Below are 144179 nucleotides of genomic sequence, written 5' to 3' on the forward strand. Positions count from 1 at the left end.
CCTGCAAAACTTGGTGTGTGAAGGACGTGTTCCGTCCCTCGCTCAGACTGGGTCCCAGCTTGCACAATATTAACCCAGTGTGACGTCAACGAGATGTAGCGGCCTTGCCCACATGCACTTGTCCACGTGTCTGTGGTTAGGTGGACTTTGGCTGAAACAGCGTTGTTCAGGGCACGTGTGATGTTTTGTGACACGTGGTTATGCAATGCGGGGACGGCACACCGGGAGAAATAGTGGCGGCTGTGGACCGAGTAACGTGGGACAGCTGCCACCATCATGTCGCGGAATGCTTCTGTCTCAACCAGCCTAAAAGGCAACATTTCCAGCGCAAGCAGTCGCGAAATGTTAGCATTTAGAACTGTGGCATGTGGGGTGTTGGCAGTGTATTTGCGCCTGCGTTCAAAGGTTTGCTGAATGGATAACTGAACGCTGCGCTGGGACAAGGACGTGCTTGATGATGGTGTTCTTTCTGCGTAGGCAACTGCAGGTGCAGGAGTGGAGGAGGCTTGTTCGCAGGCAGCATGGACAGGGGATTGGCTCGCATGCACAACCAGCGAAGACGTAGCAGTGACATCAGCAAGCACTGCTCCTCGACTCTGTTGTACTTCCCACAAAGTCGGGTGCTTGGCTGACATGTGCCTGATCATGCTGGTGGTGGTCAGGCTGCTAGTTTTGGTACCCCTGCTGATGCTGGCATGGCAGGTGTTGCAAATGGCCTTTTTAGAATCATCTGGAGCCAACTTAAAAAACTGCCAGTGTCAGAGTTCCGGGTTTTCCAGTTTTCTTTTGAAAGAGCTTGCCCTTTGTTAACATGGAGTTTTCTGTTCTGTTGCCCTACTTCCTGTCCATCTGTTTAAAAGCCGCCCCTAAAGCTTAGTCCAGTGCCTGAGTATACTGCTTCCTGTGTGCTCCTGCCCTGCTGCTTTTGGTTCCTGATTGTTATTCGGATCCTCTTGGAAAACAACCGACACCGACTCTGGACTTCATCTGGTATCATCTAGCTGTGCCCGGACTCCGTTTGCCGTCTTTGGTCGGCACTTCTGCCCGGTTCCTTCCGTTTAATACCACTCTGGACTCACATCACGTACGGACATTTTTGGACTTACCTATTGCCCTTTTGTGTCCCGGCTGCTGCGCATTTAGGGCTTCTGGGGTGATTGCCAGACAGTCCCTGTATAGGGGTTCGCTCTTGGTGGTCTCCCTGGGGGAGTCCGGTGCGCGGTCCCGGGAATTCCCTTTCGCTCCGTCCCTGGAAGGTATTTCCTGTATTTATGTTCTACTGTGTTTTTGTTCCGTTTATGTACATATTTGCTGGTTGCATATTATAAACGTCTTGCACCAAGAACTCGTCTCTGGTTGTCATTGCCCTAATGCAATCGAAATCCTCAATACATACAATAGTATTACAGCCAGACTCGGGAAGACCTAACATTTGTACAGGCACCTTGTGTCGTGTTGTTCCGGGGAACAGTTGCCTGACGTCTGCCTGGGGCCACCACTCTGCTTCTTACTGCCTGTTGGATGCTACGCCTCCCTCCCCCTGTGCACTGCTGTCCTCGCTCTGCATATCCTCCTGCCAGGTTGGGTCAGTTACTGGATCATCCACCACGTCGTCTTCCTCTTCCGCACCCTGCTCCTGCTCCTGACTTCCTGACAATTGTGTCTCATCATCGTCCACCCCTTGTTGAGACACGTTGCCAACTTCGTGAGAACGTGGCTGCTCAAATATTTGGGCATCTGTACATACAATCTCGTCATGGCCCACTTCAACAGGAGCTGGCGAGAGGCCAGAATTTGTGAATGGAAACGTGAACGAACAGCTCTTCCGAGTGTCCAAGTGTGGGATCAGTAATGTCCATGGACGTGTACTCGGCCTGGTGGTAGGAAGGAGGATCAGGTTCTGAAATGTGCGGTGCAGTATCACGGCTACTGACACTTGACCGTGTGGAAGACAGAGTGTTTGTGGTGGTGCCAATCTGACTGGAAGCATTATCCGCTATCCAACTAACAACCTGTTGACACTGGTCTTGGTTCAAGAGCGGTGTACTGCTGCGGTCCCCAAGAATTTGGGACAGGACGTGCGAGCGACTAGATGTGGCCCTTTGTTGTGGCGAAATTAGAGCTTGCACACAACCTCGGTCTCTGCCTGCACCACCATCACGTCCACTTCCTTGTTCGTTGACAACGCCCTTGCGCATTTTGGAATGCTGTGCTGATGTGTATTCACTAGACTTGTGCGTTATATCCAAGTTTTTGCAAAACTCACACAAATGCAGCGGAAAGCTGCCACCAACAGGCACACACGTGCGGTTTTTAAATGCAAGCACGGAGGCACTAAGAACCTAACAGGTCTCTATCCAGGGACAACGTGGAGCCTCCCAATTTTTGGCTGCCCTGCCTAAGGGCTATACTACAATAGACCCACTTCCTTCCAATGGGCACTTCAGGTTTACAGGCCCTCATGCACGTCTCTATCCAGGGACAACGTGGAGCCTCCCAATTTTTGGCTGCCCTGCCTAAGGGCTATACTACAATAGACCCACTTCCTTCCAATGGGCACTTCAGGTTTACAGGCCATCATGCACGTCTCTATCCAGGGACAACGTGGAGCCTCCCAATTTTTGGCTGCCCTGCCTAAGGGCTATACTACAATAGACCCACTTCCTTACAATGGGCACTTCAGGTTTACAGGCCATCATGCACGTCTCTATCCAGGGACAACGTGGAGCCTCCCAATTTTTGGCTGCCCTGCCTAAGGGCTATACTACAATAGACCCAGTTCCTTCCAATGGGCACTTCAGGTTTACAGGCCCTCATGCACGTCTCTATCCAGGGACAACGTGGAGCCTCCCAATTTTTGGCTGCCCTGCCTAAGGGCTATACTACAATAGACCCACTTCCTTCCAATGGGCACTTCAGGTTTACAGGCCATCATGCACGTCTCTATCCAGGGACAACGTGGAGCCTCCCAATTTTTGGCTGCCCTGCCTAAGGGCTATACTACAATAGACCTACTTCCTTACAATGGGCACTTCAGGTTTACAGGCCATCATGCACGTCTCTATCCAGGGACAATGTGGAGCCTCCCAATTTTTGGCTGCCCTGCCTAAGGGCTATACTACAATAGACCCACTTCCTTACAATGGGCACTTCAGGTTTACAGGCCATCATGCACGTCTGTATGCAGGGGCATTGGTGAACCTCACAATTTTGGACTGCCCTGGCAAAGGAAAATACTACAAAGACTCACTTCATCAAAATGGGCACATTAGACTCAAGAGGCCTTCATGTACGTCTCTTCTCAGGGACATCGGAGTGCCACACAATGTTTTCACGTAAAATCTTTCATGTATTAATCTCAAAAAGTAACATACACCAGCTCTATCTCACTATTGGGTATGTGCCCTTAACATTTCCGCCATGAAAAATCATTTTGGGGTCATTTTGGAAGGTTTTCTGGTGAGTCCGTAAAAATGGCGTAAAACTCGGACAAAATTGTTCACAGCTGTGACTTTTCAGTGATAAATGCTTCAAGGGGTCTTCCCCATGCTGTTGCCATGTCATTTGAGCACTCTTCTGAGACTTTTGTGACATTTTTAGGGTTTCTCCATGCTGCCGGGGGGTCATTTCACAAAAATACTCGGGTCTCCCATAGGATAACATTGGGCTCGTTGCTCGGGCCGAGTACACGAGTATCTTGGGAGGCTCGGCCCGAGCTTCGAGCACCCGAGCTTTTTAGTACTCGCTCATCACTAGTGATGACGTATAAACAGGTGACTGTAGACTGGAGGGACCGGAGAGATGACTGATAATGTGAAATTTAGCTAATATGGATTTTTGCAAAAATTTGAGTAGAATTCAATTCCACTCAAATTCATTCTGTCATCACTAGTACAGAGTGTGTGACAGCATTGGCTAGCCCTATTGATTTTCAATGAGAAAATTCATGGCTTTTCCGTTTAGTCCTTTTGAACAGCTACAGACCCCCAGTATGTGTCCAGCATTATATCACAGGGATTTCAAAAATTTCTACATGGAAAATAGTTTTCCCAGACACTGAGCACCCATACATAATTCATAGCTACTAGATTAATTTTTAAACAAAAAAACTGATATTTGGCTTGTTCAGAATAAGACTATTATTTTCCCGACAAAGACTGATGGCACTCCCAAAATACAGTCTGAACAGGTGTAAAACTGAACATGACATAATAAAAAAAAAAGACAGTTGCACTCTGAAATGCTAAAGCATGCAATCAATGATTGCAAGAATATAGATATGCATTACTACTTAAGGGAATCTAGGAAAAATTGTGATATTTAGCATAGAAAAATGGCCATTCCTATATCTGCCCAGTAGCCACGTCAAGGCATATCTCGTATATTGGGAACCAACACTGAACTGAAGCCTCTCTCTAGGTTACAAACCTTCATGTGTATGGGCATGTAGGAACCTGCTATAGAGAAGAAAATCACTTGTGGCTAATGGGGGAGGGATGCAAAGTGAGCGTGCATGACTCCATAATCCAGACAAAAAACTGACGGCACTCACAAAATGTAGTCTGAACAGCTGCAAAACTGAATATGACATATAATAAAAAAGACGTTGCATTCTGAAATGCTAAAGCATGCTTTAGCATTTCAGAGTGCAACTATTCTTGTCTAGATTATGGAGTCATGCCCTCTGACTGTGCACCCCTCGCCCATTAGCCACAGGTGATTTTATTCTCTAGTAGCAGGTTTCAACATGCATATTCAGATGGAGGTTTGTAACCCAGACAGAGGATTCAGTTCACTGTAGGTTACCAGTGTATGAGATATTATTATTATTTATTATTATAGCGCCATCAATTCCATGCCGCTTTACATGTGAAAGGGGTATACATAATAGAGACAAGTACAATAATCATGAACAATACAAGGCACAGACTGGTACAGGAGGACGGAGGTCCCTGCCCGCGAGGGCTCACAGTCTACAAGGGATAGGTGAGGATACAGTAGGTGAGGGTAGAGCTTGTCGTGCGGTGCGGTATCAGACTGAGGGTTACGGCAGGTTGTAGGCTTGTCGGAAGAGGTGGGTCTTCAGGTTCCTTTTGAAGCTTGTCAAGCTAGGTGAGAGTCTGATGTGTTGTGACAGAGCATTCCAGAGTATGGGGGAGGCACGGGAGAAATCTTGGATGCGATGGTGGGAAGAAGAGATGAGAGGGGAGCAGAGAAGGAGATCTTGTGAGGTTCAAAGGTTATGTGCAGGTAAGTACCGAGAGACTAGGTCACAGATGTAGGGAGGAGACAGGTTGTGGATGGCTTTGTAGATCATGGTTAGGATTTTGAACTGGAGTCATTGGGCAATGGGAAGCCAGTGAAGGGATTGGCAGAGAGGAGAGGTCGAGGAGTAGCAGGGGGACAGGTGGATGAGCCGGGCAGCATAGTTTAGAATAGATTGTAGGTATGTAGATTGTAGATATGCCTTGACGTGGCTACTGGGCAGATATAGAAATGGCCATTTTTTATGCTAAATATCTCATTTTTTTCCTACATTTCCTTTAGCAGTAATGCATTTCTATATTCTTGCATTCATTGTTTGCATGCTTTTGCATTTCAGAGCGCAACTGTCTTTTTGCTTACTTTTATTTTCCCCTTGTAACAGATAAGTTGTATGCATTTGTGAGGACTAGAGCTTCCACGTAATAACTAAAATCAATCAGTACTGCTGCAAAAAGGCGCAGAGTAGCCCTGATATTCTGTAGTAATAATATAGTTGGCACAGAATGTTGGAAGGAACAATGATATGGTGTAAAAATATTGTCCTTGAATGTCTATCAGGACAGAAATTTGGATTTAAAAATCATTATAGTAAGAGATGAAAATTGATTTTAAAGTGGTTCATAAAGATCAAAAGTCAGTAACTTGAATTTTAGGCTTTTATTACATCTTTTGAACCATTCACAGATTCACTGGAGAATAAGCTGGGACCCTTCACGATTTCTGGAAATGTGATGGTAGGTGACAATGTGTTTATGCATTTTTGTTATAAACTTTTTTATTTTTAATAACCCTTCCCCCCCAAAAAAAGGATGAAAATACAGTGTAACTTACTTGCTACTTTACCCAAAAAAAATGGTGTACCTTCTAAAAGAGATGATCTATTATACTGTAATTTGGGCTAAACATAAATTGGTTCACGAAAATCTAATGTTTTACCCCTCAATGACCAAGGACATACTGATACATCCTTGGTCACCTCCTTCCAGTTACCACTGGCTCTGGCGGCAAACCCGTGGTATTCTCAGCACATGACTACTGAACTCTGGATTGTACATATATTGGTTCATGAGAATCTGCTGTTTTAACCTCTTAATGACCAAGAACCTACTGGTACGTTCTTGGTCGCTTCCCTCCAGTTACTGCGGGCTCTGGTGGTGAGCCTGAAGTATTCCCCACAGATGTCTGCTGATCTGATCAGCAGACATGTGCGGTTAACAAGCATGGGTGGATCTCTGATCCACCCTCACTTGTTAACTACTAGATTGCAATGCAAAAATTGACAGCATGATTTAAAGAGCCACGGCGGTAATTGCGCTGTTCCCTGCCACCATAGCGGCCCCGACAATGTGTTTTCATGGTAGCGTGGAGTTAGCTGATGACCCCTGATGCTACTGTGACACCCCTGCGGTAACCAAGTGTCACAAAAAGAAGGTAACAACAAGGTAACAGCTCGGGTCCTACATGACTGTGCCAGTCACTGCACACACACTAGCACACCAGGACATTTACTCTCGACAGACCTGGCTGGGAGACTCACTTAGCCAGATGACAGGGCTGGGCACTGTTAGATAACAGGCAGCCAACTGGGGAGGAAGAGAACAGACCTGGGGGAGGAGAAAGTGACCTGGGGAGTGAGGCTAGTGAGCAGTCGGAGAAAGGAAGTAAAAGAGGAAGGAGTTGTGAGCTGAGGAGCTGAGAAAAAAGAAAGTGTCAAGACAGACCAAGGAATCTTGAACCCGCAGCGGTGGCCCTACTATCCCTGGCCGCAAACCACGAGTGGCGTAGTCGGACTTTATTTTTATTTTTCATTTAACAACTGTTCAACGGTGCCCACTGGGTCCGGGAATCCTCGAGGCACGGACCGTTTGGATCCAAGCAGCTTGGCTGCCCCGGGGCACGATACTACCATTACTCACTTCCTGTGAGAGCCGATAGACCGCTCAGCATAAGGATGTTTGTTGCCGCTGAGGTTCATTGCACTCTACCTTCTCATGAACTAAAGTATGTACAGTCCTAATTTCAGTATGGTCAACAGTCTCTTAGATGTTACAGCAATTTTTCCGGTTAAGTAGAGAGTGAATCACCCTGTACCATGCTAGATGGTGGCTGTCACTTTATGAGGTACACAGTGCTTAGTGGTTACACTCACATTTGGTCTTTTGTAGCTGTGGTCAAGTACAAGTTTTTCACATAGTTTGGTTTGGATCTACTTAGTTGTTTCATCCTTGGCTTCGTTAGACAGTGTGTCTTAAGAATAATTCTAAAAGATGGTTGCAATCAAGATAGCTGTTAGCTTTTGCCAAACCAACTATTCCTTTGTGAGTCTCCAAAAGTGACCACAACTTACTAGGATATATTTCTCTTGTTTTCATTCATTACATCTAAGTTGCGTACCCTCTCCAAAATTTCCTTATGACTCCTTGCAGTCCAATTTTGTAAAAGATCCTTCTAACTAACACCTCCACCCTAAAAAAATGGTGTCCAGGAACGTCCCTCCAGATATAATCAATTTAAAAGCAAGCAGGGGACACTGAATAAAATGGTTCACCCTCTCTGACGCCCCCTTCACTCGTCCGTGTCTCCGGTATGTGTTTGGTCCGTTTCCTCACGTGTCGGAGACACGGGCACACGTAGACCCATTAAAATCAATGGGTCTGCACTCACATCCGTGTTTTCCCATGGACCGTGTGCCCGTGTGCTCCACATGTAGACATGTCTGGTTTTCTCCGGCATCACGGATTTCACAAACCGCACACGGACCGCACGGATGTGATCCGTGTGACCCGTGCCTGTGAATTAAAAAGAATTTCTATACTCACCTTCTCCAGCACTGCTGTCTCTGCCGCTGCTGTCATTTGCTTCCGACCCTCGCTCATTATGCTCATGAATATTCACTCCACTGCAGGCCGGAAGCAGCAGCAGCAGTGGGGAGTCAACAGGGCTGGAGACCGTAGTTCAGCACCACGGAGAGCGACGCCAGGGACAGGTGAGTAGAAAGTTACCGTTCTCCATGTGTTATCACAAATAGCACAAGGAGAACACACGTGTGCCATAAACACAGCACACGGAGGGCAGTACGCACCTTTGACATGTCCGTGAAAAACGTGCGTGATTTTCACGGACGTGTGAAAGGGGCCTGACAGAAATCCTATGGCGTATGAAGCCAATATAAAATGCAGCAAAACACACAAAGTGCTTTGCCATTTCTATTAGGCATGCAAATATATATGTAGAGGGGACATGTGGGGATTACAGGTGATTGATCTACCCCATCACATCTATTTCCACATTACTTTTTCAGACCGCTCAACCTACGGAAGACTCCATCTATATGGTGAGTAGAGAAACTTTGTTCTCCAGTTTTCTTGTGATGAGTTGACTTTATTTTTTAATTTTCATTATTTAAAATTAATTTAAAATTTTAATATTTAAATTTTACTTTGTATGATAAAGTGAATGGTGCAATTCAAAACTTCAACTTGTCCCGTAAAAAAAATAAAAAATAAAAAATAAAACAGCAACTGCATTGGTGTAGTATAAAGACTATTTGGCTATTTAAGAAAAAAAAACACAGCGACTGCATCGGTGTAGTGTAAAGACTATTTGGTTATTTAAAAAAAAATATATATCGACTGCATCGGTGTAGTATAAAGACTATTTGGCTATTTAAAAAAATAAATAAATAAATAAATATCAACTGCATAGGTGTAGTATAAAGACTATTTGGCTATTTAAGAAAAAAACAAAGAAAAATAGCGACTGCATCGGTGTAGTATAAAGACTGTTGGCTATTTAAAAAAACAAAAACAAAAATATAACAAAAATATCGACTGCATCGGGGTGTAGTATAAAGACTATTTGGCTATTTAAAAAAACAAAACAAAACAAAAAAAAAACAGTGACTACATCAGTGTAATATAAAGACTATTTGACTACTTAAAAAGAAAAGAAAAATTAAAATGTAAAAAAAATTTGTCTGAGTCATTAAAGAGTTAAATTGATACATTTGAATATACGTATTATAGAAAAAAAAATCCGCACATATCCATTTTCATCCAGTTTTTGCAGGATGATCAAGGTTTTTTGTTTCTTTTTTTGTTTTCTTTTTTTTGCTTATTTATTTTATTTATTTAATTTATCTTTTTTTTTTTGCTTACTATTTTATGTATTTATTTTTTTTATTTATTTATTTTATTTATTAATTTATTATTTATTTTATTTCTTTATTTTATTTATTATTTTTTTTTTGTTATTTATTTTATTTATTTTTATTTATTTTATTTATTTATTTAATTTAATTCATTTATTTTTTATTTTATTTCTTTTTTTACAGGCAAAAAGTCAATGTTCTGCAGACTTTTAAAAAAACAACTATCAGTTAAAAACAGATGCAATGTATATGTTAAAATAAAAAATATATACTTGCATAAAAAATCATCAGTTTTACAGTTTTCCCCTTCTAAAATGTACATTTTTTTTAAAAAAAAAATGGCGTAAAATAGACTTAGTCGATACAATATTTTTAACTTTGAAGTTCATGGGAAATGGATCAGGTCAGGTGATTTTTTTGTTGTGTATTCCGTTAAAGGATCTATATTTAAAATCCTATATCTGAGCTTCTCTACTCCCGTCCCCATGCTCACACTCGATGACTGTTTGTAAATAGTGTCTGAATACAGATTCTAATTAGATTTCAAAACAGCTTCTAAACAAGCATGAACTGGGCAGATAAAACAGCACTTTCATGATGTTTGGGAAAGAAGAAAGCAACAAATTACAAAGATTCCTAACTTTGCAAAAACTGAACAATAATTAAATGTAAAAAAAAGGTTTTACGACTCTTTCAGTGATTTATTTGTATATTTTATATCTGCTGACATTTTATATCTTTGTTTTTTTTAGTAATTTATTAAAAATTTTGGAATCTTTCTGTTGCAGAATTTGCAATTCAGTACGGAGAACACATACACTGAGCTGAAAATTTAAGATTTCCATTGACTCTCGAACAAGAATCTGTATTGGAAGTGAATCAGGACCTCAACTGAAGTCTACCCTAATCGTTGTCTTCTTCCCAAGTCATTCTTAAAGGGTTTAAGATGGATTTATACAAATGAAACTGTTGACATTCACATTCATCGTCTACCACTGATTAGAAACTTTGTCAGTATACAGTGTACACAGAGCTGCCAATCAGTGATGTGGGCGGAGTTATAGAAAGCTCAGCATTCCGAGCTCTGCAGCAGAGAAAACTGATTGTATCACAACTGACACATTGCTGGAATCATGGCTGAACAACAGAATAACATCAGGACGTAGCCCATAAAGTGTCCGCGATGACTACGTCGACTTCATTCCATTGGGTTCATTTATTAACAAGCTCTGGTAAAAATCAAAGCTGATCCGTCATTGGTTTCTGATCAATTGAATTTTTTTTAACTTCTGTTTTTCTAAAAAAAATTACTGTAAGTCCTCCTGCTTCTGTTTTTTTTTTTTGTAAATGTGCCAAATGTGACCCTAGCCACTAATTCAGAAGGAAGAGTGATCAGATAAGCCGAGGTCAGGTATCAGGAGGGCTTGTAGTGAATTCCAGAAGTAAACAGAGGCGTAGTCAAGTAACGGTCCGAGTTCAGGTTTCCTGGAAGGCAGGTAGAATAAAAGGAGTAAACTGAGACGTGGTCAAGCAATGGTCCAAGGTCAAAATACCAGGAGGTCAAAGTCAAATACAGGGAGTAAGTAGAGGGGAGTCAAACAACTGCTCAGACCAGATGGCGTACAACAGCACTATTCCTATGGAAAGTACAAATGGCAGGGTTCTGGCAGGGAGAGGTTACTCAGTTAAATTAGTAGTTTCAATACAATAAAAGTTTTATCAAAAGGATATTATCACTGTAAGGCGCCATTCACATCAGCAGTATTTTGCTGGAAAGCCAGATGTGGCACAAATGCATTTCAGTTCCATTCATTTACAATGGAATTACGGGAAGATGCGGTCACATATGGTTGCGTGCGTCACATGTGACTGCATCTTGTCGCGATTCCATAGGAAATGAATGGAGCTGAAACGCATTTGTGCCGGATTCAGCTTTCTGGCAAAATACCGCTGATGTGAGCGGCAACTAAGACTAGGTCTCATCTGCAGATCAGTCAGCTATTTTGTGTAACCACCACACCCTCACCCCTGATTAGCTGACATTACACAGCATACACAGAAATCTGCCAATCAGTGGTGTGGGCGGGGTTATACACAGTTTAGCATTCTGAGCACAGCAAAATTTCATAGAATTCCTGTTTTCTCTGCTGTAAACCTATAGCAACCAGCCAAATATGTAATACATCACTTGAATCAAATTTTCTTCTGTATTACGCTGCTCTCAGATTACATAGAAAAAATCTGCTGACAGATTTGTTTTAAAGCTAATGAAGAAAATCATTTAAGTGATAACAGAAAAAAAAATTGCAATTCTTCATTAATAATGCTAGAAGCTAATACATCACATTATTTTACCCAAACAATAAAAGCTATGAAATAACAAGAAAAACACCACACCCTCCATTCTGCAGAAAAGACCTCCTACAAGTTTTTTGAATATACAGTACAGACCAAAAGTTTGGACACACCTTCTCATTCAATGAGTTTTCTTTATTTTCATGACTCTGAAAATTGTAGATTCACATTGAAGGCATCAAAACTATGAATTAAAACATGTGGAATGAAATACTTAAAAAAGTGTGAGACAACTGAAAATATGTCTTATATTCTAGGTTCTTCAAAGTAGCCACCTTTTGCTTTGATTACTGCTTTGCACACTCTTGGCATTCTCTTGATGAGCTTCAAGAGGTAGTCACCGGAAATGGTTTTCCAACAGTCATGAAGGAGTTCCCAGAGATGCTTAGCACTTGTTGGACCTTTTGCCTTCACTCTGCGGTCCAGCTCACCCCAAACCATCTCGATTGGGTTCAGGTCTGGTGACTGTGGAGGCCAGGTCATCTGGCGTAGCACCCCATCACTCTCCTTCTTAGTCAAATAGCCCTTACACAGCCTGGAGGTGTGTTTGGGGTCATTGTCCTGTTGAAAAATAAATGATGGTCCAACTAAACGCAAACCGGATGGAATAGCACGCCGCTGCAAGATGCTGTGGTAGCCATGCTGGTTCAGTATGCCTTCAATTTTGAATAAATCCCCACCAGTGTCACCAGCAAAGCACCCCCACACCATTACACCTCCTCCTCCATGCTTTACGGTGGGAACCAGGCATGTAGAGTCCATCCGTTCACCTTTTCTACAAAGACACGGTGGTTGGATCTCAAATTTGGACTCATCAGACTAAAGCACAGATTTCCACTGGTCTAATGTCCATTCCTTGTGTTCTTTAGCCCAGACAAGTCTCTTCTGCTTGTTGCCTGTCCTTAGCAGTAGTTTCCTAGCAGTTATTTTACCATGAAGGCCTGCTGCACAAAGTCTCAACTTACTAGTTGTTCTAGAGATGAGAAGGTGTGTCCAAACTTTTGGTCTGTACTGTATGTAATTAGTATAGTATTAGTATAATGAAATATAAGTACATATTAGACTCAATTATCCACTAGGGATAAATAGGATATGCCAAAATATCTCAAACAAAATATTTAAAAATAATATTTTATTGAATTATTAAAATAAAAAAATAATTCATAAAAAAAGCAAGTAGTCTTGACATCTTGCTTATTTTAATGGATTAATTTTTATTTTAACAATTGAAAAAAATATTATTTTTAACTAGTTTTTTTGTCATATTGTTTGGGGTTTATTTTTGAATATGTCTCAGCAATTCTTCAATATTTAACCATGAAAACACTGATATTGGAAGAGTTCGACATCAAATTCCTTCAATCCTGCCTTTATGGACCTTAATTCTTTGGGCAACAGAAAAATAATTCCCCAAATTGTTCCTACAAACTTTGTTTTATGCTAAATTACTAAAATTTCACTTTACAGGAACTAAGGACCCCAGATAATAATCCAATACCCAGACTCTGCCTCTCGATCATAATCTTTTTATAAACAGTCAAGTGATTGAGTTGAAAATTCGGCCTCCCGCTGCTTTTCATTAGCGTCTCTTATTTTTCCAGTCATTTGTTATTAATGAAATCGAAAAATTTCTAAAAATATAACTTATGCTATACTGTATGTCCTATGTTCTTTTGTAAATAAAATATGGCTGTATGATATTTCCAAATTCAGGTATTCTTGTTTTCTTTATATTTTCACTTTTTTTCCCCTAAATTAAATAATCCTATACTCTCCTCCCATTCTGGCGACCTTCCAAAGTTGCCCCAGTTCGTATTTTCCAGGGCACACGTGAGGGTTGTGACTAGAGATGAGCGATGCTGATCAGCAAAGATCGGAAAATGTTAAAATCGTACGATATTTGGATATCTGAACATTTACCGCAAAAGTTGGCGTTAGGATAGGTAAATTTTCGGATGGCAAAAACCATTCTCTCCCTGCCCATCACAGCCATATCAAGTATTGGCATGGCTGTGATTGGCCACTGAAAAAAAAAAAGGAAGCAAAAGGGTTAAAGCCATATAAAGCAGGATAGACACTCCTCATTACTAATCTAGGGCTTAATGGCAGCTGTGGACTACTATTAACCCCCTATTACCTTGATTACCACCGCACCAGGGCAATTGGGAAGAGCCAAGTGAAGTTCTGGGATTGTCACATCTAATGGATGCAACAACCCTGGGCAGCTGCAAGCTGCTAGTTTAAAGCTGGGCAGGGCCAATAGGCACGGGTCTCCCCAGCCTGAGAATACCAGCCCCCAGCTGTTGGGCTTTATCTTGGCTGGGCATCAAAATTGGGCGGAACTGTACAATGGGTTTTTTATTTGTTTTTTTCTGTTGTTTTTTATTTTTTTTTTAAAAAAAGACTCATACGGTTACACTTATTTATACACAGCCATGATAAGTGCACGGTTGGAGGTTGCAGCCTGTAGCCTTTAGCTGTGCTGGTATCAATATAGGAAAAGACCCTACATTAATTTGTTTTATTTATTTAGTTACTTATCACCACTATAAGGACACAGACAGCATTTTTATTTCCAACCAATCACAGACGCTATCTCAGAGGGTGAGGGCATGGTCCAATGGTAGCCAGAGACGTTGGTGGGAGGGGAAAGCTGTGAATATGTATGAAGGATAATTATTGGCCCCTGAGGTAGCACTGCAACTGCAGGTGACTCAGTAAGTCTGTACTGCTTTAACCCTTTCTTATTTTCTTTATTTTGCAGCCCCCTACACCATTTTACAACACATTACTTTTGTGTCCCATTGAATTTAATGGGTTCAGCTAGGATTGATGATCAGATCGGGTAGGATCACCAATCTGATTGGAAATCTCAGGCGGTTTGGTGATCCTGAACATTTCTAGTTGTGACATCATGCGAGCCCTGCATCCAATCAGCATTGGCTTCCTTGCCCCCACCTTTGGACCAAACAAGTTAATCAACAGGAAGTGAGCTCACTTCCTGATGACTGGTCATTTGGTCTGAAGGTGGGGAAGAGAAAGTTGGCTGTGATTGGACCCGGAGCTCGTGTGACTTCACAACCCCACGTGAGCCCCATCCCGGACAATCAGCATTGGCTTCCTTGCCCCCACCTTTGGACCAAATAAGTTAATCAACAGGAAGTGAGCTCACTTCCTGTTGATTGGTCATTTGGTCTGAAGGTGGGAAGAAGAAAGTTGGCAGTGATTGGACCCGGAGCTCGCGTGATGTCACAACCCCACGTGAGCCCCAGCCCGGACACCACTGGAAAGGCGCCGGTACAGGAGGCGTGTACAGGCTTTATTATTTTACCCTGGGGGAAACACCTGTAATAAAAAGGGGTTTGTTACGGGGGGCTGTCTGATTATAAAAACCTAAGGGATATCAGACAGTCAGGGTCCACCGTGCAAAGTCTCTGCTGCAGACTATGGCAGAGGATAAGGGGTATCTTTTACCACGAAAGCAGTACTGACACTGATACGTCTCAGTGACACTAGAGCCAATCACGGCGTGTACTGTTAAAGTCACAGTGACTACCGTATTTAGCATTAACGTAAAAGGGATATGTTAATGAGTGGGGAAGAGTATATAAGTGTGCCGCTGTAAATAGTAGTAGCACAAATGCAGAGGGCAATACCTCTGTTAAACTCACAGAGGAACATAGTTAGGAAATAAAGCAATTCCTCCCTTCCTAAGAGGGTGTGTGGTATGGTCTCTGTTAATGGTCACAGAGACAAAAGCAGTGAGTGTGAAATGGCACCTACCTAGGTCCATTCCTGTAGCGGTGCCAGGAGACGGGCAGCAGAGTAAGCCGCACAAAGCTCCTACCTGCATTCACTCCACTAGTGTGCGAGGACACGAACCACTGGATATGGCACCTGCCTAGGTCCGCTCCACTAGTGGTGCAAAAGAGACGGACAGCAGCACAAGCCTCACAAAGCTCCTATCTGCGTTCGCTCCACTAGTGTGCGAGGACACGAACCACTAGATATGGCACCTGCCTAGGTCCGCTCCACTAGTAGTGGAAAAGAGACGGACGGCAGCACAAGGCCGCACAAAGCTCCTACCTATGTTTGCTCCCCTAGTGTGCGAGGATATGAACAACTGCCAGACGCAGTATAAGGAACGTTACCCTAGCGGCAATGTCCACATACGAGTAGAATCACAAGGCCCAGCCTGACCATGTGCCTCAGGCACCTGCCTATGTCCGCTCCAATAAGGTGCAAGGATACGGACCACAGCCGAAGCTGTAAGGTACAAGAATGCTACCCTGCCGATAGTGTTCACCTAGCATAAACAGAGAGATGCCTAGAGGGACGTGCACAGAGCGTCTACTGTCATGCATGAACCAAGAGGACTGAGCGCCGAGCAGCGTGCATCAGGGTCTTATATAGGACTCTGTGCCTCATCCAAGATGGAGGACACCAGAGCTAATTCACTGCCAGAATGACAGCAATGACGTCACGCTGGCCTATCACCGATTAAGGCGTCACAAGCACATGACCAGCGACCAATCGGCTTAGAAGGTGTCAGAGACATGTGACCTCATGTCACAAGCACATGACCAGCGGCCAATCAGCTTAGAAGGTGTCAGAGACATGTGACCTCGTGTCAGTGATGATGTCACTCGCACATGTGCAATGGCTCCAAGATAGGACTTAGTCTCCAGCGCTCGCACATGTGCAGTAGCAAGAAATCCAAACATAGTCTCCAGTGCCAAAGCAAAGGGGAAGGAGACATGCGGATACCCAGAAACGGGAACCGTAACAGTACCTCCCCCTCAAGGGCCCCCCTCCCGGCGGCGCAGATAATCGGCAACTAAGTCAGGAGCATGGACAGCCTCCTCAGGCTCCCAAGAGCGATGTTCCGGGCCATAGCCCTCCCAATCTATCAAGAAGAACCTGCGCCCTCGAACCATCTTAGAACCAACTATGGCTCGTACCTCATAGCTAGAGCAAGAGGAATCAGAGGCAGGAGAGTGCACTTCACGAGCGTGAGGTAAAATAGCTGGCTTTAACAGTGAAACATGGAATTTGTCATAGATCCTAAGATGGACAGGTATCTTCAATTGGTAGACTACAGGATTTACCTGTCGAAGAACCTCATAAGGACCCAGGAAGCGAGGAGCAAATTTGACAGAGCTCACTCTAAGTTTCACGTTTTTTGCAGAGAGCCACACAAAGTCCCCAGGAGAAAAGACAGGAGCCGGGCGACGAAACCGATCGGACACAATCTTCATATGGTCCTTAGATGCTTGGATGGACTCTTGAGTCCAATCCCAAACCTCTCTGACATTAGTTGCCCAGTCGGCCACAAGAGGAGGAGGTGCAGCAGCGGGAAACGGTACCGGTACCCTAGGGTGTTGCCCATTATTGAGTATGAACGGTGTCTGCCCAGTGGCCTCAGCCAAAGAATTGTTAAGGGCAAATTCTGCCTAGGGTAGGAGGGAGGACCAGTTATCGTGGTTCTCAGCAACAAAGTTTCGAAGGTATATAATCATGGATTGATTGATACGCTCAACCAAACCATTGGTCTCCGGATGGTATGCCGAAGAGAGATTCAACTCAATTTGCAGAAGGCTACAAAGATCTCGCCAGAAACGGGAAGCAAATTGCGGACCTCTATCACAAATGATACGATCTGGCATCCCATGAAGCCTAAAGACGTGGTTGAGGAATAGTTTGGCTAGTACCCTGTAAGTTGGGATTCTTGATAACGGTACGAGATGAACCATCTGGGAGAAATGGTCCGTAATGACCCACACAAATCGATGTCCCTGTGAACACGGAAGATCGCCCACAAATTCCATGCCTACCACCTCCCATGGTCTATCTGGCACTGGTAAAGGATGCAAGAGCCCAGCCAATCTCTGCCGTAACGGACGGTTGCGAGCACATGAGTAGCAGGAACCGACATATCTCTTGACATGGCTGGCTAAGTGTGGCCACCAATACCACCTCTCGAGTAACTCTCGTGTCCGTCTAATACCAAAATGCCCACCCACCTTTGAGGTGTGGGCCCACGACAGTATATCATTCTGTCGATTAGGCGGAACAAAGGTCTTGCCCGGTGGGATTTGGTCTACAGTCACAGGGGAGAGCGTATGAAAAACCCTGGAGGGAAGGATAAGACGAGGTTCGTCAATCTCTTCCTGGGTAGAAACCATAGAGCGAGACAGGGCGTCTGCCTTGTTATTCTTACTCCCAGACAGATGATTGATGGAGAAGTGAAAGCGGGAGAAAAACAAGGACCAGCAGGCTTGGCGAGGATTCAGACGCTGAGCGGTTTGTAAGTACGTCAGATTCTTGTGGTCTGTATAGACCTGGAAAGGATGTTTCGCTCCTTCTAGCAAGTGACGCCACTCCTCCAAGGCTAATCTCAGGGTGAGCAGTTCCCTATCCCCAATGGTATAGTTTCTCTCTGCCGGTGAAAAGGTTTTAGCAAAGAAGAAACACGGCCTTTTTCTACCTACACCTTTCTTTTGATGCAAGACCGCACCAGCACCCACTGAGGATGCATCAACCTCCAAGAGGAAGGGCTTATTCTCATCGGGTCTTTGAAGAACAGGAGCAGCTGAAAAGTGTCTTTTTACTGCCTCAAAAGCCTGGGATGTCTCAGTAGACCAGACTTTTGGATTAGCACCTTTCTTAGTCAAGGCCACCAAAGGCGCCACCAAAGTGGAGAAATGGGGTATGAACTGCCGGTAGTAATTTATGAATCCTAAGAAGCATTGCACAGCCTTCAAGGAACGAGGTTCAGACCATTCCAGGACAGCAGAGAGCTTCGCAGGATCCATAGCCAGGCCCCCTTGTGAGATAATGTAACCCAAAAAAGGCAATGAGGACTGCTCGAATACACATTTTTCGAGTTTAGCAAACAAGGAGTGCTCCCTTAAACGGAAAAGGACACGAACGACATCCTAACGATAAGTCTCCAGATCAGGAGAAAAAATCAGGATGTTGTCCAGATACACCACGACGGAGGATAACAGTAAATCCCTGAACACATCGTTTACAAAGTCCTGAAATACTGCAGGTGCATTACATAAACCAAAAGGCACGACGAGGTATTCATAGTGACCGTCCCAGGTGTTAAAAGCGGTCTTCCACTCGTCACCCTCTCGAATTCGTACCAAGTTATATGCACCCCGCAGATCCAACTTCGTAAAAACCCGAGCTCCCCTCAGTCTGTCAAAGAGCTCCGAAATGAAAGGTAACGGGTATTTGTTCTTTATTGTGATTGCGTTGAGACCCCTGTAATCTATGCAGGGACGCAAATCACCCTCTTTCTTCCGAACAAAGAAAAACCCAGCTCCCGCGGGAGAGACAGACTTACGAATGAACCCCTTCTCTAAACTCTCTCTTATATAGGTCGACATGGCCTCAGACTCAGGTATTGACAGAGGGTAAACCCTGCCCTTAGGTGGAACCGAACCTGGGATAAGGTCTATGGTGCAGCCATACGGCCTATGGGGTGGAAGAACCTCAGCACCCTGTTTGGAGAACACGTCAGCGAAATCCAAATAGGGTGTTGGTAAAGGAGAGAGATCGGTCGATGCAGTCGCAACGACTTTAGGGGGTGAGAGGAAACATCGGGACTGACAGTTCGAACCCCATCTGATGACATTGTCAGACTCCCAATCAATCAACGGAACATGCTTCCGAAGCCAAGGAAGCCCTAGGAGTACGTCGTCAAGACCCTCAGGCAAAACGAGAAAAGAAATATCCTCCACATGGTCATGGAACAGAATAAGGCGCAAGGGTACTGTCCTCAATGTAATAGAATCAGGCAACATGGTTCCATTTACAACACAGACAGGAATGGGCACCTCCAACATAATAGAGGGAATATTATGCTGTTTAACGAAACCGGAGGAAATAAAGATACCATCAGCCCCAGAATCAATAAAAGCCTTGATAGGCACCGTAGTCCTGGAGAACGAGAGCTGACCTGTAAAACTACACTTAGAGGGTGCAGACGGCGTACCTAGTAACCTCCCTCCTATAGATACTAGGGTTGGGAGTTTCCCTGGCGGCTGGGACACTTGTTAGCGTAGTGACCCGCACGACGACACACGTAACATATAGGAGGACCAGACTTGCGTAGTCTGGAGGGCATATGACCTAACTCCATAGGAGGGGGAGATATCTCAGATGCTGAGGAAGATGGTGGTGAACCCTCAACAACTGGAATAGCCCAATGCTTAGGTTGTGAGGAAGAGACCTCAAGTCTACGTTCCTTATGGCGTACGTCGATCCTTGTTGCTACAGTGATTAAGTCCTCCAGAGAAGCAGGGACCTCACGAGTAGCAAGGGCATCCTTGACATAGCCTGCCAACCCTCTCCAGAAGATAGGAATCAACACCTTTTCTGGCCAATCTAGTTCTGCCACCAGAGTTCTAAAAGCAATGGCATAAGAACTAGTGGATAACGAACCCTGAGATAGATCTAACAGTCTCAGAGCCGCATCATGGGTAACCTGCGGACCCATGAATACCGCTTTAAGAGCTTCAAGAAAGTCTTGAAGTCTCAGAGTAACCACATCAGAGCGCTCCCATAGGGGAGTCGCCCATTCTAAGGCTTTGTCCTGAAGTAAGGATATGATAAAGCCTACTCTGGACCTCTCCGTAGAGAAGCGAGAAGCGTTGACCTCTAGGTGTATCTGACACTGACTAATGAAACCACGACATGATCTGGAATCGCCAGAATACCTGTTTGGCAGAGCAAGTCGAGGATCATGTGCAGATGTCACCATGGTCTGAGGTTTATCCTCTATAGTCTTGAGCCGCGACTCAAGTACTTGTATGTAACGGTGTAACTGCTGAAATTCTGCCATAACTGCCAGACCCTTGGCTCAGTCCTAATGTTACGGGGGGCTGTCTGATTATAAAAACCAAAGGGATATCAGACAGTCAGGGTCCACCGTGCAAAGTCTCTGCTGCAGACTATGGCAGAGGATAAGGGGTATCTTGTACCACGAAAGCAGTACTGACACTGATACGTCTCAGTGACACTAGAGCCAATCACGGCGTGTACTGTTAAAGTCACAGCGACTACCGTATTTAGCATTAATGTAAAAGGGATATATTTTAATGAGTGGGGAAGAGTATATAAGTGTGCCGCTGTAAATAGTAGTAGCACAAGTGCGGAGTGCAATACCTCTGTTAAACTCACAGAGGAATATAGTTAGGGAATAAAGCAATTCCTCCCTTACTTAGAGGGTGTGTGGTATGGTCTCTGTTAATGGTCACAGATACAAAAGCAGTGAGTGTGAAATGGCACCTACCTAGGTCCGTTCCTCTAGCGGTGCCAGGAGACGGGCAGCAGCGTAAGTGTTACGGCGGGGCTGTCTGATAATAAAACCCAAAGGAATATCAGACAGTCAGGGTCCACCGTGCAAAAGACTCTGCTGCAGACTATGGCAGAAGATAAGGGGTATATAAGTGTGCCACTGTAAATAGTAATAGCACAAGTGCAGAGTGCAATACCTCTGTTAAACTCACAGAGGAATATAATTAGAAAATAAAGCAATTCCTCCCTTACTTGGAGGGTGTGTGGTATGGTCTCTGTTAATGGTCACAGAGAAAAAAGCAGTGAGTGTGAAATGGCACCTACCTAGGTCCGTTCCTCTAGCGGTGCCAGGAGACGGACAGCAGCGTAAGCCGCACAAAGCTCCTACCTGCGTTCGCTCCACTAGTGTGCGAGGACACGAACCACTAGATATGGCACCTGCCTAGGTCCGCTCCACTAGTGGTGCAAAAGAGACGGACAGCAGCACAAGCCACACAAAGCTCCTACCTATGTTCGCTCCCCTAGTGTGCGAGGATACGAACAACTGCCAGACGCAGTATAAGGAACGTTACCCTAGCGGCAACATCCACCTACGAGTAGAATCACAAGGCCCAGCCTGACCATGTGCCTCAGGCACCTGCCTATGTCCGCTCCAATAAGGTGCAAGGATACGGACCGCAGCCAAAGCTGTAAGGTACAAGAACGCTACCCTGCTGATAGCATTCACCTAGCATAGACAGAGAGATGCCTAGAGGGACGTGCACAGAGCGTCTACTGTCATGCATGAACCAAGAGGACTGAGTGCCGAGCAGCGTGCGTCAGGGTCTTATATAGACTCTGTTCCTCATCCAAGATGGAGGACACCAGAGCCAATCCGCTGCCAGAACGACAGCAATGACGTCACGCTGGCCTATCACCGAGTAAGGCATCACAAGCACATGACCAGCGACCAATCGGCTTAGAAGGTGTCAGAGACATGTGACCTCGTGTCACAAGCACATGACCAGCGGCCAATCAGCTTAGAAGGTGTCAGAGACATGTGACCTCGTGTCAGTGATGATGTCACTCGCACATGTGCAATGGCTCCAAGATAGGACTTAGTCTCCAGCGCTCGCACATGTGCAGTAGCAAGAAATCCAAACATAGTCTCCAGTGCCACAGCAAAGGGGAAGGAGACACGCAGATACCCAGAAACGGGAACCGTAACAGGGTTGTCCAACAAATTTAAGTAATTGAGGATTTTCTTACCAATGAGAAGAAAAAAAGGGGCAACAGCACCTCCAACAATGTATGGTTGTGCCTGGTACTACAGCTCAATTCACTCAAGGGAAGAGGGCAGGCACAGCCATTCTTGTGCTAATGCCAAGAATTCAGACTACCATCACTATAGATACCAATTTGGCAGATATTCAAGTGGTTAAAACTTTTGACGGTTCCTCATTGAACCTTAATCGCACATTCAATAGAGGGCGTTAAGATTTATTTTTCCCTTGCAACTTCCTTATTCTATAACAGAACTAAAAGAGAGGCACCCAACAATCTGTTACCTGCAATGAGGAGTGTTCTGATACCAGGTAAGAATTATATATACACACATACACAAAAAACACACAATATTACATTCTTCATATAATGATAATTAGCAAGTGACTGTTCTGTCACTAGCTACATATCTTTTCTAAAAATAGGTAAGTTTCAGGTCTACTGGACATCGTACATGGTATTTTGTGTTCATCCAGTGTAATTGTCAGCCAGTCATTTTGGGTGTGTCGATATGAGACTGGGAAATAGAGAGTAGCCAGTTACAATATTACTTTTTTATACCAAAATAATGCTTACTCCTCCAATATCAGACTGTGAGCCATCAATTAAGTTAAAGATGCTGGCGTGGGGGTGGGGCAGAGGCTTGGGAAGTGCTCAGTCACACCCAGAGCACTCAGTGCCTTATTTATGAGCTATAAGATTGATTTCTTGGGAATGCAGCAACAGATAGAAGAAATAAAGATGTCAATGTCAATAAAGATGTCAAGGATTTGTAGCCTTCAAAGACCTACAGAGGTACTACAAGAATCCCTCCTTTCATATTCCAGCATGTATTGCTGTTGCGATTGTCCAAAATGTTGCTAGCTGTTAATTGGTGTCTGAGGCCACACAAGCAATGAGCCATCAATTAAGTTAAAGAGGCTGGTGCAAAGCGGGGAGGCAAAGACCTGGGAAGTGCTCAGTCACATCCAAAGCACTCAATGCCTCATTTATGAGTTATAACACTGATTTATTGGGAATGCAGCAACAGATAGAAGAAATAAAGGTGTCAATGGATTTTGCCTTCAAACACCTACAAAGGTACTACAAGAATCCTTCGTTTAATATTCCAGCATGTATTGCTATTGCGATTGTCCAAAATGTTGCCAGTTGTTAATTGGTGTCTGAGGCCACGCAGACTGTGAGCCATCAATTAAGTTAAAGAGGCTGGAGCAAGGCGAGGAGGCATAGACCTGGGAAGTGTTCAGTCACACCCAGAGCATTCAATGCCTCATTTATGAGTTATAACACTGATTTCCTGGGAATGCAGAAACAGATAGAAGATATGAAAGTGTCAATGGATTTAGCCTTCAAAGACCTTTCACCCTACTGTTTGAAACATATACAAATATGATTTATATGCTCCTGACGTATACCCAGAACTTACGATGTGACCTGACAGATGCCAAAAAATATTTTATTCAACTTTAGGGGAAGGGGGGTTAACTTGTATAGTAAATTTTCCGACTCAATGCATACGACACACATTGTACAGAGTTGTCAGCCACTCACTAGTGCACATCAGGGACAGCTCTCAGGTGCCTAAGTTCAAGTGGGTTTTTTTGGGGTTGATATAAACGATAGAAAGAAACTGATAAGCTTTTCTCTTTTAGTTCTCCTCGTCCTCACGATGGATGTGACCAGTGGACAGATCAGGATCCAGCCGATCCCTCAGTATCCAGTTATTAATGGATCCGTCACCCTGAGCATTACTGGGATTACTGAGAAACTTGAGGCCGTTATCTGGTATAAAGGACCAAATAAGAATTCTCAGCATCAGATTCTGTTATATGTTCCTGTTAATAATCCCTCATTAGTTCGTGGACCTCTGTACAATGATTGGATCTCAGTTTTCAATAATGGATCATTACACATCAGAGATCTCCGTGTCACAGATGGGGGGAATTATACTGCACAGATAATGACGATGGGACCAGCAAAGGACGTATTTGTGAATCTGACCGTCTATGGTGAGTATACACATTTTATTCTCCGTAGGTTACAAGTTCACACTGCGCCTCATGTATAAGGATGGGCTCATGGAAATAGAAGATGGCAAATGGTTTTTATAAGATTTTTTTCCAAAAAGGAGGAAAGAGGAAGAAGGAGGTGTTGTGCTCCTTTAGCGCCTCCCTTCTACTATAGAATCTTATCAGTAGTACCTGCCATCTCCTATCTCAGTAAAGCTTCCTTCACACGTCCCTGCTTCCGTTTTGTGTGATGTCCGTTTTCACATGTACTGGAGAAACGGACACATGTAGACTAATTAAATTCAATGGGTTTGTGCACACTTCAGTGTTTTCACATTGCCCGTGTGTGTGGAGCAAACGTGTGTCCATGTGCTCCACTCGGTGGCATGACAGTTTTTTACCAGCGGCACAAGTGTCACACGGACCACACAATAGTGTAATCCGTTTGACACATACAGGAGAAAACACCTGTACCTTAAAAGATACAATTTTTATACTTACCTGTCTCCAGCACTGCTGTTGCTTCTGGGTCAGCTCATTATGCTCATGAATATTCACTGCACTGACCTCAGACCTGGAAGCAAGCAGTACTGGAGACAGGTAAGTATACAAGTTCATGCTGTGTTATCCAGATCTTTCACGGATAGGACACTAACAGCACACAGACACACACACATACATGTTGTGAATACATTTGAATTAGATTCCAGTTTGGGGCTCCCCCTTGTGGTCAGTGCTGTTAATGCAGCTGACTTGCTGAGTGGGAACTGGACAGCTGAGTAGGATTTGCAATCAGGCCATTTGGTTTGGGCCTATATAACTATGTAGCTTCCTTTTGTCCCTTGCTGGTGCTCAATTGTATTTCCTGTGTTCTAAGGACTTCCTGAAAGTCCTTAGAACACAGGAAATGTTCTCTGTGTCTACCAGAACTCCACTCAGATAAGTTGGTCTTGTACCTTTGCTTATGGTTTTTCACTTTCTTGTGATTTTGCCTGTGTGGAGTTCCTGGTGGAATTGGATTACTCCCTGCTGGGAGTATCTGTGTACCTTGCTCCATGTTCTGTTATTTATTGTGTTTTGTCATCCTTGGTAAAATATTCAGTCCCCTCTCTATAGCAATGTTTTTCTTGGATCCCAGTAACACCAGAATACTGATATAGTGGGAGAGAGCCTGTTCAGGCTCAGTATTTTTCCATATCAGGCATGCTGGTAGTTATTAGGGTTTTTACGGCTGCACTCAGTTCTCTTTCCTATGCAGATAGTTTTGGGTCTCATCTTTGCTGACTCTGTTCTCTAGCTACGTATTGTGTTTTCCTATATCACCGTAGTCTTTACATGTGGGGGGCTATCTATACCTTGGGGACTACTCTGAGGCAGATTAGCTTTTCTACATTTCTCTCTGTTAGAGTATTTAGTTCTCTGGCTGTGTCGAGACGACTAGGTCATCGTAGGCTCATCCCACGGCTACTTCTAGTTGTGTGTCAGGATTAGGTCTGCAGTTCGTTAAGGTTCCAGCCACTCTGGTTATTTTCTGGGTTTCCAAGTTATTGCTCATTTTCTAATCCTCCTCGGTCACTGGATCACAACACATACGCACCTAAACCATGGACAGTGCAAAACGTTTGGTTTTTGCACTTATGTGTGAAGAAAGATCAATGTAAATATTTGTGTTCAATGAAGACACATTTAACCCAGAAATTGAGAATTTTGAGACTGAAAGAGCAGTGTAAGAGGTGAAATAGGCAGATTTTTCTGATAAGATGTTGTTATGGATGACTGGGGAACACAGGGTAACCTATGCTGTCCTTAAGGCTGAGGACCCTGCGCTCACCCTCACACCCGGAGGTAGCCTTGAAGGTAGGAAGGTCCAGGCCCCCAACCTGGTCCTATCTCCTGTCCTTGTCCCTTATGGTAGACCCCCCTCCACAACCCACTACCCCGGGGGAAGGGGCAAGAACAGAAGTCAACAACTCCATCGACAAATAAAGACTAAAAGTGGTAACAATGACAACTCGCGCACACGACAACCACACACAAAGGAGCCACTAAAAGTGCAAAGGGGAAAAAACAGAAAAGGGAGGAAGTAAACAGACTACAGGGTAACTTTTAAACCAGAGAGAATACATTCAGCACTTTCCATTACTCCCCCGAATATTGAGGTATTCGTGATATTTATTGCTTGTCGAGTATTTTGGTATTCACTTCGTGAGTTTTGCGTTCCTTCCCACATATTTGCTGCCTGATTTTTAGCCACTAAACATGAGGGGATTGTCTGCCAATAACAGTAATGCCGTAACCATCTTTGCTACTGGCATTGCTGTGATTGGCAGATGCAGTGAAAAAAAAGAAAAATGATGTGGGGTCCCCCGCCTATTTGTGATAACCAGTGCAGGTAAAGGAGTCAACTGGGGACTAGCATTGTCAGGCTGGGAAAGTCCATGATTATTGGGCCCTCCCTAGCCTAAAAATAGCAGCCCGCAGTCACCCCACAATTGGTGCATCCATTAGATCCATTGCCCTGGTGCGGTGGCATCAGGGTAATATATGGGGCTGATGTCAGCAGAGATTTGTCAAAAATCACAGCTGCCATCAAGCCCTAGGTTGGTAATAGAGAGGTGTCTATGAGACCCCACCATTACCAACCCAGTAAGTAAAAAATCCTCTATTATTATTTATTATTATTATTATTATGATAAAAAAAAACAACACACCCTCTTTCACCAATTTATTAACCCCAAAAATGCCTATGCCGGTCTGATGTAATCCCCATGATGTCCCATGACGATCCTGGCTGTGCTTCTTCTGTAGGGCATGGTAAGCTGTGACATTAGAACACATGACTGCTCACCGTGGCCACTGGGACACCCTAAACGCAGCATGTGAGCTGCCAGAAGTCAGCTCAGGTGAACTCAGTGCCGGACTGTCTGATTGTGTGTCACAGTGGCACTGCAGTCCCACAGCATGACACTGAGTTCCCCTCAGATCACTTCTGGTGGTTCTCACGGTACTCTTTGTGTGAGCCGCCAGCTGTGACCTCAGGTGAACTTAGTGTTGGACTGTCGGACTGTGTGACATGGTGATAAACTAAACAGTTCATTTTCTCTAAGTCCAAGTGGACATTTCCAGAGAGATCGTCCAGCGGGAATGAACTTTTACCGTTTTCTAATTCTGACCAATTATAGGCAGGTGGAAACACACTGGGGAACGAGGAACACAGCATTTGAAAATAGCATTGACAATCAGTTTGCACTCTTCACTGCAGTATTATGCCATGTGCTGGAGCATAGCAGACCTGGGTGTGATTAACTGACAGATTTGACCATACATCTCCACCAACCAGAGAGGAGAGTTGAGGGCCAGTGCAGCAGAAGTTGCTTCTCATTAACACTTCCAGTAGATCTCCTCTGCTGAGGATGAAATCCGACAGCTGTTAATCATGCTCAGGTCTGCTGTGCTCTGGCACATGTATCCACTTTGCAGTACAAAAAGCAAACTATCATGTCACATACATAGTCTGTTCTAATCTATAATGTAAGCGTGTTCTTCTCCCCTTTGTTTGTGGATTCCTGCTTATCTTTGTCAAATGTGGCAACACTTTGACATCAGAGCTGTAAGCTATTACTCAGGTCTGCTGTGCACTAGCACTTGTCATCACCCTGCTGGGAGGAGAGCAGACTGTTTGTCAGTACATGTCTCACAATGAGCCTGTTCTCAGCTATGGTAGGAGCACTATGAGATCAGAGCTGAAAGCTATTACTCACACTCAGGTCTTTTGTGCACCAGCACTTGTCATCACCCTGCAGTGAGGAGAGCAGACTGTTTGTCAGTACATGTCTCACAATGAGGCTGTTCTCAAGGTCTTTCTCCTTGAGAAAGCAACAGTACCTCCGCGAAACGTGCGTTGGTGGTGATCCTGCATCTTCCTATGGGTATTTTGTACTGATGTTCTGACTGGGCCCGGGTTCCCCTGCGATTGCACCTGCACTTTAGGTAATTTTTCTGACATTTTTAGTCCAAGTATGGCTATACTGGGGACCCTGTCCAGCTGTGTGCACATGCACTTTATTAGATACTTTGGTAGACTTCCAGAAGTATTATCTAGCTTTCCCCTCCCCTCTATATCCTTTATCTCAACCTTCAACCTTGAGATTGGTCTTATGTTCCATCCACCAAGGTTCTGTGGATTGATGAGAGGTGAATGGGAACTTTTTACCAGCTATTATTTATCTGCCTACCATACATCTTGTACTCCCGCTTTATCTCTTGGTAGATTTTATCTTGTGATATTGTGTCATATTGTGTGTGATCTTTAATAAAAAAAAATTGTATTTTGCACATTTACTCGTTTTTCTCTTTATTTTTGATTTATCCTTGAGTAGTGCAGACACGGATTCAGTTGTACTCATACTGATACCGTGTCCACCTTTATGGCTCATTTATTGGTAATTTTTTTCATAACTTGTCATCACCCTGCAGTGAGGAGAGCAGACTGTTTGTCAGTACATGTCTCACAATCAGCCTGTTAAAATCTATAGTGCGGAGGTGTGTTCTTTTTTCCCCAGAGTGCTACTGTTTGTTTATGATTGGTCAGCATCAGAGAGAGGAAGAAGTACACACCCCACAGTGAAACATTTCTTGTAATACCCACCTTGGATTTAAGAAAATTAACTGTTGAAGTACCAAACCCTATGATTGCTAATATCTCTGCAACAAGATTTAAGTACTGTATTATAGCATTCTTAGATATTGTTGCTTTTAAGTAATTAAATTCTACTCTTGATCTAAGTAGAAACAAAAAAGACACTTATAGAATTTCGTAAATTTACAGAAACAGTGGCTAAACCTAAAATCACAGCATCCATCACCCAACCCAAGGAAAATGATCCATTCATCTTAATATGTGACACCTCAAATGATGCAAACATAAGCTGGACCAAGAGGGATATTAACATCTCCTCCAAGACCAAGCTATCTGGAGACAACAAGACTCTCATGTTCTACAGTGTTAGAAGAGAAGACTCTGGAGAATATTGGTGTGAAGCTCAGAACCTCGTCAGTACCAGCACCAGTGATCCATATACAGTGACTGTAGCCTGTGAGTAACCAGAATATTTGTATAGGTATGATCATTATAGACTTTGTAGCATCCCTAATAGAGATGAGTGAACCGGCCGTGGTTCGGCTCGAGTTCGGTTCGCAGAACCGAGGTCTGGTTCGAGTTCAGTTCGGCAAACCGGTTCGGCGAACCGCTCGAACCCCATCACAAACACATAAACACACATTATAAATGTACACATACAGTTAATAAACATTGCCATAACACTTACCTGTCCCTGTGATCCATCCTGCACTCTGTCTCCTGCCGCTATTCCATCCGATGATCGCTGAATCTTCCCGGTAACCAGCACTGCCAGCAGTGATGCAGGACCTATCGTGACGTCAAAATAGCCATGTGACCAGTCACGTGTCTATTATCTCATTGGCTACAGACTGGTCACATGACTATGACGCCGACATGCTAGGACCTGTGATTGCATCTCTCTGTTACGCTCCAGCGATCCCACCAGCAACCTGACCTGGCAGGGATCGCTGGAGCGTCACTACACGGGTTGCTGGTGAGCTGTCAGGCAGATCTCACCAGCAACCAGTGACCAGCCCCCAGCCAGCAGCGACGCGTGGAAGTGATGCTGCGCTTGGTAACTAAGGTAAATATCGGGTAACCAACCCAATATTTACCTTGGTTACCAGCGCACACCGCTTAGCGCTGGCTCCTGCACTCCTAGCCACAGTACACATCGGGTTAATTTTAACCGATGTGTAGTCTGGCTATGTGTGCAGGCAGCAGGAGCCGGCACTGACAACGTGACAGCGGCGGACGCTGGTAACGAAGGTAAACATCGGGTAACCAAGGAAAGGGCTTCTTGGTTACCCGATGTTTACCGTAGTTACCAGCGTCCGCAGAAGCCGGCTCCTGACCGGTGACACAGCCAGTCAATAACGGAGATCACCATTGCCATAGCAACGCGCTTGATAGCGGTGACGGGGACGTCCCGCTACCAGCACGCAGCGGCACCAGAATCACGTGATCGGAGCACCGTTGCTATGGCAATCCGTGCCACCGCTTAGAGTCGGGAGCCTGTGGTCACTCTCACAGAGTGATTTCTGCACGGAGCACAGCGTCCTTTCTCCCATGCAGCTGTGCTGTCTGATGGAGCAGACAGAGCTGCATGTGTTGAAGGAGAAAGAAGACAGAAGAGCAGGATCGTGGAGAGGTGACAGGGGGTAATAAAGATGGAGTCTCTAAGTGTGTCTGTGTATTTATTTCTATTAAAGTATTTTTTCTCTGTGTGGTGTTTTTTTTAACCCTTTATTGGAGATTCTTAATGGCCGGGTCAAACGTGCCTGATATTAAGAATCTCTGGCTTAATACTAGCTAGTAAAACATAGCTAGTATTAACTCATGATTACCCAACAAGCCACCCGGCTCCAGGGCTGTTGGAAGAGTTGGATACAGCGCCAGATGATGGCGCTTCTATGAGAGCGCCATTTTCTGGGACGGCTGTGGACTGAAATTCGCAGCAGAGGGGCCCAGAAACCTCGGGCTAACCTGTGCTGCGGATCCAATCCCCAGCTGCCTAGTTGTACCCGGCTGGACACAAAAATGGAGCGAAGCCCACGTCGTGTTTTTTTTTAATTATTTCATGAAATTCATGAAATAATTAAAAAAAGGGCTTTCCTATATTTTTAGTTCCCAGCCGGGTACAAATAGGCAGCTGGGGGTTACGGGCAGCCCGTACCTGCCTGCTGTACCTGGCCAGCATACAAAAATATGGAGAATCCCACGTCATTTTTTTTTTAGTTTTTTGGCAAAAAAAATGCTTCCCTGGATTTTCCATTGCCAGTGAAGATAACACCAAGCAGTGGGGGTTAGCAGCCAGTAGCTGCTCGGATTACCCTCAGCTAGCAATACAAAAAAATGCAGCGGGAGCCCATATATATTTTTTTTAATTATTTATTTAAATAACAAAAAAAAAAGGGCTTCCCTGTATTTTGATTGCCTGACATGACAGTGCTGTAAAAATTAATCATTAAAAAAATGATGTAGCTCTCCGCGATATTTTTGATTCTCAGCGCAGATAAAGCAGACAGCTACGGGTTGCCACCCCCATCTGCCTGGCGTTACCTTGGCTGGCAATCAAAATACAGGGAAGCCCATTAATTTTTTTTATTTAAAAAAATAGTTTAAAAAAAAATGACGTGGGGTCTCCCCATTTTTGATAACCAGCTAGGTTAAAGCAGAAGGCTGTAGCCTGAAAACCACAGCTGGCAGCTTTACCGTGGTTGGGGATCCAATGTGGAGGTCACCCCAGCTCTTTTTTATAATTATTTTATAACTAATAATAATTACAAAAAAAAAGTAGGGTCCCCCCCAAATTGGATCACCAGCCAAGGTAAAGCGGACAGCTGTGGTCTGGTATTCTCAGGGTGGGAAGGTCCATAGTTATTGGCCCTTCACAGCCTAAAAATAGAAGGCCACAGGCACCCCAGCTCATCCCGTGCCCTGGTGCAGTGGCAAACGGGGTAATAAATTGGGTTGATACTAGCTGTAAAGTCACCTGACATCAAGCCCAGCAGTTTGTGATGTCAATGGCGTCTATCAGATACCCGACATCACAAACTGTCAGTACTAACAAAACAAATAGACGAAAAAAAATGTATTTGAAAAAACAATCTCCAAAACATTCCCTCTTTCACCAATTTATTGTAAGAAAAAAAATAAGGGGGTCCCACGACGACTCTGGACCGTCTAGAATATGGGGGGACATGCTCAGGGAACGTATCCCCCATTTTCTAGGAGTGCAGACCCTCCATGTGAGGGGTGTGGGTGCAATGAATCTGCACCCACTCTCCCCGGGTCCACAGCAGCAGAGTCCATGTCGTAACTGTTGCTACCAAAGCTGCAATGCCCTGCTCATGAGGTAAGGGCATGCCTAATCAGGAGAACTATTCTACATTTCCAAATATTGGTATTTGCTGATATTATTGCTATTCCACCTACTATATATTGGGGATAGGACCTTGGAGATAGAATACCCCTTTAAGTCCAGTTATCCAGCTGAATGAATACTAAACAACAGAGCTCGCTATTTAGACATGTTTTCTTGTGGCGTATAACGGACTCTCATGCTTGGTAGTCGTTCAGCAGGGCAACTATAAAAGCAAATCCCTCCATTTGGAAATGTAGTATAGCTCTCCTGATCAGCTATGTTCCTTACCTCATAAGCAGGCATTGCAGTAGCTTACAGATGCATGGTTACGACCACTCACTGTGTCTGAACACAGGAACTTGAGCTGACAGCCGCTCTGTGCATGCGGCAGCATCTATTGTGAAGGAGGGGGCCGCGGGAGATCAACGCTGCACAGGTACGTGGGACACCGGGGAACACTGGTGGCGTTATAGGGGGTGACCTGGCAAGGCCTGGGGAGGAGTTCTCTGTTGCATGTGTCATGGCACATGCGACAGAAATCAGAGGAGTAGGGTGAATGCGGCCGGCGCGCTGCTGTGCGTGCGGCCATCTTGGATTTTCCAGGAGGGTGTCAGGGGGGGAACTTTGGCGACACCTGGGGACCGGGGAGGAGATTTATCTCCCATCTGACATGTTTGTTCATGCCAGATGGGAGATAAATAATTTTTTACCGGCGCTGTCATTTACTGTTACGTGATCACCGGTATACGGTGTATACCGGTGATCACGTGAGCGGGGACCGGACAAACCGACCTGAATCATGATCTCCAGGGTCTCAACTACCCCCTGAAACCCTGGAGATTTCTGAAGCTGGGGGGCGCTATTCACTTATATCTGCCTGCTGTTTATAAACGGCAGATTAGAATAAGGCTACATTCACACGGTCCTTTTTTTTCACGGGTGCATCCGTGTGGCATCCGTTTTCCGTTCCGTATTGTTAGGTCCGGGTGGTGGATCCACTGGGCCGTGCACCCCACCGGACGCCTGGGTGCACGTTAGCTAGAGCACTAGCGTGGCAGGGACTGCGTCCCACAGGGGACGGGTAGAACAGTCACTGGGGCTTCAGAGTTCCTGGAGACAGTGCAGGAATCCGGCACAGGTGCCGGGTACGAATGTCAGGCAACAGTATTAATCACAGGACACGGCACAAGGGGGACCTGAGCACCTAGCTTTCAAGACAAGGCTTACAAGACACGTTGATCAGGCCCCGCCCACATGGCAAGGCCAGTCTTATATACCCAGCACAGCCTCATGTCATATTCTTCTGCAGCAGTGCTGGGCCCATAAGACCAGGTGAGTGGGTGCGGCCCAACCCTATACAGAAGAATAAGTCAGACACATGAAACTGAGAACAGGACACAGGAGAGCACGAGCGGGAGCGGCAGCCGTGACCGGTGGACACGAGGACCGGATCAGTGGGTACGGAGCGGTGCCGTGCAGGTGCGACCGGATCAGTGGGTAAGGAACGGTGCCGTGTAGGTACGACCGGATCAGTGGGTAAGGAGCGGTGCCGAGGCATCGGGAGCGTGACACGTATACGGTCTGTATGTCATCTGTTTGTCATCCGTGTGCCTTCCGTTTTTTTGGCGTACTGCCAAAAAACTGAAGGAGGGAAAATACATAAATTTACCCAGGATCCATAGCTTCATCCTACATGAGGCGGTCACATGTTCACTCCAGCACCATTTTCTACTGCCTTTCACAGCGTAGAGTGCTCTGGTGATTTTCTTGTGCTTGTACACTTCATTTCAGTCTTTTCTGTCATTATAATGGCAGAAAGACACATAGTGTCCCACTCTCCTGCATTTTGTAATTTTGCACCCTTTGGTGCCTTTCATGTGGCACTAAGGGGTGCTTAGCCTTGTATTTACCAAAATAAATAAATAAATTTAAAAAAAAATGACGTGGGATTCCCCCTTTTTTTGTAGCCAGCTAGGGTAAAGCAGACGGCTGCAGCCTGCAGACCACAGCTGCCAGCTTCACCTTAGCTGGCAATCCAAAACTTAGGGCACCCCACACTGTTCTTTTAAATTAAATAAATAATAAAAAAAAAACACGTAGGGGTCCCCCCAAAATTGGATCACCAGCCAAGGTAAAGCAGACAGCTGGGGTCTGATATTCTCAGACTAGGGAGGTCCACTGCTATTGGACACTCCCCAGCTTAAAAATAGCAGGCCGCAGCCGCCCCAGAAGTGGCGCATCCATTAGATGCGCCAATCCTGGTGCTTCGCCCCAACTCATCCCGTGCCCTGGTGCGGTAGCAAACAGGGTAATATATGGGGTTAATACCAGATGTGTAATGTCACCTGGCATCAAGCCCTGGGGTTGGTGAGGTCAGGCGTCTATCAGATACCCGACATCACCAACCCAGTCAGTAATAAAAAAAAATAGACGACAAACACATTTTTTTTTTTTAAAAAACACTGCCCAACACATTCCCTCTTTAACCAATTTATTAGAAAGAAAAACAAATCCAGGTCTGCTGTAATCCAAGTGGTTACCATGACGATCTATACCATAGTCACTTGCCCAGTCAATGAAGAACAGAATGTTCCCCATTGGCTGGGAGAGCAATGCAGTGATCTGAGCTAACATCAGAAGGTCAGCCCAGGTCACTGCAGGGCATGACAAGTGCTGCTGTCAGCGAGGTACATTACCTGCGCTGATCTCCTGCACTGCTGATACTGCACACTGACTTCAATCAGCTTCACAGTCAAGTATCGCGAGCGGCCCGTGACGTCACCGCTAGTGACAGTCTCGGGCCTCAGTGACAGATGTGAAGCGGCAGCCATGGAGGACAGTGTCTGCGCTGAGGTCGGGAGGGCAGGACTTCATCACCGCAGGTAAACCGAGCGGGGCCATGTGTGCGGTGCGAGGTGGGCGGGGCTTAGTGAGGTAATGTGTGCGGGTGCGAGGTGGGCGGAGCCTAGCGAGGTAATGTGCGCAGGTGCGAGGTGGGCAGAGCCTAGCAAAGTAATGTGTGCGGGTGCGAGGTGGGCGGAGCCTAGCGAGGTAATGTGTGTGGGTGTGAGGTGGACGGAGCCTAGCGGGGCTATGTGTGCGGTGCGAGGTGGGCGTAGCCTAGCAGGGCTATGTGTGCGGTGCGAGGTGGGCAGAGCCTAGCGGGGAAATGTGTGCGGGTGCGAGGTGGGCGGAGCCAAGCGGTGACATGTGTGGTGCAAGGTGGGCGGAGCCTAGTGAGGTAATGTGTGCGGGTGCGAGGTGGGCGGAGCTTAGCAGGGCTATGTGTGCGGTGCGAGGTGGGCAGAGCCTAGCGAGGTAATGTGTGCGGGTGCGAGGTGGGCGGAGCCTAGCGGTGTAATGTGTGCAGGTGCGAGGTGGGCGGAGCCTAGCGAGGTAATGTGTGCGGGTGCGAGGTGGGCGGAGCCTAGTGTGGTAATGTGTGCGGGTGCGAGGTGGGCGGAGCCTAGCGGGGCTATGTGTGCGGGGGACGCCAGTGCCGGGGACTGCATGGCTGGGGACAGGTGAGTGTAAGTGTGTGTGTGTGTGTGTACATGCTGCATGCAGGAGGGAGCGGAGCGAGCTGAGCGGGGAAGTGTCGGCTCCCTGCACGCGTAACCAGGGTAAATATCGGGTTACTAACCAAAGCGCTTTGCTTGGATACCCGATGTTTATCTTGGTTACCAGCTTACCGCAGGCTGCCAGCGATGGCTCCCTGCACACTGTAGCTGTAAAAAGCCCTGCTTTTGCTGCTAGAACTGTTTTCGAACATAACTCGAACTATCGAGCTTTTAGCAAAAAGCTCGAGTTCTAGTTCGATCTAGAACAGCCCCCAAAACCACTCGAACCGCGAACTGGAGAACCTCGAACCTCGAACCGCGCTCAACGCTAATCCCCACCAGTCTTAGTGCTGTCAAAGTGCCCTCAGCCTATATGGCTGTGCGTAAATGAAGCTTTATCCATCATCCTGTTCCTTACAAACTAATATTCTTCACTAGAGATGAGCGAACCGGTCGCGGTTCGGCTCGAGGTCGGTTCGCCGAACGGGGGTCCCGTTCGAGTTCGGTTCGTCGAACGTTCGACGAACCGAACTCGAACGTATAGGCTATAATGGGAGGCAATCACAAACACATAAAAATGCATGATAAATGTACACAAACAGTTAATAAACATTGCCATAACACTTACCGGTCCTCGCGATCCCTTCTGCACTCTGTCTCCTGCCGCTATTCCATCCGATGATCGCTGAATCCTCCCGGTGACCTGCACTGCCAGCAGAGAAGCAGGACCTATCGTGACGTCAAAATAGCCATGTGACCAGTCACGTGGCTATTATCTCATTGGCTACAGACTGGTCACATGACTATGACACGTCATGTAGGACCTGCGAGTGCATCTCTCCGGTACACGGTGCACATATGTGTATCGCCGTGTACCGGCGACATGCTCTAGCACACGGTCGACTCCCCGTTCCGTTAGGGACCGGCTGACACAGCCGGTCATTAACGGAGATCACCGTTGCCATAGCAACGCAGTTAGCGGTGACGTCACCGCTAACCGCGGCTCCGAGAGCACCGTTGCTATGGTAACGCGTCTGTCAGCGTTACCGCTAGCAGCCAGCACTGATCACTCACAGAGTGAAGGCTGCACGATTGTAGTGAGCATTGTAGTGAGGATGGAGGTTCCCCAGCCCCAAGTGATGCCCCTCACTACAATCGTCACTACTACTACACTAGAAAGAAAGCAGACAGAAGAGCAGGGTCGTGGAGGGCTGACAGGGGGTAATAAAGATGGAGTCTCTAATGTGTCTGTGTATTTATTTCTATTAAAGTATTTTTTCTCTGTGTGGTGTCTTTTTTTTAACCCTTTATTGGAGATTCTTAATGGCCGGGTCAAACGTGCCTGACATTAAGAATCTCTGGCTTAATACTGGCTGGTAAAACAAAGCCAGTATTAACTCATGATTACCCAACAAGCCACCCGGCTCCAGGGCTGTTGGAAGAGTTGGATACAGCGCCAGATGATGGCGCTTCTATGAGAGCGCCATTTTCTGGGACGGCTGCGGACTGAAATCCGCAGCAGAGGCGCCCACAAACCTCGGGCTAACCTGTGCTGCGGATTCCAATCCCCAGCTGCCTAGTTGTACCCGGCTGGACACAAAAATAGGGCGAAGCCCACGTCATTCGTTTTTTAATTATTTCATGAAATAAGTGAAATAATTAAAAAAAAACGGGCTTCCCTATATTTTTGGTTCCCAGCCGGGTACAAATAGGCAACTGGGGGTTGGAGGCAGCCCGTGGCTGCCTGCTGTACCTGGCTAGCATACAAAAATATGGCGAAGCCCACGTCATTTTTTTGGTGGGCAAAAAACTTCTGCATACAGTCCTGGATGGAGTATGCTGAGCCTTGTAGTTCTGCAGCTGCTGTCTGCTCTTCTCCATACAGACAGACAGCAGCTGCAGAACTACAAGGCTCAGCATACTCCATCCAGGACTGTATGCAGAAGTTTTTTGCCCCCTGAAAAAATTATGTGGGCTTCGCCATATTTTTGTATGCTAGCCAGGTACAGCAGGCAGGTACGGCTGCCCCCAACCCCCAGTTGCCTATTTGTACCCGGCTGGGAACCAAAAATAAAGGGAAGCCCTTTTTATATTATTTCATGAATTTCATGAAATAATTAGAAAACAAATGACGTAGGCTTTGCCCCATTTTTGTGTCCAGCCAGGTGCAACTAGGCAGCTGGGGATTGGAATCCGCACCACCGGTTGGCCTGAGCTTTCTGGGCCCCACTGCTGCGAATTGCAGTCTGCAGCCGGCTCAGAAAATGGCACTTTCATAGAAGCGCCATCTTCTGGCGCTGTATCCAACTCTTCCAGCACCTGCCTGCTATACCTGGCTAGCATACAAAAATATGGCGAAGCTCACGTCCTTTTTTTGTAGTTTTTTGGCAAAAAAAATAAAAAATGCTTCCCTGGATTTTCCATTGCCAGTGAAGGTAACACCAAGCAGTGGGGGTTAGCAGCCAGTAGCTGCTTGGATTACCCTTAGCTAGCAATACAAAAAATGCAGCGGGAGCCCATATATATTTTTTTTAATTATTTATTTAAATAACTAAAAATAAAATGGGCTTCCCTGTATTTTGATTGCTGGACATCACAGTGCTGTAAAAATAAATCTTTAAAAAAATGACGTAGCGCTCCGCGGTATTTTTGATTCTCAGCGCAGATAAAGCAGACAGCTATGGGTTGCCACCCCCATTTGCCTGCCGTTACCTTGGTTGGCAATCAAAATACAGGGAAGCCCATTAATTTTTTCTATTTAAAAAATAGTTAAAAAAAAAAATTACGTTGGGTCCCCCCATTTTTGATAGCCAGCTAGGGTAAAGCAGACGGCTGTAGCCTGAAAACCACAGCTGGCAGCTTTACCGTGGTTGGGGATCCAATGTGGAGGTCCCCTCAGGCTCTTTTTTATAATTATTTTATAAATATTAATAATTACACAATAAAAGTAGGGTCCCCCCCAAATTGGATCACCAGCCAAGGTAAAGCGGACAGCTGTGGTCTGGTATTCTCAGGGTGGGAAGGTCCATAGTTATTGGGCCTTCACAGCCTAAAAATAGCAGGCCGCAGGCACCCCAGACGTGGCGCATCCACTAGATGCGCCAATCCTGGCGCTTCACCCCAGCTCATCCCGTGCCCTGGTGCAGTGGCAAACGGGGTAATAAATTGGGTTGATACTAGCTGTAAAGTCACCTGAGATCAAGCCCAGCAGTTTGTGATGTCATGGCGTCTATTAGATACCCAACATCATAAACTGTCAGTACTAACAAAAACAAAAAATCGACAAAAGAAATTTATTTGAAAAAACAGTCCCCAAAACATTTCCTCTTTCACCAATTTATTGTAAGAAAAAAAATAAAGGGGTCCCACGACGACTCTGGACCGTCTAGAATATGGGGGGGAGACACTCAGGGAACGTATCCCCCATTTTCTAGGAGTGCGGACCCTTCATGTGAGGAGTGTGGGTGCAATGAATCTGCACTCACTCTCCCCGGGTCCACAGCAGCAGAGTCCATGTCGTAATGGTTGCTACCAAAGCTGCAATGCCCTGCTCATGAGGTAAGGGCATGCCTAATCAGGAGAACTACTGTAGAGGAAGCTCTGCTCACTGGTATATAGGTGCTCAGAGGTAATAATAGATAAAATTAGTGAGTAACCTCGGCACTCTATATCTCCCAGACTAAGTCAGTAAGTCACAATGGATAGTAATGCAAAATCACTCTTTATTGGTCCGTATTAAGAAAATTTTTTTTTCATAAGCATATATGTTTTTGTCCAAAACAAGTTACAAATGACGTTTCGGCCTGAGCCTTCGTCAGATTGGACTTATCTGCATGTAATCATGAAAAATGACAATAATCAGTATCACATAAGAGTGAGAGAACAATAACATAAACTCGAACAATGTAGAGGTACAATTGGGATGCAGCAAAAAAATTGCAACACAGCAAGAAATGAAACACATGATACAAATGTCATAATACAGTACAAGGACAATATAGTAATGACAAATATGGGGTCAGAGTAGGCTTAGACAGCTCTGGTACGAAAGAGATGTCAATCATAAAGTAACATGTGCAGTAGGTGTAGAGCTACAGTATGCATGGCAGAGCTAATGGGTAGACCGACCATAGAAAAAGAACGGAGAAAAAGAACGGAGAAAAAGTGGAGAAAAAGTGGAGAAAAAGTGGAGAAAAAGTGGAGAAAAAGTGGAGAAAAAGTGGAGAAAAAGTGGAGAAAAAGTGGAGCATAAGAGGAGAAAAAGTGGACAAAAAGTGGAGAAAAAAGTGGAGAAAAAAGTGGAGAAAAAGTGGAGAAAAAGTGGAGAAAAAGTGGAGAAAAAGTGGAGCATAAGAGGAGAAAAAGTGGAGAAAAAGTGGAGAAAAAAAGTGGAGAAAAAAGTGGAGAAAAAGTGGAGAAAAAGTGGAGAAAAAGTGGAGCATAAGAGGAGAAAAAGTGGAGAAAAAAGTGGAGAAAAAGTGGAGAAAAAGTGGAGAAAAAGTGGAGAAAAAGTGGAGCATAAGAGGAGAAAAAGTGGAGAAAAAGTGGAGAAAAAAGTGGAGAAAAAAGTGGAGAAAAAAGTGGAGAAAAAGTGGAGAAAAAGTGGAGAAAAAGTGGAGCATAAGAGGAGAAAAAGTGGAGAAAAAAGTGGAGAAAAAGTGGAGAAAAAGTGGAGAAAAAGTGGAGCATAAGAGGAGAAAAAGTGGAGATTAAGAGGAGAAAAAGTGGAGAAAAAGTGGAGCATAAGAGGAGAAAAAGTGGAGCATAAGAGGAGAAAAAGTGGAGAAAAAGTGGAGAAAAAAGTGGAGAAAAAGTGGAGCATAAGAGGAGAAAAAGTGGAGAAAAAGTGGAGAAAAAGTGGAGAAAAAGTGGAGCATAAGAGGAGAAAAAGTGGAGATTAAGAGGAGAAAAAGTAGAGAAAAAGTGGAGCATAAGAGGAGAAAAAGTGGAGCATAAGAGGAGAAAAAGTGGAGAAAAAAGTGGAGAAAAACTGGAGAAAAAGTGGAGAAAAAGTGGAGAAAAAGTGGAGCATAAGAGGAGAAAAAGTGGAGAAAAAGTGGAGAAAATAGTGGAGAAAAAAGTGGAGAAAAAGTGGAGAAAAAGTGGAGCATAAGAGGAGAAAAAGTGGAGAAAAGGTGGAGCATAAGAGGAGAAAAAGTGGAGAAAAAGTGGAGAAAAAGTGGAGAAAAAGTGGAGAAAAAGTGGAGAAAAAGTGGAGCATAAGAGGAGAAAAAGTGGAGAAAAAAGTGGAGAAAAAGTGGAGCATAAGAGGAGAAAAAGTGGAGAAAAAAGTGGAGAAAAAGTGGAGCATAAGAGGAGAAAAAGTGGAGAAAAAGTGGAGAAAAAGTGGAGAAAAAGTGGAGCATAAGAGGAGAAAAAGTGGAGAAAAAAGTGGAGAAAAAGTGGAGCATAAGAGGAGAAAAAGTGGAGAAAAAAGTGGAGAAAAAGTGGAGCATAAGAGGAGAAAAAGTGGAGCATAAGAGGAGAAAAAGTGGAGAAAAAGTGGAGAAAAAGTGGAGAAAAAGTGGAGATTAAGAGGAGAAAAAGTGGAGAAAAAGTGGAGCATAAGAGGAGAAAAAGTGGAGAAAAAGTGGAGCATAAGAGGAGAAAAAGTGGAGAAAAAGTGGAGCATAAGAGGAGAAAAAGTGGAGAAAAAAGTGGAGAAAAAGTGGAGAAAAAGTGGAGCATAAGAGGAGAAAAAGTGGAGAAAAAGTGGAGAAAAAGTGGAGAAAAAGTGGAGAAGAAGAGGAGAAAAAGTGGAGAATAAGTGGAGAAAAAAATGGAGAAAAAGTGGAGAAAAAGTGGAGAAAAAGTGGAGAAAAAAATGGAGAAAAAGTGGAACACCCTTTGGTACCTTTCATGTGGCACTAAGGGGTGCTTAGCTTTGTATTTAGCCAAAAAAATGAAAAAAAAAATGACGTAGGGTTCCCCCTAGTTTTGTAGCCAGCTAGGGTAAAGCAAACGGCTGCAGCCTGCAGACCACAGCTGGCAACCTCACCTTGGCTGGTAATCCAAAACTGAGGGCACCCCACGCTGTTATTTTAAATTAAATAAATAATTAAAAAAAAAAACACGTAGGGGTCCCCCAAAATTGGATCACCAGCCAAGGTAAAGCAGACAGCTGGGGCCTGATATTCTCAGACTAGGGAGGTCCATGGTTATTGGAATCTCCCCAGCCTAAAAATAGCAGGCCGCAGCCGCCCCAGAAGTGGCGCATCCATTAGATGCGCCAATCCTGGTGCTTCGCCCCAGCTCATCCCGCGCCCTGGTGCGGTGGCAAACGGGGTAATATATGGGGTTAATACCAGATGTGTAATGTCACCTGGCATCAAGCCCTGGGGTTGGTGAGGTCAGGCGTCTATCAGATACCCGACATCACCAACCCAGTCAGTAATAAAAAAAAATAGACGACAAACACATTTTTATTTGAAAAAACACTCCCCAAAACATTCCCTCTTTAACCAATTTATTAGATTGAAAAACAAATCCAGGTCTGCTGTAATCCAAGGGGTTGCCATGACGATCCACACTGTCCCAGTCAATGAAGAGCAGGATGTTCCCCATTGGCTGGGAGAGCAGTGCAGTGACCTGAGCTAACATCAATGGGTCAGCCCAGGTCACTGCAGGGGATGACAAGTGCTGCTGTCAGCGAGGTACATTACCTGCGCTGATCTCCAGCACACTGACAGCCCCTGTCACTGAGGTCAATGACCGGCGCCTTCACAGCAAGTATCGCGAGAGGTCCGTGACGTCACCGCTAGTCAGTCTCGGGTCGGAAGCGAGAGGTGATGTGACAAGCGGCGGCCATGGAGGACAGTGACAGCGCTGAGGTCGGGATGGCGGGACTTCATCACCGCAGGTAAGCCGAGCGGGGGGGGGGGGGGATGTGTGTGTGTGTGTGTGTGTATGTATGTGTACATGCCGCAGGCAGGAGGGGGCGGAGTGAGCTTGAGCTGAGCGGGAAAGTGTGGGCTTCCTGCACGTAACTAAGATAAACATCGGGTTACTAACCAAAGCGCTTTGCTTGGATACCCGATGTTTATCTTGGTTACCAGCTTGTGGCAGGCTGCCAGCGATGGCTCCTGCACACTGTAGCTGTAAAAAGCCCTGCTTTTTGCTGCTAGAACCGTTCTCGAACATATCTAGAACTATCGAGCTTTTAGCAAAAAGCTCGAGTTCTAGTTCGATCTCGAACAGCCCAAAAATCACTCGAACCTAGAACTGGAGAACCACGAACCACGAACCGCGCTCAACTCTATTCTTCACGTCTGTTCTGTCTCTTACCATCAAGACAGTGTCTTCTTTATTTTATGACTTTCTCTACCCATCTCTAGATCTAAACTGGGAGCTGTGATATAGCTGCACTATATAGATTCACTGCAAATTGGCTGCTGCATTCCCTTTCTCATGCTTTTATACAGCCCATGTTATACCTCCTGTTGGATGTGTTATACCATATGATGTGACAGTTGAAAACAGTTATAGAGAATAGATTTGGTAAAGTGAATCATAAATTGTCTAAATTTGCCAGTGCCTATGTAGACTTTCTTTTGTTATAACAGTCTTCTAAATAAAGACCAGAGATTTAATAGAGTTGTACAAGAAGAAGTAACATAGCTAATTTCATCATGCACAGATGCGCAGAAAATGCTTTATCTGCTAAATCTGCTTTGTTAACTATCCAAAGTTTAATTCGTTTTTGCACCTGTCAATTTCAACAATTTATCAAAAGATATTTCAGGTCATTTTGGCCCACCTAAAAAATTGTGGGTGTCATGTCAAAATAAAATCTACACAAAATGGTGTATTAGGACACCAGTTCAGGTGATAATTGTGGCACAGTTACAAAATGTAAAAGCCTGGGACAGCAGAGAAGGGGATGAGTTAGCATCTAGACTTGGAAGAGAGCTATTGTTTGAGCAGTAGAGCAGGCTTACAGCTGACCATCTGTGAACTGAGCAGAGAGGAAGATCTATTGCCAATTGTCAAGCACCAGAGAGCGTAACCCATACCAAAAGGAAGACCAAGCACTGATGGTCAAGCCCTGAAGACTATGACCCATGCCATAGGAAGACCAAGCACCAACAGTCAAACACTGAAGACCATGACCCATCCCATAGAAAGACCAAGCACCGACAGTCAAGCACCGAAGACCATAACCTATTCAAAAGGAAGACCAAGGATCAACGGTCAAGCAACGAAGACCGTGACCCAGCCCGGAGGAAAACCAAGCACTAACAGTCAAGCACTGAAGACCTTGACCCATCCCAGAGGAAGATCAGTCACTAAGAGTCAAGTACCGATGATTGTGACGTGTTCCAGAAGAAGACCAAGCACCAACAGTCAGGCACTGAAGATCATGACACAACCCAGAGGAAGATCAAGCACCAATAGTCAAGCACCAAAGACCATGACCCATCCCAGAGCAAGACCAAACATGGATGGTCAAGCAATGAAGACCGTGATCCAGATGAGAAGAAAACCAAGCACTAACAGTCAAGCATCGGTGACTGTGATCCGTTCCAGAGGGAGACCAAGTGCGAACAGTCAGGAACCGAAGACTGTGACCTGTTCCAGAGGAAGAGCAAGTGCCGAATGATAAGCACAAAAGACCATAAACCCATCCCAGAAGAAGACCAAGCACCAACAGTCAAGCACTGATGATCTTGACCCATTCTAGAGGAAAATGATGACCTGTTCCAGATGAAAATCCCTGACCAGACCCAAGTATAATTCGGCCATAGTGGAGGACCATCTTTGTGAGATATTGATTTTTGGCCTGGCCTACGGTACTGTGTGGCAACTGAGACTGTGCTACGGCCAGTGTGCCAAGGAAGGAAGGAAGGAAGGTCCCCGCTAATTTGGACTTGTAGGCTAGTGGGTTAAGATACAACTCCCGTTAGGGCTTATTTGCAATCTAGGATACTTTAGATAGTTGATGACAGTGACGGAAAGGACAATAATACTGATGCTCCCCTTGATGGAGGTAATAAGGGCTAAGATTATATTGACTGTTATTTAGTAGTGAATTAATAAAGTGTAAATAACTTTGTATTCATACTCTGTATATCTGTATTGTTTAATTTCTCCTTGTAAAATACTTTGTTTGCATGCCGTCACCTGTGCCATTGATTTGTACAATACTTAATGCCATATCCCTCTGTTTGTGCAGAATAAATACCTGTTGTTAAGTTACCGCTGTTTCAGCCTTCCCTGCGTTGTTGCATCCGCGTAACCTGTATACTCTACCATTATGCACAACATACCACAAAAGTCTCAGCATTGTCGAAAGAAGTTTGGCGTCACACCAGAATTCAGTTTTGCACCAGATCATTGAGATTTGTGGGTGCAATTGTTCTAGGAATCTGTAATTTTATCCAACGTACCTACTTTTCTTTTTTATTTTGCAGATGGCCCAGATAAAATACAAATAGAAGGCGCAGCATTTGTGAGGCCCGGTTCCTCCATCACATTGACATGTTCTGCTGATTCTTTCCCAACTCTTGAATATCAGTGGAAACTCAATGGCTCGGTATTAGAGGAAAAGACAAGCAAATATAGTATAAGTAATGCTGCACTTGAGGATGAAGGACAGTACGCGTGTTTGGCGAGGAACCTGGTGACTCTCCGCGTCGCTACTGCCTCTGTATATGTGAATTTGACTCCAGGTAATGGCTTTTATTAATTAACCTGTTTTGTAGTTTCAGGTAACTGAGATATGGCCAGATTGAATACTTTTCAAATTCAAATTCACCAACTTTGAAAAATTTTACTAGAAAACTCAATTTCTGGCTAATTTTTTAAAAGCAAATCAAAAATCACTCCAAAGCCTAAAATTGCCCAGAAAAGCCATGTGTCATACATTGTTGAGTAGCAATTGTTTTAGTGTTTAGAAGTTAAAAAAAGTATAAATATCTCTTTTTTTTTGTCTATTGGTAATAGTTTATCCACATACTGTGTATCCAGAAAAAGTCTTAGTTTTTTAATAAGCTTTGATCCAAAAAGTATCCTTATTAAAAGTAGTTTTGTCTTTTCTTTGTCTATTGGTAATAGTTTATTCCCATGTTATGCATATAGAAAAAGCCATAGCTTTGTAACAAGCTTTGGTCCAAAAATTATCCTTTTTTTGTGGAGTAGCAACCATTTTTGTGTTTGGAAGATAAATAACCAATGACTTCTCTTTTGTTAGCCATAAATAAAATACCTATTATTTTCATCTATTGGAAATAGTTTATCCACATACTGTGTATCCAGAAAAAGTCATAGCTTTATAACAACCTTTGATCCAAACATTATCCTTATAAAAAGTATTTTTCTCTTTTTTTATATATTGGTAATAGTTTATTCACATGTTGTGCATACAGAAAAAGCCATAGCTTTATAACAAGCTTTGGTCCAAAAATTATCTTTTTTTTGTGAAGTTACATCAGTTTTAGTGTTTGGAAGATAAAAAAAAAACAATTACTTGTCTTCTGTTAGCCATAAAAGAAATATTTATATCTTTTTGTTGATTAGCAATAGTTTATCCACATACTGGGTATCCAAAAGAAACCATAGGTTTGTAACAAGTTTTGGTCCAAAAATTATCCTTTTTTCTGGAGTAGCAACCGTTTTTGTGTTTGGAAGGTAAATAACTAATGACTTGTTTTCTGTTAGCCATAAAAAATATTTATCTTTTTTTTATGTCCATTGGTAATAGTTTGTCCACATACTATGTATTTCGAAAAAGATATAGCTTTATAATAAGCTTTGATCCAAAAACTATCCTTTTTTTGGGAAGAAGCAACAGTTTTAGTGTTTGGAAGGAAAAAAAGCTGTTGTCTTCTGTTAGCCATAAAAAAGTATCTCTTTTTTTTCTATTGGTAATAGTTTATTCCCATGCTGTGCATGCTGAAAAAGCCATAGCTTTGGTCCAAAAATGATCCTTTTTTGTGGAGTAGCAACCATTTTTGTGTTTGGAAGATAAATAACCAATGACTTATATATTTTTTTATGGCTAACAAAAGACATCTCTTTTTTGTCTATTGGTAATAGTTTTATCACATACTGTGTATCCAGAAAATATCATAGCTTTTTAACAAACTTTGATCCAAAAACTATCCTTAAAAAAATAGTTGTTTTTTTTTTTTTGTAATAGTTTATACACATGCTGTGTGTACAGAAAAAGCCATAGATTTCTATCAAGCTTTGATCCAAAAATTATCCTTTTTCTGGGGAGTAGCATCAGTTTGTGTTTGGCAGTTAAAAAACCAAAGCTTGTCTTCTGTTAGCCATAAAAAAATCTCTTTTTATCAATTAGTAATAGTTTATCAACATCCAGAAAAATCCATAGGTTTGTAACAAGCTTTGGTCCAAAAACTATCCTTTTTTGTGGAGTAGCAACAGTTTTTGTTTGGAAGGTATAAAAGCTCCTGCCTTCTGTTAGCAATAAAATATCTATTTATCTCTTTTTTTGTCTATTGGTAATAGTTTATTCACATGCTGTGTATCCAGATAAAAGCCAATGCTTTCTAACAAGCTTTGGTCCAAAAATTATCATTTTTTTTGTAGCATAGCAATAGTTCTAATGTTTAGAAGGTAAAAAAGCACTTTTCTTTTAGCCATAAAAAATTATCTCTTTTTTGTCTATTGATGATAGGTTATTCACTTGCTGTGCATCCAGAGAAAACCATAGCTTTGATCCAAAAACTAGCAATAGTTTTAGTGTTTAGAAGATAAAAAAGCCCTTGTCTGCTGTTAGCCATAAAAAATATTTATCTTTTTTTGTATATTGGTAATAGTTTATTCACATGCTGTGTATCCAGAAAAAAACATAGCTTTGTAACAAGCTTTTTTGTAGAGTAGCAACAATTGTAGTGTTTGGAAGGTAGAGAAGCAATGATTTGTTTGTGGTTAGCCATAAAATTGTATTTATCTCTTGTTCTGCATTAGTCATAGTTTGTGTTAATGTGATGCTAGACACTACGAGTAGTATGAATGGAAGGGTAGTCAGACAAGCCAGGATGTAACATATAAGATTCAGGGAGCAGACAGAGACGTGGTCAGGAAGAGGTCTGAGGTCAGAAGCCGGGAGGTAACATATAAGGTTCAGAGAGCAGACAGCGATGTGGTTAGGAAGAGGTCTGATGTGGTCAGAAGTCGGGAGGTAATGTATAAGGTTCAGGGAGAAAACAGAGATGTGGTCAGGAAGAGGTCCGAGGTCAGAAGCTGGAAGGTAACATATAAGGTTTAGAGAGCAGACAGAGATGGGATCAGGAAAAGGTCCAAGGTCAGAAGCCAGGAGATAACGTATAAGGTTCAGGGAGCAGACAGAGACGTGGTCAGGAAGATGTCTGAGGTCAGATTTGAGCGAGCAGACAGAGATGTGGTTAGGAAGAGGTCTGAGGTCAGAAGCCGGGAGGTAACATATAAGGTTTAGAGAGCAGACAGAGATGTGGTCAGGAAGAAGTCTGAGGTGTTCAGAAGCCAGGAGGTAATGTATAAGGTTCAGGGAAAAAACAGAGATGTGGTCAGGAAGAAGTCTGAGGTCAGAAACCGGGAGGTAACATATAAGGTTCAGGGAGCAGACAGAGATGTGGTCAGGAAGAGGTCCAAGGTCAGAAGCCAGGAGATATCGTATAAGGTTCAGGGAGCAGACAGGGACGTGGTCAGGAAGCGGTATTAGGTCAAAAGCCAGGAGGTAATGTATAAGGTTTAGGGAGCAGACAAACATAGTCAGGAAGAGGTCCGAGGTCAGAAGCTGTGAGATAATGTATAAGATTGAGGGAGCAAACAAAGATATGGTCAGGAAGAGGTCCGAGGTCAGAAGCCAAGATCAGAACACGTACACCAGACAGGAGCCAAGAGGACATTTAGCAAATAGGAAGTATGAATGACGAAGTTCAGACAGAGCAAGCCCAGTAAAGAATCAGAGCAATCACCAGGAACGAGGCGCATCTGTGAGGGCACCTCCCAAAACCAACGTGGAACCTAGTGTTGAAATACAACCTGAACAAAAGTGCACAGGACACATAGCAGAGCATTTTCAAATGCAAAATGCTCCGCACAGCGGAACTGCGACAGTTAGTGAATAAACAATGGGGAAATTCCAGGGCCAATTAAGATGTGTGGGTAAATACTAAACTGCATATAGTGAATTTGTATTATTTATTTCTACCTTTTTTTTTTTTAACTTTAGAGTTGACAATTTATGCATGTGAAGTTCCCATTGGACTTATACTTGGACTCACATTTGGTCTATTCTTTGGCCTCGTATTAATAATTATTGGAAGTTTCTACGTGTACAGGAAATGTTTGAGAAAGAGGAGAAATGGTAAGAAAAAAATAGTGACATGTATTTACTTAAAGAGGAAATAATTACCAAGAATAACTAGTCACCAGCAAAGTTTATGCTAATTATCCAAAATTTACATATTGCTTTGAGTCTATAGCTATGTAATAGTAATATCATTAAATCTCAAATTCCTTCTGTTTATTATGGACCTACATAAATGTGACTTGCAGCTATTCGGCATATGATTAGCTATGCAGATTCTTGTCATGTCACTGCATTGTTACTGTTTTGCTCCTAAAAATCTAACTTTTCATCTTTAATATTTTGTTAGTATTTGTAATTCCACCTTTGGTTTTCACCCCTCCTGAATCCTTCTGGGCTCTCTATCAGATTCTAGCACGTCTTGACAAAAATCTGATCCTAGGTCTCTTCTACATGTTCCCAATGTTGGTGTATACGGGTCACGGGTCGGGTCACTTAGCAATGTATACAGCTTTTCCTTCACCTCCACCCACAAGTGTTGGATTGGGTTGAGGTCTGGGGACTGTGGGGACAATCCAGCACCTCTACTTCATTGTCATTGAACCATTTCTTCTCCAATTTCGTCGTATGCTTCAGGTCATTGTCCTGCTGGAGCATTGTTGTCCTTTTCATACCCATAGAATTCAAGTGTATGTGTAGTGCCCCTGAGGCTTCAGTCGCCACAGGATACTGCATCTCCCTTAAGATGTAGTACTCATCCCGAGTAAGGAGAGGTTAATCGCTGGTGATTCTCACATTCACAAACCACAAACAGTTAGGTGCCTTCCCACTGGGGGGATGGCCTGGGGTAGATAGGGGGGTGGCCATCATGAAACATGGGACTTTCCTGGTCACTGGGACAACCATCTGGGGGGCGGTCACTACTTGGGGAAAAGGGAAGGAGCATCTCTACAAATAGTCAGTTAGTCCCGGGCACAGCTTGGGGTGGGGCACACACTGGGACCTCGGTCAAATCTTCTTTTACCTCACACTTCTGGGAGTACCATAGGACCCATGGCTTGGAGCATCCAGCTTAGCCCGGGTTCTTCACAGCTACATGGGATACACAATGGTCTGTGGAGAGTGCCGGAAAAACCCACCCCCCATTCCCCATTCGAACTACACCAGAATTGGAGGGACCCTGACCAGAAAGGACTCACAGTGGGAACACCAGCCGTGACCTCGAATTGCTCGGGATCGGCTGGGGCCCATCACGGCGGTGACCGGCATCTTCCGGGTAAAAGCAGGACGGTGAGTAAAGAGACCTTGAACCCGCAGAGACTGTGTCCGCCTGTCCTTGCCGGCGCCAGCGCCATTACTACTCCCCTCATCATCCTCCGCAGGGCCCGCTCCACCTGTGGGGAGAAGAAACATCTTAGCTGCTACTACCTTCCACCCCGGAGGACAGCGACAGCAGCGGCGGCTGATTCCCTGGCCGCATACCACAGGTGGCATCCAAAAACAATCCCTCACCATCATCACCCCAAACCCCTTCTTTTATTTTACACCTCTGGGCCACGAAACTGGGTAAAGGCCACCCGTGACATCACCAGACCCGACATCACCCAGCCCGGCGACAAGTAAAGTTAATCCCTTGCCCCGTGGGTGCTACATAGGAAGTAACTCGTCTTGTAGGATACTCACATATAGCTCAGCATTGAGACCACCATCCATCTTGGTCAAGTGTTCAATGACTTCAGCTATGAAACACAGTCATATCATCAGGCTTCCTCCACCAAACTTGACAGGTTCTTAAATTTCTTGATCCATTTCCCTCTTTCACTTGTTTCTTCCAGACCTTTTTCCCCCCATCAGAGCCATCTATTGGCTTTCATCTCATCACTTCAAATCATCCGTTTCCAATCTTCTTCTCTCCACTTTTCATAAATTTTGCAAGCTCGAGTCAACACTTTTTATGATGATAGAAAAGTCGAGGCTTCTTCACCTTTTTTCGGGCCACCATTCCAGACTTGTGCAACGTGCGTCGCTTGGTGCTTGCATGTACGTCTGTGATCTCACTATTTTTATTATTTTATTATTTCTTTATTTTTATTCTTGCTTTTTAATCTTGTATTCTTCTAACTATCATGGCCTCACATAATGCAGTTTGGCATTTTTCTTGGCCGAGAGACCACTATCGATGAGCGGGATGATGCTATTTCTCTTTTCTTGGGAAATCTTCTACATGGCTGCTCCTCGATTTGAACCAGTGACCTTTCACTTGGGAATTAACCTAATAACACACTGAGCTACTATGGAATGTGAGAACAGGAAGATAAAGGAGCAAAACAGTAACAATGCAGTGACATGACAAGAATCTGCATAACTAATCATATACTAAATAGTTGAAAGTGAAATCTATGTATGAGATATCCAAGATGATTATCTATAAGATGAAGGCTGTCTCATGCTCCGAGCTGTAGTGGGTGGTGAGATATAGAGCCTAAATGTCAGAAGGTCAAAACATTGTTACCCTTTTGCTTGCCAGTATATATATATTTATAAGAAGTGACAGGTACTCTTTAAAGTGAGTCTCCATCTTTTAATCCTGCATTTAGAGTGATTCATAATGATAAATAGTCGCTTAAAGCATGGTCTGGTATTATTATGGTCTCTTCATATTGTATATTTTCTTCTATCTCCAGAGACATCAGAGAATCAAGAGGCTCACATTAATGTGTATGAAAATGTGAAGATGGGTGACAAGTGCACAAAAACACAATTACATGAAAATATCTACTCAAAATCCATCCTGTTTCCTTAAAAATAAATTAAAGTTTAAGAATAACTCTTGAAAGGGAACCTGCCTCCAGATTTTGGCCTTCTAAACTAAAATTAGAACCTTAAGCAGTGCCTGTGCTGCATTCCATGAAGGTGCATGTTACCCCCTGACCCCCACTGTAGAGCCCAAAAATACCTTTATTAAATTTCACACCCTGTATGTATATTGTCCCGTCCGGTCCGATGGGCGTCCTAATCTGCACCTCCTGTCCCTCCTCCTGTGCTGATTGACGTGGATGATGCCTCGGAAGCCATCCATTTAGGTGGGCAAAATCTCCTTGGTCTTGGTCTCATTCACAGGTCACAGGTAATGGGTCTTGCAACCGGATACACATAGCTAAAAACACCCAAGAATGGCTAAGAGGAAAACATAACTGGAGCAGTTTGCTCTTGAGGAGCAGCCAAAATACCTGTCGAGAGGCGCAGAAGTCTCATTAACAGATACAGGAATCGTGTGATTGCAGTGATTGGCTCAAAAGTTTGTGCAACAAAATATTAAGTTAAGGGGGAGGAGGAGGGAGGAGGGGGAGGCGGATGAGGAGAAGGAGGAAGAGGAGGAGGAGAAGGAGGAAGAGGAGGAGAAGGAGGAAGAGGAGGAGGAGAAGGAGGAAGAGGAGGAGAAGAAGGAGGAAGAGGAAAATGAGGAGAAGGAGCAGAAGAAGGAAGAGGAGAAGGAGGAGGAAGAGGAGAAGGAGGAGGAGGAGGAGCAGGAGGAGGAGGAGGAGAAGGAAGAGGAGAAGGAGGAGAAGGAGGAGGAAGAGGAGAAGGAGCAGGAGGATGAGGAGGAGAAGGAAGAGGAGAAGGAGGAGGAGGAGGAGGAAGAGGAGGAGGAAGAGGAGGAGCAGGAGGAGGAGCAGGAGGAGGAGGAGGAGAAGAAGAAGGAGGAGGAGAAGGAGGAAGACGAGGAGGAGGAGAAGGAGGAAGAGGAAAATGAGGAGGAGGAGGAGAAGGAAGAGGAGGAGGAGAAGGAAGAGGAGAAGGAGAAGGAGAAAGAGGAGAAGGAGGAGGAGGAGCAGAAGGAGGAAGAGGAGGAGAAGGAAGAGGAGAAGGAGGAGGAGGAGGAGGAGGAGGAAGAGGAGCAGGAGGAGGAGGAGGAGCAGGAAGAGGAGGAGCAGGAAGAGGAGGAGCAGGAAGAGGAGGAGGAGGAGGAAGAGGAGCAGGAGGAGGAAGAAGAGGAGAAGGAGGAGGAGGAAGAGGAGAAAGAGGAGGAGGAAGAGCAGGAGGAGGAGGAGGAGGAGGAGAAGGAAAAGGGTGTCATCATTTCTGTCCAGGAATATTTCATGAGGTTTATTTTTTTAAAAATTCTGTGGAAGCAGAAAAGCAGCAATGTCTGACTTTCATTTGTTCATTTTCATAGATTTTTTATTTATAATTACTTTTGTCAGATTCAAGTTATTTCTATGACCATTGTGGCTTTTTCTTTCATTAAACGAGGGGAACCAACAATTTTTTTTTTTTAAATTTTTTTTCTGTTTTTGCTCACCATTTTTCCAATCCAGATTTTTTTTATACACAGTATATAGGAAAAGCATGGAGGCAAGGGAGGGTTAGTACAAAAAGGCTGCGCAGTAGTTGAAAAAATTAAGATAACCAGAATTGTAATGAACATGAATATATGCCAATATCTTATATGTAGTGGCCGACCCCAAATCTTTGCTGCAGTTTATAATATTTGCAGCAGTATATACTGTGTAGCAAGTGTTTCAAAGTTCATTATGTGATTCATGTATAAGTGTATATGCAACCACAATATCAACCAATATTGCGCTTACCTATGGTAGCGTGTGTCCCAATATGCACCATGCAACATGTCCCAATAACACGTTTTGCATAGGCTTCTTCAGGGGTCTCCCCAGTTTATATCCCTAGAGAGTGATCGGTATTCCACAAATGGTACAATATATTTTTGTCCTCCATATAGGTAATCTCCATAGGAATTCAATTTTCAGCAGATTTGCTTATCCTTAAAGGGATCCTGTCATCATAAATTTAGCTTGAAACCTAAACGTCTCCCCCTCTGCAGCTCCTGGGCTGCATTGTAGCAATGTTCCTGTTGTTTATGTGACCCCTTTCTGACCAAAATAAAGACTTTATAAAGTGGTACCTTTTTGTATTCAGATCGTGATAATGGTACACGGAGGCGGGCTCTCTGCTGTCCGTTAGTCTGCCTCCTGACGCTTTAGGCCGTCCCCCATCGCTCCATTTCATATCTCAGGACGCCGCCCACTGCGCCCGAGGTGCTGCGCATGCGAGGACCGCTGGTCACGTGTGCGCAGGCACGAGGTTATGGGCGGTGCTGAGATTGCATCGCAAGTGCCCGCCCATCATCTCGTGGCCACGCTCTCCGCTCTGCCACCAGCGTTCTGCGCAAGCGCTGGCCAGATGACCAGATGTCACCTCTTTCCCATCTTACCCTGCAGCAGGAAATAGATGGGAGGAGCGGAGCAGGACACCACCGGACACCACCGCAGAACGCTGGAGGCAGAGGGGAAAGGGCGGGCACGCGATGATGGGCGGGCACTTGCAATGCAATCACAGTGCCACCCATAATCTCGTGCCTGCAACACACGTGACCAGCGGTCCTCGCGTGCGCGGCACCTCAGGCGCAGTGGGCGGCGTCCTGAAGTATGGAATGGAGCGATGGGGGACGGCCTAAAGCGACAGGAGGCAGACTAACGGCCACCAGAGAGCCCGCCCCAGTGTACCATTATCAAGATTTCAATACAAAAAGGTACCACTTTATAAAGTCTTTATTTTGGTCAGAAAGGGGGCACAAGAACAACAGGAACATTGCTAGAATGCAGCCCAGGAGCTGCAGAGGGGGAAACGTTTAGGTTTCAAGCTAAATTTATGATAACAGGTTCCCTTTAATCCTGACAACTATTGATCGGTGACAAAAAAGATACTGAGTCCGAGGGTCTAACACATTTCAGAACAGACGTGAACAACTGACTGATTTCAATTTAAAAAATTGCAGCAATTATCAATTATTTTGTATTTCCTATAACCAATTATTAAACCTCCATAAAGTAGGGTAATACTTCCTCATTTTTATAAAAATGTACTGCTTTCCCCACTTCCATTTTTTGGTGTAAACTGTACTGTTAAATTTACCAACTGCAGTAATGTGCAAAGAATTAGTTGTAAAATGTAAGACTTCCTCTTCCATTTTTCTTGAGTCACTTTTTTGGAGTGTGCGTTACCCTTGTAGTGTTCTAAATCCCATAAAAACATACAGTATTTTTCTTTTTATAAGACGCACCTAATTATAAGAGGCACCCCAAATTTAGAGATAAAAAAGGTAAAAAAAATAAATAAATAATGGGGTCCGTCTTATACTCCGGTGTTGCCTTACCGGAGGGGGGGGCAGCAGCGGTGGTGGAGAGGGGTCACGAGTGGTAGCAGCATCTAGTCAGTTATGGCAGTGGCAGGTAAGTCATGGCAGTAGCGGTGGCGGGTCAGTGGTGGCAGTAGCGGTGGCGGGTCAGTGGTGGCAGTAGCGGCGGCGGGTCAGTGGTGGTAGTAGCGGCAGGTCAGTGGTGGCAGAGGCGGTGGTGGGTCAGTGGTGGCAGCGGCAGCGGTAGGTCAGTGGTGGCAGTGGCAGGTCAGTGGTGGCAGCGGCAGCGGTAGGTCAGTGGTGGAAGTGGCAGGTCAGTGGTGGCAGCAGCGACAGGTTAGTGGTGGAGCAGGCCGGTGCGGTGAGTGTCCCAGTCTGTCCACAGTCCTGGCTTCAAATGATGGTGCCCAGAGTGGCGCATGTGCAGATGGAGCTCTCATCAAAGAGCTCCATCTGTGCACGCGCTGACTCCCAGCACCATCATTTGAAGCCGGGACCGTGGACAGACTTGGACACTCGCAGCACAACCACCACAGTCTGCACAGCTACCCACCCGCCCACCCACACAGAGAGGCAGCCGACCACCAGAACAAAGAGGCAGCCATCTGCCGGCATCAGGCACCCAGACGCTTGTACACACTGACAGGCACCCGGCAGCCCGGACACAGAGCTGCACAGACAGGCCCCCCCCCCCCCCGGTAAGCTATATTCAGATTTTAAGACACACCTTCATTTTCCTCGCAAATTTTTGGGAGGAAAAGTGCGTCTTATAATACCAAAAATACGGTATATGTTGCCAATTCTCCAAACCATATAGCAATCTGAGTTATCAACCGTCCACAAATTCCATGACAGTCCATAAAAATAGTGCACTTTTTTGCCCTGTACATAAAAAATACGGAGACATCTTTGATTTTCTTTGAGGCTGAAGAAACGCATAAATTATATTGACTTTAACTATTATCATTTTACAGTGACTGTAGATGATGTCTTCATTTCAGAATTAATGTCACGCTAGGGAGGGGAGAAAAAAGGGAAACTCTGTTTCTAGGGAAGGGAAATATGGTGACCCCCTGATAAAACCTACTGCTGGCCCCTGGATCCCCTGAAGTTCCTAGATAGGTTCCATACCTATGTGCCGATCAGGATACCTAGGCCCTGGCTGACCCTTAAATAGGCCCTAGGAAGTGACTGGATGGGATGAGCACTAGTCAACCCCACTAAGTCCAAAAGTACACACAGGGAAAACAATTAGGAAAATTCAAATGGACAACTTATCTCCAGGATGACTTTGGGAGAAGGACAACAACATACAACAATGTGTCTCCACAGGTGATTCCAAGCCGACATCTGGAGAGCATAGGAGTAAAACTCTATCACCGGCAACAAACCAAGGGGACATACAGGTATATAAAGACACAGGGAGTGGGGATGAGGATTTGCAGCTGAACTGCCAAGATATCTGGTAGGTCCTAAAAGGAAAGAGTTAGGGCGGCGTCACACGGGACGCTATATCGGGCGATCGCACCCGCCCCCGTGGTTTGTGCATCACGGGCAAGTCGTTTACCCCCGTCACATGGACTTACCTCCCGAACGACCTCGCTGTGGGTGGCGAACATCCTCTTCCTGAAGGGGGAGGGACGTTCGGCGTCACAGCGACGTCACACAGCGGCTGGCCAATAGAAGCGGAGGGGCGGAGATGAACGGGACGTAACATCCCGCCCACCTCCTTACTTCCTCATTACCGGTGGGACGAAGGTAAGCTGTGTTAGTTGTTCCCGGGGTGTCACATGGAGCGATGTATGCTGCTTTGGGAACGACGAACAACCGGCGCACAGAAAAAGGAACGACATTATGAAAATGAGCGACGTGTCAACGAGCAACAATAAGGTGAGTATTTTTGCTCGTTCACAGTCGTTCGTAGCTGTCACACGCTACGATATGTCAAACGATGCCGGATGTGTGTCACGGAATCCATGACCCCAACGACATATCGCCCGATATATCGTAGCGTGTGACGCCGCCCTTAAGCTTAAACATACATGTAACTCAATACATACCAGAGAAGAAAGAATGAAATATTAAGGAGTAATTTATGCAGCCAAACACAGTGACCTACGGCAGGCGGACGCCACATGGTTGTCTGTCAACCGTGACACACCTGTGACAATTATGGGCCGTATACATGGATCACTTAAAATCATAGCAACTTATTATTGTTTTCCAATGTGTCCGTAACAATATCGTCTGTCCGTGATTTTTTTTTATAACAATTACTGAAACAAATAGTCAAAGTTTCCAACACTGGCAGTAATGCCACAAATCTTGGGCCCTTTCCTGGTAAATATGTTCCCTGTTTTTACGCTGTCATATCACGTCTATGATTCACACTCAGATTGACTGGCGGAATGTATAGTAGTGGAGGGACCCAGCTGCAATGCATTTTAGCTGAGAGTATATCGTCGGGTACAGATCCAGCTGAAATAGGCAAACTTCAGTAATTTAGAATTTATTCTGTAATCAGTGCCATCAGTATGTTTTAAAACAATAAGGTTGCAAGGGTCTTGAGACAGCTAACTGGTTTTACACATCATGAGATGTTTCTTGTGTGGCACCTTGGTAATGAAACACCAACACCATCAGTTGAACCAGCTGATATTATTTTTCACTAATTGTTTTTTAATTACTGATATATGTCAGCTGGTGTTATGACTTTCCATGGCTTGTTGCAATCTTCGTTCTGCATGTCTTCAATACTTTTTCCCTGTCTCACTTCTCAATATTACACATAACCTAATATATGGACATCTATGGTTTGATATACTGTATTTTCCTGTTTGGTTTGAATGTATATATATATATATATATATATATATATATATATATATATATATATATATACTGACATCTATTGAGAAATTAATGTCAATGGCATCTTTTGAAATACATATTCTTAAAAATGTTGTGGCAAGTTCTATACTTTTTTTACCTGCTGTGTGTATGTATATAGTCTCCTCTCAAAAAACTAAGCCTTGTCCTCCTCCCCAGAATGCTCATCTCCTGTGAGTTTTGCGCTCTTTCGGCTTTCACAGGAAAGTGAGTCATGGCAGCATTAGAGGCCATCAGTTGACCCTGCGCTACCAAGGCGCCCCATGATCACGTCACAGGGCTGCTAATGGTGGCGGGGAACACCGCGATCCCTAATGCTGCCATTTAAATCACGCTATTAGTATTTGACAGAGCATTCTAAGAGGTTAACAGGCGTGGGTGGATCGGAGAGCCATCTGTGCCTGTTAGACACATCGATGCTGATCAGATCAGCAGAGATAAGTGGGGATTACAACAAGCTCACTGCCGGAGCCCGATGTGATTGGAGGAAGATGACCAAGGACGTCCCAGTATGTCCTTGGTCGGTAACGGGGTTAAAAGGGGAAAATTCGAAGTAAAAAACGCAAATGCGTTTAAAATGTATTTCCTCAACAGACACACATCGAAAACACATGTAACCTGCACAAGACTGTATCAATAAAGTTGTAGCAAAGCCAAATACCAGAAGCAACCAAAAACAAAGCAGCTCTATTGAAATCATGATGCATCAAAAAGAGACAAAAAGCAGTGTGCATGTAAAAGAATCGCACACATAAATGCAACTAAAAAAATGCAAACGACCTAATTAAAACAAGAGGTGCAGAAATGGTGCTGAAATTCTGGAACATCAAAACTCACAAAAGGCTCATCGTGGGCACGCAGCGTAAAAGACAGAACATGTATTGCTGGTGTAGACACAAAGTAGACGAAAATTTGGCACACGTGAATGTAATATTTGTCACATTCCAGAAATAAAAAAAAAACAAATAAAGTAACACAAATTACAAAAGAAAAGTAGAGTAAAAGAAATATTAAGTAACCCTTTTGGTCTCCAAGGAGGTTTGTGCCAGTTGTATTTTTTGGAAAAATGCTGACAATTATGTGATGATTTTTCTAGCATTTTTCTAGCCAACACAGAGGCGGATTCTAAAGATGTGCCGATATCGGTATGCTATAAGTGTCCCACATAGTAATATTTTTAAGGGGTGCTCAATAAGACCCTAAAGAAGTGTTGTTTTTGGAGCATTATTCATGGTATGGAATGTTCCTTGTCTTCTCAAGGTTTGTGGAATCTTATCTGTGTCCCCAAAAGAGTCTTTGTCCTTGACTTAAGATGGTTGGCTTGTTGAGCAATTAACCAAAAATGTACCGTTATGAGAAGATGCTACTTTGCCGCCCCTGTGGAAGCAGTCGAGCTGCTCGGATCTGGGTTCGCTGTGGCTTGAGGGTCTCCGGACACGGGGGTCGTGCGGCCTCTCAAATGAAAGGGGGTAGTTACAGGGGAATTGATATGTAGTTAATGACGCCACCCGTGGTGTACGGTAATTTGGGGAGAACCGCCACTGCCGTTGGGAGTACCCGGGGTGATTAAGTGGGGTATCAAGGTGCCATAGCCCTCCACGGGTAGGGGAATGACCCGGGATTCAGTGTAGGGGGGTGCCATGAGGTGCAAGGTTCACTCTCGTACTCACTCGGCCCATAAGCAGACACTGACAACTGGGTAAACCAAGTCTCTGGGTACCGCTGATGCTGAGGCAAGCTCGTCCTGGTCCCGTTCCCAATAGTGTTGCCTGGTGATCCGTGAACTGCCTCCTGGCACTTAGTTTGACTTCAACTTCGTGGCCCAGTAGTATGGAACTAGCCGGGCCCCGCTCTCTACTATGGCTAAGTATGGGAGCTTGCTTCCAGGGCTCAAGCTTGGGATTTTCTGGAAAGTTTTGGATTGGAAAGTCGTATCCCCCTCGTTGCGCTAATGCCCCGATTCTGGAGCAGGTGGGAACAGATCATAAAGGATCCATTCTCAGGTGAATTGTCGGGTTGCCTGAAGCTACTCCCCGACCTAGGGTCCGGGTACCCCGTCGTGCCTTTGGTCCTGGATCGGCAACAGTGCTAGGCTGCCGGCTGTCCTCCTCGACAAGTCCAGACACCTCGCCACAATTACCTGCAACCGGGGGTCCGACTCCTCTAGGCCCAGACCGCCGTCTGCAACCTAGACAGTTCCTTCAGGAGCCACCGCTCCCGACTTCCTTTGAGATCCTCACAGCTCGAGGGCTACTTCCCAACCACTCTCTGACCGACTCACTACACACCTCACCTCCCCTCCCTGACCCCTCAGGTGGGCGACTCTATTCCACTCAAGCCGTCTACTGGTGTGTCTGGTGGGTGTAGTGCAGGGTGTATCTAGGATTTGATTTGCTGTTGAAGGCAACACCATTTAGATAGGGACCCAGAACCAAGAGGGAGGCGGAATACTGCACTGAAGGGCAGCTTGTGCAGTACCCTGTGACGACCTGATAGTCCAGGGGCGTTACTGTGATGGCCTGATAGTCCAGGGGCGTCACACTACTAAGTGTTGTACTTATTCAACAACCTAAACTCAGGGCATATTAGTGCAGAACTCTAACCAATAATGTGATGAGTAGGAAGAAGCCTACATTGTAGACGGCATTACTGTTGTGGTACGTGAAGATGGTGTCCATGGTGGTTGGTCCATGTTCCTTCTAGGTACAAACGTTTAGTCCATGGGCTTCCTGATGAGCCAACCTACTTACGAGCTATATTCTACAAAATACATACACGTCCTGTCACACGGTGTCTGGCTCAAAAATCACTGAGTGTTAGGACTACTTCTGATGCTATTCACACAGAAGAATAGGACACTCCACTCAATACTGGTTTTGAGATGAACAGACAGGCTTAGGTATCGACCAGCAGTGCTCTTGTTAGTAATCGGGCTTGCAGGAGTTAATTTTTGCTATCCTGGGGATTGCTGCTTGAGTTACATGTTGCAGGAGACCTATCATGGTCACCTCCGCCCTTTTAAGATGGTGGAGCCTGTTCTCCTATGCCGATTATAGCTTTTAGAGACTCTGGTGTTTGTGCTTTGTTATCCTGTTGCTGGCAAACATCTGTGTTTGGTGTTTTGTGGAAATACTCTTGTTGTCTGATTATTTCCTCCTTTTCTTTAGTTTCCTCCTGATCATGTATTTTCTATACCTCTGTGAGTAGTTGCTGTGAGTTTGAGTTTTGTTTTTTCTCCATCTATTTGTGTGAGATTAATTACTCCTGTCCTGGCCCTCTCCTGAATGGAGGGTGGGGGGCCACTAGACAAGGGTTGTTTAGAAGCTAGGGCAAGGAAGGCGGCCCAAACATCACCACCGTAAGGAGTATCTTTGGGAACGTATTTCCCTTGCCTGAAGGCCAGTTTAGGCTCCCCTGCTCCTAATGATCCAATCACACCCTGTGACACTTCCATATGAAAAGAATTTTATTTATACAACCCATCCTTGACCAGAACATTTTTCATTTTTCTGCGTTTGTTTTTTTTTTCAACCCTTCTTCCAAGAGCCATAACTCTTTTCCTTTCTATCAAGTCAGAAAAAGTGTTGAAAAAACAATCCCTGGCAATTCTGCTACCTTGGGATTTTTTTGGGTTTTGCTGCATTCATTGTGCAATAAAAATGGTTCCCAGGTCCATACAATTACAATGATATCAAACTTATATAGTTTTTTAATATTTTGAAAAATGGCTAAAAAAAAATCACAACTTTGGTAAAAAAATTGGTTTGTGTTGCTTTTTTTCGAGATCGTTAAACTTTTTTATTTTTCAGTTGATGGACCTGTATGACTTGGACTTGATATTTTGGGGTAAATACATATTTTTATTGCATTTTTTGTCGGAGGTGCAGCAACCAAAAATGAGGAAGTGATTGACTTCAGCCAAGACACTTTATGAAGCAGACCATTTGAAGGGTTAACACAAGTGAGATATTTCTTCACTGGATTTACACAATAGTTTGCTGTGGCTTGTCAGTCACATGCAAGTTCCTTATTCTTCATTAGATCTCCAGAAGAGTCAACCAGCAATCCATTTTATGCAATGAGGAGATTTGCATTGACAGGTAAGATTCATATTCACAGAATGCCACATTTATAAGGAAGTGATAATAAGCAAGTGACTCTTCTGCCAATAGCTCGTTATCCTTGCTAATAAAAATATGGTGTTCTGTCTACGTGACTGCGTATGCTGATACTGTTTGTGATAGTACAACGGGTGCAAGGTCTTGGTGACTATATATACACTTCAGATTATTCTATTACTATTTCTAAGATCTTTGTATCTTCTCAGTGAATAAAAACATTCACTATGTATACATTGAGGATGAAAAAAATTAAAGGGAAGGTGCCATCAAAAAAAAAAAAAAAAAAACTAAAAAAATTAAAGTATTCATGTTTTAATGTTTTCTTTAAGTATTATGATTTGTTTTTAATTGAGCAAAATATAAAAAATAATTAAAAGGTTTGATATGTTCCACTTTTAAACACTAGGAGGAGCAGCTGTGTACAAGTAACTCACATTACAACTGCAGTAAAAGTGGGCGGAATCTGCTCTCCTGTGTGTGATGTCACCTCCCCCTCCCCTTCTGGGTGTTTGCAAAAGCATAAGGGAGGATGAAGTTTAGGATCACAGTGTGGAGCCATTTTGTTGGTGACTGCAAAGTGATCCCGAACTGTGGAAAGTGTCCCCGAGGCCAGCTGGCATAGTGCTCCACTGTATAATGGTCCCCACTGTATACTGTGCCCCATATATTCTGCCACAATACTACTGTGCCCCATAATACTGTGCCCCCATAATATTGTTACCTTCTTAATACTGTGAAACCATAGAAAAGAGCTGCAAATTCAGCATCCACTTAATTAAAAAATTGGCTTTAAAGGGAACCTGTCACCAGTTTTTTGGCCTATAAGCTGCGGCCACCACCACCAGGCTCTTATATACAGCATTCTAACATGCTGTATATAAGAGCCCAGGCCGCAGTGTAGAACATAAAAAACACTTTATAATACTCACCTAAACCGGTCACTGCACTGGATGTGGGTCAAATGGGTGTCTTCGTCCTCCGGTGCCGGCGCCGCTTCTTTTGGCCATCTTTGTTGTCCTCCTTCTGAAGCCACGGTGCATGATGCGTCCGACGTCATACATACATACCTACACACACATACATGTGTGTGTATGTATGTATGTATATGTGTGTGTGTATGTATGTGTGTATGTATGTGTATGTATGTGTGTATGTGTATGTATGTGTGTGTGTGTGTGTGTGTGTATGTATGTATGTGTGTGTGTATGTATGTGTGTCAGTGTGTGTGTGTATGTGTATGTGTATGTATGTATGTATGTATGTGTGTGTGTGTGTGTGTGTGTGTGTGTGTGTGTGTGTGTGTGTGTGTGTGTGTGCATGTCCACTAAAGGATCCTCACTGTTATATTTAAAATAATGAAATTTTGCAAAGACACCTCATTTGGCTCTGGGAACATTATAGACTATGTTTTGAGGGGAAAATTTAACCTCGCGCTTTTCAGTTATTCCCCAGAAAACCTGCTTACATTAAAGTCTATGGAGCTGGGAGCTACAGGTCATAAATAGGAGCTGTGATTGGTTGCTATAGGCAACGAAGGACATTCTTAGTATAAGAAGCTTAAGTGTCTGGTAATATGATATCGGTGGAGAGAGGGATAGAGAGACAGACAGAAACAGACAAAGAGAGACAGAGACAGACAGACAGAGAGAGAGAGACAGAGAGAAACAGAGAGTGACAGAGACAGAAAGTGAGAAAGACATAGAGACAGACAGAGAGAGATGGATAGAGAGAGACAGAGAGACATAGTGAGTCAGAGAGGGAAATAACGAGACAGATAGATAAATAGAGAAAGACAGAAAGACATACAGAGAGAGAGAGAAACAGAAAGACAGACAAAGAGAGCGAGAGGTAGACAGGGAGCGAGACAGACAGAGACAAACAGAGAGAGAGAGGCAGACAGGGAGAGAGACAGAGAGAGACAGACAGAGAGACAAAGAGAGAGAGATACAGTAAGAGACAGAGAGATAGAGAGAGACAGAGAGAGGCAGAAAGGAAACAGACAGAGAAAGACAGAGAGAGAAACATAGAGAAAGAGACAGAGACACAGACAGAGACAGAGAGATAGGGAGAGACAGGGAGAGACAGACAGAGAAAGACAAAGAGACAGAGATAGAGAGAGACAGAGACAGGTAGAGAGATAGAGAGAGGCAGAGAGAGGCAGACAAGGAGAGAGACAGAGAGACAGAGACAGACAGACAGAGAAAGAGACAGAGAAAGACAAAGAGACAGACAGAGAGACAGACACAGAGACAGACAGATAGAGAGAGACAAAGAGACAGAGAGGAAGACAGAGAGACAGAGAAACAGAGAGAAAAACATAGAGAAGGAGACAGAGAGGGAGACAGAGCGCAAAAGTGAGAGAGTGGGGGTACACAATTATTATCCTGAGCAATGCCGGGTACTACAGCTAGTAAAGTATAAAGCTAAAATTCCAGTGCAAATTTCCAGATCAGAAATAAATCTGTCCTGGCCATCACTCCCCCTCCGATGCCGCAGGAAATAGCCACCATGGCAATTAAAATCTGAGATAGAGGTTCTCTCTGTACGCCTATTGGCACACTTGCAATGTTAGCATGAGAGATAATGACTAAAAGCATCGCAATATGAGTATTCAAGTCCAGTTATGGTGTAATAATAAATCAACCATTCCCTAATGATGGTAAAGGATCAATATCCTTGGGAGTGATCTACTTGAAAGCAAACATGATGGTTTATGTGTTTTTTGAAAGGTTTAAAATTCCTACAAAAAATATAAAGAAACTGATGAACTTTTCTCTTTTAGTTCTCCTCGTCCTCACGATGGATGTGACAGATGGACAGATCAGGATCCAGCCGATCCCTCAGTATCCGGTTATTAATGAATCTGTCACCCTGAGCATTATTGGGATTACTGGCCATCTTGAGGCCGTCCTCTGGTATAAAGGATCAAATAAAAATTTGTCAAATCACATCCTGACATATGCTCCTGACATTAGTCCCCCATTGTTTCCTGGAAGTCTCTACAATGATCGGATCTCAGTTTCAGATAACGGATCATTACACATCAGAGATCTACGTACCACAGATGAAGAGCTTTATATAGCACAGATACAGACGGTGACATCAGCAGAGGATATAAATGTGATCCTGACCGTCTATGGTGAGCATCACTTTTTTTCTACCTCTCCATATGTTACAATTTCATTCTGTATATGATCTACACACATGGTCGGTTCCCCTCGTTTAATGAAAGAACAACGCACAATGGTCCCAGAAATAACTTGAATCTGACAAAAGTAATAAAAAATAAAAAAATCTATGAAAATGAACAAATGACAGTCAGACATTGCTGCTTTTCTGCTTCCACAGAATTTTTTTCAAAAATAAAACTCAGGAAACAGGCCTGGACAGAAATGATCGAACTCCTGAAAATAATGTGACAAAAAACAAAAAGAGACATGTTAATCAAGGTGTGTCCACTAATTATCATCATAGGTATCTACAGTCTTGTAATCAGTCAGTGGGCCTGTATATAGGGCTACAGATACTCACTGCGCTGTTTGGTGACATGGTCTGTACCACACTCAACATGGACCACAGGAAGCGAAGGAAAGAGTTGTCTCAGGAGATTAGAAGGAAAATTTTAGACAAGTATGTTAAAGGTAAAGGTTATAAGACCATCTCTAAGCAGATTGATGTTCTTGTGACTAAAGTTTCACATATTATTCAGAAATGTAAGATCCATGGGACTGTATCTAACCTCCCTGGAAGTGGTCGCAGGAGGGAAAATGATGTCAAATCAAAGAGACGGATAATACGAATGGTAAAACAATAGCCCAGAAAAACTTCTAAAGAGACTAAAGGTGAACTTCAAGCTCAAGGATCATCAGTGTCAGATCGCACCATCCATTGTTGTTTGAGCCAAAGTGGACTTCATGGGAGACAACCAAGGAGGACACCATTGCTGAAAAAAAAATACATAAGAAAGTCAGACTGGAATTTGCCAAACTACATGTTGACAAGCCACAAAGCTTTTGGGACAATATCCTATGGACAGATGAGACAAAACTGTAACTTTTTGGCAAGGCACGTCAGCTCTATGTTCACAGATGAAAAAATGAAGCATATCAAGAAAAGAACACTGTCCCTACTGTGAAACATGGAGGAGGCTCAGTTATGTTCTGGGGCTGCTTTGATGCACCTGGTAGAGGGTGTCTTGAATCTGTGCAGGGTACAATGAAATCTCAAGATTATCAAGAGATTCTAGAGAGAAATGTGCTGCCATTGTCAGAAAGCTTGGTCTCAGTCACAGTTCATGGGTCTTGCAACAGGATAATGACCCAAAACACACAGCTAAAAACACCCAAGAATGGCCAAGAGGAAAACATTGGACTATCCTGAAGTGGCCTTCTATGAGCCCCGACCTAAATCCTATTGAGCATATTTGGAAAGAGTTGAAACATGGCGTCTGGAAAAGGCGGCCTTCAAACACGAGACAACTGGAGCAGTTTCCTGTTGAGGAGCGGCCAAACTACCTGTCGAGAGGCACAGAAGTCTCATTGACAGTTACAAGAATCGTGTGATTGCAGTGATTGCCTCAAAAGATTGTGCAACCAAATATTAAGTTAAGGATGAGGAGGAGGAGGAAGAGAAGGAAGAGGAGGAGGAGGAAGAGGAGGAGGAAGAGGAGGAGGAAGAGGAGGAGGAGGAGAAGGAAGAGGAGGAGGAGAAGGAGGAGGAGGAGAAGGAGGAGGAGGAAGAGGAGAAGGAAGGAGGAGGAGGAGGAAGAGGAGGAGGAAGAGGAGGAGGAAGAGGAGGAGGAGGAGAAGGAAGAGGAGGAGGAGAAGGAGGAGGAGGAGAAGGAGGAGGAGGAAGAGGAGAAGAAAGAGGAGGAGGAGGAAGAGGAGGAGGAAGAGGAGGAGGAGAAGGGCACCCTCATTTCTGTCCAGGCCAATTTCATGAGTTTTATTTTTTTAAACATTCTGTGGAAGCAGAAAAGCAGCAATGTCTGACATTCATTTGTTCTTTTTACAGATTTTTTAATTTATTATTTTTGTCAGATTTAAGTTATTTCTGTGACCATTGTGGATATTTCTTTCATTAAACGAGGGGGACCAACAATTTTGACCACGTGTGTATCTAGGAAAAAGTGCCCAAATTGCACGACAGCCAATCAGACATCAAATTCTATTTTCTAATCTGAAACAAAAAAGGCAGTTAAGAACAACATACCTCCATGCACTCTGGTGGACTCGCTGCTAAAGACTCATAGTAGTGTCTCCTCCCAACTCATTGCCCTACTTGTGAATAACAAATTTTATGTGCCCCAACTTCTAAGGTCTCATACACTTTTCAAAAATTTGAACAGGATTGAGATTGGACCAGTCAACGAAATGTTCCATTGAACCTGGATTATTACACAAGGTCCAACAGAGATCAACATTATGTCCTCTGTAGCTACTACATGAAATTTCCGAATAACAGAATATGTCAACTAGAATTTTTAAATATATAAAAAAAGGTATTCTAGCTTTTACTAAGTCTATTAGTAAAGATGAAGGGATCCATGGAAATTCAAAACTTAGCCCCGGGTAAACCCCATGTAAGTCAATTGATAATCTGTGTTGTAAAATTCCTATAAAATGGTCATAGAAAGGCCTAGGGAGCTGCAAAAGTAATCAAAATGGAAACAAATGTGGATAGGGAAAAACATAAAAAAGCAAAAAGATGTGGGGTTTCACCTCTTTTTGATAACTAGCAAGGGTAAAGCAGACAACTGTGGGCTGCAACCCTCAGCTGTCTGCTTTATCTTAACTGGTCATCAAAAACAGAAGGAATCGCACACCATTTTTTTTTTAAATTATTAAAATAATTTAAAAAAACGGTGTCGGCTCTGCTCTATTAAAAAGAAGCCATAGCCCCCGCCCCCCCCCACGTGTGTGTGATTATTTATAACTCTATATTTGCCAGGTTAGTAATGGGGCTGTCTGCTAGACACGTCTCCATTACTAACCCCTGAGTTTGATGCCAGCTATCACTACACAGCCGACATAAACCCCATAAACCATTGTCCCAATTGCCACTGCACCAGGAAAATCAATAAGAGATGGGTAAAGAGAGAATTGGCCCATCTAATGGAAGCACCACTTCTGGGGTGGCTCTGGGCTGCGATTTGTAGGCTGGGAGGGGCCAAATAACCATGGGCCTTCACAGCCTGAAAATAACAGCACCCAGCTGTCTGCTATACCTTGGGGTCCCTCTTATTTTTGATAACCAGCACAGGTAAAGCAGACAGATGGGGGCTGCAACCCTTGGTTGTGAGCTTTACCTTGGTTGGTTATGAAAAATAGGAGGGACCCGAAGCCATCTATTTTAAATTATTTATTTAATAATTAAAAAAAAATGGCTTAGGATCCCCTCTATTTTTGATAACCAGCCAAGGTAAAGCTGACAACTGAGGGTTGCAGCCCCCAGCTGTCTGCTTTACCTTAGCTGCTTATCAAAAATAGATGGAAGCCTATGTCATTTTTTTCTTCTCTTTATTGTTCACAGCAGCATAGAGGCACCTTCACATGCAATAAAGCTTGTTGATTGTCTTCACTGCAGCTTTTGAACAAACTTTATTAACATATGCACAGTACCCAATTTTCAAACTATTACACAGATTTTTTCGTAGCTCCGTGTTTGAGTCCGAGTCCCAGGCACCCAGTGTTTGGGACGAACACTGAACTTTACAATTTGTGATGCCCCTGGACTATTCAGTTCGTTACAGAGTACTGCACAAACTTCCCTACCCATGCAGTATTCAACCCCCCATGGTTCTGGGTCTCTATCCTACAGTACTGCCTCCATCAGCATTCACAAATCCTAGATACACCTTGCACCACACCTGTCAGGCACACCAGTGGGCTGCTTAATCAGGAATAGGGCCGCCCACCTAGGGGTCAGGCAGGGAGGTGGGAGGTGTCAAGTCAGTTCAGTGGTAGCCCTCGAGCTGTGAGGAGCTCTGATGAAGCTGGGAGTTGGAACTCCCAGGGCAGAAGGAAACTAAGTCGCAGACAGTGGTCTGGACCTAGAGGAGTCGGACCCCCGGTCGCAGGGGATTTAGACTAGGTGCCTGGGATCTGTCAAGGAGGACGGTCAGCAGCTTGGTCCTATCACCGGTCCGGGATTGAAGGCACGATGGGGTACACGGACCCTAGGTCAGGGAGAAGCTACAGGCAACTTGGCAATTAACCTGCGGAGAACGGGGCCTTTATGGACTGTTCCCACCAGCTCAGAGATCGGGTCACTAGCGCAACGAGGGGGATAGGGCTTTCCAGCAAGCAGCCCACTGAAATCCCAAGCGTGAGCTCCTGAGAGCAGGCTCCTCCACTTAGCCACAGTGGGGAGCGGGGCCCGGACAGCTCCAAGCTACCGGGCCACAACGGACAATCTAAAACTTAGTACCAGGAGGCAGGTTACAGACCACCGGTAGTACTGTGGGGGCCGGGATCCGGACGAGCTCCCCTCGAGAGGTAACGGCATTCAGAGACTTGGTTTACCCTGTTGTCAGCGTCTGCTTCATTGCTAAGTAAGTACCCGACTGATCCCTGCATTGCGTCCCCGCATGTCCCACCAGAGCCATGATATCCGAGGTTATTTGTTGATTGTTGTGAGTCCAACCTTTTGGATCCCAAGTATTGACAAGTCAAGGGTTTGGAATTCTGTGAATAGAGCTCCTAACTTTTTCTGGAATGGAGTAGAGATGTGCATCCTCAGCCTCCAATCATCATTGATGGGGCAAGGAGAGAAAAGCCAAGTCTTGGTTTCCCAATACAGTCCCATAGACGAAAAATAATGTACAACTTGAGCATGCTCTACAGTCTTGTTTTCAGAATTACTGGGCATCTCAGTGATTGGACACCCAGCAAACAGTAAGGTGTTCCCCATTATATGGAAAAGGGATAACTTGTTATTGGGAATAACCCTCTAATTTGTACTTTTAATCTAAACCAAAATTTCAAATTGTCACAATAATTCCTGTATGTTCCTCTATTCGCAGAGCCAGTTACGAAACCTGTAATCAAATCGGACACCAGCCAACCCTTCGAAAATCATCCATTTGTCCTCGTCTGTAACATGTCTCATGCTACAATGGTAACATGGACCAGGAATGGTGACAGTATCTCGTTTGGATCAGGAACTACATTTTCTACAGATAACAAGACTCTCAATTTCTCCAGTGTTAGAGAAGATTCAGGAGAATACCAGTGTGAAGCTAGTAACGTTATTAGTAAGGATTTTAGTGACCCCTACACAGTAACTGTGGTCTGTAAGTATCCATCATAGTTGTTCTTTTGAAATCATTAAAAATTATGTTTTCATTTTGGATCCTTCATGATATTCTAACGTGAAAAAGTAGATTTATTTGCTGCAAATTGACTTCAAGTTGAATTTCCTAAAATTCTTAGGTGTGATGCTAGTCACTATTTATGGGTAGTATGGTCAGAAGACAAGTAGTCAAGAAAGCCAGGGTCTGGTAATGGGAGGACGTATATGAGCACAAGGAGTAAGCAAAGATGTAGTTAGGTCACAATCAGAGGGTCAGACATCTAGGAGAGCACGTAATAGGTTCAGGGAGAAAACAGACATGGTCAGGTAGCAGTCCGAGGTCAGAAGGCAGGAGGTCACGACAAGAACAGGGAGCGGGCAGAGAGAAATTAAATAACAGTCCAGAGTCAGAAAACGAAGATCAGAACACTAGCAGAGACACAAGCCAACAGCACAACTGCAGAACCAGAGAATACAACTGTCAAGGTTCTGGGCGAGCATGCTCAGTGAAGAAGTCTGAGCAATTACCAAGAAGGTGGAAAACCTGAGAAATCAGTACCAATATGGAGTCCTGCCGTGTCAATCAATCTGCTAGCTAAGTAAATCAGGAAAGCACAGCAGAGCATCGTCAAAGGCAAAATACTCTGCCCAGAGGAATCGTGATAGTAGGTTCCACCAAAATTGAACAATTTCTAGTTCAATCTGCTCTTATCGCCAAGGAAAAAAGAGCCACCTCCCATTTTACAGATTGTTGAAGATTGCATTAGACATAAGGCTGATTTACATGCAACGACATCTCTAACGCGATGTCGTTGGGGTCACGGAATTCGTGACGCACATCCGGCCTCGTTAGTAGAGTTGAGCGCGGTTCGCGGTTCGTGGTTCTCCAGTTCTAGGCTCGAGTGATTTTTGGGGTTGTTCGAGATCGAACTAGAACTCGAACTTTTTGCAAAAGCTCGATAGTTCTAGATAAGTTCGAGAACAGTTCTAGCAGCAAAAAGCAGGGCTTTTTACAGCTACAGTGTGCAGGAGCCATCGCTGGCAGCCTGCCAGAAGCTGGTAACCAAGATAAACATCGGGTATCCAACCAAAGCGCTTTGGTTAGTAACCCGATGTTTACCCTAGTTACGTGCAGGAAGCCCACACTTCCCCGCTCAGCTCACTCCGCCCCCTCCTGCCCGCGGCATGTACACACGTACACACACACACACACACACACACACACACACACAGACGGTCCCGCTCGGCTTACCTGCGGTCGGCCCGGGGGCAGCAGTCCTTGGCACTGGAAACTGTGGCTGCCGGCCCTTTAAGGCCACTGTGTTCTCCTGCATTGAGCATCATCTGCGGGCGGAGCTACCGCCCGGCGTCCTGCTCGGTCGCACAGATGAAGGAGTCACAGTGCCAGCCAGCGACCCCCAGCACATCGCTTCCCTCCGGCGCTGTGTGGGCCCCATCTGCACCGTGACCTGATCAGTATGTGGGACATCACTCCCTCCCCGCCCCTCCCTGTCCCCCCGTGCGTGTGTGGGCCCCGCAGAGCCGTGTGTGTGACCCCCGGAGCCGCGTGTGTGGGCCCCGCAGAGCCGTGTGTGTGACCCCCGGAGCCGCGTGTGTGGGCCCCGCAGAGCCGTGTGTGTGACCCCCGGAGCCGCGTGTGTGGGCCCCGCAGAGCAAGGTGTGTGTTTGTATGTATGCATGCAGCAGAGCAGTATGCGTGTCTATATGTATGTATATATGCAGCAGAGCAGTATGCGTGTCTGTATGTATGTATATATGCAGCAGAGCAGCAGTATGCGTGTCTATATGTATGTATATATGCAGCAGAGCAGTATGCATGTCTATATGTATATATGCAGCAGAGCAGTATGCGTGTCTATATGTATGTATGCATGCAGAGCAGTATGCGTGTCTGTATGCATGCAGCAGAGCAGTATGCGTGTCTATATGTATGTATATATGCAGCAGAGCAGTATGCGTGTCTGTATGTATGTATATATGCAGCAGAGCAGTATGCGTGTCTATATGTATGTATATATGCAGCAGAGCAGTATGCGTGTCTATATGTATGTATATATGCAGCAGAGCAGTATGCGTGTCTGTATGTATGTATATATGCAGCTGAGCAGTATGCGTGTCTATATGTATGTATATATGCAGCAGAGCAGTATGCGTGTCTGTATGTATGTATATATGCAGCTGAGCAGTATGCGTGTCTGTATGTATGTATGTATATATGCAGCAGAGCAGTATGCGTGTCTGTATGTATGTATATATGCAGCTGAGCAGTATGCGTGTCTGTATGTATGTATGTATATATGCAGCAGAGCAGTATGCGTGTCTGTATGTATGTATATATATATGCAGCAGAGCAGTATGCGTGTCTGTATGTATGTATATATGCAGCTGAGCAGTATGCGTGTCTGTATGTATGTATGTATATATGCAGCAGAGCAGTATGCGTGTCTGTATGTATGTATATATATATGCAGCAGAGCAGTATGCGTGTCTGTATGTATGTATATATGCAGCAGAGCAGTATGCGTTTCTGTATGTATGTATATATATATGCAGCAGAGCAGTATGCGTGTCTGTATGTATGTATATATGCAGCAGAGCAGTATGCGTGTCTGTATGTATGTATATATGCAGCAGAGCAGTATGCGTGTCTGTATGTATGTATGTATATATGCAGCAGAGCAGTATGTGTGTCTGTATGTATGTATGTATATGTATGTATGTATATATGTAGCAAAGTAGTATGCATGTCTGTATGTATGTATATATATATGCAGCAGAGCAATATGCGTGTCTGTATGTATGTATGCATGTATGTATGCAGCAGAGCAGTATACGTGTCTGTATGTATGTATATATGTAGCAGAGTAGTATGCGTGTCTGTATATATATATGCAGCAGAGCAATATGCGTGTCTGTCTGTATGTATGCATGTATGTATGCAGCAGAGCAGTATACGTGTCTGTCTGTATGTATGTATGTATGTATATATGCAGCAGAGCAGTATGCATGTCTGTATGTATGTATGTATGTATGCAGCAGAGCAATATGCGTGTCTGTCTGTATGTATGCATGTATGTATGCAGCAGAGCAGTATACGTGTCTGTCTGTATGTATGTATGTATATATGCAGCAGAGCAGTATGCGTGTCTGTATGTATGCATGTATGTATGCAGCAGAGCAATATGCGTGTCTGTCTGTATGTATGTATGTATATATGCAGCAGAGCAGTATGCGTGTCTGTATGTATGTATGTATATATGAAGCAGAGCAGTATGCGTGTCTGTATGTATGTATGTATATATGCAGCAGAGCAGTATGCGTGTCTATATGTATGTATGTATGCAGCAGAGCAGTATGCGTGTCTGTATGTATGTATGTATATATGCAGCAGAGCAGTATGCGTGTCTGTATGTATGTATGTATATATGCAGCAGAGCAGTATGCGTGTCTGTATGTATGTATATATGCAGCAGAGCAGTATGCGTGTCTGTATGTATGTATATATGCAGCAGAGCAGTATGCGTGTCTATATGTATGTATGTATGCAGCAGAGCAGTATGCGTGTCTGTATGTATGTATGTATATATGCAGCAGAGCAGTATGCGTGTCTGTATGTATGTATGTATATATGCAGCAGAGCAGTATGCGTGTCTGTATGTATGTATATATGCAGCAGAGCAGTATGCGTGTCTGTATGTATGTATGTATATATGTAGCAAAGTAGTATGCATGTCTGTATGTATGTATATATATATGCAGCAGAGCACTATGCGTGTCTGTATGTATGTATGCATGTATGTATGCAGCAGAGCAGTATACGTGTCTGTATGTATGTATATATGTAGCAGAGTAGTATGCGTGTCTGTCTGTATATATATATGCAGCAGAGCAATATGCGTGTCTGTCTGTATGTATGCATGTATGTATGCAGCAGAGCAGTATACGTGTCTGTATGTATGTATGTATATATGCAGCAGAGCAGTATGCGTGTCTGTATGTATGTATGTATATATGCAGCAGAGCAGTATGCGTGTCTGTATGTATGTATGTATATATGCAGCAGAGCAGTATGCGTATATGTATGTATATATGCAGCAGAGCAGTGTGCGTGTCTGTATGTATGTATGTATGCAGCAGAGCAATATGCGTGTCTGTCTGTATGTATGCATGTATGTATGCAGCAGAGCAGTATGCGTGTCTGTATGTATGCATGTATATATGCAGCAGAGCAGTATGCGTGTCTGTATGTATGCATGTATGTATGCAGCAGAGCAGTATATGTGTCTGTATGTATGCATGTATGTATGCAGCAGAGCAGTATGCGTGTCTGTCTGTATGTATGTATGCAGCAGAGCAGTGTGTGTGTGTGTCTGTATGTATGTATGCAGCAGAGCAGTGTGTGTGTGTGTCTGTATGTATGCAGCAGAGCAGTATGTGTGTGTCTGTCTATATGTATGTATGTAGCAGAGCAGTGTGTGTGTGTCTGTCTATATGTATGTATGCATGCAGAGCAGTATGTGTGTGTCTGTATGTATGTATGCAGCATAGCAGTGTGTGTCTCTGTATGTATGCATGTATGATGTGTATCTATGTATGTCAGTGTATATGACTGTATAGATTTGTCTGTTTATATGTATTTTTGTGAGTTTGTCTTTAAATATGTAAATGTACGTGTATGTATCTGTGTATGTGTGTGTGTCTGCGTGTTTATGGGACCCACTGAGACTCTTCCGCCCGGGGCCCACAAAAACCTGGAGCCGGCCCTGCCTGCGGTGATGAAGTCCCGCCATCCCAACCTCAGCGCTGTCACTGTCCTCCATGGTCGCCGCTTGTCACATCACCTTCTCTCGCTTCCGACCCGAGACTGACTAGCGGTGACGTCACGGGCCTCTCGCGATTCTTGGCTGTGAAGGCGGCGGTCATTGAACTCAGTGACAGGGGCTGTTAGTGTGCTGGAGATCAGCGCAGGTAATGTACCTCGCTGACAGCAGCACTTGTCATGCCCTGCAGTGACCTGGGCTGACCCATTGATGTTAGCTCAGGTCACTGCATTGCTCTCCCAGCCAATGGGGAACATCCTGCTCTTCATTGACTGGGACAGTGTGGATCGTCATGGCAACCCCTTGGATTACACCAGACCTGGATTTGTTTTTCATTCTAATAAATTGGTTAAAGAGGGAATGTTTTGGGGAGTGTTTTTTCAAATAAAAATGTGTTTGTCGTCTATTTTTTTTATTACTGACTGGGTTGGTGATGTCGGGTATCTGATAGACGCCTGACCTCACCAACCCCAGGGCTTGATGCCAGGTGACATTACACACCTGGTATTAACCCCATATATTACCCCGTTTGCCACCGCACCAGGGCGCGGGATGAGCTGGGGCGAAGCACCAGGATTGGCGCATCTAATGGATGCGCCACTTCTGGGGCGGCTGCGGCCTGCTATTTTTAGGCTGGGGAGAGTCCAATAACCATGGACCTCCCTAGTCTGAGAATATCAGGCCCCAGCTGTCTGCTTTACCTTGGCTGGTGATCCAATTTTGGGGGACCCCTACGTGTTTTTTTTTTTAATTATTTATTTAATTTAAAATAACAGCGTGGGGTGCCCTCAGTTTTGGATTACCAGCCAAGGTGAGGTTGCCAGCTGTGGTCTGCAGGCTGCAGCCGTCTGCTTTACCCTAGCTGGCTACAAAACTAGGGGGAACCCTACGTCATTTTTTTTTTCATTTTTTTGGCTAAATACAAAGCTAAGCACCCCTTAGTGCCACATGAAAGGCACCAAAGGGTGCTCCACTTTTTCTCCACTTTTTCTCCATTTTTTTCTCCACTTTTTCTCCACTTTTTCTACATTTTTTTTCTCCATTTTTTCTCCACTTTTTCTTCACTTTTTCTCCACTTTTTATCCATTTTTTTCTCCATTTTTTCTCCATTTTTACTCCACTTTTTCTCCACTTTTTATCCATTTTTTTCTCCATTTTTTCTCCATTTTTACTCCACTTTTTCTCCATTTTTTTCTCTACTTTTTCTCCACTTTTTCTCCACTTTTTCTCCACTTTTTCTACATTTTTTTTCTCCACTTTTTCTCCACTTTTTCTCCACTTTTTCTCCACTTTTTATCCATTTTTTTCTCCATTTTTTCTCCATTTTTACTCCACTTTTTCTCCACTTTTTATCCATTTTTTTCTCCATTTTTTCTCCATTTTTACTCCACTTTTTCTCCATTTTTTTCTCTACTTTTTCTCCACTTTTTCTCCATTTTTTCTCCACTTTTTCTCCACTTTTTCTCCATTTTTTTCTCCACTTTTTCTCCACTTTTTCTCCACTTTTTCTCCACTTTTTCTCCACTTTTTCTCCACTTTTTCTCCATTTTTTCTCCACTTTTTCTCCACTTTTTCTCCATTTTTTTCTCCACTATGCAGCAGAGCAGTATGCGTGTCTGTCTGTATGTATGTATGCAGCAGAGCAGTGTGTGTGTGTGTCTGTATGTATGTATGCAGCAGAGCAGTGTGTGTGTGTGTCTGTATGTATGCAGCAGAGCAGTATGTGTGTGTCTGTCTATATGTATGTATGTAGCAGAGCAGTGTGTGTGTGTCTGTCTATATGTATGTATGCATGCAGAGCAGTATGTGTGTGTCTGTATGTATGTATGCAGCATAGCAGTGTGTGTCTCTGTATGTATGCATGTATGATGTGTATCTATGTATGTCAGTGTATATGACTGTATAGATTTGTCTGTTTATATGTATTTTTGTGAGTTTGTCTTTAAATATGTAAATGTACGTGTATGTATCTGTGTATGTGTGTGTGTCTGCGTGTTTATGGGACCCACTGAGACTCTTCCGCCCGGGGCCCACAAAAACCTGGAGCCGGCCCTGCCTGCGGTGATGAAGTCCCGCCATCCCAACCTCAGCGCTGTCACTGTCCTCCATGGTCGCCGCTTGTCACATCACCTTCTCTCGCTTCCGACCCGAGACTGACTAGCGGTGACGTCACGGGCCTCTCGCGATTCTTGGCTGTGAAGGCGGCGGTCATTGAACTCAGTGACAGGGGCTGTTAGTGTGCTGGAGATCAGCGCAGGTAATGTACCTCGCTGACAGCAGCACTTGTCATGCCCTGCAGTGACCTGGGCTGACCCATTGATGTTAGCTCAGGTCACTGCATTGCTCTCCCAGCCAATGGGGAACATCCTGCTCTTCATTGACTGGGACAGTGTGGATCGTCATGGCAACCCCTTGGATTACACCAGACCTGGATTTGTTTTTCATTCTAATAAATTGGTTAAAGAGGGAATGTTTTGGGGAGTGTTTTTTCAAATAAAAATGTGTTTGTCGTCTATTTTTTTTATTACTGACTGGGTTGGTGATGTCGGGTATCTGATAGACGCCTGACCTCACCAACCCCAGGGCTTGATGCCAGGTGACATTACACACCTGGTATTAACCCCATATATTACCCCGTTTGCCACCGCACCAGGGCGCGGGATGAGCTGGGGCGAAGCACCAGGATTGGCGCATCTAATGGATGCGCCACTTCTGGGGCGGCTGCGGCCTGCTATTTTTAGGCTGGGGAGAGTCCAATAACCATGGACCTCCCTAGTCTGAGAATATCAGGCCCCAGCTGTCTGCTTTACCTTGGCTGGTGATCCAATTTTGGGGGACCCCTACGTGTTTTTTTTTTTTAATTATTTATTTAATTTAAAATAACAGCGTGGGGTGCCCTCAGTTTTGGATTACCAGCCAAGGTGAGGTTGCCAGCTGTGGTCTGCAGGCTGCAGCCGTCTGCTTTACCCTAGCTGGCTACAAAACTAGGGGGAACCCTACGTCATTTTTTTTTTCATTTTTTTGGCTAAATACAAAGCTAAGCACCCCTTAGTGCCACATGAAAGGCACCAAAGGGTGCTCCACTTTTTCTCCACTTTTTCTCCATTTTTTTCTCCACTTTTTCTCCACTTTTTCTACATTTTTTTTCTCCATTTTTTCTCCACTTTTTCTTCACTTTTTCTCCACTTTTTATCCATTTTTTCTCCACTTTTTCTCCACTTTTTCTCCACTTTTTCTCCATTTTTTTCTCCACTTTTTCTCCACTTTTTCTCCACTTTTTCTCCACTTTTTATCCATTTTTTTCTCCATTTTTTCTCCATTTTTACTCCACTTTTTCTCCACTTTTTATCCATTTTTTTCTCCATTTTTTCTCCATTTTTACTCCACTTTTTCTCCATTTTTTTCTCTACTTTTTCTCCACTTTTTCTCCATTTTTTCTCCACTTTTTCTCCACTTTTTCTCCATTTTTTTCTCCACTTTTTCTCCACTTTTTCTCCACTTTTTCTCCACTTTTTCTCCACTTTTTCTCCACTTTTTCTCCATTTTTTCTCCACTTTTTCTCCACTTTTTCTCCATTTTTTTCTCCACTTTTTCTCCACTTTTTCTCCACTTTTTCTCCACTTTTTCTCCACTTTTTCTCCACTTTTTCTCCATTTTTTTCTCCACTTTTTCTCCACTTATTCCCCACTTATTCCCCACTTTTTCTCCACTTTTTATCTATTTTTTCTCCACTTTTTCTCCACTTTTTCTCCACTTTTTATCCATTTTTTTCTCCATTTTTTCTCCACTTTTTCTCCATTTTTACTCCACTTTTTCTCCACTTTTTCTCCATTTTTTTCTCTACTTTTTCTCCACTTTTTCTACACTTTTTCTCCATTTTTTCTCCACTTTTTCTCCACTTTTTCTCCATTTTTTTCTCCACTTTTTCTACATTTTTTTCTCCATTTTTTCTCCACTTTTTCTCCATTTTTACTCCATTTTTTCTCCACTTTTTCTCCACTTTTTCTCCACTTTTTCTCCACTTTTTCTCCATTTTTTCTCCACTTTTTCTCCACTTTTTCCCCATTTTTTTCTCCACTTTTTCTCCACTTTTTCTACATTTTTTTCTCCACTTTTTCTCCACTTTTTCTCCATTTTTACTCCACTTTTTCTCCACTTTTTCTCCATTTTTTTCTCCACTTTTTCTCCACTTTTTCTCCACTTTTTCTCCACTTTTTCTCCATTTTTTTCTTCACTTTTTCTCCACTTTTTCTCCACTTTTTCTCCATTTATTTCTCCACTTTTTCTCCACTTTTTCTCCACTTTTTCTCCATTTTTTTCTCCACTTTTTCTCCACTTTTTCTCCACTTTTTCTCCACTTTTTCTCCATTTTTTTCTCCACTTATTCTCCACTTTTTCTCCATTTTTTTCTCCACTTTTTCTCCACTTTTTCTCCACTTTTTCTCCATTTTTTTCTCCACTTTTTCTCCACTTTTTCTACATTTTTTTTCTCCATTTTTTCTCCACTTTTTCTTCACTTTTTCTCCACTTTTTATCCATTTTTTCTCCACTTTTTCTCCACTTTTTCTCCACTTTTTCTCCATTTTTTTCTCCACTTTTTCTCCACTTTTTCTCCACTTTTTCTCCACTTTTTATCCATTTTTTTCTCCATTTTTTCTCCATTTTTACTCCACTTTTTCTCCACTTTTTATCCATTTTTTTCTCCATTTTTTCTCCATTTTTACTCCACTTTTTCTCCATTTTTTTCTCTACTTTTTCTCCACTTTTTCTCCATTTTTTCTCCACTTTTTCTCCACTTTTTCTCCATTTTTTTCTCCACTTTTTCTCCACTTTTTCTCCACTTTTTCTCCACTTTTTCTCCACTTTTTCTCCACTTTTTCTCCATTTTTTCTCCACTTTTTCTCCACTTTTTCTCCATTTTTTTCTCCACTTTTTCTCCACTTTTTCTCCACTTTTTCTCCACTTTTTCTCCACTTTTTCTCCACTTTTTCTCCATTTTTTTCTCCACTTTTTCTCCACTTATTCCCCACTTATTCCCCACTTTTTCTCCACTTTTTATCTATTTTTTCTCCACTTTTTCTCCACTTTTTCTCCACTTTTTATCCATTTTTTTCTCCATTTTTTCTCCACTTTTTCTCCATTTTTACTCCACTTTTTCTCCACTTTTTCTCCATTTTTTTCTCTACTTTTTCTCCACTTTTTCTACACTTTTTCTCCATTTTTTCTCCACTTTTTCTCCACTTTTTCTCCATTTTTTTCTCCACTTTTTCTACATTTTTTTCTCCATTTTTTCTCCACTTTTTCTCCATTTTTACTCCATTTTTTCTCCACTTTTTCTCCACTTTTTCTCCACTTTTTCTCCACTTTTTCTCCATTTTTTCTCCACTTTTTCTCCACTTTTTCCCCATTTTTTTCTCCACTTTTTCTCCACTTTTTCTACATTTTTTTCTCCACTTTTTCTCCACTTTTTCTCCATTTTTACTCCACTTTTTCTCCACTTTTTCTCCATTTTTTTCTCCACTTTTTCTCCACTTTTTCTCCACTTTTTCTCCACTTTTTCTCCATTTTTTTCTTCACTTTTTCTCCACTTTTTCTCCACTTTTTCTCCATTTATTTCTCCACTTTTTCTCCACTTTTTCTCCACTTTTTCTCCATTTTTTTCTCCACTTTTTCTCCACTTTTTCTCCACTTTTTCTCCACTTTTTCTCCATTTTTTTCTCCACTTATTCTCCACTTTTTCTCCATTTTTTTCTCCACTTTTTCTCCACTTTTTCTCCACTTTTTCTCCATTTTTTTCTCCACTTTTTCTCCACTTTTTCTCCACTTTTTCTCCATTTTTTTCTCCACTTATTCTCCACTTTTTATCCATTTTTTTCTCCACTTATTCTCCACTTTTTCTCCATTTTTTTCTCCACTTTTTCTCCACTTTTTCTCCACTTTTTCTCCATTTTTTTCTCCACTTTTTCTCCACTTTTTCTCCATTTTTTTCTCCACTTATTCTCCACTTTTTCTCCATTTTTTTCTCCACTTATTCTCCACTTATTCTCCAGTTTTTCTCCAGTTTTTCTCCAGTTTTTCTCCACTTTTTCTCCACTTTTTCTCCACTTTTTCTCCACTTTTTCTCCACTTTTTCTCCACTTTTTCTCCACTTATTCTCCACTTATTCTCCACTTTTTCTCCACTTTTTCTCCACTTATTTTCCACTTATTCTCCAGTTTTTCTCCACTTTTTCTCCACTTTTTCTCCACTTTTTCTCCACTTTTTCTCCACTTTTTCTCCACTTTTTCTCCACTTATTCTCCACTTTTTCTCCACTTTTTCTCCACTTATTTTCCACTTTTTCTCCACTTTTTCTCCACTTTTTCTCCACTTTTTCTCCACTTATTCTCCACGTTTTCTCCACTTTTTCTCCACTTTTTCTCCATTTTTTCTCCACTTTTTTCTCCACTTTTTCTCCACTTTTTCTCCACTTTTTCTCCATTTTTTCTCCACTTTTTTCTCCACTTTTTCTCCACTTTTTCTCCATTTTTCTCCACTTTTTCCCCATTTTTTTCTCCACTTTTTCTCCACTTTTTCTACATTTTTTTCTCCACTTTTCCTCCACTTTTTCTCCATTTTTACTCCACTTTTTCTCCACTTTTTCTCCATTTTTTTCTCCACTTTTTCTCCACTTTTTCTCCACTTTTTCTCCATTTTTTTCTCCACTTTTTCTCCACTTTTTCTCCACTTTTTCTCCATTTTTTTCTCCACTTATTCTCCACTTATTCTCCACTTTTTCTCCACTTTTTCTCCATTTTTTTCTCCACTTTTTCTCCACTTTTTCTCCATTTTTTTCTCCACTTTTTCTCCACTTTTTCTCCGTTCTTTTTCTATGGTCGGTCTATCCATTAGCTCTGCCATGCATACTGTAGCTCTACACCTACTGCACATGTTACTTTATGATTGACATCTCTTTCGTACCAGAGCTGTCTAAGTCTACTCTGACCCCATATTTGTCATTACTATATTGTCCTTGTACTGTATTATGACATTTGTATCATGTGTTTCATTTCTTGCTGTGTTGCAATTTTTTTGCTGCATCCCAATTGTACCTCTACATTGTTTGAGTTTATGTGATTGTTCTCTCACTCTTATGTGATACTGATTATTGTCATTTTTCATGATTACATGCAGATAAGTCCAATCTGACGAAGGCTCAGGCTGAAACGTCATTTGTAACTTGTTTTGGACAAAAACATATATGCTTATGAAAAAAAAAATTTTCTTAATACGGACCAATAAAGAGTGATTTTGCATTACTATCCGTTGTGACTTACTGACTTAGTCTGGGAGATTTAGAGTGCCGAGATTACTCACTAATTTTATCTATTATTACCTCTGAGCACCTATATACCAGTGAGCAGAGCTTCCTCTACAGTAGTTCTCCTGATTAGGCATGCCCTTACCTCATGAGCAGGGCATTGCAGCTTTTGTAGCAACCATTACGACATGGACTCTGCTGCTGTGGACCCGGGGAGAGTGAGTGCAGATTCATTGCACCCACACTCCTCACATGAAGGGTCCGCACTCCTAGAAAATGGGGGATACGTTCCCTGAGTGTCTCCCCCCCATATTCTAGACGGTCCAGAGTCGTCGTGGGACCCCTTTATTTTTTTTCTTACAATAAATTGGTGAAAGAGGAAATGTTTTGGGGACTGTTTTTTCAAATAAATTTCTTTTGTCGATTTTTTTTTTGTTAGTACTGACAGTTTATGATGTTGGGTATCTAATAGATGCCATGACATCACAAACTGCTGGGCTTGATCTCAGGTGACTTTACAGCTAGTATCAACCCGATTTATTACCCCGTTTGCCACTGCACCAGGGCACGGGATGAGCTGGGGTGAAGCGCCAGGATTGGCGCATCTAGTGGATGCGCCACGTCTGGGGTGCCTGCGGCCTGCTATTTTTAGGCTGTGAAGGCCCAATAACTATGGACCTTCCCACCCTGAGAATACCAGACCACAGCTGTCCGCTTTACCTTGGCTGGTGATCCAATTTGGGGGGGACCCTACTTTTATTGTGTAATTATTAATATTTATAAAATAATGATAAAAAAGAGCCTGAGGGGACCTCCACATTGGATCCCCAACCACGGTAAAGCTGCCAGCTGTGGTTTTCAGGCTACAGCCGTCTGCTTTACCCTAGCTGGCTATCAAAAATGGGGGGACCCAACGTCATTTTTTTTTTTAACCATTTTTTAAATAGAAAAAATTAATGGGCTTCCCTGTATTTTGATTGCCAACCAAGGTAACGGCAGGCAGATGGGGGTGGCAACCCATAGCTGTCTGCTTTATCTGCGCTGAGAATCAAAAATACCGCGGAGCGCTACGTCATTTTTTTAAAGATTTATTTTTACAGCACTGTGATGTCTAGCAATCAAAATACAGGGAAGCCCATTTTATTTTTAGTTATTTAAATAAATAATTAAAAAAAATATATATGGGCTCCCGCTGCATTTTTTGTATTGCTAGCTAAGGGTAATCCAAGCAGCTACTGGCGGCTAACCCCCACTGCTTGGTGTTACCTTCACTGGCAATGGAAAATCCAGGGAAGCATTTTTTATTTTTTTTGCCAAAAAACTACAAAAAAAAGGACGTGAGCTTCGCCATATTTTTGTATGCTAGCCAGGTACAGCAGGCAGCCACGGGCTGCCTCCAACCCCCAGTTGCCTATTTGTACCCGGCTGGGAACCAAAAATATAGGGAAGCCCGTTTTTTTTTAATTATTTCACTTATTTCATGAAATAATTAAAAAACAAATGACGTGGGCTTCGCCCCATTTTTGTGTCCAGCCGGGTACAACTAGGCAGCTGGGGATTGGAATCCGCAGCACAGGTTAGCCCGAGGTTTCTGGGCCCCTCTACTGCGGATTTCAGTCCGCAGCCGCCCCAGAAAATGGCGCTCTCATAGAAGCGCCATCATCTGGCGCTGTATCCAACTCTTCCAACAGCCCTGGAGCCGGGTGGCTTGTTGGGTAATCATGAGTTAATACTGGCTTTGTTTTACTAGCCAGTATTAAGCCAGAGATTCTTAATGTCAGGCACATTTGACCCGGCCATTAAGAATCTCCAATAAAGGGTTAAAAAAAACACCACACAGAGAAAAAATACTTTAATAGAAATAAATACACAGACACATTAGAGACTCCATCTTTATTACCCCCTGTCAGCCCTCCACGATCCTGCTCTTCTGTCTTCTTTCTTTCTAGTGTAGTAGTAGTGACGATTGTAGTGAGGATGAGATTCACCAGCTCATCACTTGGGGCTGGGGAACCTTCATCCTCACTACAATGCTCACTACAATCCTCACTAGTGTAGTAGTAGTGACGATTGTAGTGAGGATAAGGTTCACCAGCTCATCACTTGGGGCTGGGGAACCTCCATCCTCACTACAATGCTCACTACAATCGTGCAGCCTTCACTCCGTGAGTGATCAGTGCTGGCTGTCAGCGGTAACAGCGGTAACGCTGACAGACGCGTTACCATAGCAACGGTGCTCTCGGAGCCGCGGTTAGCGGTGACATCACCGCTAACTGCGTTGCTATGGCAACGGTGATCTCCGTTAATGACCGGCTGTGACAGCCGGTCCCTAACGGAACGGGGAGTCGACCGTGTGCTAGAGCATGTCGCCGGTACACGGCGATACACATATGTGCACCGTGTACCGGAGAGATGCACTCGCAGGTCCTACATGACGTGTCATAGTCATGTGACCAGTCTGTAGCCAATGAGATAATAGCCACGTGACTGGTCACATGGCTATTCTGACGTCATGACAGGTCCTGCATCTCTGCTGGCAGTGCCGGTCACGGGAGGATTCAGCGATCATCGGATGGAATAGCGGCAGGAGACAGAGTGCAGAAGGGATCGCGAGGACCGGTAAGTGTTATGGCAATGTTTATTAACTGTTTGTGTACATTTATCATGCATTTTTCTGTGTTTGTGATTGCCTCCCATTATAGCCTATTGGCTCGAGTTCGGTTCGTCGAACGTTCGACGAACCGAACTCGAACGGGACACCCGTTCGGCGAGCCGACCTCGAGCAGAACCGCGACCGGTTCGCTCATCTCTACTCATTAGCAACGTCGTTGCGTGTGACACGTACGAGCGACCGCTAACGAGCAAAAATACTCACCTTATCGCTGCTCGTTGACATGCTGTTCAGTTCCCAAATATCATTGCTGCTGCAGGTACGATGTTGTTACCTGCGGCCACCGGCAATGAGGAAGGAAGGAGGTGAGCGGGATGTTACGTCCCGCTCATATCCGCCCCTCCGCTTCTATTGGGCGGCCGCTTAGTGACGTCGCTGTGATGCCGAACGAACCGCCCCCTTAGAAAGTATGCGGTTCACCGGTCACAGAGACGTTGCTAGGCAGGTAAGTAGTGTGACGGGTCCGAGCGATGTTGTGCACCACAGGCAGCGATTTGCCCTTGACGCACAACCGATGGGGGCAGGTACACACGCTAGCAATCTCGCTAGTGAGATCGCAGTGTGTAAAGAGGCATATAGAGCAGTCTTAAGCTATATTGGGTTTTGACGCTCGCTCGGGCTTCCCCATAATACCTTGCAGCTATCACTTAAAATAGTGTAGCACCATTTATTAGGTATCACAGGGACTATAAAAGATAACGGCAGGGAAAGCAATGAATGTATTAGTATTTTACAGCTTTAAGCTGGTGTCACACATAACGACGACGACAACGACGTCGCTGCTACGTCACCATTTTCTGTGACGTTGCAGCGACGTCCCGTCGCTGTCGCTGTGTGTGACATCCAGCAACGACCTGGCCCCTGCTGTGAGGTCGCCGGTCGTTGCTGAATGTCCAGCTTCATTTTTTGGTCGTCACTCTCCCGCTGTGACACACACATCGCTGTGTGTGACAGCGAGAGAGCGACGAAATGAAGCGATCAGGAGCCGGCACTGGCAGCTGCGGTAAGCTGTAACCAGCGTAAACATCGGGTAACCAAGGGAAGACCTTTCCCTAGTTACCCGATGTTTACGCTGGTTACCAGCCTCCGCTCTTGCTGCCAGTGCCGGCTCCTGCACTGTGACATGTGGCTGCAGTATGCATCGGGTAATTAACCCGATGTATACTGTAGCAAGGAGAGCAAGGAGCCAGCGCTAAGCAGTGCGCACGGCTCCTTGCTCTCTGCACTGTGACATGTAGCTGCAGCACACATCGGGTTAATTAACCCGATGTGTACTGTACCTAGGAGAGCAAGGAGCCAGCGCTAAGCGCGGCTCCCTGCTCTCTGCACATGCAGCACAGCGACGTTATGATCGCTGCTTCTGCTGTGTTTGACAGCTAAGCAGCGATCATAACAGCGACTTACAAGGTCGCTGTTACGTCACCGAAAATGGTGACGTAACAGCGACGTCGTTGTCGCTGTCGCTTAGTGTGACATATCTTCATGGATCAAAGTTCGGACCTAAGGTCAGAAAACAAACATAGTCATAGATAAAGGCTAGTTATATCTAATTGTTGTGTACTATTGCAGTGCTGAAGAACATTGAAAATAAGTGTAGTATTTTCATTCTGTGAATAATGATATACAGATTCAAACGTTAGGGAGGTGCAGAATCTCCAGAGTCTGTGTGACTGTGAACTGATTAATCTGTGATACACGTGATATACTGCAGTTTTCAAGTGTATGCAAGGTGCAGAACCTCCAGAATCTGTGTGACTGTGAATTGATTAATCCATGATACTTGTGATATACTGCAGTATTCAAGTGTTAGGAAAATGCAATACCTCCAGTGTTTGTGTGATTGGGAATTAATTATTCCTTGATATATGTAATATATTGTAGTTTTCAAGTGTAAGGAAGGTGCAGGACCCCTAGAGTCTGTGTGACTGTGTATTGATTAATTCATGATACACGTGATATACTGCAGTTTTTTTGTGTTAAGAAGGTGCATGACCTCCAGAGTCTGCGTGACTGTGAATTCATTCATCAGTAATATACTGCAGCACATCACTTTAATAATAACATGTTTTTATTTTTAATACTCTACAAATAAGGTGAGAATTTTAATACCGCTCTGTCTTAATTTTGCTACTTAAACAAAATACTTAAACCATGTCAGAGAAAGTGCGCTTCCAGGTTTATTAGACAGACAAGCTTTAAGCTCTATTATTGTCATCTTTTACCTTTGTTACATAATGTTTATCACTTTTTTCTTCAAATTCAAAATACATTTTTTCATATTCCAGTAATTTAAATGGAACTCCAGGATTCAAGGGTTAGGAAGGTTCAGAACCTGCTGAGTCTGTGTGACTGTGAATTGACTCATTAGTGATATACTGTGGTCTAACACTTTAATAATACCATTTTTTACTCAGCAAACAAGGAGGACAATTCAATAACTCTCTATCCTAATTTTGCTACTGAAAAAAACTCTGAAACCATTGCTTGTATGTCAGACAAAGTCAGCTTCCTCAATTATGAGATGGACTAGTCATACATTTTATTTTTTATAACTGTTACCTTTTTATGTAATGTTAATTACATTTTTTAAAGAGAAAAGAAAATTTTCCATATTCCGGAAGTGTAAATGCCTGGCTCACAAAGTGTGTGTTGTAAAAAAAAAGTTCCACATTTATTGCACACATCATTTTTCTAATAGTACAGTAGTAGACCTATACACACCACCAAATATATTAGAAGTTGCTGGCTTTTATGACGTAAACTTACCTAACTTTATTGTCCTGCCATTTTTAGTAAAAGTTTGGGGAGTGTTATAAAAAAAAATTTAATCTTCATAAATAATCACACAGCTTCATTTTTTGATTACATCTTCTAAAAGTTAAGCTTAGAAACTGTTCAGTATGGATGAGAGAACCCGAACTGCAAAGTTTAGGGTTCGTACCGAACACCAGGTGTCTGGGACTCAGATTTGAACACGGACTGAAAAAAAAGTTTGTGTCAGAGTTCGGAATTCGGTAATGTTCCTATCTTAGTAACGTTTGTTGAATTTCTGCATCACAGCCAATAACAAGCTTTACTGCATGTGGAAGTTGCTTGTTCACTGATGTAAACAATAAAGATAAAAAAATAAAAAAAAGTGTGCTCCCACCTATTTTTGATAACCAGCTAAGGTAAAGCAGTCAGCTAGGGGCTGGTATTATCAGGCTGGGAAGGTCCATGTTTTTTTGACCCCTCCCAGTCTAAAAATTGAATCCCACAGCCACCTCAGAATTGGAGCATTCATTAGATGCACCAATTCTGGTGCTTTATCTGGCTCTTCCCAATTCTCTTGGTATGGTGGCAGTAGGGGTAATACTTGTGAGGTTGATGCCAGCTTTGTATCGTTCACACTCCAACAATATAGCTCACTGTTGCCACAACTTAATTTCTGTGTATGCACCTACCTCGCAAAGGGGTTTTTGAGTTGGAAGTTTAAACAAAAAAATGTAGAGAGAAAAATACCAAAAAAGGTTACATTTTTGCTTAACTGTTTTACTAGTTCAAGCCACAAAAATACTGCTGGCCGTGCTGTAACTTCCTTTCACGCTAGTACCTACAAACCAACTAAGCAATCTTTTTTTCTTTTTTCTTTCTTTTTTTTTCGAGGGTAGAAGGGATAATAGAGCTTAAAAAAAATATAATTTGAAACATTATACCCACTTTTACTTTATGCATACCTGTTTTAATATCCCAATTAGGCAACGGTGCACAGCACAACTATAATGTGTGCGGTGGAAGCGTATTGATATTTTAGGGTTAGATAAGTCTAGTAAAAAATGCTTTCTAACGTTACGCCATTGTATGGTAATTGAACAAGTGGCCCTGGGAGTGGACATATTAGTATAACAGAAAAAGACTCAATGCCACTGGAAAAATTTAGGAGCAGCACTGATGGCACTGTCGGCACCAGGCAAGATTTAGATGTAAAGCCTGCATCTTTTTTGTTTTGCAGATGGTCCGGATGAAGCACAGATAGAGGGTGCATTATATGTGAGGCCCGGTGCCTCCATCATATTAACGTGTTCTACTGATTCTTATCCATCTCCTAAATACCAATGGAAAGTCAATGGTGCAGTACTGTTGGAAAAGACAAACAAATACAATATCAGTGATGCTGCCCCCACGGATGAAGGACAGTACACGTGTGTGGTGAGGAACCCGGTGACTCTCCGCACCGCTACTGCCTCTGTATATGTGAGTGTGACCACAGGTAAGGATAAAAAGTAATTAGATAATTAGTTGTTTGTTTTGTTTATTTGTTTATTATTTTCAAACTGAAATACAGTTGCATTTTTCTGTCTGTATTGTGGGCAAAAAATAGGAAATCCTTTCCCCATATTCTATGTTTCTACTGATCCTAAATGTAAATGTGTCACCCAGGGTTATGGGGTACTCAGTCCTGGGCGGTGTATAACTGGAGAATGTCACTTTGGTGGCCGTTGCCCGGTCCCGTGCCCTGGGTGCTTTTTGAAAAGGGAGATATTTACAGAGGATTAGAATCATGTTCACACGTGACGCCAATTGCGGTTTTGCGGCTATGTAGATGGAGCCGCCGCTGCACAGTTCCTGCTGCTGGGGCTGGTGTTAGTGGCAGCATGGATGTTAGGCCATCCACAATCAGGGCCAGGCCCCAAAGGGTAGGTGATCTGATCTGTGTCGGAAGAAGGTAGGCCACACAAGAGGGTTTCAGCGTAACTGGTTCTTTACTCACTTTCTGGTGGTAACTGGTCACCAAGGCCGGCTGGTTTCACCTTCAGGTCCCCTTAGTCGAAGTGCCAGTTTAGTGACCTGGTGGCTTCTTCCCCTGCACCTGTCTTTTGGTTGGTGGGTCCCCGTGGCATAGAGCAGCTGGGGATCCCCTCCTGTTTGCCTTCTACAGCAGTCCGTATGACGGTAGCGTGAACCCTGTGGGGTTGGAGTCTCTGGGCCTGTCCCCGGTTCTCCCGTTGCTACTGAGTCCCGAACTTCAAGGTCAGTGAGGTCCTTGATGGTCCCCTCACTGTGCAGTTGTTATCAGGCCTGCCTGGAGCTTCTGCCTGACCTAGGGTCCTGTACCCCGTTGGTGCGTACTTCCAGAAGTACTCCACTGTACTCCACCGGCAACTAACTGCCTGGGCCCTCAGGTCACTGTTCACTCCCTGTAAGTCCATCTGCTCACTTTCTCAGTCAACTACACACTCTCTTCTCCTCACTTCTTCTGTCTATGCTAGACTCCTAAGGTCTTTCACACTGTCTGTCTCACTGCTCACTCTGTTTCTGACTGTCCACTGTCTGCCCCTCCCACCTGGTTGTCTAGTGGACTTGACTGGCTCCACCGCTAGGTGGCCATCCATTGGTCCAACCCTAGCCTGGTACCATCTATGCGGGATGTCGGGGAAAACAGGGATTATCTGGAGTGTTTGGATGTTACCGGCCCTGGTCTTCTGTGTCCCTAGGGGGTAGGCCCTGCATCCTTGTGAGGGATGCAGTACCTTGTAGCTCCCTGATGGCTTCAGAGGTGCTACATAAATACCATAAAATCTTACACTTTTCAATCATAATTAGTAATGAGTGGACCCAGACTGTAAATGTCCGGATCTGTGCGGTTTCAAAGGTACCCGGGTGCAGCCGTTTCCGGGATTCCGAGTGTTTGATCCGGATGCGACACGCAAGAAATTAAAAAAAAAATAATAAAGAAATTAAGACTGAAGCAAGAGCTTCATATTTATGGAGGCACCGTCATGGCAGCACACTGCTTCCAGGTGGCGCATTCACTTCCGGTGCCACGCATTAGGCTCATCGTATATGCACTGCTTTCCTTGCTTTCCCTGCCCACTGGCCGTCTTGGCATCTGTGATTGGTTGCAGTCAGACACGATCCCAGCCTATGTGACAGCGTCTGACTGCAACCACTCACAGGTGCTGTCTGTGGGTCAGATTTGTGGTGTAAAAATAAATAAAAAAATAAAATAATTGGTGTAGTGTTCCCCCGTATAATGATGTCAAGCACAGATAAAGCCCATGGCTACAGGCTGCAGACCTCAGCCCTGCACTTACCTTGACTGTGTATCAAAATAAGAGGAACCACATGCACTTCTGGTGCCGCACATTAGGCTCATTGCATATGCACTGTTTTCCTTGCTTTTCCTGCCCACTGGCCATCCTGGCATCTGTGATTGGTTGCAGTCAGACACGACCCCAGCCTGTGTAACAGTGTCTGACTGCAACCAATCACAGGCGCTATCTGTGGGGCAGTATCGTGGTGTAAAAATAAATAAACAAATTAAATAATTGGCGTAGGTTCCCCCCATATTATGATATCCAGCACAGATAAAGCCCATGGCCACAGGCTGCAGCCCCCAGCCCTACGGTTACCTTGGCTGGGTATCAAAATAAGAAGAACCACATGCAGCTTTTTTTGAAATTATTGAAATAAATAATTTTAAAAAATGATGTGCAGTTTTCCCCAATTTTGATACCCAGCCAAGGTAAAGCTTGACAGATTAGGGCTGGTATTTTCAGACTGAGGAGGTCCATGCTTATTGGACGCCCCCCCAGCCTAAAAATAGCAACCTCCATCTGCCCAAGATTGTCGCATCTATTAGCTGCGACAAGCCCGGCACTTTACCCGTCTCTTCCTGATTGCCCTGGTGCAGTGGAAATTGCGGTAATGAGGGAGATAATGGCAGCTCACAGCAGCCACTAAGTCCTAGATTAGTAATGGAAGGTGTCTATGAGACCCCCCATCGCTAATTGGCAAGTGAAAGTAACACAATTACCAAAAAAATCCTTTATTTGGAATAAAATACAAAAATCACCCTCGTTCACCCCTTTATTAACCTTAAAACACCTATGCAGGTGAGACATAATTCACACAAGGTCCCACGATGATTCAGCTCTGCTATATGTAGGTCACAGCGAGTGGCCATAGAGCATGATTGACAGAGATTAAGCCGCGATCAGCGGTGACATCACTCACGTGATTTGTTGTCACAGGTGGGAACATCCAGCTGTGACCGCAAATCACCTGAGTGATGACACCATTGATCGCGGCTCAGCCATTCTCTGTCTGCACTCACAGTGGGCAGTCATGCACTATGGCCACTCGCTGTGAGTTACATGTAGCAGAGCTGAATCATCATGGCACATTGTGTGGATTACGTCGGACATGCATGGGGTGTTTTAGGGTTATTAAAAGGATGAAAGAAGGTGTTTTTGTATTTTATTCCAAATAAAGGATTTTTTTGGTGTTTGTGTTTATTTACTTTTACTTACAGATTAGTGATGCTGGTGTGTCATAGACGCCTGCCATTACTAATCTAGTGGCTGCTGTGGGCTGCCATTAACTCCCTCATTACCCTTATTGCCACTGCACCAGGGCAACCGGGAAGAGCTGGGCTTAGTGCCGGGCTTGTCGCAGCTAAGAGATGCTGCAGGTTGCCATTTTTAGGCTGGGGGGGAGCCAATAATCATGGACCTCCCCAGTCTGAGAATACCATCCCTAAGCTGTTAGGCTGGTATTTAGGCTGGGTATTAAAATTGGGGGATCCGCACGTTGTTTTTTTAAAATTATTTTATTTACTGTGGACAGTGGCATAACTACTGCCCTATGGGCCCAATGCAAAATTTAATCCTTTGTCTCCACCAGTATGTTGGCCACATGGACAATTATACTGTAATAATGTCCTCTATTCTACCAGCTATACAGTAATAATGTCCTCCATTCTGGTCCCTATACTGTAATAATGTCCTCCATACTGGCCCCTATACTGTAATAATGTCCTCTATTCTGGCCCCTATACTGTAATGTCCTCCATACTGGCCCCTATACTGTAATAATGTCCTCTATTCTGGCCCCTATACTGTAATAATGTCCTCCATACTGGCCCCTATACTGTAATAATGTCCTCTATTCTGGCCCCTATACTGTAATGTCCTCCATACTGGCCCCTATACTGTAATAATGTCCTCCATACTGGCCCCTATACTGTAATAATGTCATTCATACTGGCCCCTATACTGTAATATTATCCTCCCTACTGGACCCTATACTGTAATGTCCTCCATACTGGCCCCTATACTGTAATAATATCCTCCTTACTGGCCCCTATATTGTAATAATGTCCTCCATACCGGCCCCTATACTGTAATATTGTCCTCCATACTGGCCCCTATACTGTAATAATGTCCTCCATTCTGTAATAATGTCCTCCATACTGGCCCCTATACAGTAATAATGTCCTCCATTCTGCCCACTATACTGTAATATTGCCCTCCATACTAGACCCTATACTGTAATAATGTCCTCCATACTGGCCCCTATACTGTAATAATGTCCTCCATTCTGGGCCCATACTGTAATAATGTCCTCCATACTGGCCCCTATACTGTAATAATGTCCTCCTTCCTGGAGGATCAGCCGGACTTTAGATAAAGTTTGGTTTTGAACCCGGACATGGCCTGAACCCCAATAGAAGTCACTAATTGGCTAGTTTGGGTCTCCACCCACACACAGCCAGCCATAAGTAGATCACTTCTGGGAAATGGAGGTAGAGTTTTTCCAATTTTTTTTTTTTTTGGTGTACACTACATCCGATCATGCTGTTGTTACCCCACTGTGAGCCAATCAAACACTTCGAACTTTTTCGGCAAATTGTATGTGCTCTACCAGCCCAAACTAGCTCACATTTGTCAAGGGTAAAGGAAATTATGTTTTTTCTAATAATTTTAAAAATGTAAATCTGAAAATTGGCACCTGCATTTGTATTTAGTTCCTCTAAATCAATACTTTGTAAGATAAGCTTTTGCTGCAGATACTGCGGTGAGTCTTTTGGGGACGTCTCTACCAGCTTTGAACATCTAGAAGAGACACTTTTGCCCCTTCTTTGTAAAATAGCTCTAACTCAGTGTGATTGGATGACATATGTGAACAGAAAGTTTCAAGTCTTGTCACAGATTCTCAATGGGGTATAGGTCTGAACTGTGATTGCACCATTCACATTCATGAATATGTTGTGATCTAAACCATCCATTATAACTCTGGCAGTATGTATAGGGCAGTTGTCCTTCTGGAAGGGGAATCCACGCTCCAATCTCATGTCTTTTTCAGCCTCTTACAGGTTTTCCTCCAGCCCTGTATTTAGCTCCATCCATCTTCTTCTTAACTCTGACCAGCTTCCTTGCCCCTGCTGTAGAAAAGCCTCCACACAGCAGGATGCTGCTTCCACCATGTGTGATGGTGGGGATGGTGTTTTCAGAGTGATGTGCAGGGTTAGTTTTCTGACATATTTGGCATCTTGCATGTAGTCCAAAAATTTTCCTTTGGTCTCATCTGCCCAGAGCACCTTCTTTCACATGCATGCTGTGTCCTCTACATGGCTTTTTACAAATGAGACGTATGTTTTTGCTTTCAAAAATGGCTTTTTTCTTGCCACTCGTCCATAAAGTATGATTTATGATTTATGGAATAAATGACTAATAGCTATCATGAGGATAGGTTCTCCCACCCAAGTTGTAATCTCTGCGGCTCCTCTAGTGATCATGGATGTCACAGCTACTTCTCTAATTAGTGCTCTCCTTCTTGGTATGTCAGTTTAGGTGGACAGCCATGTCTTAGTAGGTTTGCAGTTGTACCATGTTCTTTCAATTTTTGAATGATGGATTGATCAGCACTCAATGAGATATTCAGAGCTTGAGCTATTTTTTATAACCTAACCCTGCTTTACTCTTCTACACAACTTTATCCCTGACCTGTCTGGTGTGTTCCATAGCTTTCATTCATCATTTCTCTGATCTTTAATGTTCTCAAATAAATCTTTCAGACCTTCACAGAACAACTGAGAATACATTACACCCAATTGAACACAATTTACTAATTATGTGACTTCTGGAGGCAATCGGTGACTCAGGATTTTATTTAGGGGGCTGAATACAAATGTTCGTCACAATTTCAGATTTATATTTTTGAAATATTTAGAAAACCATGTATCATTTTTTTTACACTTTAGTCTTATGGCTGTAAAGCTGCAATTACCCCAAGTAAAGTGATGCCTATTACATGGTAATCCAATGTGCAAGAGCTGAGAAATCAAGCTGACAAGCCAGACGCAATCAGATTGCACCAATACACCCCAATGCACATCCAGGAATGTTTTTGCAGAGATAAAGTTAAATTGTCAGTTGCTTAAAAATAGGTTCTTAATGCATCCCGCCATCCATCTCTAGGGTCATCGGAAAGAAGACGAGAAACCATCAAGGATTCTGAAAATGTGAAGGTAAGTGATAATGATGAGCGAGTGCACAGTGCGTTACTATCAAAGGATCAAATGCTCAATAAAAACCTGATACCCCAAACTCAGAAATTGGTACAGACAGCAAGAGCCAGCGGGATTACTGATGCCTGACATACACTGTATGGACAAAAGTATTGGGACGTTCACTCCCATTGCTTCCTGGTGTATAACATCCCGCCCCTCAACCCCCAGTATATAACATCCAGCCCCTCACACCCCAGTGTATAACATCCAGCCCGTCACCCCCCAGTGTATAACATCCGGCCCCTCACCTCCAGTGTATAACATCTGGCCCTCACCCTCCTACAATGTAGAACATCTGGCCCCTCACCCTCCCACAATGTAGAACATCTGGCCGCTCACCCTCCCACAATGTACAACATCCAGCCCCTCACTCTCCCACAATGTAGAACCTTCGGGCCCTCACCCTCCCACAATGTAGAACATCCGGCCCCTCACCCTCCCACAACGTACAACATCCAGCCCCTCACCCTCCCACAATGTAGAACCTTCAGGCCCTCACCCTCCCACAATGTAGAACATCTGGCCCCTCACCCTCCCACAATGTAGAACATCCGGCCCCTCACCCTCCCACAATGTGGAACATCCAGCACCTCAACCTCCCACAATGTAGAACAACCGGCCCCTCACCCTCCCACAATGTAGAACATCCGGCCCCTCACCCTCCCACAATGTAGAATATCCAGCCTCTTACCTCCAATTAATGACCTCTGGCCACTCGCGATGCCATATGCCTGAGCATACTGTGGAGAGGTCACTGTCACTAGCAGCTGAGTATGAAATGTGGGTTAATTGGTTTCCAAACCATCATATAACATATACAACAATCCTTGTAGTACTAATGTTGATTCCCAGAATATTTCATGCAAAGTCAATACTTGCTACATATACATCTTCCTGAAGCAATTGGACAAATAATTCCATCGTGAATGATCCAAAGTCAATGGTTAGGAGTCCATCGAGTAACCCACATCAGCTGAATGGACAACCAGCACTTCATGGAAACATTGTAGAGCAGGAATTGGCTGGTAGACACACTTGTTGCAAAATTTAGGGGCAGACCCCTTTTGTAAACCATGAAAAGGGGTCCTCCCCAATATATCGCAACAGGTGCTGACCCGGACAATCCCTTCTCATTCTCCATGTTTGCCTTCATTAAAATAAAAACACATATACTCACTTCCACTGCTGGTTCCATTCCAGTGGTGTTGGTTCTCACATTCCCGGGGCTCAGGTGTTGTTGTGACATCACGCAAGCCCCATGTCCAATCACCGCCATTTTCTCTCTCCCCACCTTCAGACACATGAGTAATCAACAGGAAGTCAGCTGGCAGGTCCCTTCCAATTGATTACTCATACATCCGAAGGTGGTAAGAGAGAAGCTGGCGGTGATTGGATGAGGGGCTCCTGTGATGTCACAACCCCACGTGAATGTCGCGTCCAATCTCACCTGACTTCTCTCTTCCCACCTTCAGACACATGAGTAATCAACAGGAAGTCAGAGCTTCAGATGGTTGTCCACTTCCTGATGATTACTCTTATCTCCGTAAGCGGGGAAAGAGAATCTGATGGTGATTGGACATGGGACTCACATGATATCACAACCCCGCATGAGCTTGTGTCCAATCACTCCCGACTTCTCTCTCCACACCTTCAGACACATGAATAATCAACAGGAAGTCAGAGCTGCGGCTGGCAACTCACTTCCTGTTGATGACTCATACGTTCGAAGGCAGAGAGAGAGAAGCCGCCAGTGATTGGACTTGGGGCTCGCATGACATCATAACCACATGTGAGCCTCATGAATGTGAGAGCCAACATTGCTGCAATGCTGCCAGCAGTGGAGGTGAGTATAAGCTTTTTTATTTCAATAGGGGGCAAACATTGAGAATGAGAAGGAGTTCTCCAAATAGTGGACAACCCAATTAACATATAAAAGTAAAGAAAAAATCAATAACATTATTTACTGTTATTCATATTAATAATATAAAAGTTCATACAATTTCACATTCATTTGTTTTCACCAATTCAAATTAGAATAACATGAAAAATGAGAATGCAAAACACTAAAATCGTAGAAAAGTGTCTAAAAAATGTTTTTACTCACAGTTCCATTTTCCTCCTTAATTTTATTGTTATAGGAAAAACAACCACATCAAGAATCCTCATATATGGTGAGTAGAGAAACTTGAACAAATATATACATTATATATATATATATATATATATATATATATATATATATATTACTAGAAGGTGGCCTGATTCTAACGCATCGGGTATTCTAGAATTTATTGTGTAGTTAATGTATGTTTTTTGTTATATATATCGATGTTGTTGTGTGTAGTTGCCAGTGTTTGTGTAGGGCGCTGTAAATGTTCTGGGTGTTGTCTGGGTGGGGGTGTGTGAGAGCGGTGTTGTTTGTGTGTTGCGTTGTGTGTGTTGCGTTGTTTGTGGAGCGCTGTGTGTCTGCAGTGTTGTCTGTGTGTGGTGCTGTGTGTGTTGCGCGGTTTGTGTGGGTGTGGAGTGCGTGTGTGTGTTTTGGGGAGGTATGTTTTGTGCAGTGTGTGTGTGTTGCGCGGTATGTGCGTATATTTGTGTATGCCGCGGTGTTTGTGTGTTGGGTGTTGTGTGTGTGCGGCGTTGTCTGTGTGTGGGTGTCTGTGTAGGGCGGTGTTTGTGGTTCCCAGTGTGTGTGTGGTGTGTTGTGCGGTGCGTGTGTGGCGGTGTGTGTGTGTGTTTTGGGGTAAGGTGTGCACCCCCATCGTGCTCCATCCCCCATGCTGCGCACCCCCCATCGTGCTCCATCCCCTATGCTGCGCACCCCCCATTGTGCTCCATCCCCCATGCTGCGCACTCCCCATCGTGCTCCACAGTCACACATCAGACAGTATACACGCACACATCTGATCGCATACACTCACACCCCACTTCTCCCTGTGCCCTCCAGTGCTGTGCTGCACGCCGTGCTCCTCTGCCTTCTGTCGACACACATCCGATCGCATACACACACACATCCGATCGCATACACGCACACACACACTGACGATATCGCACATACACGCTCACACACTCACAACATCCGGAGATACCACATGCTTCCGGCCATGTGATCCTCCGGCAGGTCCTGGAAGGTCACTGCACGCACAGTATCGCTGCCGAGAAGTAAGCGATATCACTGGATGTTGTGAGTGTGTGGATGCGATCTGATGTGTGTGTGAGGTGTGTGTGAGAGTGAGTGAGTGTGATCTGATGTGTGTCTGTTCTTATGTGTGTGCGTGTGTGTGTGTTCCGCCGCTGCAGGACCTTGATGCGCTCACCTGCTCCTGGTCGGCGTCTGGTGAGTATGACTGCGGGGTCTTCTTTCTTCTGTCTTCTCTCTTCTGGAGGTGCCCGCTGCCTATAATGAAGTGTCTTGCAGTGTCTTTAACTCTTTCACCGCTGCATGACACTTCATTATTGACCGCAGCGTATGCCGGCTCCCTGCACATGTGTACCGGGAGCCGGTGTTCGCTGGTAACCATGATACACATCGGGTAACTAAGGGAAGCGCTTCCTATAGTTACCCGATGTTTATCATGGTTACCAGCGTACACCGGCTCCGTCACGATCCCAGCATCGCAAGGTTATGTCTGTGCTGGGGGAGTCGGGGCTTTGTTTGAATTCGGGGGAAGGGGCGTGGCCGAGCGGTCGATGCGTGCGGAGGATCGGGGCGAGCGGCCAATCCATGCGGGGGGCGGGGCCAGGCCGAGGCGAGCGGCCAATCCGTGGGGGGGGGCCAGGCCGAGCCCAGCGGCCAATCCGACAGTTGTCACTTTTACGACACGGAATTCGTGACGCACATCCGGCCGCATTAGCGATGCTGTTGCGTGTGACACCGATGAGCGATTTTGCATCGTTGCAAAAACGTGCAAAATCGCTCATCGGTGACATGGGGGTCCATTCTCAAAAATCGTTACTGCAGCAGTAACGAAGTTGTTCCTCGTTCCTGCGGCAGCACACATCGCTGCGTGTGACGCCGCAGGAACAAGGAAGCTCCCCTACCTGCCTCCCGGCCACAATGCGGAAGGAAGGAGGTGGGCGGGATGTTACGTCCCGCTCATCTCCGCCCCTCCGCTGCTATTGGGCGGCGGTTCAGTGATGCTGCAGTGACGTCGCTGTGACGCCGCACGGACCACCCCCTTAGAAAGGAGGCGGTTCGCCGGTCACAGCGACGTCGCCGGACAGGTAAGTATGTGTGACAGGTCTGGGCGATGTTGTGCGCCACGGGCAGCGATTTGCCCGTGTCGCACAACAGATGGGGGCGGGTACCCACACTAGCGATATCAGGACTGATATCGCAGTGTGTAAAGCCCGCTTTAGGCAATTATATATATAGATATGTATATATCGAATATATAAAGCTGAGTGTATGTATGTGTATATGTATGTGTATGTCCGCTAAAGGAATCCGCACCATCACATTTACAATCACGAAATTTTGCACAGACGTCCCATGTGACCCAGGGAACGTCATAGACTATGTTTTGGAAAATTTAACCCCACGCTTTACAGTTACTCTCCAAAAAAACATGCCTCCATTAAGGTGAATGGAGCCTGGAACTACTGGTTTTAATAGAAGCTGTGATTGGTTGCTATAGAAACAAAGGACAGTCACAGTATAAGAAGCTTATGTGTGAGGTAATATGATGTCGGTGGGAGACTGATAGAGAGAGGCACAAAGAGACAGACAGACAGAGAGAGACAGACAGGGAAAGAGACAGACAGAGACAGACTGAGACAGACAGAAGGGGAAAGAGTCAGATGGGAAAAGAGACAGACGGGAAAAGAGACAGACGGGGAAAGAGACAGACGGGGAAAGAGACAGACGGGAAAAGAGACAGACAGAGACAGGCAGACAGGCAAAGAGACAGACAGAGACAGACAAAGACAGATGGGGAAGGAGACAGACCTGGATAGAGACAGACAAGGAAAGAGACAGACAGACAGGACGACAGGGAAAGAGACAGACAGCAAAAGACACAGACAAAGAGATGGACAAAGACAGACAGGGAAAGAGACAGGAAAAGAGACGGGGAGACAGACCTGGGAAAGAGACAGACCTGGAAAGAGACAGATGGGGAAAGAAACAAAGAGATAGAGACAGACAGGGAAAGAGACAGACGGGGAAAGAGACAAATGGAGAAAGAGACAGACGGAGACAGACGGGAAAAGAGAAAGACAGAGACAGCCGACAGATGGGGAAAGAGACAGACGGGGAAAGAGAAAATACAGAGACAGGCAGACTGGAACAGAGTCAGGCAGACAAGGAAAGAGACAGAAAGAGAGACAGACAAAGACAGGTGGGGAAAGAGACAGACCTGGATAGAGACAGACCTGGATAGAGCCAGACAAGGAAAGAGACAGACAAGGAAAGAGACAGACAGAGACAGGATGGCAGGGAAAGAGACAGACAGCAAAAGACAGAGACAAAGAGATGGACAAAGACAGACAGGGAAAGAGACAGAAAGAGAGACAGACAAAGACAGGTGGGGAAAGAGACAGACCTGGATAGAGCCAGACAAGGAAAGATACAGACAGAGACAGGACGACAGAAAAAGAGACAGACAGCAAAAGACACAGACAAAGAGATGGACAAAGACAGACAGGGAAAGAGACAGGAAAAGAGACGAGGAGACAGACGGGGAAAGAGACAGACCTGGGAAAAAGACAGATGGGGAAAGAGACAGACGGGGAAAGAGACAGACAGACAGACACAGAGATAGAGAGACAGACAGACAGACACAGAGACACAGAGATAGAGACAGATAGACTGATACAGAGACAGACAGAGAGATAGAAACAGATAGAGACGTAGACAGACAGACAAGGAAAGAGACAGACAGACAAACAGACAGAGTGGGAGAGAGACAGTGACAAATACTATCCCGGGCAGTGCCTGAGCACTACAGCTGGTATATATATATATATATATATATATATATATATAGATATATATATATATCTATATATATATATATATATATATATATATATATATATAGATATATATATATATCTATATATATATATATTATTTTTTTGTATATTATATATATATATATATATATATATATATAATAATTTTTAGTATTATTTATTCTTATTATTCTTATTATTTATTTATTTATTTTAGAGACATGTTCCAAAAAGTGGAGAACAAATACTGTTATATTTCAACTAATTTTGAAATTTACAAAAACTCACAATTTGAGATGAACAACGACATTTACAGTGTATCATTATTTTTTTTAACCATTTGCCTGGCCCTCTACTGATCGGCAAAATGGTGTCCACGGGTTTGCTGCCGATTTGGTGAATTGGCCCAAATTGCAAAATATCCCGTGAAGTTCAAATTTTTGAAAATGTGAGGAAAATTCAAATAATCCCGAATAAATTTGCTCTTCTCTAGTTATTAGTAGAGAAAAACTTTGCTAATTACTCTATATATAAATAGTAGGGCAATTCAGAGTCTCCAAAATTTTTATTTCTTTGTACATCTCATCCTTTATATCAAGTTGTTATTTTTTTTACTGTGTTAGTGGTCATTTATTTATTATTTCTACCCATTTTATCTTGCAGAGTTTGCAGTACAAATCTGAGGACACATACAGTCACTTAAAACCATCAGAGATAGCCACCATTTCGACCAATCAGTGAACACCTTTCATGCAGAAGATCCTTTCAAAGGGTCAAACCTAACAAGACTCCTAACATTTCTTCTACCTTCAGAAATTTCTCTAGGTCTAACAACTTTTGAGTATACTCTATCAGCAGCTGCAGGGTCACCTATTAGGGTGCTCTCACACATCCGGCTTTTCGCTGGTTTGCCGGTTCCGGCGCACTCCAGTACAGTGTTTGCAGTATAGTGGCGGCGCGACAAGCCCCGGTCACATGCTGTCATGTGACCGGAGCATGTGACCCGCAAGTTACAGCGCTGCCACTGTACTGTATACACTGTACTGGCATGCGCCAGAACCGGCAAACCAGCGAAAAGCTGGATGTGTTAGAGCTCCCTTGTAGAGCCAACCACATTTTTCCTAGAAGGTTTTGATATTTTGGGCATAAGTTGGCACCACTCTTTATTGTTGCCACCAGTCAACTCTTCCTGATCTGGCTTCCAGGTCATGTCCAGTTCACAACCCCATCTTTGACCCCTTTTTTCATATCATAGTCTGCTCCTTTTTGAGTCTCATCTCTAGATTTGCTCCTAGTGCAAGATCCATTCAAAGGGTCAAACCAAAAAAGACACCTTACATTATCTCCTCCACCACGTCCAGAAATTTTTAAAGGTCTACTTTTGACTATACTCCACCAGCAGCTGCTGGGTCATCTAGGAAAGATGTAGTTCTACAGTGGTTGGCTCTATAATAGAAGGTTTTGATATTTTGGCCGTACATTGGCGCCACTCTTTATTGATGCCACCAGTCTCCTTCTCCTGATCTGGCTCCCAGGTGATGTCCAGCTCACAATCATCATCATCCTTGACCCTTTTTTCATATCATGGTCTGCTCCTTCTTGAGTCCCATCTCTAGATTTGCTCCTATTGCAAGATTCATTCAAAGGGTCAAACCTAAAAAGACTCCCAGCATTTCTTTATCCACCAACTCCAGAAAGTTCTCCATCACCTTGAGAAATTTCTCTTGGCCTAACAACTTTTGACTATACTCCACCAGCAGCTGCAGGGTCATCTACTATAGAGCCAATCACAGTAGAAGTACATCTTCCTTAGAAGGTTTTGATATTTTGGCTGTAAGTTGGCGCCACGCTTTATTGATTCCACCAGTCTCCTCTTCCTGATCTGGTTCCCAGGTCATAATCATCATCCCTGTCCCTTTTTTCATGTCATTGTCTGCTCCTTTTTGATTCCCATGTCTAAATTTGCTCCTAGTGCACCTACCACCATAACTGGATGATGTTGTTCCTTTCGCCACCACCACCTCGGCTACCATGTCAAGTTATGGTGTCTTCATTAGACTTAGAAGACTTCGGACGTATTCAGTTCAGTTATTCTACAATGATACCCAATGAAAGCTGAGGCCAGGGTGTGCCACTACTGGTGCAGACAGTGTTGCTGCCACTACACGTATTCTTACCGGCACAAGATGTTTCTTTTACGCCATCCAAGGTCGCGTTTTCATTTACCAGAATTTTTTTAATGAGTCTGAGCTTATTATTTTGTGCCATACCTCTCTAAATTATCGGTGTTGGTTGTTGTGTATCAATCCTATCCCTTTTAGAAAGCAATATTGGTTGCGGCAGTAAATGCACACTGGCCAGGTCCGGTCAGGTACAAGACGCGAGCAGGGGTTGAGCATTGCTAAATTGTCACAGGCTCAACTAAATTAAACAGTTTTGTCCATGATGGTGTCTGAATTATATTTCTTTTAGTTTGTCTCAAAAATTAATGCAATATTAGTTGCGGCAAATTACATGTATCTGTGCGAGAGCAAAGTGATTGAGAGAATTTTGCACTTATTAGCAGCAGCTAATGTCACATTCACATATATGTTTTTCACATACAAGTGCTATCGGTGTATTTTACAGACAGCACTTGTACCTATAATAGTCTATGGGACTTTTAACATGTACATGATTTTGTGCAGACCAAGCAGTGAGCGCAATATTGCGGAGACATGGCCGATGTTGAGTCGAGTAACAGATTAAACTTGCCAATAAAAATCTATGAGTCCGTGAAGAAATCGGACAGAACTCGGATGCCATCTGTATGTTGTCTATTTTTCACTGACTGATGCAAATGCATCTCAATAAATTAGAATATCATCAAAAAGTTAATTTATTTTAGTAATTCAATACAAAAAGGGAAACACCATATATTATATAGAGTCATTACACACACAGAGGAATCTATTCCTATATATTATATAGAGTCATTACACACAGAGGGATCTATTCCTATATATATTATATAGAGTCATTACACACGAAGGGATCTAGTCCTATATATTATATAGAGTCATTACACACAGAGGGATCTATTCCTATATATATATTATATAGAGTCATTACACACAGAGGGATCTATTCCTAAATATTATATAGAGTCATTAGAGTCATAGAGATCCAATCAGCGGTTCCCGGGACGGGACTCTCCGGGCGCTGCCTGCCAGGTTGCTGGGACATCTTGCCGCGTTGGTGTCCAGGAATGGGTTTCTGCAGAGTCCTGGCGTCCCTGTACTTTATCAGCTCTGGTCACATGCCACTCCCTCACCTTCCCCCTTGGCTTTTCCACAGCAGTCTCTGGCCACGTTCACAGGAAAGTGGGCGGAGCTTCAAACTCATGCTCTTTTCGGGAAAGAAGATGGTGAGGTTGTTGTTTTTGGCACCAAAAATGGCGGGCAAGATGGCGGCGGTCCGAAAAATTTCAGCGTTTCACGGGTTAACAGTCCAGGAAAGGCGCACTTCACCCAGGTTAGTGGATGGGGTAACTATCCTGTTCGTGACGCCAAGTTTTGTCGTGGGAGGGGGCGCAGACCACGTCAAGGGAGGCTACTCAAGACACTCGGATCCAGGATCATGGCTGTGGCTCGAGAAGCAGCCAGATCTGGGGCTCGTGCAGCAGCCCGTCGCCCACAACTGAATAAAAGTGTTATTTACAGGGGAGAGTTTGTGAGTGACACCACCCGTGGGTTGCGGTGATTGTTGGTAACACCGCCGCTGCCTTTGTATGGGATGCCCGGGGCTGATGGAGCGGGGCAGCAAGATGGTACCCCCTCCACAGGTAGAGGAGGTGTAGTCCCGGGGCCCAGGTGTAGGTGGAGTGGAATGCTGGGACACAGTCTGCAGACTGGACCGGATGTTACCGGTGTACTTACAGTTTTTGAATAAGTCACACAGAGTCCAAGTAGTAAACCAAGTGCCGGATACCAGTAGCCTCCGGAAGGGTGTGCTTGGGTCCCGCACACCAGTGAACAGAACACGGGCCCTTCCTCCTGCACTCTAGTTTTGTGTCTTGTGTGTTGCCTGCATGAAACAGGAAAAGTCCGCTCCTGGTGTCTTTTCTGTGGGAGCTGTCATCCATGAGATCTGACCCTTGGGATTTTTGCAGGCACTTGCAGATGCCCTATCCCTCGCGTTGGGCTTCAGTCTCACTCTATCTGGGCTACTAATGGGAAAAGACTTGGAATCTTGTCACCTGCTGGTTAATCGGAAAGGTGCTTGAAGCTGTCCTCGCCCTTGTGTCCAGGCACCCCGACTGTGCACGGCCTCTGGACCGGATTCCCGCTGTCGGCACCAGCAGGCTACAACCCTACTCCAGTCCAATTAAGGTCTCCCATGACCGGATCTCTGTCGCCCGTGGCCCTGCTCTGCCGTCTGCCACCTAGCCAGCTCAGGTAGTCCGGTAGTCCGGGAGCTACAACCCCCGACTACCACTTCACTCCTCTCACTTCCTCTGTCCAGATTCAACTTCATCTCTCTCCAACTCTAACTGACTTGTTCCCTCCCCTGACACCTCAGAACCCCTAAGTGGGCGTCACCATCTGCCTGGCCCCGCCCACTGATGTGTCCCTATTGTCCTGGGGGAGTGACTAGGCTTTTGTGGCTGGTGTTTGTACCTGTGTGTGGGATTGTGTTGGTATAACAAGGAGAAGAGAGTCCTGCATCTGGAAGATGGATGCAGTCTCCTGTGAAAACCTGATTTTGTCAGGGTGTCACAGTAGCAGAGCTATGTGTGAGTACATGTGCATGTATTCTGAATGTAGGAAAGCTGTGTGTGTATATACTGAAACAAAAATGCCGAATGCACAGCTCAGATAAATAGAAGAAGGGGTGCTGCGGCCTGCATGAAAACCATGAATGAAGGAAAGGAGAAAAAGCTCATGCATAATAGGCGCACAACCCAATTATGTAAACAAAGACTGGTCCATATACTTAATGTAAACAACTATTTTATTGGGTCCAAAAACACACACAACACACAATGTCATAAAATCAATTAAAATGTGCAAAATTAGCACAGGTACAAAACACATTCCCCCTGGAATCAGATAAGAAAAGTATTGCCACACATGAAATCATACTTATACTCATAAGGTACTAAATATGTTTAACAAGGATGAATATGTATACCTCCTATTGTGTATCAATGGGGTTTGCATAGCCCCTAAACTTATAATATAAGGAAGGTGAACAAAGCATGCAGCACATCTACCCCAATAATCATAGGCAATGCAATATCAAATCATGGGTACACACTTGTGCAAATATAGAATCTCCCTGATGGTAGGGCCCTTACAATAACATGAATAAACTGTAGATAGAAAACCAGTTAGGAATTGTCAATTGTTGCCCTAGTTGTCCTGTGGGGCGTGAGCCCACCAGAGTCAAGCAGTGAAATCAAATGCTAACACACCAGGAATCATGTGTCATCACCTAGTATAAGAAGGTAATGAAGTCGGAGGTGTCTAATCAATCATAGTATAATACCCAATTTTCGGAGTATGGAGTGAGAGTCATGGCAACACCAGGGGGAACATGACCGGCCCCACGCATATCGCTGCGGACAGCTTCATCAGGGGAGGGTGTGGTATAGACCATACAGCGCGGTATATATAGGAACCTAAATTTATTTCATTTAAAACAATGGATAAGGCAATTACATACCGTTGGTGGTTGCTATGAGGATCGTGTATACACAGGGATGAGCGCTGCCATCACCGGATGTGATGTCATATCCGGAGTCCCGGAACCCGGAAGTCACATTAATATAGCCGGTTTTGGGAGAATCAAACAGTAATCATCCGAGGGGCGCGGTGAGGGCTTCATGGATTGGGTAGATGCAGAGCATAATAAGTATGCGTGAAAAAGCATTCCGGATGGACAATGTGCGGAGGCGTAATCGTCACCGCAACCGGAAGTGATGTCATGCTTGTAGCTGAATATGTCTGTGAGCACTGCCCATGCTCCTAACACATGCTTGACAATTCTATGCAATCAATATAAGAAGCCCATCAGTTAGACGAACCCTGACTGGGTTGGTGGCGATTTATTAGCCATGTGATTAAGGATATCCCAGGGCAGCAATAAGTACAAGGTTGTCATTATTGAGATAACTCCCACCAGTATCCACAGTATACCAGGGCATATCATTAGTGGACGTGCAGCGCCGCGTATTTATTATAGATGTATCATCTGACAAGGTAATACCACATAATGTGGATTTATCATGCATATATGGTGCCCCCATATAGTAATTCATTCACAACAGAGTGATCCACTTTTCCATTGTTAGTACCGCGAATGTGGATTTATATCTGACCCTCAAAATGAGGGGAAAAGGAATCAATCAAGGATTAAAATGGGGAAAAAAAGAACCCGCACATCCACTACGTTTACATTTCGCGCAGGCACAGTTAAAAAAGTGTCAGTAGATGTATATAATGCGCGATATATTGTGTAAACCGTTATACCACAGTCTGTGGATTTATCAAGGGGATTGTAGGGAAAAAAGCAGGGTGCTGAACCCCTGTATCTATATTTCCCTTCCCAATGCACCAGGGAGATTACATGGAAGAGGCTGTACATACCAAGCATGGCTAAAGGAAATGGTAGGACTGAATTTAATGCTCATGGTTGGAATATCCAATGCAGATGTATAGGCCCAAGGAATCACTCCATCAATTAATGTGTCCATATTTAGAGCTCACAGCTGGATTCAGCAGCGGGGATATGATACGATCATGGTATCAGTCATCCCACATGGGGAAGGAAAAAAACGCTCGAATTTTCCGACATGCGAGTGACATCAATTACATCCTGTGTGTGAATATGTGCATGTATTCTGTGTGTAGGAGAGCTGTGTGTGTATATGTATTTTGTGTGTAGCAGAGCTGTGTGTGTATATGTGCATGTATTCTGTGTGTAGGAGAGCTGTGTGTGTATATGTGCATGTATTCTGTGTGTAGGAGAGATGTGTGTGTATATGTGCATGTATTCTGTGTGTAGCAGAGCTGTGTGTGTATATGTGCATGTATTCTGTATGTAGCAGAGCTGTGTGTGTATTTGTGCATGTATTCTGTGTATAGCAGAGCTGTGTGTGTATATGTGCATGTATTCTCTGTGTAGCAGAGCTGTGTGTGTATATCTGCATGTATTCTGTCTGTAGCAGAGCTGAGTATATGTGCATGTATTCTGTGTGTAGCAGATCTTTGTGTATATGTGCATGTATTCTGTGTGTAGCAGAGCTGTGTGTATGTATTCTGTGTGTAGTAGAGCTATGAGTGTGTATATGTGCATGTATTCTGTGTGTAGCAGAGCTGTGTGTATATGTGCATGTATTCTGTGTGTAGCAGAGCTGTGTGTGTATATGTGTATGTATTCTGTGTGTAACAGAGCTATGTGTGTATATGTGCATGTATTCTGTGTATAGCAGAGCTGTGTGTATATGTGCATGTATTCTGTGTGAAGCAGGGCTGTGTGTGTATATGTGCATGTATTCTGTATGTAGCAGAGTGTATATGTGCATTTATTCTGTGTGTAGGAGAGCTGTGTGTGTATATGTGCATGTATTCTGTGTGTAGCAGAGCTGTGTGTATATGTTCATGTATTCTGTGTATAGCAGAGCTGTGTGTGTATATATTCTGTGTGTAACAGAGCTGTGTGTGTATATGTGCATGTATTCTGTGTGTAGCAGAGCTGTGTGTAAATGTGCTTGTATTCTGTGTGTAGCAGAGCTGTGTGTGTATATGTGCATGCATTCTGTATGTAGCAGAGCTGTGTGTGTATATGTGCAGGTATTCTGTGTGTAGCAGAGCTGTGTGTGTATATGTGCATGTATTCTGTGTGTAGCAGAGCTGTGTGTGTATATGTGTATGTATTCTATGTGTAACAGAGCTGTGTGTGTATATGTGCATGTATTCTGTGTGTAGCAGAGCTGTGTGTGTATATGTGTATGTATTCTGTGTGTAACAGAGCTGTGTGTGTATATGTGCATGTATTCTGTGTGTAGCAGAGCTGTGTGTATATGTGCATGTATTCTGTGTGTATTAGAGCTGTGTGTGTGTATATGTGTATGTATTCTGTGTGTAACAGAGCTGTGTGTGTATATGTGCATGTATTCTGTGTATAACAGAGCTGTGTGTATATGTGCATGTATTCTGTGTGAAGCAGAGCTGTGTGTGTATATGTGCATGTATTCTGTATGTAGCAGAGTGTATATGTGCATGTATTCTGTGTGTAGGAGAGCTGTGTGTGTATATGTGCATGTATTCTGTGTGTAGCAGAGCTGTGTGTATATGTGCATGTATTCTGTGTGTAGCAGAGCTGTGTGTGTATATGTGTATGTATTCTGTGTGTAACAGAGCTGTGTGTGTATATGTGCATGTATTCTGTGTGTAGCAGAGCTGTGTGTATCTGTGCATGTATTCTGTGTGAAGCAGAGCTGTGTGTGTATATGTGCTTGTATTCTGTATGTAGCAGAGTGTATATGTGCATGTATTCTGTGTGTAGGAGAGCTGTGTGTGTATATGTGCATGTATTCTGTATGTAGCAGAGTGTATATGTGCATGTATTCTGTGTGTAGGAGAGCTGTGTGTATATGTGCATGTATTATGTGTGTAGTAGAGCTGTGTGTGTAAATGTGCATGTATTCTGTGTGTAGCAGAGCTGTGTGTGTATATGTGCATGTATTCTGTGTGTAGCAGAGCTGTGTGTGTATATGTGCAGGTATTCTGTGTGTAGCAGAGCTGTGTGTGTATATGTGCATGTATTCTGTGTGTAGCAGAGCTGTGTGTGTATATGTGTATGTATTCTGTGTGTAGCAGAGCTGTGTGTGTATATGTGCATGTATTCTGTGTATAACAGAGCTGTGTGTATATGTGCATGTATTCTGTGTGAAGCAGAGCTGTGTGTGTATATGTGCATGTATTCTGTATGTAGCAGAGTGTATATGTGCATGTATTCTGTGTGTAGGAGAGCTGTGTGTGTATATGTGCATGTATTATGTGTGTAGTAGAGCTGTGTGTGTATATGTGCATGTATTCTGTATGTAGCAGAGCTGTGTGTGTATATGTGCATGTATTCTGTGTGAAGCAGAGCTGTGTGTGTATATGTGCATGTATTCTGTATGTAGCAGAGTGTATATGTGCATGTATTCTGTGTGTAGGAGAGCTGTGTGTGTATATGTGCATGTATTCTGTGTGTAGCAGAGCTGTGTGTATATGTGCATGTATTCTGTGTGTAGCAGAGCTGTGTGTGTATATGTGTATGTATTCTGTGTGTAACAGAGCTGTGTGTGTATATGTGCATGTATTCTGTGTGTAGCAGAGCTGTGTGTATCTGTGCATGTATTCTGTGTGAAGCAGAGCTGTGTGTGTATATGTGCTTGTATTCTGTATGTAGCAGAGTGTATATGTGCATGTATTCTGTGTGTAGGAGAGCTGTGTGTGTATATGTGCATGTATTCTGTATGTAGCAGAGTGTATATGTGCATGTATTCTGTGTGTAGGAGAGCTGTGTGTATATGTGCATGCATTATGTGTGTAGTAGAGCTGTGTGTGTAAATGTGCATGTATTCTGTGTGTAGCAGAGCTGTGTGTGTATATGTGCATGTATTCTGTGTGTAGCAGAGCTGTGTGTGTATATGTGCAGGTATTCTGTGTGTAGCAGAGCTGTGTGTGTATATGTGCATGTATTCTGTGTGTAGCAGAGCTGTGTGTGTATATGTGCATGTATTCTGTGTGTAGCAGAGCTGTGTGTGTATATGTGCATGTATTCTGTGTATAACAGAGCTGTGTGTATATGTGCATGTATTCTGTGTGAAGCAGAGCTGTGTGTGTATATGTGCATGTATTCTGTATGTAGCAGAGTGTATATGTGCATGTATTCTGTGTGTAGGAGAGCTGTGTGTGTATATGTGCATGTATTATGTGTGTAGTAGAGCTGTGTGTGTAAATGTGCATGTATTCTGTGTGTAGCAGAGCTGTGTGTGTATATGTGCATGTATTCTGTATGTAGCAGAGCTGTGTGTGTATATGTGCAGGTATTCTGTGTGTAGCAGAGCTGTGTGTGTATATGTGCATGTATTCTGTGTGTAGCAGAGTTGTGTGTGTATATGTGTATGTATTCTATGTGTAACAGAGCTATGTGTGTATATGTGCATGTATTCTGTGTATAGCAGAGCTGTGTGTATGTATTCTGTGTGTAGTAGAGCTATGAGTGTGTATATGTGCATGTATTCTGTGTGTAGCAGAGCTGTGTGTATATGTGCATGTATTCTGTGTGTAGCAGAGCTGTGTGTGTATATGTGTATGTATTCTGTGTGTAACAGAGCTATGTGTGTATATGTGCATGTATTCTGTGTATAGCAGAGCTGTGTGTATATGTGCATGTATTCTGTGTGAAGCAGGGCTGTGTGTGTATATGTGCATGTATTCTGTATGTAGCAGAGTGTATATGTGCATTTATTCTGTGTGTAGGAGAGCTGTGTGTGTATATGTGCATGTATTCTGTGTGTAGCAGAGCTGTGTGTATATGTTCATGTATTCTGTGTATAGCAGAGCTGTGTGTGTATATGTGTATGTATTCTGTGTGTAACAGAGCTGTGTGTGTATATGTGCATGTATTCTGTGTGTAGCAGAGCTGTGTGTAAATGTGCTTGTATTCTGTGTGTAGCAGAGCTGTGTGTGTATATGTGCATGCATTCTGTATGTAGCAGAGCTGTGTGTGTATATGTGCAGGTATTCTGTGTGTAGCAGAGCTGTGTGTGTATATGTGCATGTATTCTGTGTGTAGCAGAGCTGTGTGTGTATATGTGTATGTATTCTATGTGTAACAGAGCTGTGTGTGTATATGTGCATGTATTCTGTGTGTAGCAGAGCTGTGTGTGTATATGTGTATGTATTCTGTGTGTAACAGAGCTGTGTGTGTATATGTGCATGTATTCTGTGTGTAGCAGAGCTGTGTGTATATGTGCATGTATTCTGTGTGTATTAGAGCTGTGTGTGTGTATATGTGTATGTATTCTGTGTGTAACAGAGCTGTGTGTGTATATGTGCATGTATTCTGTGTATAACAGAGCTGTGTGTATATGTGCATGTATTCTGTGTGAAGCAGAGCTGTGTGTGTATATGTGCATGTATTCTGTATGTAGCAGAGTGTATATGTGCATGTATTCTGTGTGTAGGAGAGCTGTGTGTGTATATGTGCATGTATTCTGTGTGTAGCAGAGCTGTGTGTATATGTGCATGTATTCTGTGTGTAGCAGAGCTGTGTGTGTATATGTGTATGTATTCTGTGTGTAACAGAGCTGTGTGTGTATATGTGCATGTATTCTGTGTGTAGCAGAGCTGTGTGTATCTGTGCATGTATTCTGTGTGAAGCAGAGCTGTGTGTGTATATGTGCTTGTATTCTGTATGTAGCAGAGTGTATATGTGCATGTATTCTGTGTGTAGGAGAGCTGTGTGTGTATATGTGCATGTATTCTGTATGTAGCAGAGTGTATATGTGCATGTATTCTGTGTGTAGGAGAGCTGTGTGTATATGTGCATGTATTATGTGTGTAGTAGAGCTGTGTGTGTAAATGTGCATGTATTCTGTGTGTAACAGAGCTGTGTGTGTATATGTGCATGTATTCTGTATGTAGCAGAGCTGTGTGTGTATATGTGCAGGTATTCTGTGTGTAGCAGAGCTGTGTGTGTATATGTGCATGTATTCTGTGTGTAGCAGAGCTGTGTGTGTATATGTGCATGTATTCTGTGTGTAGCAGAGCTGTGTGTGTATATGTGCATGTATTCTGTGTATAACAGAGCTGTGTGTATATGTGCATGTATTCTGTGTGAAGCAGAGCTGTGTGTGTATATGTGCATGTATTCTGTATGTAGCAGAGTGTATATGTGCATGTATTCTGTGTGTAGGAGAGCTGTGTGTGTATATGTGCATGTATTATGTGTGTAGTAGAGCTGTGTGTGTAAATGTGCATGTATTCTGTGTGTAGCAGAGCTGTGTGTGTATATGTGCATGTATTCTGTATGTAGCAGAGCTGTGTGTGTATATGTGCAGGTATTCTGTGTGTAGCAGAGCTGTGTGTGTATATGTGCATGTATTCTGTGTGTAGCAGAGTTGTGTGTGTATATGTGTATGTATTCTATGTGTAACAGAGCTGTGTGTGTATATGTGCATGTATTCTGTGTGTAGCAGAGCTGTGTGTGTATATGTGTATGTATTCTGTGTGTAACAGAGCTGTGTGTGTATATGTGCATGTATTCTGTGTGTAGCAGAGCTGTGTGTATATGTGCATGTATTCTGTATGTATTAGAGCTGTGTGTGTGTATATGTGTATGTATTCTGTGTGTAACAGAGCTGTGTGTGTATATGTGCATGTATTCTGTGTATAACAGAGCTGTGTGTATATGTGCATGTATTCTGTGTGAAGCAGAGCTGTGTGTGTATATGTGCATGTATTCTGTATGTAGCAGAGTGTATATGTGCATGTATTCTGTGTGTAGGAGAGCTGTGTGTGTATATGTGCATGTATTCTGTGTGTAGCAGAGCTGTGTGTATATGTGCATGTATTCTGTGTGTAGCAGAGCTGTGTGTGTATATGTGTATGTATTCTGTGTGTAACAGAGCTGTGTGTGTATATGTGCATGTATTCTGTGTGTAGCAGAGCTGTGTGTATATGTGCATGTATTCTGTGTGAAGCAGAGCTTTGTGTGTATATGTGCTTGTATTCTGTATGTAGCAGAGTGTATATGTGCATGTATTCTGTGTGTAGGAGAGCTGTGTGTGTATATGTGCATGTATTATGTGTGTAGTAGAGCTGTGTGTGTAAATGTGCATGTATTCTGTGTGTAGCAGAGCTGTGTGTGTATATGTGCATGTATTCTGTATGTAGCAGAGCTGTGTGTGTATATGTGCAGGTATTCTGTGTGTAGCAGAGCTGTGTGTGTATATGTGCATGTATTCTGTGTGTAGCAGAGCTGTGTGTGTATATGTGTATGTATTCTGTGTGTAGCAGAGCTGTGTGTGTATATGTGTATGTATTCTGTGTGTGACAGAGCTGTGTGTATATATGTGCATGTATTCTGAATGTAGCAGAGTGTATATGTGCATGTATTCTGTGTGTAGGAGAGCTGTGTGTGTATATGTGCATGTATTCTGTGTGTAGCAGAGCTGTGTGTGTAAATGTGCATGTATTCTGTGTGTAGCATAGCTGTGTGTGTAAATGTGCATGTATTCTGTGTGTAGCAGAGCTGTGTGTGTATATGTGCATGTATTCTGTATGTAGCAGAGCTGTGTGTGTATATGTGCAGGTATTCTGTGTGTAGCAGAGCTGTGTGTGTATATGTGTATGTATTCTGTGTGTAGCAGTGCTGTGTGTGTGAACTAGTCAGGGTGTCACAGGGTACTGCACCCTCTTTTGTCCTTTGGTGCAGGACTCAACCCCTTATGGTTTTGGGATCCCGAACAATGGTATTTCTCCATCAGCATCCAAATTCTAGTCACACCCCACACCACACTCTGTCAGGCACACCAGTGGGTGGTCTAGCTGGAAAAGGGCCACTGCCTAGGGGTGAGGCAGACTGGTGGGAGGGAGGAAGTGAGTGAGAGGAAGTGTAGAGCAAAGCTTAGTCAGGTCAGTAGTAGCTTCCAAAGAGTAAGGAGCTGGGAGTTGGAGGTCCCTGGGGACTCTTGGCTAGGTCGCAGGCGGTGGTCTGGGACCCAAGGAGTCGGAAACCCAATCACAGGGTATTGGAGGAGGGTGCCCGGTTTAGTTTTGCACGAGCACGGCAGGGTACTGGACCCTAGGTAAGGCAGTAGCTTCACGCAACCTAAAAATTAACCTGTGGAGGATAGTCTCTTTATGAACTTTCCCCAAGAGCTCAGAGATCAAAGGCACCAACACAAAGGGGGGGGAATAGGGCTTTCCAGCTTATGCGGCCCACTGAAATCCCAAGTGTCAGCCATCGAGAGCACAGCTACCCTGTTTAACAGTCGGGAGCGAGATTCCGACAGCTTCAAGCAGAGAGGTCACTTAGAACATCTAAAATACATTGCATGGAGGCAAGATACAGTTCATCAGCAATACCAACGGGAGCGGACTCCCAGACAGGCTCCCCTGAAGTGGCAGCAGCATTTAGAGACTTGGTTTACTACTGTGTTAGAGTCTGCTTTCTGGACGCATCTCTACCAACACGGCCTGAGTGAGTACTCTGCCCTCCCCTGCTTCCAATCTGCACTACGCTCCCCTACATCTCTCCATCACGAGTCCCGGGGCCTCTCCTAAGTCGCTCGTATTCACTAACTCCTCCCATTAACCAAAAGCACAGTATTATTACAATCTAATACACCCTGCTCCTTGGAGCTTATAATCTAATACACCCTGCTCCTTGGAGCTTACAATCTAAGCCCCAAAGAGCAGGGTGTATTAGATTGTAAGCTACATGGAGCAGGGAGTATTAGATTGTAAGCTCCAATACACCCTGCTCCTTGGATCTTACAATCTAATACACCCTGCTCCTTGGAGCTTAAAATCTAATATACCCTGCTCCTAGAAGCTTACAATCTAATACACCCTGTTCCTTGGAGCTTACAATCTAATATACACTGCTCCTAGAAGCTTACAATCTAATACACCCTGCTCCTTGGAGCTTACAATCTAATACACCCTGCTCCTTGGAGCTTACAATCTAATACACCCTGATCCTTGGAGCTTACAATCTAATACACCCTGCTCCTTGGAGCTTACAAAGGAGCAGGGTGTATTAGATTGTAAGCTCCATGGAGCAGGGAGTATTAGATTGTAAGCTCCAATACACCCTGCTCCTTGGAGCTTACAATCTAATATACCCTGCTCCTTGAAGCTTACAATCTAATACACCCTGCTCTTAAGAGCTTACAATCTAATATACCCTGCTCCTAGAAGCTTACAATCTAATACACCCTGCTCCTTGGAGCTTACAATCTAATACACCCTGCTCCTTGGAGCTTACAATCTAACACACCCTGCTCCTAGAAGCTTACAATCTAATACACCCTGCTCCTTGGAGCTTACAATCTAATACACCCTGCTCCTTCGAGCTTACAATCTAATACACCCTGCTCCTTGGAGCTTACAATCTAATACACCCTGCTCCTTCGAGCTTACAATCTAATACACCCTGCTCCTTGGAGCTTACATTCTAATACACCCTGCTCCTTGGAGCTTACAATCTAATACACCCTGCTCCTTGGAGCTTACAATCTAATACACCCTGCTCCTTGGAGCTTACAATCTAATACACCCTGCTCCTTGGAGCTTACAATCTAATACACCCTGCTCCGTGGAACTTACAATCTAATACACCCTGCTCCTTGGAGCTTACAATCTAACACACCCTGCTCCTTGGAGCTTACAATCTAATACACCCAGCAACTTGGAGCTTACAATCTAATACACCCTGCTCCTTGCAGCTTACAATCTAATACACTCTGCTCCTTGGAGCTTACAATCTAATCCACCCTGCTCCTTGGAGCTTACAATCTAACACACCCTGCTCCTTGGAGCTTACAATCTAACACACCCTGCTCCTTGGAGCTTACAATCTAATACACCCTACTCCTTGGAGCTTACAATCTAATACACCCTGCTCCTTGGAGCTTACAATCTAATACTCCCTGCTCCTAGAAGCTTACAATCTAATACACCCTGCTCCTTGGAGCTTACAATCTTATACACCCTGCTCCTAAGAGCTTACAATCTAATACACCCTGCTCCTTGGAGCTTACAATCTAATACACCCTGCTCCTTGGAGCTTACAATCTAACACACCCTGCTCCTTGGAGCTTACAATCTAATACACCCTGCTCCTTGGAGCTTACAATCTAATACACCCTGCTCCTTGGAGCTTACAATCTAATACACCCTGCTCCTTGGAGCTTACAATCTAACACACCCTGCTCCTAGAAGCTTACAATCTAATACACCCTGCTCCTTGGAGCTTACAATCTAATACACCCTGCTCCTTGGAGCTTACAATCTAATACACCCTGCTCCTTGGAACTTACAATCTAATACACCCTGCTCCTTGGAGCTTACAATCTAACACACCCTGCTCTTTGGAGCTTACAATCTAACACACCCTGCTCCTTGGAGCTTACAATCTAATACACCCAGCTCCTTGGAGCTTACAATCTAATACACCCTGCTCCTTGGAGCTTACAATCTAATACTCCCTGCTCCTAGAAGCTTACAATCTAGTACACCCTGCTCCTTGGAGCTTACAATCTAATACACCCTGCTCCTAAGAGCTTACAATCTAATACACCCTGCTCCTTCGAGCTTACAATCTAATACACCCTGCTCCTTCGAGCTTACAATCTAATACACCCTGCTCCTTGGAGCTTACAATCTAATACACCCTGCTCCTTGGAGCTTACAATCTAATACACCCTGCTCCTTGGAGCTTACAATCTAATACACCCTGCTCCTTGAAGATTACAATCTAATACACCCTGCTCCGTGGAACTTACAATCTAATACACCCTGCTCCTTGGAGCTTACAATCTAACACACCCTGCTCCTTGGAGCTTACAATCTAATACACCCAGCTCCTTGGAGCTTACAATCTAATACACCCTGCTCCTTGGAGCTTACAATCTAATACTCCCTGCTCCTAGAAGCTTACAATCTAGTGCACCCTGCTCCTTGGAGCTTACAATCTAATACACCCTGCTCCTAAGAGCTTACAATCTAATACACCCTGCTCCTTGGAGCTTACAATCTAATACACCCTGCTCCTTGGAGCTTACAATCTAATACACCCTGCTCCTTGGAGCTTACAATCTAATACACCCTGCTCCTTGGAGCTTACAATCTAATACACCCTGCTCCTTGGAGCTTACAATCTAATACACCCTGCTCCTTGGAGCTTACAATCTAATACACCCTGCTCCTTGGAGCTTACAATCTAATACACCCTGCTCCGTGGAACTTACAATCTAATACACCCTGCTCCTTGGAGCTTACAATCTAACACACCCTGCTCCTTGGAGCTTACAATCTAATACACCCAGCTCCTTGGAGCTTACAATCTAATACACCCTGCTGCTTGCAGCTTACAATCTAATACACTCTGCTCCTTGGAGCTTACAATCTAATCCACCCTGCTCCTTGGAGCTTACAATCTAACACACCCTGCTCCTTGGAGCTTACAATCTAACACACCCTGCTCCTTGGAGCTTACAATCTAATACACCCTACTCCTTGGAGCTTACAATCTAATACACCCTGCTCCTTGGAGCTTACAATCTAATACTCCCTGCTCCTAGAAGCTTACAATCTAATACACCCTGCTCCTTGGAGCTTACAATCTTATACACCCTGCTCCTAAGAGCTTACAATCTAATACACCCTGCTCCTTGGAGCTTACAATCTAATACACCCTGCTCCTTGGAGCTTACAATCTAACACACCCTGCTCCTTGGAGCTTACAATCTAATACACCCTGCTCCTTGGAGCTTACAATCTAATACACCCTGCTCCTTGGAGCTTACAATCTAATACACCCTGCTCCTTGGAGCTTACAATCTAACACACCCTGCTCCTAGAAGCTTACAATCTAATACACCCTGCTCCTTGGAGCTTACAATCTAATACACCCTGCTCCTTGGAGCTTACAATCTAATACACCCTGCTCCTTGGAACTTACAATCTAATACACCCTGCTCCTTGGAGCTTACAATCTAACACACCCTGCTCTTTGGAGCTTACAATCTAACACACCCTGCTCCTTGGAGCTTACAATCTAATACACCCAGCTCCTTGGAGCTTACAATCTAATACACCCTGCTCCTTGGAGCTTACAATCTAATACTCCCTGCTCCTAGAAGCTTACAATCTAGTACACCCTGCTCCTTGGAGCTTACAATCTAATACACCCTGCTCCTAAGAGCTTACAATCTAATACACCCTGCTCCTTCGAGCTTACAATCTAATACACCCTGCTCCTTCGAGCTTACAATCTAATACACCCTGCTCCTTGGAGCTTACAATCTAATACACCCTGCTCCTTGGAGCTTACAATCTAATACACCCTGCTCCTTGGAGCTTACAATCTAATACACCCTGCTCCTTGAAGATTACAATCTAATACACCCTGCTCCGTGGAACTTACAATCTAATACACCCTGCTCCTTGGAGCTTACAATCTAACACACCCTGCTCCTTGGAGCTTACAATCTAATACACCCAGCTCCTTGGAGCTTACAATCTAATACACCCTGCTCCTTGGAGCTTACAATCTAATACTCCCTGCTCCTAGAAGCTTACAATCTAGTGCACCCTGCTCCTTGGAGCTTACAATCTAATACACCCTGCTCCTAAGAGCTTACAATCTAATACACCCTGCTCCTTGGAGCTTACAATCTAATACACCCTGCTCCTTGGAGCTTACAATCTAATACACCCTGCTCCTTGGAGCTTACAATCTAATACACCCTGCTCCTAGAAGCTTACAATCTAATACACCCTGCTCCTTGGAGCTTACAATCTAACACACCCTGCTCCTTGGAGCTTACAAGCTAATACACCCTGCTCCTTGGAGCTTACAATCTAATACACCCTGCTCCTTGGAGCTTACAATCTAATACACCCTGCTCCTTGGAGCTTACAATCTAATACACCCTGCTCCTTGGAGCTTACAATCTAACACACCCTGCTCCTTGGAGCTTACAATCTAATACACCCTGCTCCTTGGAGCTTACAATCTAACACACCCTGCTCCTTGGAGCTTACAATCTAACACACCCTGCTCCTTGGAGCTTACAATCTAATACACCCTGCTCCTTGGAGCTTACAATCTAATACACCCTGCTCCTTGGAGCTTACAATCTAATACACCCTGCTCCTTGAAGCTTACAATCTAATACACCCTGCTCTTAAGAGCTTACAATCTAATATACCCTGCTCCTAGAAGCTTACAATCTAATACACCCTGCTCCTTGGAGCTTACAATCTAATACACCCTGCTCCTTGGAGCTTACAATCTAACACACCCTGCTCCTAGAAGCTTACAATCTAATACACCCTGCTCCTTGGAGCTTACAATCTAATACACCCTGCTCCTTCGAGCTTACAATCTAATACACCCTGCTCCTTGGAGCTTACAATCTAATACACCCTGCTCCTTCGAGCTTACAATCTAATACACCCTGCTCCTTGGAGCTTACAATCTAATACACCCTGCTCCTTGGAGCTTACAATCTAATACACCCTGCTCCTTGGAGCTTACAATCTAATACACCCTGCTCCTTGGAGCTTACAATCTAATACACCCTGCTCCTTGGAGCTTACAATCTAATACACCCTGCTCCGTGGAACTTACAATCTAATACACCCTGCTCCTTGGAGCTTACAATCTAACACACCCTGCTCCTTGGAGCTTACAATCTAATACACCCAGCTCCTTGGAGCTTACAATCTAATACACCCTGCTCCTTGCAGCTTACAATCTAATACACTCTGCTCCTTGGAGCTTACAATCTAATCCACCCTGCTCCTTGGAGCTTACAATCTAACACACCCTGCTCCTTGGAGCTTACATTCTAACACACCCTGCTCCTTGGAGCTTACAATCTAATACAACCTGCTCCTTGGAGCTTACAATCTAATACACCCTGCTCCTTGGAGCTTACAATCTAATACTCCCTGCTCCTAGAAGCTTACAATCTAATACACCCTGCTCCTTGGAGCTTACAATCTTATACACCCTGCTCCTAAGAGCTTACAATCTAATACACCCTGCTCCTTGGAGCTTACAATCTAATACACCCTGCTCCTTGGAGCTTACAATCTAACACACCCTGCTCCTTGGAGCTTACAATCTAATACACCCTGCTCCTTGGAGCTTACAATCTAATACACCCTGCTCCTTGGAGCTTACAATCTAATACACCCTGCTCCTTGGAACTTACAATCTAATATACCCTGCTCCTTGGAGCTTACAATCTAATACACCCTGCTCCTAAGAGCTTACAATCTAATATACCCTGCTCCTAGAAGCTTACAATCTAATACACCCTGCTCCTTGGAGCTTACAATCTAATATACACTGCTCCTAGAAGCTTACAATCTAATACACCCTGCTCCTTGGAGCTTACAATCTAATACACCCTGCTCCTTGGAGCTTAAAATCTAATATACCCTGCTCCTAGAAGCTTACAATCTAATACACCCTGTTCCTTGGAGCTTACAATCTAATATACACTGCTCCTAGAAGCTTACAATCTAATACACCCTGCTCCTTGGAGCTTACAATCTAATACACCCTGCTCCTTGGAGCTTACAATCTAATACACCCTGATCCTTGGAGCTTACAATCTAATACACCCTGCTCCTTGGAGCTTACAAAGGAGCAGGGTGTATTAGATTGTAAGCTCCATGGAGCAGGGAGTATTAGATTGTAAGCTCCAATACACCCTGCTCCTTGGAGCTTACAATCTAATATACTCTGCTCCTTGAAGCTTACAACCTAATACACCCTGCTCTTAAGAGCTTACAATCTAATATACCCTGCTCCTAGAAGCTTACAATCTAATACACCCTGCTCCTTGGAGCTTACAATCTAATACACCCTGCTCCTTGGAGCTTACAATCTAACACACCCTGCTCCTAGAAGCTTACAATCTAATACACCCTGCTCCTTGGAGCTTACAATCTAATACACCCTGCTCCTTCGAGCTTACAATCTAATACACCCTGCTCCTTGGAGCTTACAATCTAATACACCCTGCTCCTTCGAGCTTACAATCTAATACACCCTGCTCCTTGGAGCTTACAATCTAATACACCCTGCTCCTTGGAGCTTACAATCTAATACACCCTGCTCCTTGGAGCTTACAATCTAATACACCCTGCTCCTTGGAGCTTACAATCTAATACACCCTGCTCCTTGGAGCTTACAATCTAATACACCCTGCTCCGTGGAACTTACAATCTAATACACCCTGCTCCTTGGAGCTTACAATCTAACACACCCTGCTGCTTGGAGCTTACAATCTAATACACCCAGCTCCTTGGAGCTTACAATCTAATACACCCTGCTCCTTGCAGCTTACAATCTAATACACTCTGCTCCTTGGAGCTTACAATCTAATCCACCCTGCTCCTTGGAGCTTACAATCTAACACACCCTGCTCCTTGGAGCTTACAATCTAACACACCCTGCTCCTTGGAGCTTACAATCTAATACACCCTACTCCTTGGAGCTTACAATCTAATACACCCTGCTCCTTGGAGCTTACAATCTAATACTCCCTGCTCCTAGAAGCTTACAATCTAATACACCCTGCTCCTTGGAGCTTACAATCTTATACACCCTGCTCCTAAGAGCTTACAATCTAATACACCCTGCTCCTTGGAGCTTACAATCTAATACACCCTGCTCCTTGGAGCTTACAATCTAACACACCCTGCTCCTTGGAGCTTACAATCTAATACACCCTGCTCCTTGGAGCTTACAATCTAATACACCCTGCTCCTTGGAGCTTACAATCTAATACACCCTGCTCCTTGGAGCTTACAATCTAACACACCCTGCTCCTAGAAGCTTACAATCTAATACACCCTGCTCCTTGGAGCTTACAATCTAATACACCCTGCTCCTAAGAGCTTACAATCTAATACACCCTGCTCCTTGGAGCTTACAATCTAATACACCCTGCTCCTTGGAGCTTACAATCTAATACACCCTGCTCCTTGGAGCTTACAATCTAATACACCCTGCTCCTTGGAGCTTACAATCTAATACACCCTGCTCCTTGGAGCTTACAATCTAATACACCCTGCTCCTTGGAGCTTACAATCTAATACACCCTGCTCCGTGGAACTTACAATCTAATACACCCTGCTCCTTGGAGCTTACAATCTAACACACCCTGCTCCTTGGAGCTTACAATCTAATACACCCAGCTCCTTGGAGCTTACAATCTAATACACCCTGCTCCTTGCAGCTTACAATCTAATACACTCTGCTCCTTGGAGCTTACAATCTAATCCACCCTGCTCCTTGGAGCTTACAATCTAACACACCCTGCTCCTTGGAGCTTACAATCTAACACACCCTGCTCCTTGGAGCTTACAATCTAATACACCCTACTCCTTGGAGCTTACAATCTAATACACCCTGCTCCTTGGAGCTTACAATCTAATACTCCCTGCTCCTAGAAGCTTACAATCTAATACACCCTGCTCCTTGGAGCTTACAATCTTATACACCCTGCTCCTAAGAGCTTACAATCTAATACACCCTGCTCCTTGGAGCTTACAATCTAATACACCCTGCTCCTTGGAGCTTACAATCTAACACACCCTGCTCCTTGGAGCTTACAATCTAATACACCCTGCTCCTTGGAGCTTACAATCTAATACACCCTGCTCCTTGGAGCTTACAATCTAATACACCCTGCTCCTTGGAGCTTACAATCTAACACACCCTGCTCCTAGAAGCTTACAATCTAATACACCCTGCTCCTTGGAGCTTACAATCTAATACACCCTGCTCCTTGGAGCTTACAATCTAATACACCCTGCTCCTTGGAACTTACAATCTAATACACCCTGCTCCTTGGAGCTTACAATCTAACACACCCTGCTCTTTGGAGCTTACAATCTAACACACCCTGCTCCTTGGAGCTTACAATCTAATACACCCTGCTCCTTGGAGCTTACAATCTAATACACCCTGCTCCTTGGAGCTTACAATCTAATACTCCCTGCTCCTAGAAGCTTACAATCTAGTACACCCTGCTCCTTGGAGCTTACAATCTAATACACCCTGCTCCTTCGAGCTTACAATCTAATACACCCTGCTCCTTCGAGCTTACAATCTAATACACCCTGCTCCTTGGAGCTTACAATCTAATACACCCTGCTCCTTGGAGCTTACAATCTAATACACCCTGCTCCTTGGAGCTTACAATCTAATACACCCTGCTCCTTGAAGATTACAATCTAATACACCCTGCTCCGTGGAACTTACAATCTAATACACCCTGCTCCTTGGAGCTTACAATCTAACACACCCTGCTCCTTGGAGCTTACAATCTAATACACCCAGCTCCTTGGAGCTTACAATCTAATACACCCTGCTCCTTGGAGCTTACAATCTAATACACCCTGCTCCTTGGAGCTTACAATCTAATACACCCTGCTCCTAGAAGCTTACAATCTAATACACCCTGCTCCTTGGAGCTTACAATCTAACACACCCTGCTCCTTGGAGCTTACAAGCTAATACACCCTGCTCCTTGGAGCTTACAATCTAATACACCCTGCTCCTTGGAGCTTACAATCTAATACACCCTGCTCCTTGGAGCTTACAATCTAATACACCCTGCTCCTAGAAGCTTACAATCTAATACACCCTGCTCCTTGGAGCTTACAATCTAACACACCCTGCTCCTTGGAGCTTACAAGCTAATACACCCTGCTCCTTGGAGCTTACAATCTAATACACCCTGCTCCTTGGAGCTTACAATCTAATACACCCTGCTCCTTGGAGCTTACAATCTAATACACCCTGCTCCTTGGAGCTTACAATCTAACACACCCTGCTCCTTGGAGCTTACAATCTAATACACCCTGCTCCTTGGAGCTTACAATCTAACACACCCTGCTCCTTGGAGCTTACAATCTAACACACCCTGCTCCTTGGAGCTTACAATCTAATACACCCTGCTCCTTGGAGCTTACAATCTAATACACCCTGCTCCTTGGAGCTTACAATCTAATACACCCTGCTCCTTGAAGCTTACAATCTAATACACCCTGCTCTTAAGAGCTTACAATCTAATATACCCTGCTCCTAGAAGCTTACAATCTAATACACCCTGCTCCTTGGAGCTTACAATCTAATACACCCTGCTCCTTGGAGCTTACAATCTAACACACCCTGCTCCTAGAAGCTTACAATCTAATACACCCTGCTCCTTGGAGCTTACAATCTAATACACCCTGCTCCTTCGAGCTTACAATCTAATACACCCTGCTCCTTGGAGCTTACAATCTAATACACCCTGCTCCTTCGAGCTTACAATCTAATACACCCTGCTCCTTGGAGCTTACAATCTAATACACCCTGCTCCTTGGAGCTTACAATCTAATACACCCTGCTCCTTGGAGCTTACAATCTAATACACCCTGCTCCTTGGAGCTTACAATCTAATACACCCTGCTCCTTGGAGCTTACAATCTAATACACCCTGCTCCGTGGAACTTACAATCTAATACACCCTGCTCCTTGGAGCTTACAATCTAACACACCCTGCTCCTTGGAGCTTACAATCTAATACACCCAGCTCCTTGGAGCTTACAATCTAATACACCCTGCTCCTTGCAGCTTACAATCTAATACACTCTGCTCCTTGGAGCTTACAATCTAATCCACCCTGCTCCTTGGAGCTTACAATCTAACACACCCTGCTCCTTGGAGCTTACATTCTAACACACCCTGCTCCTTGGAGCTTACAATCTAATACACCCTGCTCCTTGGAGCTTACAATCTAATACACCCTGCTCCTTGGAGCTTACAATCTAATACTCCCTGCTCCTAGAAGCTTACAATCTAATACACCCTGCTCCTTGGAGCTTACAATCTTATACACCCTGCTCCTAAGAGCTTACAATCTAATACACCCTGCTCCTTGGAGCTTACAATCTAATACACCCTGCTCCTTGGAGCTTACAATCTAACACACCCTGCTCCTTGGAGCTTACAATCTAATACACCCTGCTCCTTGGAGCTTACAATCTAATACACCCTGCTCCTTGGAGCTTACAATCTAATACACCCTGCTCCTTGGAACTTACAATCTAATATACCCTGCTCCTTGGAGCTTACAATCTAATACACCCTGCTCCTAAGAGCTTACAATCTAATATACCCTGCTCCTAGAAGCTTACAATCTAATACACCCTGCTCCTTGGAGCTTACAATCTAATACACCCTGCTCCTTGGAGCTTACAATCTAACACACCCTGCTCCTAGAAGCTTACAATCTAATACACCCTGCTCCTTGGAGCTTACAATCTAATACACCCTGCTCCTTGGAGCTTACAATCTAATACACCCTGCTCCTTGGAACTTACAATCTAATACACCCTGCTCCTTGGAGCTTACAATCTAACACACCCTGCTCTTTGGAGCTTACAATCTAACACACCCTGCTCCTTGGAGCTTACAATCTAATACACCCAGCTCCTTGGAGCTTACAATCTAATACACCCTGCTCCTTGGAGCTTACAATCTAATACTCCCTGCTCCTAGAAGCTTACAATCTAGTACACCCTGCTCCTTGGAGCTTACAATCTAATACACCCTGCTCCTAAGAGCTTACAATCTAATACACCCTGCTCCTTCGAGCTTACAATCTAATACACCCTGCTCCTTCGAGCTTACAATCTAATACACCCTGCTCCTTCGAGCTTACAATCTAATACACCCTGCTCCTTGGAGCTTACAATCTAATACACCCTGCTCCTTGGAGCTTACAATCTAATACACCCTGCTCCTTCGAGCTTACAATCTAATACACCCTGCTCCTTGGAGCTTACAATCTAATACACCCTGCTCCTTGAAGATTATAATCTAATACACCCTGCTCCGTGGAACTTACAATCTAATACACCCTGCTCCTTGGAGCTTACAATCTAACACACCCTGCTCCTTGGAGCTTACAATCTAACACACCCTGCTCCTTGGAGCTTACAATCTAATACACCCAGCTCCTTGGAGCTTACAATCTAATACACCCTGCTCCTTGGAGCTTACAATCTAATACTCCCTGCTCCTAGAAGCTTACAATCTAGTACACCCTGCTCCTTGGAGCTTACAATCTAATACACCCTGCTCCTAAGAGCTTACAATCTAATACACCCTGCTCCTTGGAGCTTACAATCTAATACACCCTGCTCCTTGGAACTTACAATCTAATATACCCTGCTCCTTGGAGCTTACAATCTAATACACCCTGCTCCTAGGAGCTTACAATCTAATATACCCTGCTCCTTGGAGCTTACAATCTAATACACCCTGCTCCTAAGAGCTTACAATCTAATACACCCTGCTCCTTGGAGCTTACAATCTAATACACCCTGCTCCTTGGAGCTTACAATCTAATACACCGTGCTCCTTGGAGCTTACAATCTAACACACCCTGCTCCTTGGAGCTTACAATCTAATACACCTTGCTCCTTGGAGCTTACAATCGAATACACCCTGCTCTTTGGAGCTTACAATCTAATACACCCTGCTCCTTGGAGCTTACAATCTAATACACCCTGCTCCTTCGAGCATACAATCTAATACACCCTGCTCCTTCGAGCTTACAATCTAATACACCCTGCTCCTTGGAGCTTACAATCTAATACACCCTGCTCCTTGGAGCTTACAATCTAATACACTCTGCTCCTTGGAGCTTACAATCTACTCCATCCTGCTCCTTGGAGCTTACAATCTAACACACCCTGCTCCTTGGAGCTTACAATCTAACACACCCTGCTCCTTGGAGCTTACAATCTAATACACCCTGCTCCTTGGAGCTTACAATCTAATACACCCTGCTCCTTGGAGCTTACAATCTAATACTCCCTGCTCCTAGAAGCTTACAATCTAATACACCCTGCTCCTTGGAGCTTACAAGCTTATACACCCTGCTCCTAAGAGCTTACAATCTAATACACCCTGCTCCTTGGAGCTTACAATCTAACACACCCTGCTCCTTGGAGCTTACAATCTAATACACCCTGCTCCTTGGAGCTTACAATCTAATACACCCTGCTCCTTGGAGCTTACAATCTAATACACCCTGCTCCTTGGAGCTTACAATCTAATACACCCTGCTCCTTGGAACTTACAATCTAATATACCCTGCTCCTTGGAGCTTACAATCTAATACACCCTGCTCCTAAGAGCTTACAATCTAATATACCCTGCTCCTAGAAGCTTACAATCTAATACACCCTGCTCCTTGGAGCTTACAATCTAATACACCCTGCTCCTTGGAGCTTACAATCTAACACACCCTGCTCCTAGAAGCTTACAATCTAATACACCCTGCTCCTTGGAGCTTACAATCTAATACACCCTGCTCCTTCGACCTTACAATCTAATACACCCTGCTCCTTCGAGCTTACAATCTAATACACCCTGCTCCTTGGAGCTTACAATCTAATACACCCTGCTCCTTGGAGCTTACAATCTAATACACCCTGCTCCTTGGAGCTTACAATCTAGCACTCCCTGCTCCTAGTAGCTTACAATCTAGTACACCCTGCTCCTTGGAGCTTACAATCTAATACACCCTGCTCCTTGGAGCTTACAATCTAATACACCCTGCTCCTTGGAGCTTACAATCTAATACACCCTGCTCCTTGGAGCTTACAATCTAGCACTCCCTGCTCCTAGTAGCTTACAATCTAGTACACCCTGCTCCTTGGAGCTTACAATCTAATACACCCTGCTCCTAAGAGCTTACAATCTAATACACCCTGCTCCTTGGAGCTTACAATCTAATACACCCTGCTCCTTGGAACTTACAATCTAATATACCCTGCTCCTTGGAGCTTACAATCTAATACACCCTGCTCCTAAGAGCTTACAATCTAATACACCCTGCTCCTTGGAGCTTACAATCTAATACACCCTGCTCCTTGGAGCTTACAATCTAATACACCCTGCTCCTTGGAGCTTACAATCTAACACACCCTGCTCCTAGAAGCTTACAATCTAATACACCCTGCTCCTTGGAGCTTACAATCTAACACACCCTGCTCCTTGGAGTTTACAATCTAATACACCCTGCTCCTTGGAGCTTACAATCTAATACACCCTGCTCCTTGGAGCTTACAATCTAATACACCCTGCTCCTTGGAACTTACAATCTAATATACCCTGCTCCTTGGAGCTTACAATCTAATACACCCTGCTATTAAGAGCTTACAATCTAATATACCCTGCTCCTAGAAGCTTACAATCTAATACACCCTGCTCCTTGGAGCTTACAATCTAATACACCCTGCTCCTTGGAGCTTACAATCTAACACACCCTGCTCCTAGAAGCTTACAATCTAATACACCCTGCTCCTTGGAGCTTACAATCTAATACACCCTGCTCCTTCGAGCTTACAATCTAATACACCCTTCTCCTTCGAGCTTACAATCTAATACACCCTGCTCCTTCGAGCTTACAATCTAATACACCCTGCTCCTTCGAGCTTACAATCTAATACACCCTGCTCCTTCGAGCTTACAATCTAATACACCCTGCTCCTTGGAGCTTACAATCTAATACACCCTGCTCCTTGGAGCTTACAATCTAATACACCCTGCTCCTTGGAGCTTACAATCTAATACACCCTGCTCCGTGGAACTTACAATCTAACACACCCTGCTCCTTGGAGCTTACAATCTAACACACCCTGCTCCTTGGAGCTTACAATCTAATACACTCAGCTCCTTGGAACTTACAATCTAATACACCCTGCTCCTTGGAGCTTACAATCTAATACACCCTGCTCCTAAGAGCTTACAATCTAATATACCCTGCTCCTTGGAGCTTACAATCTAACACACCCTGCTCCTAAGAGCTTACAATCTAATACACCCTGCTCCTTGGAGCTTACAATCTAATACACCCTGCTCCTTGGAGCTTACAATCTAATACACCCTGCTCCTTGGAGCTTACAATCTAATACACCCTGCTCCTAGAAGCTTACAATCTAATACACCCTGCTCCTTGGAGCTTACAATCTAACACACCCTGCTCCTTGGAGCTTACAATCTAATACACCCTGCTCCTTGGAGCTTACAATCTAATACACCCTGCTCCTAAGAGCTTACAATCTAATACACCCTGCTCCTTGGAGCTTACAATCTAATACACCCTGCTCCTTGGAACTTACAATCTAATATACCCTGCTCCTTGGAGCTTACAATCTAATACACCCTGCTCCTAAGAGCTTACAATCTAATATACCCTGCTCCTTGGAGCTTACAATCTAACACACCCTGCTCCTAAGAGCTTACAATCTAATACACCCTGCTCCTTGGAGCTTACAATCTAATACACCCTGCTCCTTGGAGCTTACAATCTAATACACCCTGCTCCTTGGAGCTTACAATCTAATACACCCTGCTCCTAGAAGCTTACAATCTAATACACCCTGCTCCTTGGAGCTTACAATCTAACACACCCTGCTCCTTGGAGCTTACAATCTAATACACCCTGCTCCTTGGAGCTTACAATCTAATACACCCTGCTCCTTGGAGCTTACAATCTAATATACCCTGCTCCTTGGAGCTTACAATCTAATACACCCTGCTCCTTGGAGCTTACAATCTAATACACCCTGCTCCTTGGAGCTTACAATCTAACACACCCTGCTCCTTGGAGCTTCCAATCTAATACACCCTGCTCCTTGGAGCTTACAATCTAACACACCCTGCTCCTTGGAGCTTACAATCTAACACACCCTGCTCCTTGGAGCTTACAATCTAATACACCCTGCTCCTTGGAGCTTACAATCTAATACACCCTGCTCCTTGGAGCTTACAATCTAATACACCCTGCTCCTTGAAGCTTACAATCTAATACACCCTGCTCCTTGGAGCTTACAATCTAATACACCGTGCTCCTTGGAGCTTACAATCTAACACACCCTGCTCCTTGGAGCTTACAATCTAATACACCTTGCTCCTTGGAGCTTACAATCTAATACACCCTGCTCTTTGGAGCTTACAATCTAATACACCCTGCTCCTTGGAGCTTACAATCTAATACACCCTGCTCCTTGGAGCTTACAATCTAATACACCCTGCTCCTTGGAGCTTACAATCTAATACACCCTGCTCCTTGGAACTTACAATCTAATATACCCTGCTCCTTGGAACTTACAATCTAATACACCCTGCTCCTAAGAGCTTACAATCTAATATACCCTGCTCCCAGAAGCTTACAATCTAATACACCCTGCTCCTTGGAGCTTACAATCTAATACACCCTGCTCCTTGGAGCTTACAATCTAACACACCCTGCTCCTAGAAGCTTACAATCTAATACACCCTGCTCCTTGGAGCTTACAATCTAATACACCCTGCTCCTTCGAGCTTACAATCTAATACACCCTGCTCCTTCGAGCTTACAATCTAATACACCCTGCTCCTTGGAGCTTACAATCTAATACACCCTGTTCCTTGGAGCTTACAATCTAATATACCCTGCTCCTTGGAGCTTACAATCTAATACACCCTGCTCCTAAAAGCTTACAATCTAATATACCCTGCTCCTTGGAGCTTACAATCTAATACACCCTGCTCCTAAGAGCTTACAATCTAATACACCCTGATCCTTGGAGCTTACAATCTAATACACCCTGCTCCTTGGAGCTTACAATCTAATACACCCTGCTCCTTGGAGCTTACAATCTAACACACCCTGCTCCTAGAAGCTTACAATCTAATACACCCTGCTCCTTGGAGCTTACAATCTAACACACCCTGCTCCTTGGAGCTTACAATCTAATACACCCTGCTCCTTGGAGCTTACAATCTAAAACACCCTGCTCCTTGGAGCTTACAATCTAATACACCCTGCTCCTTGGAGCTTACCATCTAATACACCCTGCTCCTTGGAGCTTACAATCTAACACACCCTGCTCCTTGGGGCTTACAATCTAATACACCCTGCTCCTTGGAGCTTACAATCTAATACACCCTGCTCCTTGGAGCTTACAATCTAATACACCCTGCTCCTTGGAGCTTACAATCTAATACTCCCTGCTCCTAAGAGCTTACAATCTAATACACCCTGCTCCTTGGAGCTTACAATCTAATACACCCTGCTCCTTGGAGCTTACAATCTAACACACCCTGCTCCTAGAAGCTTACAATCTAATACACCCTGCTCCTTGGAGCTTACAATCTAATACACCCTGTTCCTTCGAGCTTACAATCTAATACACCCTGCTCCTTCGAGATTACAATCTAATACACCCTGCTCCTTCGAGCTTACAATCTAATACACCCTGCTCCTTGGAGCTTGCAATCTAATACACCCTGCTCCTTCGAGCTTACAATCTAATACACCCTGCTCCTTGGAGCTTACAATCTAATACACCCTGCTCCTTGGAATTTACAATCTAATACACCCTGCTCCTTGGAGCTTACAATCTAACACACCCTGCTCCTTGGAGCTTACAATCTAACACACCCTGCTCCTTGGAGCTTACAATCTAATACACCCTGCTCCTTGGAGCGTACAATCTAATACACCCTGCTCCTTGGAGCTTACAATCTAATACACCCTGCTCCTTGGAGCTTACAATCTAATACACCCTGCTCCTTCGAGCTTACAATCTAATACACCCTGCTCCTTCGAGCTTACAATCTAATACACCCTGCTCCTTCGAGTTTACAATCTAATACACCCTGCTCCTTGGAGCTTACAATCTAATACACCCTGCTCCTTGGAGCTTACAATCTAATACACCCTGCTCCTTGGAGCTTACAATCTAATACACCCTGCTCCTTCGACCTTACAATCTAATACACCCTGCTCCTTGGAGCTTACAATCTAATACACCCTGCTCCTTGGAGCTTACAATCTAATACACCCTGCTCCTTCGACCTTACAATCTAATACACCCTGCTCCTTGGAGCTTACAATCTAATACACCCTGCTCCTTCGAGCTTACAATCTAATACACCCTGCTCCTTCGAGCTTACAATCTAATACACCCTGCTCCTTGGAGCTTACAATCTAATACACCCTGCTCCTTGGAGCTTACAATCTAATACACCCTGCTCCTTGGAGCTTACAATCTAGCACTCCCTGCTCCTAGTAGCTTACAATCTAGTACACCCTGCTCCTTGGAGCTTACAATCTAATACACCCTGCTCCTTGGAGCTTACAATCTAATACACCCTGCTCCTTGGAGCTTACAATCTAATACACCCTGCTCCTTGGAGCTTACAATCTAGCACTCCCTGCTCCTAGTAGCTTACAATCTAGTACACCCTGCTCCTTGGAGCTTACAATCTAATACACCCTGCTCCTAAGAGCTTACAATCTAATACACCCTGCTCCTTGGAGCTTACAATCTAATACACCCTGCTCCTTGGAACTTACAATCTAATATACCCTGCTCCTTGGAGCTTACAATCTAATACACCCTGCTCCTAAGAGCTTACAATCTAATATACCCTGCTCCTTGGAGCTTACAATCTAATACACCCTGCTCCTAAGAGCTTACAATCTAATACACCCTGCTCCTTGGAGCTTACAATCTAATACACCCTGCTCCTTGGAGCTTACAATCTAATACACCCTGCTCCTTGGAGCTTACAATCTAACACACCCTGCTCCTAGAAGCTTACAATCTAATACACCCTGCTCCTTGGAGCTTACAATCTAACACACCCTGCTCCTTGGAGCTTACAATCTAATACACCCTGCTCCTTGGAGCTTACAATCTAATACACCCTGCTCCTTGGAGCTTACAATCTAATACACCCTGTTCCTTCGAGCTTACAATCTAATACACCCTGCTCCTTCGAGATTACAATCTAATACACCCTGCTCCTTCGAGCTTACAATCTAATACACCCTGCTCCTTGGAGCTTGCAATCTAATACACCCTGCTCCTTCGAGCTTACAATCTAATACACCCTGCTCCTTGGAGCTTACAATCTAATACACCCTGCTCCTTGGAATTTACAATCTAATACACCCTGCTCCTTGGAGCTTACAATCTAACACACCCTGCTCCTTGGAGCTTACAATCTAACACACCCTGCTCCTTGGAGCTTACAATCTAATACACCCTGCTCCTTGGAGCGTACAATCTAATACACCCTGCTCCTTGGAGCTTACAATCTAATACACCCTGCTCCTTGGAGCTTACAATCTAATACACCCTGCTCCTTCGAGCTTACAATCTAATACACCCTGCTCCTTCGAGCTTACAATCTAATACACCCTGCTCCTTCGAGTTTACAATCTAATACACCCTGCTCCTTGGAGCTTACAATCTAATACACCCTGCTCCTTGGAGCTTACAATCTAATACACCCTGCTCCTTGGAGCTTACAATCTAATACACCCTGCTCCTTCGACCTTACAATCTAATACACCCTGCTCCTTGGAGCTTACAATCTAATACACCCTGCTCCTTGGAGCTTACAATCTAATACACCCTGCTCCTTCGACCTTACAATCTAATACACCCTGCTCCTTGGAGCTTACAATCTAATACACCCTGCTCCTTCGAGCTTACAATCTAATACACCCTGCTCCTTCGAGCTTACAATCTAATACACCCTGCTCCTTGGAGCTTACAATCTAATACACCCTGCTCCTTGGAGCTTACAATCTAATACACCCTGCTCCTTGGAGCTTACAATCTAGCACTCCCTGCTCCTAGTAGCTTACAATCTAGTACACCCTGCTCCTTGGAGCTTACAATCTAATACACCCTGCTCCTTGGAGCTTACAATCTAATACACCCTGCTCCTTGGAGCTTACAATCTAATACACCCTGCTCCTTGGAGCTTACAATCTAGCACTCCCTGCTCCTAGTAGCTTACAATCTAGTACACCCTGCTCCTTGGAGCTTACAATCTAATACACCCTGCTCCTAAGAGCTTACAATCTAATACACCCTGCTCCTTGGAGCTTACAATCTAATACACCCTGCTCCTTGGAACTTACAATCTAATATACCCTGCTCCTTGGAGCTTACAATCTAATACACCCTGCTCCTAAGAGCTTACAATCTAATATACCCTGCTCCTTGGAGCTTACAATCTAATACACCCTGCTCCTAAGAGCTTACAATCTAATACACCCTGCTCCTTGGAGCTTACAATCTAATACACCCTGCTCCTTGGAGCTTACAATCTAATACACCCTGCTCCTTGGAGCTTACAATCTAACACACCCTGCTCCTAGAAGCTTACAATCTAATACACCCTGCTCCTTGGAGCTTACAATCTAACACACCCTGCTCCTTGGAGCTTACAATCTAATACACCCTGCTCCTTGGAGCTTACAATCTAATACACCCTGCTCCTTGGAACTTACAATCTAATATACCCTGCTCCTTGGAGCTTACAATCTAATACACCCTGCTATTAAGAGCTTACAATCTAATATACCCTGCTCCTAGAAGCTTACAATCTAATACACCCTGCTCCTTGGAGCTTACAATCTAATACACCCTGCTCCTTGGAGCTTACAATCTAACACACCCTGCTCCTAGAAGCTTACAATCTAATACACCCTGCTCCTTGGAGCTTACAATCTAATACACCCTGCTCCTTCGAGCTTACAATCTAATACACCCTGCTCCTTCGAGCTTACAATCTAATACACCCTGCTCCTTCGAGCTTACAATCTAATACACCCTGCTCCTTCGAGCTTACAATCTAATACACCCTGCTCCTTGGAGCTTACAATCTAATACACCCTGCTCCTTGGAGCTTACAATCTAATACACCCTGCTCCTTGGAGCTTACAATCTAATACACCCTGCTCCGTGGAACTTACAATCTAATACACCCTGCTCCTTGGAGCTTACAATCTAACACACCCTGCTCCTTGGAGCTTACAATCTAATACACTCAGCTCCTTGGAACTTACAATCTAATACACCCTGCTCCTTGGAGCTTACAATCTAATACTCCCTGCTCCTAGAAGCTTACAATCTAGTACACCCTGCTCCTTGGAGCTTACAATCTAATACACCCTGCTCCTAAGAGCTTACAATCTAATACACCCTGCTCCTTGGAGCTTACAATCTAATACACCCTGCTCCTTGGAACTTACAATCTAATATACCCTGCTCCTTGGAGCTTACAATCTAATACACCCTGCTCCTAAGAGCTTACAATCTAATATACCCTGCTCCTTGGAGCTTACAATCTAACACACCCTCCTCCTAAGAGCTTACAATCTAATACACCCTGCTCCTTGGAGCTTACAATCTAATACACCCTGCTCCTTGGAGCTTACAATCTAATACACCCTGCTCCTTGGAGCTTACAATCTAATACACCCTGCTCCTAGAAGCTTACAATCTAATACACCCTGCTCCTTGGAGCTTACAATCTAACACACCCTGCTCCTTGGAGCTTACAATCTAATACACCCTGCTCCTTGGAGCTTACAATCTAATACACCCTGCTCCTTGGAGCTTACAATCTAATATACCCTGCTCCTTGGAGCTTACAATCTAATACACCCTGCTCCTTGGAGCTTACAATCTAATACACCCTGCTCCTTGGAGCTTACAATCTAATACACCCTGCTCCTTGGAGCTTACAATCTAGCACTCCCTGCTCCTAGTAGCTTACAATCTAGTACACCCTGCTCCTTGGAGCTTACAATCTAATACACCCTGCTCCTAAGAGCTTACAATCTAATACACCCTGCTCCTTGGAGCTTACAATCTAATACACCCTGCTCCTTGGAACTTACAATCTAATATACCCTGCTCCTTGGAGCTTACAATCTAATACACCCTGCTCCTAAGAGCTTACAATCTAATATACCCTGCTCCTTGGAGCTTACAATCTAATACACCCTGCTCCTAAGAGCTTACAATCTAATACACCCTGCTCCTTGGAGCTTACAATCTAATACACCCTGCTCCTTGGAGCTTACAATCTAATACACCCTGCTCCTTGGAGCTTACAATCTAACACACCCTGCTCCTAGAAGCTTACAATCTAATACACCCTGCTCCTTGGAGCTTACAATCTAACACACCCTGCTCCTTGGAGCTTACAATCTAATACACCCTGCTCCTTGGAGCTTACAATCTAATACACCCTGCTCCTTGGAACTTACAATCTAATATACCCTGCTCCTTGGAGCTTACAATCTAATACACCCTGCTATTAAGAGCTTACAATCTAATATACCCTGCTCCTAGAAGCTTACAATCTAATACACCCTGCTCCTTGGAGCTTACAATCTAATACACCCTGCTCCTTGGAGCTTACAATCTAACACACCCTGCTCCTAGAAGCTTACAATCTAATACACCCTGCTCCTTGGAGCTTACAATCTAATACACCCTGCTCCTTCGAGCTTACAATCTAATACACCCTGCTCCTTCGAGCTTACAATCTAATACACCCTGCTCCTTCGAGCTTACAATCTAATACACCCTGCTCCTTCGAGCTTACAATCTAATACACCCTGCTCCTTGGAGCTTACAATCTAATACACCCTGCTCCTTGGAGCTTACAATCTAATACACCCTGCTCCTTGGAGCTTACAATCTAATACACCCTGCTCCGTGGAACTTACAATCTAATACACCCTGCTCCTTGGAGCTTACAATCTAACACACCCTGCTCCTTGGAGCTTACAATCTAATACACTCAGCTCCTTGGAACTTACAATCTAATACACCCTGCTCCTTGGAGCTTACAATCTAATACTCCCTGCTCCTAGAAGCTTACAATCTAGTACACCCTGCTCCTTGGAGCTTACAATCTAATACACCCTGCTCCTAAGAGCTTACAATCTAATACACCCTGCTCCTTGGAGCTTACAATCTAATACACCCTGCTCCTTGGAACTTACAATCTAATATACCCTGCTCCTTGGAGCTTACAATCTAATACACCCTGCTCCTAAGAGCTTACAATCTAATATACCCTGCTCCTTGGAGCTTACAATCTAACACACCCTCCTCCTAAGAGCTTACAATCTAATACACCCTGCTCCTTGGAGCTTACAATCTAATACACCCTGCTCCTTGGAGCTTACAATCTAATACACCCTGCTCCTTGGAGCTTACAATCTAATACACCCTGCTCCTAGAAGCTTACAATCTAATACACCCTGCTCCTTGGAGCTTACAATCTAACACACCCTGCTCCTTGGAGCTTACAATCTAATACACCCTGCTCCTTGGAGCTTACAATCTAATACACCCTGCTCCTTGGAGCTTACAATCTAATATACCCTGCTCCTTGGAGCTTACAATCTAATACACCCTGCTCCTTGGAGCTTACAATCTAATACACCCTGCTCCTTGGAGCTTACAATCTAACACACCCTGCTCCTTGGAGCTTCCAATCTAATACACCCTGCTCCTTGGAGCTTACAATCTAACACACCCTGCTCCTTGGAGCTTACAATCTAACACACCCTGCTCCTTGGAGCTTACAATCTAATACACCCTGCTCCTTGGAGCTTACAATCTAATACACCCTGCTCCTTGGAGCTTACAATCTAATACACCCTGCTCCTTGAAGCTTACAATCTAATACACCCTGCTCCTTGGAGCTTACAATCTAATACACCGTGCTCCTTGGAGCTTACAATCTAACACACCCTGCTCCTTGGAGCTTACAATCTAATACACCTTGCTCCTTGGAGCTTACAATCTAATACACCCTGCTCTTTGGAGCTTACAATCTAATACACCCTGCTCCTTGGAGCTTACAATCTAATACACCCTGCTCCTTGGAGCTTACAATCTAATACACCCTGCTCCTTGGAGCTTACAATCTAATACACCCTGCTCCTTGGAACTTACAATCTAATATACCCTGCTCCTTGGAGCTTACAATCTAATACACCCTGCTCCTAAGAGCTTACAATCTAATATACCCTGCTCCTAGAAGCTTACAATCTAATACACCCTGCTCCTTGGAGCTTACAATCTAATACACCCTGCTCCTTGGAGCTTACAATCTAACACACCCTGCTCCTAGAAGCTTACAATCTAATACACCCTGCTCCTTGGAGCTTACAATCTAATACACCCTGCTCCTTCGAGCTTACAATCTAATACACCCTGCTCCTTCGAGCTTACAATCTAATACACCCTGCTCCTTCGAGCTTACAATCTAATACACCCTGCTCCTTGGAGCTTACAATCTAATACACCCTGCTCCTTGGAGCTTACAATCTAATATACCCTGCTCCTTGGAGCTTACAATCTAATACACCCTGCTCCTAAAAGCTTACAATCTAATATACCCTGCTCCTTGGAGCTTACAATCTAATACACCCTGCTCCTAAGAGCTTACAATCTAATACACCCTGCTCCTTGGAGCTTACAATCTAATACACCCTGCTCCTTGGAGCTTACAATCTAATACACCCTGCTCCTTGGAGCTTACAATCTAACACACCCTGCTCCTAGAAGCTTACAATCTAATACACCCTGCTCCTTGGAGCTTACAATCTAACACACCCTGCTCCTTGGAGCTTACAATCTAATACACCCTGCTCCTTGGAGCTTACAATCTAAAACACCCTGCTCCTTGGAGCTTACAATCTAATACACCCTGCTCCTTGGAGCTTACCATCTAATACACCCTGCTCCTTGGAGCTTACAATCTAACACACCCTGCTCCTTGGGGCTTACAATCTAATACACCCTGCTCCTTGGAGCTTACAATCTAATACACCCTGCTCCTTGGAGCTTACAATCTAATACACCCTGCTCCTTGGAGCTTACAATCTAAAACACCCTGCTCCTTGGAGCTTACAATCTAATACACCCTGCTCCTTGGAGCTTACCATCTAATACACCCTGCTCCTTGGAGCTTACAATCTAACACACCCTGCTCCTTGGGGCTTACAATCTATTACACCCTGCTCCTTGGAGCTTACAATCTAATACACCCTGCTCCTTGGAGCTTACAATCTAATACACCCTGCTCCTTGGAGCTTACAATCTAATACTCCCTGCTCCTAAGAGCTTACAATCTAATACACCCTGCTCCTTGGAGCTTACAATCTAATACACCCTGCTCCTTGGAGCTTACAATCTAACACACCCTGCTCCTAGAAGCTTACAATCTAATACACCCTGCTCCTTGGAGCTTACAATCTAATACACCCTGTTCCTTCGAGCTTACAATCTAATACACCCTGCTCCTTCGAGCTTACAATCTAATACACCCTGCTCCTTCGAGCTTACAATCTAATACACCCTGCTCCTTGGAGCTTGCAATCTAATACACCCTGCTCCTTGGAGCTTACAATCTAATACACACTGCTCCTTGGAGCTTACAATCTAATACACCCTGCTCCTTGGAGCTTACAATCTAATACACCCTGCTCCTTGGAATTTACAATCTAATACACCCTGCTCCTTGGAGCTTACAATCTAACACACCCTGCTCCTTGGAGCTTACAATCTAACACACCCTGCTCCTTGGAGCTTACAATCTAATACACCCTGCTCCTTGGAGCGTACAATCTAATACACCCTGCTCCTTGGAGCTTACAATCTAATACACCCTGCTCCTTGGAGCTTACAATCTAATACACCCTGCTCCTTCGAGCTTACAATCTAATACACCCTGCTCCTTGGAGCTTACAATCTAATACACCCTGCTCCTTGGAGCTTACAATCTAACACACCCTGCTCCTTGGAGCTTACAATCTAATACACCCTGCTCCTTGGAGCTTACAATCTAATACACCCTGCTCCTTGGAGCTTACAATCTAATACTCCCTGCTCCTAGAAGCTTACAATCTAATACACCCTGCTCCTTGGAGCTTACAATCTAATACACCCTGCTCCTAAGAGCTTACAATCTAATACACCCTGCTCCTTGGAGCTTACAATCTAATACACCCTGCTCCTTGGAGCTTACAATCTAACACACCCTGCTCCTTGGAGCTTACAATCTAATACACCCTGCTCCTTGGAGCTTACAATCTAATACACCCTGCTCCTAGAAGCTTACAATCTAACACACCCTGCTCCTTGGAGCTTACAATCTAATACACCTTGCTCCTTGGAGCTTACAATCTAATACACCCTGCTCCTTGGAGCTTACAATCTAATACACCCTGCTCCTTGGAACTTACAATCTAATATACCCTGCTCCTTGGAGCTTACAATCTAATACACCCTGCTCCTAAGAGCTTACAATCTAATATACCCTGCTCCTAGAAGCTTACAATCTAATACACCCTGCTCCTTGGAGCTTACAATCTAATACACCCTGCTCCTTGGAGCTTACAATCTAACACACCCTGCTCCTAGAAGCTTACAATCTAATACACCCTGTTTTTTGGAGCTTACAATCTAATACACCCTGCTCCTTCGAGCTTACAATCTAATACACCCTGCTCCTTCGAGCTTACAATCTAATACACCCTGCTCCTTGGAGCTTACAATCTAATACACCCTGCTCTTTGGAGCTTACAATCTAATACACCCTGCTCCTTGGAGCTTACAATCTAATACACCCTGCTCCTTGGAGCTTACAATCTAATACACCCTGCTCCTTGGAGCTTACAATCTAATACACCCTGCTCCTTGGAACTTACAATCTAATACACCCTGCTCCTTGGAGCTTACAATCTAATACACCCTGCTCCGTGGAGCGTACAATCTAATACACCTTGCTCCTTGGAGCTTACAATTTAATACTCCCTGCTCCTAGAAGCTTACAATCTAATACACCCTGCTCCTTGGAGCTTACAATCTAATACACCCTGCTCCTAAGAGCTTACAATCTAATACACCCTGCTCCTTGGAGCTTACAATCTAATACACCCTGCTCCTTGGAACTTACAATCTAATACACCCTGCTCCTTGGAGCTTACAATCTAACACACCCTGCTCCTTGGAGCTTACAATCTAATACACCCTGCTGCTTGGAGCTTACAATCTAATACACCCTGCTCCTTGGAGCTTACAATCTAATACACCCTGCTCCTTGGAGCTTACAATCTAATACACTCTGCTCCTTGGAGCTTACAATCTACTCCACCCTGCTCCTTGGAGCTTACAATCTAACACACCCTGCTCCTTGGAGCTTACAATCTAACACACCCTGCTCCTTGGAGCTTACAATCTAATACACCCTGCTCCTTGGAGCTTACAATCTAATACACCCTGCTCCTTGGAGCTTACAATCTAATACTCCCTGCTCCTAGAAGCTTACAATCTAATACACCCTGCTCCTTGGAGCTTACAATCTTATACACCCTGCTCCTAAGAGCTTACAATCTAATACACCCTGCTCCTTGGAGCTTACAATCTAATACACCCTGCTCCTTGGAGCTTACAATCTAACACACCCTGCTCCTTGGAGCTTACAATCTAATACACCCTGCTCCTTGGAGCTTACAATCTAATACACCCTGCTCCTTGGAGCTTACAATCTAATACACCCTGCTCCTTGGAGCTTACAATCTAATACACCCTGCTCCTTGGAACTTACAATCTAATATACCCTGCTCCTTGGAACTTACAATCTAATACACCCTGCTCCTAAGAGCTTACAATCTAATATACCCTGCTCCTAGAAGCGTACAATCTAATACACCCTGCTCCTTGGAGCTTACAATCTAATACACCCTGCTCCTTGGAGCTTACAATCTAACACACCCTGCTCCTAGAAGCTTACAATCTAATACACCCTGCTCCTTGGAGCTTACAATCTAATACACCCTGCTCCTTCGACCTTACAATCTAATACACCCTGCTCCTTCGAGCTTACAATCTAATACACCCTGCTCCTTCGAGCTTACAATCTAATACACCCTGCTCCTTCGAGCTTACAATCTAATACACCCTGCTCCTTGGAGCTTACAATCTAATACACCCTGCTCCTTGGAGCTTACAATCTAATACACCCTGCTCCTTGGAGCTTACAATCTAGCACTCCCTGCTCCTAGTAGCTTACAATCTAGTACACCCTGCTCCTTGGAGCTTACAATCTAATACACCCTGCTCCTTGGAGCTTACAATCTAATACACCCTGCTCCTTGGAGCTTACAATCTAATACACCCTGCTCCTTGGAGCTTACAATCTAGCACTCCCTGCTCCTAGTAGCTTACAATCTAGTACACCCTGCTCCTTGGAGCTTACAATCTAATACACCCTGCTCCTAAGAGCTTACAATCTAATACACCCTGCTCCTTGGAGCTTACAATCTAATACACCCTGCTCCTTGGAACTTACAATCTAATACACCCTGCTCCTTGGAGCTTACAATCTAATACACCCTGCTCCTTGGAGCTTACAATCTAATACACCCTGCTCCTTGGAGCTTACAATCTAATACACCCTGCTCCGTGGAACTTACAATCTAATACACCCTGCTCCTTGGAGCTTACAATCTAACACACTCTGCTCCTTGGAGCTTACAATCTAATACACCCAGCTCCTTGGAACTTACAGTCTAATACACCCTGCTCCTTGGAGCTTACAATCTAATACTCCCTGCTCCTAGAAGCTTACAATCTAGTACACCCTGCTCCTTGGAGCTTACAATCTAATACACCCTGCTCCTAAGAGCTTACAATCTAATACACCCTGCTCCTTGGAGCTTACAATCTAATACACCCTGCTCCTTGGAACTTACAATCTAATATACCCTGCTCCTTGGAGCTTACAAT

The 144179-nt window shown here is 44.1% G+C and overlaps 2 protein-coding genes across 2 annotated transcripts; both read left to right on the plus strand.

The window, feature by feature from the left end:
- Window positions 1-23618: 23618 nt before the first annotated feature.
- Window positions 23619-45584, plus strand: LOC142255786 (cell adhesion molecule CEACAM1-like). The gene is made up of 4 exons (XM_075327232.1): window positions 23619-23712; window positions 23995-24351; window positions 29180-29446; window positions 45310-45584. The coding sequence occupies exons 1-4, from the start codon at window positions 23619-23621 to the stop codon at window positions 45582-45584; spliced, it is 993 nt and encodes a 330-aa protein (XP_075183347.1).
- A 16650-nt stretch (window positions 45585-62234) lies between these two features.
- LOC142256461 (cell adhesion molecule CEACAM1-like) lies at window positions 62235-102498 on the plus strand. The gene is made up of 7 exons (XM_075328154.1): window positions 62235-62300; window positions 65104-65460; window positions 70345-70614; window positions 89416-89673; window positions 95666-95715; window positions 97896-97928; window positions 102376-102498. Exons 1-7 carry the CDS (start codon window positions 62279-62281, stop codon window positions 102451-102453), a joined length of 1068 nt encoding a protein of 355 aa, XP_075184269.1. The 5' UTR covers window positions 62235-62278; the 3' UTR covers window positions 102454-102498.
- Window positions 102499-144179: the final 41681 nt, after the last annotated feature.

This window comes from Anomaloglossus baeobatrachus, chromosome 11, assembly GCF_048569485.1.
Source record: "Anomaloglossus baeobatrachus isolate aAnoBae1 chromosome 11, aAnoBae1.hap1, whole genome shotgun sequence".
NCBI classification, from domain to species: Eukaryota; Metazoa; Chordata; class Amphibia; order Anura; family Aromobatidae; genus Anomaloglossus; species Anomaloglossus baeobatrachus.

What these genes read in the sequence shown, in the direction of transcription:
- LOC142255786 (XM_075327232.1), top strand. Translation starts at nt 23,619, where the DNA reads ATGAGTTATAACACTGATTTCCTGGGAATGCAGAAACAGATAGAAGAT. An exon ending in TGTGAATCTGACCGTCTATG is followed by an intron (nt 24,352 to 29,179) that starts GTGAGTATACAC and finishes GTAAATTTACAG; the next exon opens with AAACAGTGGCTAAACCTAAA. An exon ending in ATATACAGTGACTGTAGCCT is followed by an intron (nt 29,447 to 45,309) that starts GTGAGTAACCAG and finishes TTTATTTTGCAG; the next exon opens with ATGGCCCAGATAAAATACAA.
- LOC142256461 (XM_075328154.1), top strand. Translation starts at nt 62,279, where the DNA reads ATGAGGAGATTTGCATTGACAG. An exon ending in CTACACAGTAACTGTGGTCT is followed by an intron (nt 70,615 to 89,415) that starts GTAAGTATCCAT and finishes TTTGTTTTGCAG; the next exon opens with ATGGTCCGGATGAAGCACAG. An exon ending in ATATGTGAGTGTGACCACAG is followed by an intron (nt 89,674 to 95,665) that starts GTAAGGATAAAA and finishes ATCCATCTCTAG; the next exon opens with GGTCATCGGAAAGAAGACGA.